We start from the raw sequence: 135313 nt of genomic DNA on the forward strand, positions 1-135313 counted from the left end.
TCGTCTTGTTTTGACTCTTCCAGTTTCTACAGCGACCAGTAAACGAGCATTTTCAGCTATGAAGATTGTTAAAACAAGACTTCGCAACAAAATTGAAGATGAGTTTCTAACAAATAATTTAATTGTCTATATTGAAAGAGAAATATATAAGAATTTTGATTTAGATTTAATACTTGTTGATTTTATTTCTTTAAAAGAATGCAAGTTATAATTTTAAACACTATGTTTCTTTTATTTGATATATTTGTATGAATGTCTTTATGTTATTTTAATGATATATTATTTTCAGTTCTTGACATATCATATATTTTTTAATATATAAGTTGTATTAAATGTATTTTATTTTTATTTTAGATCTTTACTATCAGATTATTCTATACAAAATTTTTTTTCATAGAAATAGGATAAAAAATATTTTATTATAATTTAAACTTTACTTGGCCCCGAAAACAAATTTCTGTTACGCCAATGCGCTCTGGGTTGGGTGGCTAAATGGGCTAAAAGTTAGCTAAGCTTTTTGTTTTTTGGGTCCCCCCGGGCTACTGTACGTACATTGGCATACTGGCTAATACTTCTGGTTTATGGGGAGACTGGATTTGTACGAGTGGATCCATTACAAAACGAAAAAGTTACGAAACCGAACCCATCTTCTACTATGTATTGGAGGTCATGGAAGGATCACCAGACAACCTAGAAGTGTTCGAATTTCTAGATCCTTGAATTGCACATAGGGCAGGATAGACCATGCTCATCAATATCATATATGCCTGTCCAAAAATTCAGAGAAAAAAAAGAACATCAATGTAAGATTTTATGATGTCTTGACCACATGTTATGTCACGGAATGCTTCAGTAAGTATCTTTGGAAATCCAGATGCACTAATTATGGAAGAAAACAAAAACAAAAATAATAAAAAATATATTTGATATTCTTTTAATATCACCTAAATCTTATCCTTACTTGGGATAGATGCTAGATGTTGGGTTTATAAAATTGGTTTGGTCAAGTTTGGTTGTTTTCAAATTTGAGATTTCCTAGGTTTATGTTTGTCATCAAGCTTGAGGAAAATGGTAGGATATTAGATGTCATGTGGAACATGGTGGATCTTTGCCAATTGCCATCCTCTCGTGTCTTCCTTTTTTCTGCGTTATTTCGGGGATTGTCTTCTGTTTAATAGATATCCAGCTTGAACGTGATGGTCTCGAATGAAACTAACTGTTGGTGGTCAAGACTTTTAAGTCAGCGGGGGCAGAACCAATCGGTGCATGTAAAACACATTATCTACGTAGTACTGTGATTAGACAAAAACAAATTTAGACGATTTGAGGCTACTTCATCGTTATTAGTTAGGCCTTAAAAAAAATTTAAAAAAAAACCGTCAACCGGTAAAACCGATCGAATCGGTGTATTCAATCCTGTTCGAAATTAGTCTTATTTGTTTCCAGTTTCTAATAATCAAAATCGGTTAAAAATCAATCCGGTTCTGATCTTGATATTTAGAAGACCGGTTCGAACTGAATTAGAGCGGTAGATATATATATATATATATATATTTATATTTTTAATTTTTAATTTTAATTTTTTATATTATGTATAAAATATTTTTATATTATATATTATATGCTAAATACTAATTAATAGAACATAAGATTTTAATCTTATTATTCATATCTATTAATCTTATAACATAAAGTTAATATAACATTTAAAATTAATTTTATAATTTTTAATATAACATTTGAATTTTTGTATATAACATATAACTTTTAATTTTATAATATAAAATTAATATAACATAAAATAAGAGATATGGGTCAATCATTTGCTTAACTTAGGTTTTGTTGGAGCATGATTTTGCTTATCCATAAAATCAGAAATTGAAAAATTCAAAAGTTTCAATTTTTGGCACTTGCACACTTTACAATTTTATATAGCATTATTCGTAAAATATAGCAATTGATAATATTTATAAATCAATTGTCATTGTGTAACCTTTCCTTAGCATTTGATCAATCAAGGAAGCCCAAGACTGGCTTCGTTTGGTAACGAAACTCCTCTCAACTCATCATTATAATTTTTTCAAATTCTAATACAAAATATAATAAATAATTCAACTTTTTCAAATTCTAAAATAACAATAATATTAAAAAATAATATTCTAACAATATTTTATCATTTTAACTCGATTCAAGTCAACTCAATTTAACATCTAAACACAACCTCTTTGTTACTAAAATATTCATTTTCTCACTTTTTTTTATAAGTATTTTTATGTAGTAATTGTACTGGAGCGGGCACTCCACCTCCTTTTCAGCCATTATTAATATTAACTACCTTTCTTTTTAAATCTTGTGATGTGATATTTAATTACTTAAGAATTGTTTATTATTGGTGTTTTATTTGTTTGCTGATGACGATGCCGTATCATGAAAAGGTAAAATGATGATAATTAAAACGACACTAAATAATATTTTTTAATAAAACTTGCTTACACAAAATCACAAGTTAATTATTTTAGAGTTAATATTTCTTACGTGCAACAATTGAATATGATTCAATCCCCTGTAGCATCGAAATTGAATAGCTGAAGATTTTATCGGGTTAGGAAAATATTTGGCTAACAAAAATTTCTTAAAATAATAAAAGTTTACAGACTTGTTGCAGTAGCTTAAGGTCTCATTTTGTTACATATATGAGATGAGATGAAATGAAAATTAAATAAAATATTGTGAGAATATAAATTTTTTAATATTATTTTTATTTTGAGATTTAAAAAAAAGTTTAATTATTTATTATATTTTGTGTAAAAATTTAAAAAATTTGTAATAATTAAATTGGATGTGATGAGACAGTTTCTAAAAACAAACCAGACTTAGCCCTATTTGGATAGTGAAAGTATTTCATTTCATCTCATCATTACAATTTTCTCAAATTCTCGTACAAAATATAATAAACAATTCAACTTTTTCAAATATCAAAATAATAATAATATTAAAAAAAATATTCTAATAATATTTTATTCAACTTTTAACTTTTATTTCAAATTATTTCGTCTCAACTCAATATTCACATGACACCTTAAATTGTCAATTATTTTTTTTATCTTAAAAAAATCTAACACAACACATTAACATCAAACTATATCGATTTAAAGAGTTTATTCTTACGAAATATTAGTAACCAGATGTACGAAGGCAATGTCGAATGAAATGGGAGCAATACCCGATGTAAAATGAAAATCAGTCCGAATGATATGACTAGACTAAGGGCCTTAGAATATAATCTAAAGTACTGTGTACACATCAAGAAAACAAGCCGAAAAGGGTCCAAATCTTGGTTACAAAATCAGAAAGAATTTTCCAACCAAAGCTTGACGACTCAAATCAATCATAGCCACGTCAAAAAAAAAAAAAAAAAACAAAACAAAAGACTTTTCCGATGGACTGTCAGAAGATAGGACCCCAAAGAGAAAAACCGAACATGGTAGCTAGAGGGAAAGCCCCGAATTCATGGGTGGACACGTAGTTTGCATGTGTTTCATGGTTGATGGCACGGCATTGCATTGCTAGAATAAGCATTTATTTCGTATGGGTCATGTTTAATCCTCCGCCTAACGTTGTATTAGAATTTAGCACTTTGTGGATATGGGACCGATGCGTTTCACTCCCAAATGCAGGGGTGCTATCCGCTCCATACAGGATAGGACCACCTCTTCCTCGCATCCTGCCCTACAAGATGAATTCTCAATCCGTCTCACTTCTATCTATTTTTAAAAAAAAAATTACATTTTACTTAATTTAAAATTATTTATAAGTACAAAAGTAATTAAAAATATATTTTTAGACTTAAATTATAAATTTAAATTTTGTAAATATAATTATATTTACAAAATATACACAAAATTTAAATTTATTAGTGTATATTTTATATAAATTATAGTATATTAACTTTTAAAATATATAACTTTTAAATTTATCAATAGATATTTTATGAATAATTATAACAAATTGTAATATATATATATTATATATATATATATATATAAGTGCATGTGGAGGTGGAGGCTGTGCGGGGCCCGACCTCCGCGCATGGATGGAGCGGGATTGCCCATGCAGAGGTGGGATTGCCCAACCCCGGCCAAATGTACGTCTCCTCGTACTTTTCTGTTCCTAGCTGTAACCTAACTTCCGTACAATCAGCCCAAATTGTGGATCGCTTGGTCGACGGCAAACATCATTAATATAAGAAAAACTATATTATTATTATTAATTATTATTTCATGTTCAAGTACTGTTATTAGCGTTGTCGAGATTGGGTCAATATTCGGAACCAATTTCTAATCTACTGAACGAGGCTTATTACCTTTTTTTTAAAAGGGTAGACTGGCGTGTAAGGTGGTTTTACTCCGAGAAAGAAAGAGGCAAATTAAAGGAAATGGGACCATACGTGTGAATGTTATAACGTTGGTTGGTGCCTTGACTCATTCAGGAGTTTTTGTGGGTCTATTGTCGTTTTACATGCAATAATAGTTTTGATCCAATTTCCTTCTTCTCTCTAATTATTTTCTTAAAGATTTAGGGTTCGTTAAGATAGTAAAATGAGATGAGATGATATAATTTTATATGAATTGAATAAAATATTATTAGAATATTATTTTTTAATAATATTATTATTTTTATATTTAAAAAAATTAAATTATTTATTATATTTTTTATGAGAGTGAGGAGTGAGGAGTTTCGAATTCAAAATTTTTATTTGAAGAATCACGTTGTATGCTATCAAACCATGCATCAGGCTCTTGGGTATGCCTACCCAATCGATGATATATATTAATGTCTGAATGCATGAACGTATATCATCCGTTTCCATTCGATGATGGATGGCTGTGGTTGATAGATTCTACCCAACCAAATGACTTAACTCTTTCTATTTTGGCTAATTTGGTAATTTCATATTCCAAATAGCCGCATAATTGTCACATTCACACGTTCAAACACTGGTAATATTACAAGTTTTAATTCAATGTTCCTCATGAGAAAATTATATTTAATTTTGTTAAGTTTAATAATATTTGTGTCAGTCTGACCTGTAAATTAATAACTTTGATGCTTCACTTTCCAATATATATATAAAAACTTGGATGACAGTACGTACGTGACACGTGACCAAGTTCGGTTTGAGTATATATATGGGCCCGGCTAATACTGATGGAGGAGGATATGCATAGCAATTGCCAATGGGGATTTTATATTGAAGTCATATTGTAAGGTACCGAAATTAATAGCTTGTGGGTTATGTTAGAAAAAAAAATGATAATTCAAGGGAGGTTAAAATGCCTTTTCCTTTTCTCCATTGCAATGTTTTCATAGTTTTCTTGAGTAAGAAAGAATTCAACCTCAAACTTTGCCGTTTTCATTATTATTATTTTTTATATCCTTCTTTTAGGAAAGACCCTAAAGGAAGATATAAAGTTTTTATTTTTAATTCTTTTAAGAAATGTTCTGTACTGTTGAGATACGTTTGGTAAAAACCATATTTCATTAAGATATGTTTCTTAATTTTTATAATTTTTAAGAATTATTGAAAAGAAATTTAAGGTATATTTTGTTTGAGAAATGATATTTGTAGGTCGTGGAATGCATAATGTTGCGAAATTTTTGTTGTAAAAAGTGAGTAAATATAGACTCACATAAAAAAATAATTTTTTAATAATAAATTTCACTTTTTTTAAAATAATTTCGCGACGCTTACATACTTACAACTGAATATAACATTTCTCTTTTATTTTTATTGTGAAAATAGGCAGTTACGTACAGTCTTAAAGTGATAATTAGTTTGAATAAAAATTTGTTGAGATGTGTTTTGTACTAGCATTTATGAATTAAAGTGTTTTATAATATAAATAATTAATTTATTTGTTTACATTATTTGTGGTTATTTAATATAATATTAGTGCACATGTTATGAGGTCAAATTTTGACACGATATTTTACCAGTTTGTTAAATATTTAAGGTGTTGTACCACTTATCAAGTTATTAAAAAAAACTTTTGATCTTCACAAATAGTTTTAAGATATAACATAATTAATTGATATTTTTACTCGATCTGTTTAAGTTTTCATAAATAAAATTGAAAAGTTATTTGGGTGAACTTTTATGATAGAAATGTTTGAAGGTTTGAGCTGCTTTGGATAGTGAGATAAGATGGAATAAGATGAGATGATTTTAGATAAATTGAATAAAATATTGTTATAACACTCCCAATGACTTTTATATTATATAAAAAATGTAAATTATTTGAATAATTGTTTTAAAAAGGAGTTATTATGTAAAAAGAAATGTAAAATACAATTAGTTATAGTAACCCGTTACATGTAGCGGGTACTATTCATTCTGTAATTTTTTTTTTATTATTGATAATTCATTTACTCTTTCATTTTTTTTTTACTTTAATTTTTGTCATGTAAGCAAATTCTTTTTATTATTTAACATTTTCTTCTAAAAAACATCTTGAAAATATTTTTAAACCAATTTTTTCATATTTTGATTTTATTTTTAATTTTTATTTGGTTTATATATTTTTGTTTGAAGTGTATACAATTGAATTATTTTACATTGTATATAAAAACAAATTGTAAATATAAAAAAATATATGAATATTGTAAATTTATTGGTAGAAATAAAATATTTAAAAAGAATATTTAAATGATATAGCGAAAAAATATATAAACTGATGAATGCCATATTATAAAAGTCAATATGTAAAATAGAAAAAGTAAATTTTGATGATATATTTTAAAAGATAGGATAAAAAATCCATCGAGAATGCTCTTAAAATATTATTTTTTAATATTATTATTATTACTTTAAAATTTTAAAAAATTGAATTATTTATTATATTTTTGGTGTTTGTGTAATTTTTTTTTTCATTTTGAACATAGGAAAATCACTAGATTACTTTTCATAAATAAAAAGTTTGTTATGATTTGATGATGTTTGGATAAAAAGAAAAAAGAAAAAAACAACGCCCGAAAATTTCACCAAACCGAAAATGTTTACCCAGTTTCTGCTTCGCTCCTTCATAATCCTGTCAGCGTAGAAAACGATTAAATGAATTAATTTAATCCATAAAAATAAATTTTGGAGCATAGTAATCAAACCAACCATTTCCTAACTAGAAAGTTTCATAAGAATTTCGTGATTCAAAACTAATATATTTTTTCCTAAAAATTTTAATCCATAATTCTTACTTGTGCTTCCAAACCACATAAAACGTTGTATAGAAAATATATATATATATGTATATATATATATACACACACATTAAAGCTTGTTTGGTCCATGTCTTGCTAGCTGTTTCTGCAGGCCTAGAGAGAGAAAAAAAGTCTGGTATTACAGCTCGTGACGAGAGAAAGTACGAGCAAGGAGTGAAAGGGTGAGGCTGTTTTGTCAGGTTATGTGAGAGGGTCGCTCCCTAGTCTGTAACCTAGTGAAATCTCTGCCTCGTTGTCTCTGAGTAGTTGGCAATTATCCTGTCTTTTGATGGACTATCCAAGGCTCTCTTCCTCTTCTTCTCTTTTCCTTCTTTACAAAAATTTAAAGAAAATAAATATAATTATTTTCTATATTTCTAATTAATGTGGGATTACCCATCTGTCTCTCTCTTTCTTTCTCTCTTGCTCTCGTTCAGACACTCACCCGCACACTGATACAAGGGAAACGTTTGTGGAGCAAGAAAAAGATTAACAAAATATACTAGCAAAGAATAGAAACCAAGGAATGAATGGTGTTTCAGCTGTTGAACCGGATTACTCTGAGTTTGTTGAAGTTGATCCTACTGGAAGATATGGAAGAGTACGTAAATTCTTTTGCTCAGTTGTTGCCTTCTCTCTGCGTTTTTCATTGCCTGTTTTGGTGTTTTATGTTCCTTCTTACAAGCATGAATCTTTTTTTTTTTCTTCTAAATGAATTCAATAAGTCCTATTTATGAGTCGCTGTATTTGATTTTTTTTTTTGGCAGTACAATGAAATTCTTGGCAAAGGAGCTTCAAAGACAGTGTATGAGGCTTAATTCTCTCGATTTTTTCTTTGGCACATCCTTTTCATACGCCTGCAAGTTATCTACTATTTTTATATTCTATGATTTTTTTTTTCATTTTTTTTTTTGTCAATAGTATGGTTTTGCAAATAAATGGGTGTCTGGGGTTGTATTGATTGTTGTAGTTATAGAGCCTTTGATGAGTATGAAGGGATTGAAGTAGCATGGAATCAGGTGAAGCTTTATGACTTCCTACAAAATCCTGAAGATCTTGAGAGGCTGTACTGTGAAATTCATCTGCTCAAGACCCTTAAACACAACAACATCATGAAGTTCTATACTTCTTGGGTTGATACTGCTAAGAGGAACATTAACTTTGTCACCGAGATGTTCACCTCTGGTACTCTCAGACAGTAAGCATCATATATTAAGTTCCAAAAAATAGAAATGCTCATCTGTCTTCATCTTTGTCGGCTTCATGGTTTGGGTTTTTTATGCTTATTTATTTAAATATTTTGTGTTTTCGATTGCTGGTTAGGTATAGGCTGAAGCACAGGAGAGTGAACATTAGAGCCGTGAAACATTGGTGTAGACAGATTTTGAAAGGGCTTCTGTATCTCCACAGCCGTAACCCACCTGTTATCCACAGAGACCTCAAGTGTGACAACATTTTTATCAACGGGAACCAAGGGGAAGTCAAGATTGGAGATCTTGGCCTCGCAGGAATCCTTCGCAAATCTCATGCCGCTCACTGTGTCGGTATGTTAGAAGTGTTCTAGATTCCCTCGAATATTGTCCGAATCAAAATTGCCACCATTTGTTTCTCATCCTATTTCCGGAAAATTAGCTGAATCAATGCCGATGAAGTTCTAGCAATTCTGATTATGCATATTGTGTTTTCCCTTTCTTTTTTTCCACCCCTTTTTGTTCCGCAGGAACACCCGAGTTCATGGCACCGGAGGTTTATGAAGAGGAATACAATGAATTAGTTGACATATATTCTTTTGGAATGTGCATCTTGGAGATGGTCACGTTTGAATATCCATACAGTGAATGCACCCACCCTGCTCAGATATACAAGAAAGTTGTCTCTGTAAGAACTCTAACTATGAACTTAAGTTTCAGATAGAATTTTGTCTCCAATGGCTAATTACGAATTGCATTCTTACTATAGGGGAAAAAACCAGAAGCTCTTTACAAAGTAAAAGATCCCGAGGTGCGACAATTTGTTGAGAAATGCTTAGCAGCCGTGTCACATAGGCTCTCTGCTAGGGAGCTTCTGAAGGACCCTTTTCTACAAATTGATGACTATGGATTCTGCTTAAGTTCAGTAGAGTACCGAGGAGATTTTGATGAACTGGGCCCTTTCCTAAGACAATCTCATTATGGAAGTTATAACATAAACCATTCTTTCATCGATGGGTACAGCAATTGTCTTGGTTATGCCGGTGAAAATGATTTGGAATACCATCCAGTTGAGTTTGGAACGAGTGAAATTGATCTCTTCACTTGTCAAGAGGATGAGCATTTGGCAGATGTAGATATCACAATCAAAGGGAGGAGAAGAGAAGATGATGGCATCTTCTTAAGGCTCAGAATGGCAGATAAAGAAGGTTAGAGTTATATCTTTCATGGGTATCATAATTTTTATACTCCTTTCCAATTATTCCAAAATCTCAAATTTAATTTCTTGCCTTAAATTTTCAATCAAAACTCAGAATTACTTTCCTCCATGCAGGCCGTATTCGAAATATCTACTTCCCATTCGACATTGAGACTGACACGGCATTGAGTGTTGCAACAGAAATGGTGGCGGAGCTTGATATTACTGACCAAGACATGATAAAAGTAGCAGACATGATTGATAGTGAAATTTCCACTTTGGTCCCAGAGTGGAATAGGGGGCTGGGCATAGAGGAAAGTTTACATTGTACAAATGGAAATTTCTGTCACAATTGTGTTTCAAAAGATTCCCTATTGGATTATGTTTCATCAAATAGTCCAGGTCCCAAGAATCTGCAAGTTCTTCAGTGTTCTAAACAAGGATGTGCTGCTATCCATGGACGTTTCGAAGAGATAACATACCAAGTTGAAGGGTCGGAACAATGTGTAACAGCTGGGGAGCTAAAAACATCAAGCCAGTTTGGTGGCATCCATTTTGCTGATATCTGGGCTCAGAGAGAAGGTTTAGAATTGAGTTCACCAGGCTCGAAGGATATATGTTGCAATGAAGGAAACAACACATTGGACCAATTGACGTTTGGAAATGAGAGAACTATAGATATGGATGATCAAAGTGAATATGATGCAAGAAACTCTCCCTCCACAACCCGTTCAGCAGAGCATGCCCTCTTGGATGATTATGAGAATGAGATCAGGCAAGAATTAAGATGGCTCAAAGCTAAATATCAATTGCAGTTGAGGGAACTCAGAGACCAACAACTTGGGGCGAAATGGAAATCTTCAAGCTTATCTCAGAAATCTTTCAACTTTGAACATGAGAGAGATAATGGATTTTCCCCTCCTATGGGTTCACCCCAGCTAAAAAGAGAGAACAATGGACCTCTTCTGAAATCTTTGCCCTCTGGGAAGAATTTCACTACGGATTTTCTCATTGATGCTGATAAGAAATGCTCCACTGTGGCAAACAGAATGACCGAAAACTCTGAGACCGTGAATGTGTCCTACAGTCCTGAGAACATGTTTACAGCCAAGAATTTCTACACGGGACCTTTGCTGCTTCCACACTCTCTTCAAAGGGCAACTTCTCTTCCAGTTGATGCTGTAGATGTTTAAAACACCAAACCTTCGAGCTTTCCTAGGCTGCCTCTTCTTAGTGAACGGAAGAAATAATGGTGATGGATCATGCTTGTACAACTCAGAGATGTAACTTCCACAGCTTATAGGGTTTTTTCCCAGGTTAGATAGCATCGCTTGGGTAAAAATGAGTTAATGTACATTTCCTGCTAACTTAAAAGGAAATTTTCTGCTACGTCTCCCAGAAGATGGGATGGTCATGACTCATGAGTCCATGACCCTCCGATCTCCATTTTCATTGCTGCACTTTGTGAGAATGGCATATTGCCTCTCTCTCTCTCTCCGGGTTTTTTTTTGGCATACTTTGCATCTTCAAACGTCTTAAGATTAACATCTAAAACTATCAAAATTGGTACATTGTGCATTTGGTCTACCAAAAACTAAAATATAGCATACTGTCCGATTCCGATTGTTAAATTAATGAAAAATAGGTGACATGTTATAATGTTGAATTAAAAAAAAAAAATGTTGAAAATCATATCTTAAAGGAGGTGTGCATCGCAACTTTTACCTATTGTGGGGGAGTAATGTCTCAATTTTGGTAGTTTTTGATGTAAAGTGCCAAACTCCTGATAATTTAACAATGTAAAGTGTATTTTTTATTGGAGAAATGATAGTTGCAGTCGTGAGTGCACAAGCGTCGTGTAATCATTTTAAAAAAAGTGAATAAATACGATTCACTTGAAAAGAAATTAATTTTTTAATAGTGGATCTTACTATTTTTTAAAACGATTGTATGATGCTTGCACACTCCATAACTGTAGGTATCATTACTTTTTTTTATCAGCAATTAGTAAATAATTGATAGGAGAGTTCTCTTTTGACTTTCAGAATTATTTTAGAGCAGCATTTATTGACATTACAAGAGTATGAAATGTGGACCAAATTCCATCTACCCATCCATTGGCACACTAGACGTGCTCACCCACAGCACAAGGGATGGAACCTATCTAATATCTATATATAGTAGATACCAACATCATATGCGGACGCCATTGCTCAGTCCACAAAAATGCTCTTGCATTTTCCTAGTTCCCTGGGCATCTTTCTAGTTCTAGATGTATGACAATAATGCCAACCTCCCCACCTCTACAAAGCAAGCAAAGTCTTTGGAACCTAAAGACTTGGACAACTTGACAAACATCACCATTATCAGCTCCAAGTCTCCCCTCAAAGATGGCATTCTTTTTCCCCCCCATCCCTACCTCTCTGCTCTCCCATCACTTTCAAATGTAAACCCTGAGAAAGTACAGCCTTGGGACAATTATTAGGGCGGTTTGTGCTAGAGAGCAGCGAAAGTAGGCTGTACAAAAGGTCCAAAGCAGTTTGATGGTTTCTGTAGTCTGGCAAGTATATATCATGTGCTAAACTACTGGCGCCATGTGATGATTCTTCTGCTTGCCCAAGTTGCCAACTTGGGTTAGATATTTGGCTTGCTTTTGTAGAATATACAACACATATATGCTCCTATAACTATTGCCATTTAAAATGACTGCGGGTAGTTGCCACATTGTATTTGTTTTGAGAAATGCTTAGATTCCGAAAATGGATCTCAAATTTTTCTTCCGAATCTTTTTTTTTAACTTAATGATTAAGAAAATATTTTTTAATGATGTTGTGAATTTTTTATTTTTTTAAAAAATATTTATAATAATTAAAAAAATACATGAAAATAAATAAATAAAAAATGAAAAACTGAAATATACTATTCGGAACATTTTTCCGGTGACTGTAGCACCACTCGTTTGTTTTCCCAGCTATTTGTGAATAATATTAATCTTTGTGTTCGAAGTTTTGAGTTTTCAGCTTTAAAGGCTCTCTTTTTATGAGGAGGCACTATGTCTACCACTACTACTAAAAGGTTTGGTCACAGAAAAGTGATGATCGGATAACACGTGTAGTTAGAGTACTTTATGACCCTACTCACTTTTCAAAAGGTTCTTTTTACGAACCAACCTTCACGTGGGTTCTACTCAGTAGTGATGGAAAGCAAGATTAATTTATATTCAAGCCTTTCAACTACCTTAGGCCACACACCATATATAACTTTCTATTTTTTTTTATTTTTGTTAAATTAAATAAATTTTTTTATTCATTATCCATACATCACATATTTAATAAGAAAAAATAAATAAATCATATATGGTGTGTGGTGTAAGGATGATAAGTAGAGTTTTTCTTTCTATTTTATTTTTTATTTTTCTTCTTTCATATTTAGAGTTGTAAACTGGTTAGTCCAGACTAGAGAAGCTGACTGGACCAGACTAGCCCGAAGTTGGGACCGGTCGGTCTTGGTCTAAGAAATTCCATTTTTTCGATTTTCAGTTCGATCCCGAGTTGGGATTTTCTAGATCGAACCAACTGAATAGAAAATATATATTTTCAATTTTTAAATATATTATTTTATATAATAATTGTATAATTAATTATATAATTTTCATCTAACTCATCACTATTAACAATATAAAATTTTAAATATGTAATTACAAGTTAATATTCTATTAATTAACTAATGTATATTATTAATTAACCTATCACCAATTCACCATTAGCTAATTATTAATATCTACATCTATGATCTAATTAAAGTTATTAGATAATTTTTTTATAAAATACCTAAGTTGTAAGTAAATATAAAGCAATTACAAATGTTATTGTAAATTATAAATAACTAATGTATGATATCAATTAACTAACATTTCACCAATTCTCCATTAATTAATTACTAACATCTACATCTATGATCTAATTAAAATTATTAGATAACTTTTTTATAAAATACTTAAGTTGTAAGTAAATATAAAGGAATTACAAATATTATTGTAAATTATAATTAACTAATGTATGATTTCAATTAACTAACTTATCACCAATTCACCATTAACTAATTACTAACATCTACATCTATGATCTAATTAAAGTTATTAGATAAATGTTTTGTAAAATACCTAAGTTTCAAATAAATATAAAGCATGCATGGACGTGACTTATGGATAATTCAATTATTTATGCTTCATATACAAAATATAAAAAGTTTAATATAGCTCATTATGCATTGACTATCATAATACATTGACATAATCTAAGTTAGTAACAAATTAGTAATTAACATCATCAATATAATTATAATTAATTATTTTTTTAATGATTTAGTTACATAATTCATATTAATAATTTACTTAATTTTAATTAAGTAATTTAAATATATTTTTTATTAATTTATTTAAAAAAAGAAGAAAATAATAATAAATGATAATTGGACCCAACCGAAAGGATTAATAGCTATCGGTTCGGTTCTTATGGATGTTCAATCCGATCCGATCTGAAAAAAATGATGATCCATCACCCTCCCGGACAGAATCGGATTGGACTGACCAATTTACACCCTTAAAACCATCATATCACTTTTATTTATTTATTAATAATAGAATGTTATAAGGCCTAAAGGGTGATCTACACTGGGTATAATAGATTTCGGCGCGATTTTGAGGACCCAATGGATTTGGTACCTGTCCACTAAACTACAAATTATTGAGGGATGACTAAGGCCATGATGTTGGTCTGGTATGGACCGACTCTTCAGTTTTAGCCTTTTATTATCGAGATTGTTATTAATATTATTTACGAAAACAAACTTATTATATATATATATTTTATTTTATTAGCAATATTATTGTTTTTTTTTTTTTCTAAGCTGATGCATTTCATTAGTAAGAAGAATTTTACATATTACACCATCATCTAAGGCTGAATTCGGTCTGATCCGGTTGGTCACTAGGAGATTTTGCAGATCAGACTGAAGGGGTTCAGTCTAGGGTTTTCCTAACCTGGACCAGACCGAATTGACATATGGACTAGATCGGATTGTTGCTAATCAATCCAGTCCGGTCCGATCAATCCGTTCTGTCCAACTCTTACCCCAATGGGCCACTTTTCCAGTCTCGGCCCAACTGACTTTACTAGTCAAATTTTTGCTCAATTCCTAATTTTGAGATTATTCTCAACCTAAATTATTAATAACAATTTAACATACAAAAAAATAGAAAAACAACTAGAAGAAGATGCAAAATCCCAATAACATTCAAAATATAAATAAAAGAAAAATATAGAAAAAATGAAAAAATAACTAAAAATCCCTAATCATCCAAACTCTAAATGAAATGAAAAAAAAAAGTTACAAAATCAAAAAAAGTAAAGAAAATACACAATAAAATTTACAAATTACAATCCATGCATCTAAGTCGAAATTATAAATTACAAATTATAAATGACTAAATAGTAATACAAAAAAACTCCAACTCCAAGTCTTTAGCCTCCAAGTCCAAAACTTCAAGTCTTCACAAGTTTACTGCAAAAACATAGCAAACAAATATTAAATATCTTAGTTTAATAACAAAAATAACCAATATAGTAGTATAAAAGTATATTTTTCTCACCTCATTCATCTGCATCAAGTGTAGGCATTGTATTCGACGCCTCTGTAGAATTTTCAACTTCTCCAACAAGTTCTATACATAAAAGATAAAACAAAATAAATTATATAAATTTACATAACATGTAAATCATAAAAGATATAAAATGAAGTAAATTTATAATTATTACATACCCATATCCAATTGCTTCTCAAAATCTTTCACCTCATCCATTAAAATCCTAAGGCTGATTGGAGTAGAAGAAGAATGAAGCCAATTCTATGCACAAATGAGACCCTCAACTATCATCAGAGATAAACTACTTCGGAAAGGATCAAATACACGACCCGCGGTGCTAAATGCATATTCAGAGGCTACTGTAGATACCGGTATTGCAAATACATCACGTGCATTTTTTGAAAGTACGCGATAACTAATTGAATTAACCTTCCACTAATTTAGAATGCCAAAACTTGCATATTGTTCCTCACAACTTTCAACTAGGTATCTATCAACCTCTAACTTACTTTCTAAATAGTTTTTCGATTGTAACTGTTGCTTAAATATGACCAATCACTGTGTCTTCCTATCCTCAAATCTACGAACTGTAGGACTTACATCTTCACATGGGGAACTTGTGCGCTGTTGTCGTTGTCCAGAACTGTTCCCTTCTTCATTTTTAACGTATACCTCATACATGCGGGTTAAAGCATTTTTCACCTTCCAACTCAAATCAACCATTTTTGTTATATCATGGACATACATTGATTCTGATGCAAAGTTAAGATATCGCATCCTGTACCAATGATCAAGAATAATCCCAACATACAACAACATATTCATATTATCCATGTTGCTCCAATATTTGTCAAATTTTTTTCTCATATTTGTGGCCATTAATCCCACCATGGGGCTTCATTCTTCTCACTCCATATCAATCACGTTTTGAATTGTAACTAACTCAGGAAAAAAAAAATTGCAAGTTACATATTAACTCCCCGAGAAACGTAAAGTTGCATAATGAAATAGTTGAAAAAACCTCACAAACAACCTTACATTCTCCCAATTGATATTATTCAGAGGCTCTAATTTCTTTGACGTTCTCCTATTCACCACATCATTGTCATCGTCTCCAATACTACTAAGGAACCCCAAATCTTCTTCTTCTTCCAATTGTTCAAAAACTTTTCAAAATTTTTCAGCCCTCTCCAACATAAGATAGATAGAGTTCTACCAAATCGGTACATCTAGGCAAACATGATTTTTGCATGCAATCTCTTCCAACTATACACATTTATTAAATGTACTCCACCTTTGAGAGGATGACTTAACATATTTCACAACACCTCTCACATTTACAATAGACTCATCAAATTCTTTCAAGCCCTCACAGATGATTAAGTTTAAAATGTTGGCACAACATCGAACATGTAAGAATTCATGTTCCAAAATAGTGTCTCTCCTATACTTTATTTTTTTTTTAAATAAGAAACAGCTTCGTTATTAAAACTTGCATTATCAAGAGTGATTGCAAGTACTTTCGGCCGCCCCTAGTCACACAAGCACATCTTTATGACCCTACCAAGTGTACCACCTTTGTGATTTTCAACCGAAGAAAAGGAAAAAATCATCTTGTGTAGATTTCAATCATCTCAATAAAAGTGTACAGTGAGACACATATAATTGAAGTTTTGCACTAATGTCTATATATTCGTGGTGAGGAAAATTTGTTGCCTGTTGAAGAGCACTTCTCAACATATTTTTTTCTCCTATATACACATTAAAACAATCATTCTCAATTGTAATATGAGATGAAATCCTCACCCACTTAGGGTAAACAACAAGCATAAACTTTTTAAAACCCTCAATTTCAACAACCTAAAGGGCAACTTATCAAGAATAATCATCTCTGCTAAAGGTTGTCTACAAGCCTCAACACTAAATGTTATGGGCACAAATCCCCATTATCGCTTCCTCCATCCACCTTCCAACCTAGAGTAGTTTGAGACTTATCCGTCTTATTAAACGGACATTTCTTACATTTGTTTTCAATGTGATACTTCATAGATTTTATACCGTTGGCTTCATATCACATGCATACAAAATATCACAGTAATTACATGCAGCCCTGGATTTAGTTGGATCACCTTTTGGTATTTTTGTAAAGTGATCCCAAGCCATTGACCTAGCTCTACCACTAAGTGGTCCACTAACACTCAATTTAGTACTTACATTGGGTGGGAGTGGAGGAATACCTTGTGTTGACTCGCTCACATCCTTTGTAAAGTCCTTCGAAATCATTTCTTTTGTTGGGTGAGGGTCCATCTAAAAAAATAATCAAACAAAATCAGATTAAATATAAAGTTAAGATTCAAGAAGAAAATGAGAAAGTTTAGCCTAAGATGTGTGCTAGTATGCATTTTGTGTGTGCTGGATAGCTGGTGTTGTTGTGCCCAGAAATGACCTAGAAATCAGAACAGGCGCTCGAGCGAGGTGTCGAGTACTTGTCGAGCGGACATTTAGGTCAAGCACTCGCTCGAGCTAACTGTCAAGCGAGTGTTTAGCAAACTCACAGGTTGGCCTCCCGCTCGATCGAGGTGTCGAGCGTTTGCCGAGCGGTCGTTTAGGTCAGGCACTCGCTTGAGCTGAGTGTCGAGCTGAGTGTCGAGCCAACTCACGAGTTGGCCTCCCGCTCAAGCCACAATCAAGGTTTGGCTTCGCTCGAGCAGGGTCGAGCAAATGGAAATGACTAATAATTTTCTCTTTTCACAATCAGAAACTTATGTAAATATGTAAACCTATTCTATACAAATTTATCAATGATTCACTACACTCTAAATTACTAAATATGTAAACCTGTTCAAAGAGAAATTTCACTACATTGAGATAAATTCGAGAAAATAAAAGGGAAGAATCAAGACTCAAGACTGTACCGTAGGTAGGGGCTGCGACGAAGGGGCTGTAAAGGGGGGGATGCGACAAAGGGGTCGTTTGCTAGGGTTCTAACTTCTAAGTGAGAAGTGAGAACTGAGAGGGAGTGTAAAAGAATGAGAGGGAATCGGGATTCCGCGATGGGGGGGGGGTTTCCCTTTCTAAATTATGTTGAAACAACGTTGTTTTGATTGAAAATAATCCTAAACGACGTCGTTTCAACATACATGTTATTTAAAAAAAAAACTGAGCATCGTCAAGCAACTCAATTTTAATTTTGCTTCCCATTGGACCTAAACGGCGCTATTTAGGTTCAATTTTTACACTAAATCGTGTCGTTTCTTTAATGTGTAAAAGCCATTTTTTTAATCTTTTGGCACATAAATTAATAAAAAATTATTTAAATTAGTACAATTAAAATTTAGTAAACTATTTAATGTGGATTATTTAGTTATCTCATTAAAAAATATTTAATTATACTTATATTTATGATATTAATTGCTAATTCGTTACTAACTTAGAGTATGTCAATGTATTATGAATCTATGATAGTTAATGCAAAATGAGCTATATTAAACTTATTATATTTTGTATATGATTAATAAATAATTTTCATTGACCATAGGTCCATACAAGTTTTATATTTATTTAATGTTAATTAGATCATACATGTAGATGTTAGTAATTAGTTAATGATAAATTGGTGATAGGTTAGTTAATTGATATCATACATTAGTTAATTACAATAATATTTGTAATTGCTTTATACTCACTTGCAACTTAGGTATTTTACAAAAAGTTTATCTAATAACTTTAATTAGATCATAGATGTAGATGTTAGTAATTAGTTAATGATGAATTGGTGATCAGTTAATTGATATCATACATTAGTTAATTGATAAAATATTAATTTGTAATTATATATTTAAAATTTTATATTGTTAATTTGTTAATGGCGATAGATTAGATGAAAATTGCATAATTGAGACCGAGACCGACATGTCTCAGCCTCGGTCCAATCGATTTCTCCAGTTCGGACCGATCGGCTTACAGCCCTACGACATCATCTCATTCATATCTCACTATCACAAAGTGATATAATTTTCCATCAACTTTAAAATCTTGTTTCTTAAAAGAATAAAAGATACTTCAAAGACAGTAGAAAGTGATGTATTTATAAAATTAAATGAATATTGAGATAATAGTGTGGCTTATAGCATTTTTTAGTCACTCTGTTAATGCCAAAAATCGCAGAACAATTCAGAATGAGAGAAATAGTAATTCCCGACCCGCTATGAAAATCTGGGTGTCAATCGGTGTAGTCTGAAGCCCTTGGTGTGGTCTGGTACTGTAGTGAATGAAAAAAATAAATACTGATAATGTAAAAGTGAGATGGACGCATAAATTTATATGGTTTGACATACTGCTTACGTCCACGAGAGTTTTTGGGGAAGGGAGAGTCTATTATAATATGTTTATTTACAGTCTATCATGGTCTCTCATACTCTCTGTACAATTGTGATATGGATCGTAATGTTGTACATGATATGTGGGCACCACCACTTCAGCTGGTATCATGGCTTCAGTTCCATAGACGAGGGAGAATGGAGTCTCCCTTATCGGGGTTCTTACTGACGTTTGATATGCCCAAAATGTGCTGGGAAGCTTTTCAACTCATTCCCCTTTCTGGCTTCTAGTTTCTTCTTCAGGATGTTAAGCAACATTCTGTTGGTTGCTTCTACTTGCCCGTTGGCCTAGGGATATCCTAGTGATGAGTACTTAGTCTTGATTTTGAGCTCCGAGCACCACTCTCGATAATAGGAGCAATCGAACTATCTCCCATTGTCCGAAACGAAGCTTTGGGGGATCCCGAAGCGGCATACTATAGACTTTCAGAGGAAATTTGTAATTGCCTGAGTCGTAATCGTTGCTAGAGCTTCCGCTTCCACCCATTTTATGAAATAGTCGTTGTCACCACAACAAACTTCACCCCTCCTTTGCCCGCAGGGAGGGGGCCAATAAGGTCCAATCCCCATTGTGCAAAGGGTCATGGGGGGGGGGGGGGTGACATAAGTGAGTTTTTCGAGAGGCAATGAAAAATGTGAGCGTTTTCCTGACACTTGAGACACTTTCTGGCGAACTCATTGGCATCGCTGTGAGAATTAGGTCAATAATACCCTGCTCGGGTAGTTCACGCGGCTAGTGCCCTTCCACTAGCATGGTTCCCACAAACTTCTTCATGTATCTTTGCTAGCACATATTGGGCTTGTTCGAAGGAGATACATCTTAATAGAGATTCGGCATAGCCTCTTTTGTATAGGACTCCTTCCACCAAAGTGAACCGAGCCGCTCGATTCCTAATTTTTCAAGTCTCTTCTTGATCATCCGGAAGGATTCCCTCTTGAAGAAATTTTAGAATGTCTGCGGCCCATTCAGGGGGTTGTAGGATCTCGATAATGGATACTCGAATCCCTACTGCTGCTATGTCAATAGTCCAAATTACAACATGATCTGGGAGTGGGACTCCTTCTTGGCCTGAGGCAGCTTTAGTTAGTCAATCTGCCTCCTGGTTTTCTCCTCTCGAAATCTAATGGATGGTAGAATATTGGAAGAGATCCCGTTCTTCTCCTACCCGTTGGAGATACCTTTTCAATTTTTCTCTTTTCGTAAGGAATTGTTCGGTTACTTGCCCTACCACTATATGAGAATCAACCTTCACTTTAACTTCAATTGCCCCCAATGATCTGGCAATTGTTAGACCTGACAAAAGTGCTTCATATTCAACTTCGTTATTGGTGACTTTGAACCCGAGCTTGAGTGCGTAGTCCAGTTTTTCTCCTGAGCTAGTTATTATATGTACTCCCACTTCTTCTCTGGATGAGCCGTCGACGTAGACCTGCCACGGCTTGCCCTGGGCATAATGACCATCTCCTTGGGAAAGTTCGAGAACTCGACTAGAAAATCTGCCAATACCTAGCCCTTTATTGCGGTGCGTGGAAGGTACTTGATCTCGAACTCGCTTAACTTGATTGCCTAGTTAGTCATTTGACTGGACGTATCAGGTTTTTGTAATATTTTTCTCAAGGGAACATCAGTTTGGACTTTTATTAGGTTGGCTTAAAAAAAAGGCCTTAATCGCCTAGCAGTAATCACTAATGCAAATGCTAGCATTTCCGTTCGAGGGTATCTAGCCTCCACTCCCTGGAATGATCTGCTTACATAATAAATCGGACGTTAAACTCCTTCTTCTACTTGAGTCAATACGGCGGACACCGCATTGAGAGATTCAGCCAGGAAGGCAGTCAGGTCTTCTCCTGGCGTGGTTTGACTAAGCAAAGGTGGATTGGCCAAGTATTCCTTCAGCTCGCTGAAGGCCCTTCCTCAATCTTCACCTCATTCTTGTGCTTTCGCAGGACCTTGAAGAAAGGGAGGCATCAGTTGGTTGACTTCGCGATGAAGCGGCCTAGGGTGCCTACTCTCCTAGCCAGTCTCTAAACCTTGTTGATAGTTTGGGGTGGAGGCATATTCAGAGACCATAAATCTCAAGAATTTTCCTGATTCGACTCCAAAAACACACTTTTGTGGGTTGAGTTTCATTTTGTATTTTCTTAGTACTGCAAAAGCTTCCCGGAGTTCATCAAGATGCTATTCGAATTTCTTGCTCTTAACCAGAAGATCATCTACATAAACTTCCACGTTTCTCCTGATCTAGTTTTTGAACATTCGGTTGACTAGATATTGATATGTTACTCCTACATTCTTGAGATTGAATGACATTGCTTTGTAGCAATAAAGTCCTCGGTTGGTGATAAATGCCATTTTTTCCTCATCATCGGGGCTCATCATGATCTGATTGTAGCCAAAGCTGCGTCCATGAAGTTGAGTAAGGTGTGCCTGGCTGTTGAGTCCACTATCAAGTCTATCATTGGGAGAGGAAAACTATCTTTTGGATATGCTTTGTTTAAGTCAGTGAAGTCGACACACATTCTCCATTTCCCACTTGCCTTCTTGATCAGTACGACGTTGGAGAGCCATTCGGGAAAGTGAACTTCCTGAATGAACCCTGCAGCTAGAAGGCATTCCACTTCTTCAACAATGGCCGCATATTTCTCCGCACTGAAACTGCGGCACTTTTGCTTGACTCTTTTTGCCTCAGGATTTACAGTGAAGCGATTCTCTATTACCGATCCATCAATACCTGGCATTTCTTCATGGCACCAGGCGAAGACATCACGATGTTTGACAAGTAGCTACTCCATAGACCGACTCGGCTCGGTAGGCATCTTGGATCCCATTTGCACAGTCCATTCTAGTTTTTCAGGATCCATTGGTATCCAAAGTAACGACTCGTTAGGTTTTGCTTGCCTCTGTGCCTCTTCGTCCCTTACTTCTCGGTCTAGTTCTGTTAAAGCCGGAGGTGGAGGCTTGGTTGCCAGTTTGGGTTTCACCTGCCTCGGTGCCTCTTCGTCCCTTACCTCTTGGTCTGGCTCTGTTAAAGCCAGAGGTGGAGGCCTGGCTGTCTCGTTGGGTTGCGCCTGCCTTGGTGCCTCTTCATTCCTTACCTCTTGGTTTAGCTCTGTTAAAGCCGGAGGTGGAGGCCTGGCTGCCTCGCCGTGGTCTTGCTCAAGAGTTTGTATAGCTATCGCCTTTGACTTCATTTCCTGGGTGTAACAGTCTCTTGTGGTCTGCTGTTCGCCACACATTTCTCCTACTCCAAATGAGGTCGGGGATTTTCCCTTCAGATGATACGTGGAGGTTACAACCTTCATTCGATTCAAGGACGGACGTCCAAGGATTACATTGTATGAAGATGGGGCCTTCACCACTAAGAAGTCTACCATGAGAGATGTTGTTTTGGGAGCTGTTCCCACCAACACAGATAGAGTGATTGCTCCAATTGGCTGGATGTGTCCCCTGTGAAGCCTTTGAGGGGCATAGGTGATGGTTGCAACTGATCGGGAGTGATTTCCATTTTAATGAAAGCCTTTCAGAAAAGGATGTCGGTGGAGCTGTCGTTGTCGATTAATACTCTTTTGGTCCGATAGTTAGCAATTTGTGTTGTTACTACCAGTGCATCGTCATGGGGGCCTAACAAACCTTCTCCATCTTATTCGTTGAAAGTTATGAGATATTCTCTGATCTGATCCCTGTTGTTATGGGATGGTCTATGGGCGGAGAATACTTATTCATACTTGGCCCTTCTTGCATGGGCATTTCGTGTTGAGGAAGTCGTTCTCCCGACATATCCCCTACCTATGGTGCTGATTTAGCCTATTGGAGGTTCTTCTCTTCTCGAGTCCCTTTGACGTGGGTTTTCTCCGCGAGAGTTCTAGGTTTTTCTTCTGTCAGGGCTCCTGTTACTCCTCCGAGTAGGGTTCTGGTCTTTGCGGGTCGGGCTGTAATTCCTGGGAATTGGACTTTGGTTCCTCCGAACAAGGCTTCGATCCTGGTTTCTCCAAACGAGGCTTCGGTCCTAGTTTCTCTAAGAGTAGAGACGGTAGTCTTGTCATGACTCATCCCTCTCATCTTCATATTGGTCAGCACAAATTTCTGGGCCGTCAAACCTTCTCCTCCTCGTATAGCAATCTTGGGTGTTATGTCCACTGCTCCTATGGAAGGAACAATATTTGGGGCGCGACGAACTTCGTCTTTGCTCTTCTCGCAGATTCAAGTCCTCCCTAGCTTCAACCGTTAGGTTAGAGTGTATACGAGGGCTGGGTTTTCTTTTGCCCTTAGTTTCATAAACCCTCTTCTTGTAGGCCCCTTGGTTCAACCCTTGATGTCGATTTGCTATCTTCTTATCCGCCCTCTCCAAGTCATTCTTTCTAGGGGCAAATAACACTCGGAGCGTATCTTCTCCGTTTATGTAACCGTTAGCGCGGTCCATAAACTTCCTCAGGGTTGCTAGGGTCTTCTGGCCGATTTCTGTCATAAAGGGATTACGAGGCCAGATCCCTCCTAATAGTGCGGCCAGAGTGATCTTTTCGTCTTTGTCGTCTGTTGTCATTTGTTCCTTGTTAAACCGAGAGAGGTATGACTTGAGGCTCTCGTCGTCTCTTTGCTTAATAGTCAACAAATAGGCCGTTGGCCTCCTCCTTGTTTGGTTGACTATGAACTGTGTTAAGAACATACGTGCTAGTTCGTTGAAACTATCCACTGTCCCGGGCCGTAGGGAACCAAACCACACTCATGCTGCACCCTTCAGAGTGAGGGGGAAAGCCCTGCATGCCACTTCGCTGGGAAGCTGTGGAAAGTTATGTGGGCCTTAAAGGTCTCCAGGTGTTCTAATGGATCCTTTGACCCATCGTATGCGTCCATATAAGGAACTTTAAATTTTGGAGGTATAAGTACCGCCAAAATCCCAGTATTATATGACAGTTCAACATTGGTGAGCAGTTGGTCTACTGTGGAGGGTTGGCCTATTTGCTTTGCCACCTCCATTTGGACTTGCATATTGACCCTACGTCGTTCTTCATCTGCGGTGGTTGCATTAGGATGAGGATGGACTCCAAAGTGATGACTCGGTCTGCCTCGGGTTCTTCATCATTCCTTCTTAAGGTGATATTCTCTTGTCGGAGGGTCTCCATGTCCACCATGAGTTTCTGTATTGCTTCATTTTGTTCATTGAATCTTACTTCTATTACTTCGGATTGCACCGTTTCACGCTGCGAACGCTGAGAGCGGGTTGTTGCCTGCATACGAAGGACACACTAGTTATGGGACAACAGAGATCCCACAGACGGCGCTACTGTTGATGTCGTGTTTCGCGAGCCTAGGCAACTTCACGCCGGCAATATTCGAGTGATCACCTGCACAATAACTAGGGAGGACCTCGGGGTCCGTTGATCCTCCAATACTTAAGTCAATGATGGTGATGGATATAATAAACAGTAATGGAGACGAGAATCTAAGGTGATAGTGATTGATTACCTCACTTGCGGCTAGTATTGTCTTATTTATAGTTACCAACCTGATCTCCACGATAGTGGGGTGTTGCATAGCAAAAGATAATATGTTTGCACTGTCGATTCGCCAAGCTACCTCTGTGGCGTCACCTCGCCGAGCTATAAAGTGCTCAGGGTGGCTGAGTATTGCTTAGGCCTTGAGCTGCATTGAATGCGGCACGCCTTCTGCTCTGGGCCGCATTGAATGCGGCATACCTTCTGCTCTGGACCGCATTGAATGCGGCATGTCTTTCATTAATGCTGGGTGTAAACCGTCGCAAGCCCTTTCGTCTAACACCGAATGTTAGGTTTCTTCCCTCTTAAGCCTTGCCTATACTTCCTGTTATGATCAGGATCCGACCCAGGCATCATACCCGAGCCTTGACCCAAGTACTACTGTGCACTTGAGCTCTAATCTGACCCATGTCTTCGGCCTAGTTCCACCTAGACCTCATATCTAGGTTGTAACCTGGGCTATACTTTTGCCCAATGCAGGGGATTTTTTTCCTTCAGAATGTTTATTTTAGTTCATAGAAAATATGTTGAAGCTTCGAGCTTATAAGATTGGCATATGAAAAATATCTTATTTTTATCTAAAAATGAAATTAAAATTGATATAAAATAGAATGGATTAATTCAAAATAAGTGAGCGTAATACATGGGTGCCAATAATTATTGTCCAGATATTTAAAATAAAAAAAAATTAACACCCATTCTTATTCAGTACTAAAGTTTACAAGAAGTACTATTGTCATAATTTTTTTTTATAAAAATAAATTAATAAAATAATTTTATAATCTGGCATATTACATTAAATTACATTAATTTATAATTTTTTTTTTTTTTGTATTTTTTTTTTCCGTGAAAATATTTCTCAAAACTCCAACCTGGACAACCCCAGTCCGCGGCTGGAGCGTAGCTCCCCGAGAAGCCAAACAGAGCCGAAGGCATTTCACTCTACCTTAACTTAAACCCTAATAATACCATCTGGTTTCTTTTCCCTCTTTCAAACGCAGCTTCAATTAACCGCGCCGGCGCCATTGCCAAGTAGACCAAAAGCGAAAGCAACTACCATAGTACGTTGCTCAACTTGCTCCTCCTCCATTAATTAAGGTCTCCAACACTTGCGTAATCGTCTTGTGTATGATGTATGCATGTGTTTTATAATAAGAGGCTTTTCTGCTTTTCTTCAGAACAATGGCGGACAAGGCGGTGACTATTCGGACAAGGAAGTTCATGACCAACAGGCTCCTTTCCAGGAAGCAATTCGTGAGTTATACTATTCAAACTCGTTCCATATAATAACACTCTCTTTTGATCTGTTTGATTGCTGGGAAGATTTTGGAATAGAAATAAGATTATGGAAAATCCGAAAACAAACAATTTCACTCTTTGAATACAAACATAACTGGGGTAAGGTTTCTTTCATACTAAATGATTTGTGTCAAAAAAGCTATTTCAGCTACAATTGCACTCTGTATTTGACGCAGGTCATTGATGTTCTGCATCCTGGGAGGCCCAATGTTTCGAAGGTATGGCCTTTTGAATTTCCATTGTATATTTGCATATAACTTCCGCTTCTTCGTGTTTAAATTGTTGTTTTTTTGTTTTCCATTTGTATTTACTCGAGTGGGGTTTTCAATTTTAATGAAGGCCGAGCTTAAAGATAAATTGTCAAGGATGTACGAGGTGAAAGACTCGAATTCCATATTTGTATTCAAGTTCCGTACTCATTTTGGAGGTGGGAAGTCAACTGGGTTCGGGCTGATTTATGATTCAGTTGAGAATGCAAAGAAGTATGAGCCCAAGTACAGGCTTATAAGGGTAATCTCATATTTCATACCGGCTTTTACATGTAATTAACTGATATTCCTTGATTGGATGTTTATAAAATATGTGGAACATATTGTTCATATTTTTAGGCAGGCTTAGCTGCATAGATTAGCTCAAAATAGATTAAGGTGATTTGGCTGTGGCGCCCCCAATCCCCCTTATATAAATGCACAGGGATCGAGACGCCAGGATGGTGACAACACGGTCACACATCCCAACGAAGTGCCAGTGTGTGTACATGCAACAGTGTACAAATATAATAACGCAGCGGATAGTCAACTAAGTACCAGAATTTAAATACAAATATTTAACACAATTTATCTTTAAAAAAATTATACAGTCATCCCAAATATAATACAAAGGTAAATACAGTAATTGATAAAAACATAGCTCACTGAACAGGAGCAATCCCGGATCACTCCTCCACCGGAGCCAAACTAAGGCTCGTCATCATCGACTGCATCAAAATCTGCGATACCATGAAATGGTACCACAGGTAAGTATAAACCAAACAACTCTCGGGATAAAAATACATTAATGCAACCAACAAAATAACAAAATACCTTTAGCCATAAAATATCATTTTTTTTCCCAGAAAAATGATTATTTCTAACACACGCCAAAAATCCCATTTGGCCCAAAATATCCGTAACACATTTTCCCATAAAATGATCCACACAAACAATCCATTTATCGGACACTGTAGGCGGGAATCGCAGGCGGGACTCTACCACCATCCCTGCTTACCACCATCCCTACCGCGTGCACCGTAGGCGGGAATCACAGGCGGGACACAACCACCATCCCTGCTTACCACCATCCCTAACGCGTGCACCGTAGGCGGGAATCACAGGCGGGACTCTACCACCATCCCTGCTTACCACCATCCCTACAGTTCCTTTACACACAATAAATACTTAACAGAGCACTGTAGGCGGGAATCACAGGCGGGACTCTACCACCATCCCTGCTTACCACCATCCCTACCGCGTGCACCGTAGGCGGGAATCACAGGCGGGACACAACCACCATCCCTGCTTACCACCATCCCTAACGCGTGCACCGTAGGCGGGAATCACAGGCGGGACTCTACCACCATCCCTGCTTACCACCATCCCTACAGTTCCTTTACACACAATAAATACTTAACAGAGCACTGTAGGCGGGAATCACAGGCGGGACACAACCACCATCCCTGCTTACCACCATCCCTACAGTCTCTTTTCCTTTTACTCACATGAAAATCCAAATCCAATAAATACATAAACATGTATGCAATACACGAAAACCCAGTTTTCTTTACAAACATGATCATGCATGCAATATACGATGTACGTGAACAAGTCATAACCAACAACCACAATTCACAATGCAAACAAACACAACTCCGTCCACAGTCCATCCGACCCCCGAAAACTCCTCGGACTCAGTCCGGCAAAACAACCCAATTCACAGATAATATGCGTTAGTGCAAAAATATATTTAAATCACGAAAGTTCTTTAAGGAAAATACTTACAGTGCAATATAATAATTTCCGGAGGATCTCGAAGTTGCAAGTGGTGATTTCTGAGCAACACCACAGTGTAAAATACACTGTGGCCGCGGGTCACAATAACCAACTTTTCAACGAGGACAAACGAAGACCCAAGATTGATAGGGTAGGGCCTAGGGAGGTCGGTGAAGCTAGTGGTGGTGGTGGTTTGCCGTGGGTGGCGGCGCAATGGGCGGTAGAAGACCAAAATGCCCAAATCGGAAATGTAGTCGGTGGAGCTTCACCGGTGACGGATCGGAGGTGGGGTTGGGTCCAATGGGTTGCCAAGAGGTCGGGGATGAAGTGGTAGGAAGATGGTGGCTAATGGTGGTGCGACGGCGGCGCAACGGCGGAAGGAGTGCCGCGGCTTCGAAGAGCTACTGGTGGTTAACGGCGGCACGGATGGAGGTGAGATTGGTGGGGTGAGGTCGCCGGCGGCTGGGGAAGCTAATGGGCTGGGCGGTGAGGGCCACCGCCGGCTCACGGCGGCGCTGGCGTGAAGGTGGGCCGCGGCTTCGTGGGGGGCGTGTGGGCTACCGGCGGCGAGGTAGGGGCTGAGGTTTGGGAGGTGAGGTCGCCGGAGGGAGGGGGAGCTGGTCGGCTGGGCGGTGTCGCGCACGGCGGCGCGACGGCGGCGCTGGGAGGAGACGAAGGAAACGGGCGGAGGAGAGGAGAGAGAGAGCTCGCGCGGGAAGGAGAGGAAAATAAGGAAGAAAAGAAAAGAAAGAAAAGAAAAAGGAAGGAAAGAAAAAATGGAGGAAAAGAAATGAGGTCCAATCCTCATAACTTGGGTCACAAAAAAGATCCAACGGAGACGATTTTAAAACCACAAGTTAAATAAAATAATTTAAACGTAATGGTAAAGTCAAATTGAAATAATTAAATCCCACGGTAATTAATTTAAATATTAAAAGCAATTTAAATGCATAACAATAAATAAATATTTAGAAAGCACATAAAATTAATTTTCACCAAATTAAAATCATAGAAATAAACTTACTAAAAATCCAACCAATTTTAAAATAAGAGGATAAATTTTTGAACAATCAAAAATAATCCTTCAGTAAAAATACACTGAAATACGGGGTGTTACATCCTCCCCCCCTTAAAATAAAATTTCGTCCTCGAAATTTGTAGGGCCAACCATCACTCTAAGGCAGGATACCAAATACAACCAGAACACTCTTAAGAAAATCACACAACCTCCAACACCCAACGGGCACGGATACAACTTGCATAACTTTCCAAAACCCAAGAATAAACCACACATGGCATCCATTACGAAAGGTAAGATTAGACCCATACCTGCCGTAACTCCAGCGTCCTGAGTCCCTGGAATCTCGTCGCCAGCACTACCAGGAGTCACTGCATACACCCGAGCCTGAACTAGTTGCCTCTGATTAGTCCTACCACCGCGATGACCACCCTGATTTCCTTGGGTCCAATTAGGGCACTCACGAGCAAAGTGTCCTGTCTGACCACACTCAAAGCACTGGTTCCAACCCTGACGACACTCGCCCTCGTGGGCTCTATTACATCTACCACAAACTGGAGCTCGGCCCCCAATACGTATACCGGAAGCTGCCTGCGCTCTGGCCCCGATCCTTTGCACAAACTTCTGTGGCGACCCGGAGCTGCTCCCTTCACCATCAACGTTCAGTCGCTTCTTACCCGGAGGGGAACCTACCACAGCACCTCGCTCTCGCTCAGCAATTGAGGCCACATTGACCAACCTCTGAAAGTTCTGGATTTCCAAGCATGCGACCTGCCTGCGGATTTGAGGGCGCAACCCTTCTTGGAAACGTTCAGCTCGCATCTCTTCCGTAGCAATGAGGTGAGGAGCGAACCGTCCAAGCTCCATAAATTTCCTTGCATACTGCTCGACAGTCATGTCTCCTTGAACCAAATTATTGAAATCCCGAGCTAATTGCCGTCTCACCGAAACAGGAAAGAATCGATCATCAAATTCTTTCTTAAAACGCTGCCAAGACACAGCAGCCAAGGATCCCAACTCCATCTCTAAAAGTGACCGCTTGGTCTCCCACCAATTTGCCGCTTCACCTTGCAGCATATAGCTCCCATATAATACCCTCTGGGCCTCAGTGCATCCACAGACTTCAAACGTTCTTTCCAGATCTTGAATCCACCTTCTAGCCCGTAATGGATCCTCTTCACCAGAAAAAGCAGGGGTCCTATGCGCTAAGAAGCGCTCATAGGTGCACCCGGCCTGCATCGCCCTGTACTGCTCTCCTTGCTGTGGACGAAAATTCTGCTGAAGAAACTCCGTCATCCTATTCAACGCCCTCGCCATGGCATAATTTCCATCACCCCTCGGTAATTCATCCTCGGGCTCACTAGCTTGCCTTCTTGGTCGTACCATTTTCCTGCCATAGCGTAACCCTTAACCCCACTATCAGTTTAAAACAAACTAAAAAAAAAAATATAACTATAGTAAAATAAATTAAAATACAACCATATCACATAAAATAAAATAAAATAAAACCAACAAAATAAAATATCATAAGACAAAAGGAATAAAACAAATGAAATAGTACACAAGAAAATAATTGAAACAAGTAAAATTGCCTGCCATATAATAAAATAACTAAATAAACTAAAATAACAAAAATAAGATAAATAACAAACAATTAACGTACAATTAAAATAAATAAATTAAATTAAAATAACGTACTCCCAACAAAATAATTTCAAATCAAAATTTTAAAATTTTCTGGTACTACACCTATGGGACATGTGGTTCTACCCAGAGCCGAACTGCTCTGATACCACCTGTGGCGCCCCCAATCCCCTTATATAAATACACAGGGATCGAGACGCCAGGATGGTGACAACACGGTCACACATCCCAACGAAGTGCCAGTGTGTGTACATGCAACAGTGTACAAATATAATAACGCAGCGGATAGTCAACTAAGTACCAGAATTTAAATACAAATATTTAACACAATTTATCTTTAAAAAAATTATACAGTCATCCCAAATATAATACAAAGGTAAATACAGTAATTGATAAAAACATAGCTCACTGAACAGGAGCAATCCCGGATCACTCCTCCACCGGAGCCAAACTAAGGCTCGTCATCATCGACTGCATCAAAATCTGCGATACCATGAAATGGTACCACAGGTAAGTATAAACCAAACAACACCGGAGCCAAACTAAGGCTCGTCATCATCGACTGCATCAAAATCTGCGATACCATGAAATGGTACCACAGGTAAGTATAAACCAAACAACTCTCGGGATAAAAATACATTAATGCAACCAACAAAATAACAAAATACCTTTAGCCATAAAATATCATTTTTTTTCCCAGAAAAATGATTATTTCTAACACACGCCAAAAATCCCATTTGGCCCAAAATATCCGTAACACATTTTCCCATAAAATGATCCACACAAACAATCCATTTATCGGACACTGTAGGCGGGAATCGCAGGCGGGACTCTACCACCATCCCTGCTTACCACCATCCCTACCGCGTGCACCGTAGGCGGGAATCACAGGCGGGACACAACCACCATCCCTGCTTACCACCATCCCTAACGCGTGCACCGTAGGCGGGAATCACAGGCGGGACTCTACCACCATCCCTGCTTACCACCATCCCTACAGTTCCTTTATACACAATAAATACTTAACAGAGCACTGTAGGCGGGAATCACAGGCGGGACTCTACCACCATCCCTGCTTACCACCATCCCTACCGCGTGCACCGTAGGCGGGAATCACAGGCGGGACACAACCACCATCCCTGCTTACCACCATCCCTAACGCGTGCACCGTAGGCGGGAATCACAGGCGGGACTCTACCACCATCCCTGCTTACCACCATCCCTACAGTTCCTTTACACACAATAAATACTTAACAGAGCACTGTAGGCGGGAATCACAGGCGGGACACAACCACCATCCCTGCTTACCACCATCCCTACAGTCTCTTTTCCTTTTACTCACATGAAAATCCAAATCCAATAAATACATAAACATGTATGCAATACACGAAAACCCAGTTTTCTTTACAAACATGATCATGCATGCAATATACGATGTACGTGAACAAGTCATAACCAACAACCACAATTCACAATGCAAACAAACACAACTCCGTCCACAGTCCATCCGACCCCCGAAAACTCCTCGGACTCAGTCCGGCAAAACAACCCAATTCACAGATAATATGCGTTAGTGCAAAAATATATTTAAATCACGAAAGTTCTTTAAGGAAAATACTTACAGTGCAATATAATAATTTCCGGAGGATCTCGAAGTTGCAAGTGGTGATTTCTGAGCAACACCACAGTGTAAAATACACTGTGGCCGCGGGTCACAATAACCAACTTTTCAACGAGGACAAACGAAGACCCAAGATTGATAGGGTAGGGCCTAGGGAGGTCGGTGAAGCTAGTGGTGGTGGTGGTTTGCCGTGGGTGGCGGCGCAATGGGCGGTAGAAGACCAAAATGCCCAAATCGGAAATGTAGTCGGTGGAGCTTCACCGGTGACGGATCGGAGGTGGGGTTGGGTCCAATGGGTTGCCAAGAGGTCGGGGATGAAGTGGTAGGAAGATGGTGGCTAATGGTGGTGCGACGGCGGCGCAACGGCGGAAGGAGTGCCGCGGCTTCGAAGAGCTACTGGTGGTTAACGGCGGCACGGATGGAGGTGAGATTGGTGGGGTGAGGTCGCCGGCGGCTGGGGAAGCTAATGGGCTGGGCGGTGAGGGCCACCGCCGGCTCACGGCGGCGCTGGCGTGAAGGTGGGCCGCGGCTTCGTGGGGGGCGTGTGGGCTACCGGCGGCGAGGTAGGGGCTGAGGTTTGGGAGGTGAGGTCGCCGGAGGGAGGGGGAGCTGGTCGGCTGGGCGGTGTCGCGCACGGCGGCGCGACGGCGGCGCTGGGAGGAGACGAAGGAAACGGGCGGAGGAGAGGAGAGAGAGAGCTCGCGCGGGAAGGAGAGGAAAATAAGGAAGAAAAGAAAAGAAAGAAAAGAAAAAGGAAGGAAAGAAAAAATGGAGGAAAAGAAATGAGGTCCAATCCTCATAACTTGGGTCACAAAAAAGATCCAACGAAGACGATTTTAAAACCACAAGTTAAATAAAATAATTTAAACGTAATGGTAAAGTCAAATTGAAATAATTAAATCCCACGGTAATTAATTTAAATATTAAAAGCAATTTAAATGCATAACAATAAATAAATATTTAGAAAGCACATAAAATTAATTTTCACCAAATTAAAATCATAGAAATAAACTTACTAAAAATCCAACCAATTTTAAAATAAGAGGATAAATTTTTGAACAATCAAAAATAATCCTTCAGTAAAAATACACTGAAATACGGGGTGTTATATCGGCTGTCCTACTCTCGCCCCTGCTGAGACGGGAATGGGTCAGAAGAAAACAACCACTGCCACTGCAAGGGTTTAATTGGTAAACTTTGAAATACGAATGCTTTGGATTCTTATAGACATTAATGTATTGATTAAAGACTGGCCCACTTTATTTTTTATTGGTGAGTGAATTGGACCGTTAAGATGTCATATTGATGTTGTTCAGCCCAAAAGGTTTTGGGTGAGGCCAATGTGTTTTAGTTAGGGGTGGCAATATGTGACACGACCCGTTAACCCAACATGAACACGACACAAAATTAGCAGGTTTGGGTTTGATGTTAACGGGTTCGGGTCAAAACAGGTTGACCCGTTAAGACACATCACACGATTCATTAATGGGTCATTAACGGGTCAACCCGCTTAACCCGTCAGTGACCTGTTAGGCCTCGTTTGTTTTCAGGAAACATCTCATCTCATCTCACCTCATCATTACAACTTTCCCAAATCTCCACACAAAATAAAATAAACAATTTAACTTTTTCAAATCCCAAAACAAAAATAATATTAAAAAATATATTCTAACAATATTTTATTCAACTTTTTAACTTTAATCTCAACTCATCTCATCTCATCTCTGAAAACAAACAAGCCCTTAAATTTTTAACCCAAAATTACAATTATATCATTTTTAACATAAAAACAAAAATACTCTAACCATATTTCGTATTTCCTAACTCTCTCTCAGTTCTCAGTTGAGTCAGCTCTCATGAGTCACAACTGTCTCCCACACTTCCACTGGATTATAATTTTGGTGTTTTTATTATTTGGATTGTAATTTTGGACTTATGTAATTAGTTTTATATTTTTGAGAGATATTTTGATTTTAACTTTTATGTGAAATTATGTTAATTAGGTCAAATTAATTATTTGGGTCAATTCAACCCTTTTACATAAACAGGTTGAACCAGGTCCTGTCGAGTTGATATATTTTTAATTAATTCATAATAGGTCAAAACGGGTCGGGTCGTGTTGTGTTAACCTGTTATTTTAATGGGGTGTGTTAGGGTTTGGAAATCTGATCCGTTAAGCTACATGGGCCGTGTTCGGGTTGACCCATATCGTATAATATACACGACTTGACACATCACGAATACGACCCGTTAACACGATTTGCCACCTTTAGTTCTAGTTCAAATAGAACTTTCTTCCTTGCAAGAACAGTGTGGAGCTTACCAATATAGAAAGGTAGGATGAATGATTAGACTTTTACAGGGATAGGGTTTGAATTGTGAACAACTTAGGCGTAGCGCAAGATAGGGCCAAGTTGCATAAAAGGGACAAAGTTTATCCCAATTAGTTGGGATCAATGCTTAGCTAAGAGAATACATGCGAAGAAAATATGACTTTATAAAGAAATATGTCATTAGAATCTTCTTTAACCATGTTCTGAACCTCCCCAAAAAAAGGAAAAGGCAAGCGTGGGCTCATTTATGGACGTTTGGCTTGGTGTAATTCTTTTATTTTAGTATTATTTTTTTTTGTAAGTAAGAAAGTTTATTGATCCTCATAATTAGGCATAGCCCAAGTACATAGGTGGCATAGCCCAAGTCATCATTTTATTGATGCCCTTTTAAAGTAATTATAAGGGCATTGATAAAGTGGTGACTTGATAAATAATTTGTTTTCTGAATCTTTTGCCATGTTCTGAACCTCCCCCCCCCCCAAAAAAAAAAAAAAAGAAAGAGGGGAGAGAAAGTGTGGGAGGGCATTGTTAAAACAATGACTTGATAAAGAATTTGTTGAGGCAGCTCTCTCAGTTGGTTTGCTAATATCATTGGCCTTTGGATGGCACACCCGGATGCCTAACATCTTCCTTCTAGTTGACAACCCAGGGAGTGAACTCTGTTAGCCCATCAGCTGGATCCTAGCTACCCTTATGTAAGCAAGATGTTCATTGCTATACCGCAATTTGCTCTCTTATCCTCAATGGACGAGGTGGTAGTAGATCCAGCCATTGCTATCAAAGCTATTGGACATCAATGGTATCGGACTATCTTCTTTTGCCACTTTCTGAACCTCCCCCCCTCCCCCAACAAAAAAAGTAGGAAAGCAAGAGAAAAGTGTGGGACTCATTTATGGACCTTTGCCTTGGTGTTTTTCTTTTAATGTATTATAAGGGCATTGAGTAGTAGGAGGAGGAGGACCAATTCATTGAATCGCCTGATTCAATCGTGGTCGTTTTCATGATTTATTGTAAAATAAGAATATCCAAGGTTGTTCAAAGTTATTGTCGAAGGTCGTTCAAAGTTATTGTGAAATCATACCTTGGTATGATTTGAGGAAGTAAAGTACTAGAGAAAAATTGAGGGAGAATCTAGCTTAGAATGTGTAGTCCCCTTCCCCTAATTTAATGAATCGATCCTTGTCCCATGGTCTTTTCATGATTTAATGTAACAAATGCATTTTGAGGTTTCATAATTATCTTACCCAAGGCCTCCCCAAATCTGTTTGCGAGCACCTTGGAAATAATTTTGTACACCCCATTAATGAGGCTAATGGACCTATAATCTTTCACCTCTAATGGGTTTTGGATCCCATCTCCGTTGACCCACTGAACCCACTCAATCCTGCTGTGCTGTCGAACCCCTCTGTGCCGTTGTTGTCGTCGTTGGACCATCGGAAGTCTGAACGTGCAGCCCCCGCACACTGTAGAGATAAGACGAGAGAGAAAAACGAGATCTGCCAGGCGTCGTCGAACCTATTGCCACCACAGACAAAACCGACAGGCTCCGACTACCTATCGGAGGACACCCCAACGACGGCCCTCTCTCTGGAGATTGGGATCCTTACAAAAAGCCTTCCTTTAGGCTTTGTCGATAAAGATCTGGTGTGCATGCATATATGGTCCGTAACAGACAAGGTCGAGCTCCATCAACAAGGCAGATCCTTCTTCTTCAGTCGTATTCCTCTCGGTTTCCTCAGAGATGCATAGAAGGCTTGTGCATGTAAATGTTGCATGTTGTTTTGATGGAGGGTGATCTGCTTTCTATTCCCATACAGAAAGCAGATGGATGATCTTGTGATATGGGATCAGAGGATGACGACGTACGACCCAGATTCGTCTCAGATGGATGGTGAGAGGTGGTTGAAGGTGGAATAAAAAACTTTCATTTTTACGAAAGAGGGAGGAAATAGTTTTCTCATCTCTGAACGTAGTAAGAAGATGGCTAAGTTCATGTGTCTATGTTGGACGGTAGCTTTATGGGTGGCTAAGGGGATAGAGGATTGCTTAGAACTCATCTCTTGAGGGATTCTTTAGGGAACTTTTTTTTTTTTTTTTGCTAAGTAAGATCTTTAGGGAACTAAGGATGGGTAATGGAGTTATCATAATTCAACATCATATTAACGCAAGGGGCAAAGTCTTGAGAATTTTTTGCAACTCTCAGACTTTCGGAATGGAAGGAGGAAAGGTGGTTTGTTGGTGATCCCGTAAGGCACAAATGGCATCGGATGGAAAGGTTTTCTGCATTCCATTCAAAGCATCACTGGGTCCAAAGCTGGTATTATGAAGCATGTAGACAAATGAGAGTTTGTTGATGGAAAGAAAGTGGGATGGCTTCCCTCAATCAAAGGTGCCTCGTATGCCTCAGTGTTGAGGTCACCAACGGGCAGTCCAATAGAGAATAGCTCCTCAACGGAAGTAAAGAGTAAGGCATTTGGAGGAGACAAAGGCTGTCAGATAACATTGGGAGAAGTGGAAGGTAAGCACCATGTGTTGCGGGGTGGAATGGCTCCCTTTGTCGGGGTGTTTGAGGGTGGGAGAAGTGGAGGGGGGTCTTGTGGTGTGATATCTCCTATGATAAGGATAAAGGTAGGTAGTGTATGGGATCCCACATTGCTTAAGAAAGAGAAGTTCTTGCTCTTTATAAGGTTCCAATGGGGCTTCAATTGTATCATTGACTGGTACTTTTGGAGTATCAACCATGTGACTTGAGCCTTCCATTAAGACGTTATAAATGATATTAGAGCTTATCCCAACCAGAAATGTGGGACTTGAGCCGTGCCATCTACAACGGAAGGGCCCGAAATCTTTGTTGCGAATTTAAGAAAGGGAGATTGTGATACCTCATATGATAAGGATAAAGGTAGGTGGTGTATGAGATTCCACATTGCTTGGGAAGGAGAACTTCTTTCTCTTTATAAGGTTCTAATAGAGCTCTAATTGTATCATTGACTAATCATTTTAGAGTATAAGCCATGTGGTTTGGGCCTTCTATTGGAGTTGTGGGCTATAAGAGCTCAATTGACGGGAGTTATGGAGTCTATGAGAGATCTTATGATTAAAGTGGATAAGGGGTTTTGTACTAAATGGAGACAATGTTCAGGATTTCTTATCTTTAATTTATTGCTCTTAGAATGTATTTAGGTATTTTTCTATATACTTCCTGCGTACACGGGTTATGGGTGGTGGGTCGAAAACGGACGAGGGGGGCGGGGGTAGATCCTATGGGTTTGAAGGCCTCAAGTGCACCGGCACAGGGCATTTCGACGTTGTCACAGATAGGGTCATCAGACGCCGGCATCACAGTTCACACTGGTGTCACTCAGTACATTGGCAGCTTGTCGTCTGACTGCCTTAATCACCTGTTGCAAATGGTATTGGTACCTTTTTCCAAGGCACTTTCAGTTGAAGTTGGGGTCCTTCTAGGGTTTTGAGTGAGTACTTTGGAAGAAGCAGATGAGCTTCTTTCAGAAGATGAAAATGGGGTAACAAAAGATATTGCTTCCCCTACCTGTTCTATGCCTCATGAGGGAGCAATAGGGTCTAACAAAGTGGCACATAAAGGATTGTCGGGGGGTGGGGCACCTACAAGCAATGTCCTCGTCGATGGAATGACGACACTTATGCCGGAGGTGAAGGAATCTTTAATGGTGATAGCAACATTGGACAACAACAATATAGCTGTTGAGGAGGTTCGGGATTTGAATGCAAAATATGGCGGGGAGGAAATTATGAGTTTGTCGTTGGTGCCTTGTGAGGAGGAATGTCTAGGGTCGGGATTGCAGTTGGGAACTGTGTCTGGGGATAATGTTGTTCCCCTAGTTTCTCTCTCTCCGATAAACAATATAACGGGTTCACTATCGGATTGGGTTTTGCATAAGGTTAACGAGATTCAACATATTGTGGGGCTTTCATATGAAGGATGTGAAGACCAATTTAAAGCACTACTCACTACGATTGAGGCGGGTCACTTGCTTGAAACCAAATCAAGTTTTAAGAAAAGCAAGGAGTTAAAACGTCTTTTCTTGGGCAATCATCTACGACGCTAAGAGAGGTAGTTCAAGTCAAGAGACGACTAAAGGGAGGGCTTTTTGAAGACGTCCTTTTAGAGGTAGTTTTGGGAGGAGTATCAGTCTTAAGGGAAACAAGGGTTGGGAGGTGTGTTCTATTCCAATTCGGGCTTGGTGTATTTCGGATAGAATTCTAATTTTCGCGGGCTTTTTGGGTCATTAGGAGCTCTCTTGTATGGTCTAAGTGTTTTCTTGTATATATCCAGCGTACTTGGTTACTCTTATTAATATATATATATATATATATATATAATATTTTTATTTATAAAAAAAATGATTTATTGTAAAATAAGAAGATCCAAGGTTGTTCAAAGTTATTGCAAGTGATCTTGGTATGACTGGAGAAAGTAAAAGTACCAGAGAAATTGTGGGAGAATCTAGCTTAGAATGTTTAGTCCCTTCCCCTCCTTCCCACATGATATGATAAATTAAGCAAGGAGAAACATTAATCATTATTTAACTATGTCCAAAAGGCTGCTAGTGACAATGGCAGCCTGCTGTTTTCCGATTTTATCATGAGTCAGCAGCAATCAGCTGTTTCCCTTAAATCATTAGTTGACTGCTAGTTATCTCAGATGTGTCATGTGTGGCCCAATAAACGAGCAGACGTTAATGATTGTTGCACACGGACTACTGTTGCTTGCATTTTCTTGATATTCAAGTTCCCTTATGCCTTTTATTTTGTATGGAGGTTCTTATAACACTCTGGTCTTGACAAGTATATTAAATTCAATCAATTGTTAGGACTTATTGTTTGGCGCATCCTTGTTTGTCCTTTAGTATTTAGCTCATTATAGTCTATTGTAATGAACCCATTCATGAAGGTTAACATCGGTTCAGTGAATTGCTGTGCTTAGCTGAATTTGAACTGGCACAAGACTCCTTTCTTTAGGCTTTGGATTGACTATGTACAAAATTTAACAGACCAAGTGCTATTATAGGCTTAGATATACAACCACGGGAAATATTAGAAAAGATTCAGAATGGAAATGTTGGACTATTAAAAAGCAGCACGTTCACAAAACAAATTTAGCCGAAATGAGAGTGTTAAGATGGATGATAAGGAACGTCAAGGAAGATTAGATAAGAAAGCGAGTCATCAGTACAAAGGTTGGGGTGGCTCCTATTGATGAAAACCCAGGGAGTTGCTTAGGATGATTTCATCATGTGCAATGGAGATCGGTTAATGTAATGGTGAGAAAGAGTTGTTAATTCAGGTTGAGGGAGTGAATAGAGGTATGTGGAAATTTACAGTTACATAGGTAAAAATATGTACCTGTGCAATTGATTTGTGTTGAGTTATTGCCGAGGGGGAAAAAAAGAGAAAAGAAATAAGAGTTGAGTTAGTATTTATATGCAGTTGTTAAGTTGCATGATGTGTTCCTTTATAAGAAACTGAGGCTCCAGATTTCCTTCCTTACTGTGCTGCAAGAAGGATGCATATTTAGATAGTAATTCTCTATGTTATCCAAGTTCCTTTCTGGTGACATGATGCAGAAGATGTCTTTGAATCCTCAGCTACGAGTTCTCTTCATAGAAGATTTTATCAAATCTAACACGCTCAGTAGTGCTGACTTATTTTTGGATTATCTTTTTTAATTGCGGATGTGGGTAAAAGAGAGAAATTTGTCATGTGCAAGTAAACGTGGTTCAGTCAGACATGCCAGGCTCTTATAATGTTGTGTTAGATTCAAATGTAGCTGCCTTGTGTGGTCAGGAGGAAGAACAAATGGCAGTATAGTTCTGCACATAAATTTATTATCTCTTAGCATATAAATTTTGGTCCTACAAATCTTCGGTCCATGAGTTGATATATGCAGTGCATTGTTTTGTATTAATATTCTGCTGAATAATTATTGCTTGTGATGGCAGAATGGACTAGATACCAAGGTGGAAAAGTCAAGGAAGCAGTTAAAGGAAAGGAAAAACAGGGCCAAGAAAATCCGAGGTGTAAAAAAGGTGATGAAGCCACCTTTGAAATTCGACACTCCCTCTCTCTTTCTCTCTCTCGCTCTGTGATTGGACTTCTCTATCTTCTCCAATTGTTGCTATGTCTCATGTGTGCAGACTAAGGCTGGTGATGCTGCCAAGGGCGGAAAGAAGAAGTGAGATTATTCAGATTACGCCTTGCATATGCAGTAATGCAATAGCTGGATCCCAGAGGATGTTTATTCTTTTTATTCTGCTAGCTATAATTTTAAGCATTTGGCTTCATTTTTGAGACGTAATATGCTCCGATTATAGAACTCCGAAATCTGTTTACTTATGCTGTGAGAATCTGATTTATCAGGAAAAATAAAAAAAAGGATTGTGAGAATGCGCATTCATTCAACCGCATTAACATGCAAGTGATGAACACTCCTCCGAGTCCTCTTGAGCCTTTTTTTTTTTTTTTTTTTTTTTTTTTTGCCATCATTCAACATTCTTTACCTAATTCTGATATTGATACTTAGTTAGGGGTGTAACCGGTCCGGTTCGGTCTTGGACAAAATTTAGGACTGAACTGGTATATACCGGTTTTTCATTTTTCAAAACCGATTACGTCTCTGTTATCCTGATCCGGTCCGGTTTTTTCAAAATGTAAAAAATATATAATAAAATGTTAATTCTTATGATAAAATATTATTAATAATTTAATATATATATTATGTTTAAAGCATATGATCAATTAAATTTTCATCTTTAAGATTAAACTTTTATTTTATAAATTATAATAACATTATCTTATATATAATTATATTAATAACATATGATCAAACAAATTACAAATGTTCATATTTAAGATTAGCATTTTATGTTATAATTTATAAATTATAGTATGAAATTATTTCATATATGATATATAATTATATATTATATATAAAAATTTAATATATAAATATTTTGTATAATATATAAAATTAATTTTTATATATATATTTTTTCTAACCGGTCTGGTCTGGTTCGGTTCCGGAAACTCCACACAAGGTTTGTGAATAAGTGATTGTCTAATAATGAGCAAGGAATATCCGTCTTTCTGCTAAACAGGATGTATTGAACTCGTAATTCATTAGATACTTTTTATGAATGTCAAGTTTTCCGGTTTAGATTTACACCCTTACTTATAGCATTAATAGTGATCTAGTCAAAGTTTGACCAAAATTTAACTAGAAAATTTACTTTTATAAAATTAGGTAGTCACTTTTCAAAAATACCAAATAACAAACTTTTCAAATTTATCATTATTCTATTAAAATATTAATTTTGATATTTTTATTTATTTTAATTTTAATTGTAATTTGAATATTTAGACTGCATTTAGATGTTAAACTGAGTTGAGTTGAGATGATAAAATATTGTTAGAATATTATTTTTTTAATATTATTATTATTTTGAGATTTGAAAAAGTTAAATTGTTTATTATATTTTATGTTGAAATTTGAAAAAATTGTAATGATGAATTGAGATGAATTGGAATATGATTGAGATCCAAACGTACCTAACTTAACTTCAAATATCTTTCTCCTTAGTAGAATGATAACCCAACAGTGCTTCCAAAATCAGTAATCAAACAATAGAAGGATATTTGCCTTTGTTTGTTTTCATAGATGAGATGAGAATAGATGAATTGAAATTAAAATTAAAAATCGAATAAAATATTGTTAGAATATATTTTTTTAATATTATTTTTGTTTTGGTATTTAAAAAAGTTGAATTGTTTATTTTGTTTTGTATGAAAATTTATAAAAGTTATAATGATTATATAAGATGAATTGAGAAGAGGTGTAAAAATAAATAAGGAATTGTAAAAACTCTCTTCCACTCACTTTCAAAACACCGGATCAGAAAACAGTATCTCAAAATCATAGATAGTCATTGGTCATTTTTGTTTCGTAAAGAAGAAATAAATGCCAAACGGTCAGAATCATTAAAGAAAACCTAAGAAAAATATATAGGAGAATCCTCAACCTAGATGAAGAGGAAGCTGCCCAATGTTTGAAAAACCAACAAAGTATTCAAGCTTTACCACTACAAGACACAGAGAGACTATATGTAACAATCGTAATCAAATTTAAAAGTCAAACTTCACTCTCTCTCTCTCTCTCTCGGAAGGAAATGTCAGTCTATCTATCGATTAGATTCTTTCATTGAAAAAAATGCAATATCTTTGAGAGATGAGGTGGCTTACCAGGAGGAGGCGATCAGCAGCAATAATGAGAGACATCAACGACATGACTTACCAAGAGGCATTCGGCTACAGCTGTTGGATTGGTCAAAATGGTGGAGCTTCGTGCTTTTGAGAAACTGTCTTTGGCTGGAGTTGTGGAGCTTCGCGTGAGATGAACAGTAGGCAGGAAAGAGTAATTTTTTTATGCGAAATATAAGATTTGGCTAACAACTTGGGCTGGCCAGTTTGACTAATAAAAATAATTTTGATTAAAAACACTGTAAATATATTGAGTCCATTGTAATAAGTTTTTATGCAACTAATTAATTTAGCTAAGTTGATTTCACTATTAGTATTCTTAGAAATGGGGAAGAGTTCTCTTCTTATTCGCTTTGCTGATTTGGAAGCAATTAAAAATGTGGCTGACAAGAGTTCAGTTGTGCATGGTTGGAAAAGGGGGAAAAAAAAAAAATATTAAGGACCAAGGTTATACTGTAGACTCCTGCCTTTATCAGTGTTGGAGTATAGCTTCACACATTGACAATATAAAATTAAAGTCAAAGAAGAAAAAAATCAAAGAAGAGAATAAGAGATGATTTCTGTTAATTCAGTTATTAAGTTAATATCTCATCTGTTTTGTTTCAATGCAATTCAGTCGATTACACAGATTCATTTTCTCTCATCTGTTTTGTTTCTTCTCCGCTTTCATAAGTTCCAATTGGGTCTGTATCAAGTTCTTGACAACCGACTCAATCGTGTTAACAACTGATGCATTAAATGATGTCGCATGCTTTTTATTTGAATACATTGCACCATGCAAAAAAGGAAAAAAACGACCGTAGCAGTGGTCCGGAGCTGTCAAAACTCAAAACGGGAAAAACAAGGAACAAAGAAAATATACCTCCCAGAGCATAAATTAGTGAAACTCGGCCAACCAAAACGGTAACAATCATGGGGGGCTGAGCTCAACATGGGGCGGTGGCAGAGCTTCGGTTCTCTTCCTCAAATCCGTGCCAGATACCATTGTCTCAATAGAAACCCATTACGTCACGCGCTGTCCTTCCGCGCGTGCACGGTATATTCGTCGTTAGCTGGAAGAATCGGTATTCTTTAGTAAAGCAGTACGGCCAACCAAACTGCTAAAACAGATACCTACCTAGTTCATACCCCGCTTGATCTTGCCACGTTGCCGTCCAAGCCAGCAATTAATCGGACAGTCCGACGTGGAACGATCGAGGCCGTTAACTAACAGTCCTGCCGATCCTCGAAATCCCAGATTTGGAGGGAAAACAGAGGAAAAGGAAAAAATAAATAGTAATTAAGAAAAAATAAATAAAAACATATATATATATATATATATATATACACATTAAAATGTAGAGGAAACAATGGAGAAAATACACAAAATAAATAGTAAGCAAAATATATAGAGAGACAGAGCACAATGGTTTGGTTTTCATAAAGTAACATCACCAGCCAAATCCTCAATCTCTCCGCCCACTTTCGCCGGAGAATGGCGTCACTGATCGGACCTTCCCAGAGGTGAATTACGGGCGAAGGAATCTTAGGGCTTTCCGAAAATAGGTACGCTTTTCCGAATCTTTCTACTGGAGGGTGAGGTTTTTGTTGTTGTCAAACGGATTATAAGCATTCGGATTTCTTCGCTTCAGATCTGGTTCTGTTAGTTTTTTTGGGGGGGAGAGGATTAGGGTTTCAATTGATTTATCCGGTATCAATTCGAAGGAAAATTTTGGGATTTAGGACCTTTTTTTGTGTATTGGATGTAGATGGAAGAGGGACTGAGATCTGGTCGTCCTTCGGGGCTTGTAGTGAAGAACAGAAACTCTTCAGGTTGTTTAATTGTTCGGAAGAAAACTGTGGATGGAGTAGGCGGGGTTGGTTCGGCGAGTTCTAGAAAGGTTTTCGAGTCAAAGAAGGATAATAAGAAGAAGAGGTTGAGGTTGGTTTTGAGCGATTCTGGCTCGAGCGATGAGCTTGTGCCTGTTCCTCGTAGAAGGGTTGGACCCGAAACTGTAAGGGTTTGTAATGGTTTATCTGCTTTTGAAAAGGGTGTTGTAGAAGAGAGTGGAATTGGTAGAAACAAGGGTAGGTTGGAGCATAGTAGGCATTATGAAAAGGGGATGATTGGTAAGAATGGTTTTGATGAGAGCGATGGAAAGAGAGGTAAGTTGGATGTATTTGAGTTTGATGAGTATGATGGGGTTGATGGGGAAAGGATACGGAGGAAACGGTTCAATGGCAGTGGAATCGAAGTTGAGGGAAGAAGGTTTTTGGGACCAATGGACATGGCCCGTAGTGGAAATGATAGGGAATATGAAACCGGGCCAAGTAGACATGGCATTGGCAAGAGAAAGAATTTATACTATGACCGGAATTTGGGAGGTTGTGTCGACAATACTAGAGTTAAGATGAGTAGGGATGGAAATCAGCTTCCTCCATCCTTTTTAGGAGATAAATTAATGAGTCATCCCGATCAACCCATTAGAGTTCAGGGGAAAAATGGTGTTTTGAGGGTGATGGTAAACAATAAGAAGAGGTTGGGCGGAGCTATAGACAATTTTGATCACCGCAAAGCTGAGGGAAGTAGAAAGGGTTCAAGGACTGAAGATACTGCTAAGAGGAATGTAGTGACTCATTCTTCATCATACTCTGAGAAAAAACTTCTTGAGAAACCGGGTTCATTTTTCCGGCCAGAAAAATGTCAGATGGCTTTGCAGAAATCATTATCAAGTAAGAATAGTCAGGGAAGTGAGGGGGATTCGGAGTCAGAGAACAGCGATACGTCATTGAAGCTAAGATCAAAGAATGTGGAAGCTCATAGTTCTATAAAGAGGATAATTTGTGAAGAGGAAAAGACTCCATGTGCACCAGCTATAACCAAAGATGGAAAATTCAGGCGTGGTAGTGGCACAGAGAAGCAAAAACTGCGTGAACGGATTAGGGAGATGCTTCTAAGTGCTGGTTGGACAATAGATTATAGGCCTAGGAGGAATAGAGACTATCTAGATGCTGTTTACATTAACCCTTCAGGAACAGCGTACTGGTCAATTATTAAGGCTTATGATGCACTTCAAAAGCAATCTAAAGATGAGGATGTTGAGGCTAAACCTATTGGGGACTGTTCTTCATTTGCTCCTATAGCAGATGAGGTCCTCAGCCAATTAACTAGGAAAACACGAAAGAAAATTGAGAAAGAAATGAAAAAGAATCGAAGGAATCACAGTGAGAGTGACAATGCAACAGAAGCGGCTGTGAAAAGATATCCAAGTACGAAGCGTGATGTGGAGAGCATGGACAGTTCTAGCCATGAAGAGAAACTAAGCTCCTTCATAAAGCAGGGTGGCAAGTCATTGAAGAATAGAATGAATGAAAATGGTTCGGCCAGCGTCAACTCAAGATTTCAGAATTCTAATTATATGCATGATGACACTGAAAAACCATCCTCTGGATCCAATCCTCGGATGCCACATGGAAGAAAAAGTAGAAAACTTGGCAGATGTACTTTACTGGTTCGTAGTTCTAACAAGGGGCAAAATTCAGAAGCTGATGGTTTTGTTCCATATACTGGAAAGCGTACACTGCTTTCTTGGCTGATTGACTCTGGAACTGTGGGATTAAGCCAGAAGGTGCAGTATATGAACCGTCGGCGGACTCGTGTAATGCTTGAGGGCTGGATTACTCGAGATGGCATTCACTGTGGTTGCTGTAGTAAAATCCTCACAGTTTCAAAGTTTGAGATTCATGCAGGGAGCAAATTGCGCCAGCCATTTCAACACATATATCTAGACTCTGGGGTTTCTCTTCTCCAGTGCCAGATAGATGCATGGAATAGACAAGAAGAGTCTGAACGCATTGATTTCCACTCTATAGATATGGAAGGAGATGATCCAAACGACGACACTTGTGGCATCTGTGGCGATGGTGGGGATTTAATCTGTTGTGATGGTTGTCCATCAACATTTCATCAGAGTTGCTTGGATATAGCGGTATGTGTACTTTATTTTACTGCATTTGCACCAAGCCACGTGGTTCCTTGCATAATCCTATTTGTATCATACATTTCTTTTTGCAGTTCTTATAGATTTCCCATGCCATTATTTTGTGTATTTTTTAAAGAACTTGTTTACAAAAGACATTGAATCATAATATCGTCTCTTTTTTGGGGTGTGTTGGTCTGTAGAACTCTGTTGAGTGAAGTTAGATTTAGGTTCTGTGGCTGGAGGGAGTGCGCAGAAGGGAGGGGAATATCATTTCATCTTCCACTTTAAGACTTGAGGGGCACTTGTTTACAGAAGATATTTGAATCATTGAATGATGTTTCCTTTCGTGGTGGACCGTTATGGGGAGCTCTGTTAAGTGTGGTGAGATATATAGGTTATCATCTAATGATGAGTCCTTGCGTGGTAAACTGTTATGGGGAACTCTGTTGAGTTTGCTGAAATATATAGGTTGTGGTGCTTTTAGGTTGTTTGGATGGATGGGTGGAGGGAGCGAGGAGGCCCATGGGGGTTATTTATTTATTAGATAATTTTTTATCAGAACAAGTATTTAGGCATAGCCCAAATACACAGGGAGTCTACAAGAGAATGCCTAATTACAAGCTAGGATTTAGAAAAAGAACCACATAAGGCATACAAGAATCATTTTCCATGAGCCTTTTGGGGGGGGGGGGGGGGGGGGGGGGGGGGGGGGGGGGGGGGGGGGGGGGGGGGGGGGGGGGTGTTATATTAATGACTCAATGAGATTGGTCATTTAATTGGGCAATGCAGTATATTGGTATGATAACATGATGAAGTGTAAACTGTGTTTCTATTTGATTATTTGAACTTACAGAATTTTTGGTATGGAGATTCTATGATTCTATGTTGGATTTGTTTTTCCCTGTACCTTACTCATATATGCCAATTAATTAACTGTTAGACATCTGTTTGAATTGTTTAGTTTTGGGCTGTCATATAAATGTCTTACCTTCATTGTATGCTCCTTTGGCACTTGAGGCATTCATAGCGTTCTTCTTCTAACAGATGCTTCCACCCGGTGATTGGCACTGTCCAAATTGTACGTGCAAATTTTGTGGGGTTGTCAATGGGAACGTTTCTCAGGGAGATGATAAAATGGCCTCCACACTACTCAACTGTAGTTTGTGTGAGAAAAAATGTAATGATCTTCTTTCTTTCTTTCTTGGTTTTGAGATTTCAAATGGACTGAGTTTTCTCTCCTTGTTTTATCACTGCATTGACAATATTTTGGTTGGAATTCCTCTTTTGTAGATCATAAATTATGCATGCTGGAGATGGATGCTATTCACATCGATTTCAATAGCTTAGTCACTTCTTTTTGTGGGAAAAATTGTAAAGAGGTAATTTTTTAGGCTTCTGGTGCCTAATTATACTGAAGTCTTATAGTAGTTCAAAAGTATCTTTTAAGTTGTTTAATTAATTGTGCTTAGAAACTTGAAATGACTTGGTAACGTAGTAAGTTGGATAGAATATGACAAGTTATTATTCAACAATTTATAACGAAACATTGGTTAATGCTGTGGCTAGTTAGAATAGTTCTTTTTGTTAATGATTTTCCTGTCCTATCTGAAATCGGGTGTCAATGACTCAATCACATGCTAACACCTCTAGATTTAATGCAATCTAATGTTACATGACTTTGCCCTTTGAATTTCATAATAGCATATAGCACTAAGGTGCAGTCATGACATATTTGCACTATTTGGGAGGTTTTGTATATGATGACATCTTGTATGGGAGCTTTGTCCCTTTTGATGTTTCAGAAATACATCAATTTTCTTTTTTGGTTTATGTTAAACGTAGTAGTTGTTAGTATGGTTCTGCCTGTCTGTCTCATCAATTTGTAAACTTCTGTTAGGTATTTCTGAATGTACTTTGTTGAATTTTACTCTTGTTGTTTCTACAGCTCTTTGAGCATTTGCAGAAATATCTAGGAGTCAAACACGAACTGGAAGCAGGCTTTTCTTGGTCTCTTGTTCATAGAACAGATGAAGACTCAGATACATCTCTTCGAGGGATTCCTCAAAGGGTGGAATGCAATTCTAAGCTAGCCGTTGCACTTTCTGTTATGGATGAATGTTTTTTGCCAATTGTTGACAGGAGGAGTGGGATTAATTTAATACATAATGTTCTTTATAATTGTGGGTAAGCTCTAAATTTTGTAATATTGCTTCGACCAATATAATGTAGATACCCATCTTAAGTAGGTATTCTTTCATTCCCTAATAGAATATTTATTATATATTAAAAGTACAATAGGTATTGCTGTTGGCTAGTGGATGAGAGACTGTTTGAGTGAAGTATGCTATCTTAATGAACTGCCAACTTTGACTCTAGGATTTTCTGTGATAAGCTTTTTAGCGTTTGCTGAACTTCACGTCTGTTACATCTAGGCTTCCTGAAATAGTTTTATTCTTATTTTTCTTTTGAATGATGCTTGGTCGGCTTAATGTATGTTTAAGTATTTTCATTTTAGTCGTTTAATGATTCTCCCGTTGGTTGTTTTATTTTTATGGCTGTCTTGATTATTTTGGATATAGAAACATGTACAAGTACAATAATATGCATTCACGTAAATGGAGGAATGATTCTTTGGTAGCTGTTCCCAAGAACAATTTTCTGTTCCTGAGAACAGTTTTCCCAAAATGCCTCCCTAAATAAAATTCACTTTTGTAAAAAAGAAAAGAAAAACTCAGATTGTGGATTTGAGGGTGGTCTTCCCTCCACTGTGTGCGGCAGGGGGAGATTTCCCACCCCTGGTAGCAAACCGCAGTGGCCGGGAGACCTCCCCCTCCAGCATGGTGTCGGTGGCGGCTCCGAGTGAGAAGGAGGGATTTTGCAGCCTGTGGCCGCCGCGAGTGAGTGGGGGAGATCTCCCCCATATCACATGCGGTCACCTGGGTAATAGCTGATACTTGTATGTGCAAGCTCTGAGAAATGTTCTGGAGTATTTAGGCGTAATAACTTATGTGTGTGCGTGTGCGCGCTGATCACTTTTGTGGAGCATTAAGGAGTATAAATGATACTCACCATAGATTTTATATTTTATGTGAAAGAGTATGTGGTCCCATTTGTTTGATGTTTTAGTTTTCCTTTTTTTTTTTCCAGATCAAACTTCAATCGGATGAACTATGGTGGCTTCTATACTGCTATTTTGGAGAGGGGTGATGAAATAATTTCTGCAGCATCTATCAGGTGCCAACTTCCCCTATGATGATTTATAAGCTCCTGTTAAGGGGTGCCAAGCTTTTTTTATACAAGTGTTTTGGAATGTGTGGATTAGTATGGAACTAAATTCTTACCATTACCTTTTAACTGCCTAGTTAAATTGTGGTATGAGGGAAGAGTTCCGTTTTGGAGGTCTTCAGATTTATGACTTTGGCTTGTGTACGTACATGGATTGTGATTCTTACCACTATGGTGTCTACTGCTTGGTTAGGTTCCATGGTACGAAGTTAGCTGAGATGCCATTTATTGGAACTCGCCATATATATAGGCGTCAAGGGATGTGCCGCCGGCTTTTTGCTGCTATTGAATCAGTAAGCTACAAGAACATGCCCTTGATGACTTCTCTAGCTTGGAAAAGAGATTGAAAATATTGCATCTTTGTTTACATTCTACTTGCTTGCTTTTCATGTATGCTACCGACTTCATCCTGTTTCTCTTCCATTTGAAGGCTCTCTGTGCTCTCAAGGTTGAGAAACTGATCATTCCTGCAATTGCCGAACTCATGCATACATGGACCGTGGTTTTTGGTTTCACTCCTCTCGAGGAATCACTTAAGCAAGAGATGAGATCAATGAATATGTTGGTCTTCCCTGGTACAGATATGTTACAGAAGCTACTACTGGAGCGAGAGAACATCGAAGGGAATGTGACTACCAGCATGGGTACTAGCTGTGGTGTTTGTAGCCTTTCCCTTAACCTTAGATTTATGGCCTATTGTTTAAGTCTCTATTTGTTTCTTTCCAGTAGGTGCAAAGCAAAAGGAGTGCAAAGGCAAACATTCTACTAAGCATGAGGTGGAAAGTAAATCTGATATGGGACATGATTCTCAGGGGTGTAACAGTGCTGCTTCAGATCATGCTAATAACTTGATAACTGATGAAAATGCAGCCACGGGTAGTAAATCTGATAAGGATTTCTCAGCTGGGCATGGTCCTCATGGGTGTGATGCTGCTGCTCTGTGTCGTGCTAATGAGATAACTGATCAAGTGGTAGCTTTGGATAATAAATCTGATTTGAATTTCTCAGCTGATCCTTATAAGTGTGATGATGCTTGTCATCGTGCTAATGAAAAAACTAATGAAATTACAGCTACCGACAATAAATCTGATATGGATTCCACCGCTGGGCATGATTCTGAGGGGTGTGATGATGCTAGTTTGCCATTTGCCAATGAGATAACTAATGATGTTGCAGCTGCAGATTCAAGTTCTTTAGATGCTTCTTATGATGTTACAACCCCTGTTTCAGCCCAGGGGACTACATGTTGCGACGCTCATTCTGAGGACAAGTTAGCTCAATCTGCATCTGGCACAAAATGTATGACCTCCTCTGATATGATTCATGATTCACTTGAGCTGGAAAATAAACCCGAAATAAATTGCCCTGTTGTAGATAATGCCGAGTCTTTGAAAGAGAGTGATATGGATGAAGCCCATGAAATAAACATTAGCATTGGCTGTCTTGAGCCCGTTCTTACTTTGGGGGGAATTTCTGCAGAGAACGCCACCGAGTTGATTATTGAAAATCTAGATGTCTCTGATTCTTCTCAAAATGGTCCTGCGGAGGGTTCCTTGCAAGTTAAATCTGATTCAAATCTTCAAGTTGCATGTGAGAGAGAAAGCAGATTACATCCTTTTGATGACAATTCTGTGACTGATGCACTTGAAGGAAAGACTTATTTATGACCATGATATTTGTAAGTTTCTGACTAACTATTGTGCATTGCAAGATTAAGGTCTCAACCAGAAGGTTTGGATATTTGCAATTTGATGCAAGTGATGTGGTTTCATGTGCATATGAAGTCAAAGGTGAAGTTGCTACTACAAAGCATGAATTTTGGATGTTGGAGGTGTACATTTGAAATGTTCCGAGTGTGTCATATGATGGTACCCATTCTGCTGCACGGTGTATATATCTGAATCTGCTGGTGCAAGTGTGAAGTTTCTCTCCAAGACCTTTATCATAGTAGCAGTTCGCTATTTCTTATCATAGTAGCAGTACCTTTGTTCCCAGTGCTGGCATTATGTTCATAATAATATGGGTAAAGCCACAATTTGCTTCCCCCTCCTCCGCTCCTTAGTGGGAGCAACAAGACATGATGCTCTGAGTGGTACTTCAGAAACCTCTCTACTTCCTGAGGCTGAGGTGACAGCCAACTTGTAAATGTTCAATTTGGGGTTAATGTTGTGATCTGAAATGAAAAAGGCTCGACTATTGGAATTTTCTTCGAGGCACTTAGTAGTGGAGGATTTCATGCACAATATTCAATATTCTTTAGATCTGTAGTGTCATTGGACGTAAATAATCATCTCTCTCTCTCTCTCTCTCTCTCTCTCTCTCTCTCTATATATATATATATATATACACAGACACACACACACACACATCTTATTTTATTACTTGTTACGCAATTGCCATTATCTCAACCTATATTCTAATTTCTGTTAATTGGAAGTAAATAGAGGTTTCATTATTCATTTTCTGAAGGGAATAGCCGTAACCGTTGCAACTATCCCATCCTGAATGGAACACAGCGATATATCCTTATAAAGGCCCCCGCAGTGTTTGGAGGAAGGAAAAATGATTTATGTGACAAGTTCTTTGTAGGTCTTTTCAAAAAATAATGAGATTCATATAAAAAATATATATATTATTTTTTTATGGTGGGTTTTACTTATTTTCATAAGATCTGCTAGACTTGGACACCTAAACCGTATGTAAGATTATCTAAACCTAAATCCGTATGTATTATTCTAAAAGTGATTAAATGGAGTAGTAAAATGAAAAATGATCAAAATTCTAGAATTAGGAGGTGGGTTTAAATTGGGTTCAACCTTCATTTGACTTAGGATATTTAATGTTGATTATTAAAAGATGATTGAATGATAGATCAATGATTCAATGAAGTGAAGTGCTATGAACAATATTGGAAGTAAAACGGGTCGTTTCCGATAGGCAAACAGACGGTGCGATTTTATTCACTCACAACGCCTCGTACGATAGATAATAGATACGGCATATCGATCTCTCTCGGGAGCCGACCTCTGTTTGCTTCCTTCCTCGCTTTTCGCTTTCTGAACAATGGAGCTTGCCGCGCCTCCTCGTCTTGTATACTACCCCAACTCATCTCCGCTGCCAAAACATAGTGTTAAGGTTTCTCAGAGACCTCTCGCTTCCACTCCCACCTCGTTTGCTGAACACCCGTCTTTCTCTCTGAATAGTGGCCTACTCCTGAGAACGTCGCGGTACCCACACAGACTGGTTGCCTGCGCTGCATCGGTCGCTGATAATGGCTCGACGATTACAGCTTCTCCTAGCGGCGCAGGTTAAAATAAAAAGGACCTAATTTTGCTTCTCTGTGTTCGTTTTTTCCTTAAATAGGCGTCGTCTTCTTTTTTTGTTAACAGGTTGCCATTTTGAATTCTTACTGTTTATTTGTTAGGGGCTCGGATTGGGGAAGTCAAAAGGGTCACAAAGGAGACAAATGTAGCGGTCAAAATAAACTTGGATGGTTCGGGGGTTGCTGAAAATAATACTGGGATTCCCTTCCTTGATCACATGTTGGATGTTAGTGATTTCTCCTTCAAAAATTGCTTTAATTTTGTCAATTTATTAACTTTGTTTTGTTTCTCAATCTGGGTTTAGCTGCTTTTAGCTGTAGATTACAATTTCAGTATTTATTTTTACACATTATTTTTCTTCCGAGTCGATTATATAGCTCGGTTGGTATGGTATATGCCAATTACCTGGATCAAGAAAACACATTTAAAAGGAATTTCACTTGAGATGTATTCCTTTTTTTGTGATTTTATTGTGCAATATTCGAGTATGATGTGTTGTTTGATGATTGTATCTATTTGTTTTACGTTAGCAACTTGCGTCGCATGGGCTGTTCGATGTGCATGTGAAGGCTACCGGGGACATCCACATTGATGATCATCACACAAATGAAGATGTTGCTCTTGCCATCGGAACGGTACTGGAAAGAAATTTACACCTTATGGTTTCTCGTGGTGTGATGCAAAATTTTAGGCAGCCCCTAGTGTGCGTGCGTGTTTTATCTAGCATTTGAAAATAAAATATATGTTTATTTGATGGCATTCAATGAAGCCTATTTGTTTCCATAATTTGAGTCATTTAACCAATTTTGCATCTAGTCTTATTATCAATTTGAATTAGTTTTGCTTATATATGACCGATTTGAGTCACATAAACGTAATGGACTGGTCATTGTTGGCCAATTCTGCTTGGTCTGCAGGCTTTTTTGCAGGCACTTGGGGATAGGAAAGGAATAAATCGTTTTGGTGACTTCTCCGCTCCTCTTGATGAAGCACTAGTACATGTTGCGCTGGTAGGTTCAACTCAATCTTTCATATAAAGTAATTAGATATTGGGTTTTTTTGTACTAAAAAACTTCACCGATGTTAATGCCTTTGTGTTGGTATGTGAAATAATTTCTTACTTTAGGACATTGTTTGTCCAGGATTTATCAGGCCGACCACATTTAGGTTATGATCTGCGAATACCTACTCAGAGAGTTGGAGCTTATGACACTCAGGTAGGACTTTTTAAAAAAAAAATACTTGCACACCAAAAGTTTATATGCCTCCTTTTTCTTATTCATCTCTATAGCAGTGGTAGAACTCCCTAACCCTGAGGGGTAGCTCAGCTGGTCCATCCTTGGGTTTGCTCCCCAATGGTCACCAGTTCGAGTCCCCTTAGGGCCACTCGAGGTTTACCTGGTCGTTAACTTCAGGGCCGCATGGGATTAGTCGAGATGCGCGCAAGCTGGCCTGGACACCCTCGGTTATCAAAAAAAAAAAAAAAAAGAGAACTCCCTGCTGAGATATTGACAATATCGACATGATGTGTACCTTTGGAGATTTTCTGCAATTTTATGTAGTTTAGCTTTTTTTGATAAGTAATTTTATGTAGTTTAGCTATTGTTCTTTCACCTTAATCTTAAAACTGTTACTTGAGGAGATGATTTGTTTTGAATTTTTTTTTGTTTGTAGTTGGTGGAGCACTTTTTCCAGTCACTGGTGAATACTTCTGGCATGACACTTCACATACGCCAGGTAAAAATACTCAGAACTTCTTAACTTCGTTATCTAGTATAAAATATCCACCCGAACGCGACAAGAAGCTGTCAGTGTTAAATTATCCAACTATGCTTGATTGTTTAGATTCTTTGAACAAAAACATGAAGTTTACTGGAAATGCCATTTTCTTGCACTTTTTATTGGGCTAACTGTATACTCTTATTTAATTTCTTATGCAATTAGGTGTTTAAATTTTATTTTGAGGTTTTTATCTTTTCTATTTTTTACAACTCAATTTTGTACTTGCAAAAAAAGGAAACTATATATAGAAGCTCCACCAAAAAATAAACAAACATACAAATGAAGGAAAGAAAGAGAAAATGAGAAATGGAAAGCAGCTCCAGAGTTCACAACATATAAGAATAAGAAAGTCGGCAACAACTATGTTGATCTTTTCATTCCAGTTTTATATTTTGAACAGTATGTTGATTTTGGTTGACAACAGCTTGCTGGAAGAAATTCGCACCATATAATTGAAGCAACCTTCAAAGCTTTTGCAAGAGCTCTTCGACAAGCAACAGAATATGACCCACGTCGCCATGGGACTGTTCCAAGGTTTGTTATTGTCTCATTAAATTTAAAGTCACAACATTATTGCCAGTGGTCTTTGAACGAAGTAGAATCTACCCCCCCCCCCCAAAAAAAAAAAAAAAAAAAAAAACATTGTAAAGGGTGAGGTTAGAGGTTCATTTTTATTTCTTGATGTCAGGTCAGAGCTAGTTGCTTACTCTAAAGACATTTCCTTGGTTCATCGCATTTGGGATGTTACTTCCAAATATTTTCTCTTGATAATTTATAAGAGAAATTTTATTTCAAGTAAAAAGGCATAGTCCAAGTACACATGATGTATACAAATGAGAACACCTACTTACAAGCTAAAACAGAATACAACTAAAACAAAACATTACAATCATTCCCATTGCTTACAAGATTCTTCACCCAAAAACTTAAAGTACTAAGGAAGAACTCCCTAAGTTCCCCTAAAGAACGTTCACAATTTTCAAAGCACCTCACATTCATCTCCAACCATAAACACCAAAGCAAGCACAAGGGAATCATCTTCAACACTGCAATGCCGTTACTTCTCCCCACAATACCTTGCCAGCATGCAAAGAAATCTACCACACGCATAGGCATCACCCAAAAAATGCCAACCCTTACAAAAATCTCATTCCACAAAGAAGTCACCACCTCACAATGAAGAAAAAGATGATCAATAGATTCACCATCCTTCTTACACATAAAACACCAATCAACCACCGGTAAGTCTCTCTTCCTCAGGTTGTCCGTGGTTAAAATTTTCCCAAGAGACACCAGCCAACAGATGAATATTTTTCCAGGGATAATCTTTGACCCCATGACAGGTTAACACCTTGTAAAAAGAACTCACTGAAAATCTGGAATTAACTGTATGCCACTGCAGACTATCCTCCCTGTTCTGATCAAGCTTCATCTCGTATAATCTTCCAAATAAATCAGAAACTTCGCATACTTCCCAATCCTGTACATCTCTAGTGAATTCCACAGTCCAGTGAAAAAATTTGGACCATTTCTCGATTTGTGCGTGTCATTCCTATTATCTAAATCCTCCACAATACTTCTTCAGGTGGGGGGTTCTTGGAAGTTTCTGACCTTTTGCTTCATTGTATCTATGTGTAAGAGATTCTGTTGCAGCAACTCATTCAGAATCGTGTGAAACTTTAGTCATTTTCAGTTTTATTACTGATCTACAGTCATACTACTGCCATGAATCCTTTTGTATGGTTTGGTGAATTCTTTGGAAATTTGCACTCTTAAGCTGGGTATTGAATGTTAACCCAATCTAAATTCATCTTGCATTTGGTTGTGCAGTTCAAAAGGCGTGCTCTCACGTTCTTGATTTTTCATTATGACCATGCTAAAGGTGGATAATCTAGCCTTAAGTTGGTGGTAATTTTGATCCAATATCCTCACTCCCCCCAAGCACTGGGATAATCGGGTCAATGATCCCACATATATTGCATTTATTGATCATCGGTTAAAGCTCTGCCAAGTTGAGACAAAACAATACATACCTGGGTTACTACTGCTCGAGCGATGCAACTTGGAAATTATCAAGGGCTGAAAGTCACCTATTATATGATTTGTTGTATACCTAGCAGTGTATTGATCAACAATAGTTGGCCACTCAGTTTAGTGTCAACTGTTTGTTATTGAGACCAGTCGATCATTGAACTCTTTGCAGATTTATCAATGTATATCCAAGTATGGGTGGTTTTGTTTCTGCCACTTGCATTAAGCTTCTGTAGTCTCTATTCTATGGCTCTTGTTCTATCTAGTATAAGATCATTTTAGGATTTTATGATGAACCTCCCATTATTAATAGTTTGGAAATGACTGTACAACCTTGTGTGCTAGCTTCACGCGATGAGGTTACTTCTCTCTGGCTCCAACATGTTGAACTCTTCTTGTTCATTTTCTAGTCGCCAAGTCTCCCGTGGTTGCTATGTCGATGCTTGTATATTAATTTGCTGCTTCCCGAGAATATATTGAAAATAAAGAAATCCCAAACAACTTCCAGGTAGCAAGCGCGCATAATTTTGATTGAACATCGAATAAAAATACATAAAAAGGTAGCTGTCTGAATCCCAATCCAGGACTTGAGGGGTTAAGCTTGATTTACTAGATGTACATCTTGTAACATATTGCTCGTGTTACAAAAAACCCTTCGGCTGTGTTCAGGTCATCCAATACCTCTGACTTAACATCTTCTGGCAGTGGGGCAGATGGGCCTGCCTTCGAGTAGAAGCTGGCTAATGATCTAATTGCTTTCTCTAGCACAACATATGATTCCTACAGGTGAATCCACAGCATTGAAATTCGTTAGTAATCATCCAACTAAAACATAAAAGAAATCCTTGTGCATTCCAAGTCATACAAGTTATTTCAAAGGTACCTCTTGAACCACAGTTTGTTGTCCCCTCCAACTACTCAAATACTCTCGAATTGACTCCTTTGCTGCATCTGCAGTGCGTCTGAACCTAGCGATATCCTGGGGGTCTTCCTTTAAGGACTCACGCAGTGTCTTCACAACCTCTCTTGCCAACTTCAAGTACGCCTTTGGTAACACTTTACCGGACTTGGTCTTTTCATTAGGATCAAACAATGATTTGAGGGCACCAGTAATCCCCGCATCCTCTTCCTCTTGACCATTTGACTTATCTTCAGCCCAAACAACTGATGGTGTCAAGCCATAGTTTATGGTCAGAGTGGTAAGGAATGATGCACCAGTACACACTATGATATGCCGGCGACTTGAAGGAGCTGGTTGAGGGGATAGCACAGGATGACACCTTAATTGTGTTTTACCTGTTATGTTAAAGAAATGAGGCAATGAATGCTCAACATGCAAAGCAGTGCAGGCGGAAGCACGAGTCTACACAATGTGTCAATGAATTTCATGAACTAAGATACAAGATAGGAAGAATGACCGTTATGCAATGCAGGTATATAGTTTATCAGTGAAGAAACTGTTGCAGGCTACATTTTAAGAAATGCCATCCGAATCATCTTCTTCTACAACATCTGTACTTTTAGCTGTGACTAAAATTAGAAAGACTAAATTCGAAGGTTGGAAATGCAGGAAGAATAATTTCTAGAATGAATAACAGTAAATACTCTTATCTTCTCAAGCTCACCATTCAGCTTGATAGTTGTCGATGAAGGGCAGAGAACCGAGCCCCCTTCATCCAAGCCACTCACCGCATGAATTAAAGAAAAAGAGCAGACACAGATATCTTGTTACTTACACTCATTGTCAGGTTTCCAGATATTCTCCGTTCTTTTGTAGATTATGGTGGGGCTGGGGCAAGTCTTTGCTGCAAGAAAAGCTTCCATCTTTGTTCGCAAAAATATCAAAGTTGTGTGTAGCAGCAACTGCTTGAATCGTGCAGCTACTCCATACTTACACTAATTCCACCTTTACCAACACCTAAACGCATACATATGTACGCATATATCAAAGTTAGAAACACCAAAAAAGGAAGTAAAATCAAGAATGAAATGAAGTTTTACAGACAGCAGATGCAGAACAAAAAAAACAGCACCCAATTTAGAGATTTTGAGAGGCGAGCAGTGAACTGCCAAGACACATAATAAATTGATGCAAAGCATAAATAAATCAAGACAGAAAACGATGAATAAGTTGGTGTTTCGGGAAATAGACTCCATGCCTCACCTGATAATGTCTGCGCTTTACAACATCTCTGCCTCAGCTTCTCCTCCAAATGGTTGGATTTTATCCGCACGAAACTCGAAGTAATTTTCGTAAAACATTAGGGGTAGAATAGTCAGTCTGGCCACATGACTAGAATTACATAAGGCCCTTGACTTTTGCATAAGGTGCCAACTTCAATAGATCCAACGGCTGTGGCATCGTGAGAAGATCTCCATCGCAGCTTATTGGGCCCACTTTCTCTTGGGAACGAAATAAGAAGTACAAGTATGAATGAGTCGTAGCATATAATTACCCTCTAGGGTTTTGTTTTGTGGCATCCGTGCCCTTTAAAATCACCCATCTTCGGCAATAACAACTCTTTCTTCACCACCGCGTTCTCGTTGTACACTCTCCGCGATCGCTCCGATTGACAGAGAGAGAGAGAGAGATAGAGAAGAGAGAGCGCTAGCCATGGTGACCCAACTCGCTTCCATTCACTCGTCTCGCTTCTATTGGCACATCCTATTTTTCTTATATTTTATTTTGGTTTCGTTGTTGATTTGGGAGTATGGGTTTTGCAGTCTCTGGTAGCGAATGAGGAATTCCAGCACATTTTGCGTGTGCTGAACACAAACGTGGATGGGAAGCAGAAGATAATGTTCGCGCTTACCTCCATCAAAGGTATCGGTCGCCGGCTCGCCAACATTGTCTGCAAGAAAGCTGATGTAGACATGAACAAGCGGTACCGTTCTCTAAAATCTGATTCTTGCTACAATTTTCCAGCATGGTCTTCGTAGCTTTTGGCTTATGTTAGTATTGGTTCAATTTGGTTTTGATGGGCTTAGCGAGAGTTTAAGAATGCTACAAAATTGTTGATTTTTATTCGTGGGCTCAGTTGTGTGGTATTTGGTCGTAGGATTAATCTTTTTTTTTTTTATAAGTAAAAATTATATATATAAAAAGGAGAAACCAAGTACAGAATGCATATAAGAAAACATTTTGCCCAAAATTACCCAAAAAGTCCGTGGAAAAACAACTCAAAATACACTAGACCCGACCCCAACTCCTTTTTTCCCCTAAAACTAAAACTCTACTTGACCACCCAACCCCAACCCCTTTTTTCCGTTCTTCACAATACCTTCCCTTTAGACTTCCCTCTAGTTGAGCTACCACACTTAGCATCGTAGTTGATTGCCCAAGAAAGACGTTGTAACTCCCTCCTTTTCTTGAAATTTGATTTGGTTTCAAGCGATTGACTTGCCTCAATCGTAGTGATTAGTTCTTTAAATTAATCTTCACATCCTCCATGTGAGATTCTCACAAACTGCTGAATCTCGTTAACTTTAGACAGAATCCAGTCTACTATTGGAGGAAGAGAGACCAAGGGAGCAAAGTTATCCCTAGACACAGTATCCAACTGCACTCCCGACTCTACACAAGGCACCAACGCCAAACCCATAGGTTCTCCAGCAACTCCATTGGTTCTCTCCATTGGAGATTCTGGGGTGACAACAAGTCCCTTTACCTCTGGGGTGATAGTGGATCCTACATCTCCTTTAGACCTTGATAGTACACAATTTTCCTTTAACTCTGATGAGAGAGCCATAGTTTCTTCGGGGACCAAGGGTGTAATACCGACTATCGGTTTATCCTATGTCACATGAGGCGAATGACATTTCACTGATGTCTCTACGCCAATACCCAATGTAGACCCTGCTTCAAATAACCTAGATTTCCTTTTGACCTGCCATACTCTCCTAGATCTGGTTATAGGGACAAGGCCGAATCCGATCTTCCGTTTTCCTTTTTTTGAGTTTAAAGGATTCGGGCCTATCTTGTTACTTACAGCCATGTTGCCTCCAACTGAAAGCCGGTCTATTTTCGTAGACAATAGAGTATTGCTGCCTTCAATTCGCCAAGTTGGGTTTCCATCTCTTTTAAAGAATTGTGCATCCCGACAAGCTGGTCTTGAGGCATAATTTGCAGACCCTCCTCACTCTGAAACCCCGAAGCCTGACCCGTCTTTAGAGCTGCTGCATAGGATCGCCTCGCCACATGTCTGCTACGCAGCTCCCTGACAGAGCCATGTCCTACAGCACCTTGTCCTTCCAAACAGTCACTCCCTCTCTTGCCGAAGGAAAAATCACGCAGCACCTCCCCCATCCTTCTCCAGCCATTGCTCCCCTCCTCAGGAATGAAAATAAAATTCCTCCTCCCTCCACCTCCATACTCCTCCACCACCATATAACGTCCTCCAGCATTGAAACTGCTTCTACCTTCCCGGACAATAGAGAAAAAATCTTGTTTCTCATCTTTTGTACACACTTCCATGGCCTTGGCCAGCCATTGTACTGTTGTTAACCCTAGAACCAGCTTAGATATCACCCTTTGACACCTTTTAGTGATGACCAACATTCTCCCCTCCTTCATCAATGTAAATTTTATGCCTATATTGTTGCCATTGGTTTCAAAGATATTAAAAGTTGTGCTTTGTAAAACTTCTTAGGGGACGACGAATTTTCGATTACGCTTTTCATTTAATTTGGTTGTCTCGCGCTGATGTGCTTTAATGTTTATAATGCTCATCTATACTTCTATTCAGGCACTTCGTGCAGTGTCTTTTAGGTGAGGTTTGGATAGGAAGTTAAGATGAGATGAGTTGAGATGAAAGTTAAAAGTTGAATAAAATATTGTTAGAATATTATTTTTTAATACTATTATTATTTTGAGATTTGAAAATTTTGATTTTTTTTATTATATTTTGTGTGAAAATTTGGAAAAATTGTGATTATTAGATGGGATGAGTTGGGATTAGTTGAGATACCTTTTGTATCCAAATCGGGAAAAACCCTAATCTTCTTAATTTGCCTGGATGTCATAACTTTTTTTTTTTCTTTTTTGGTGCGTGATTTTGTAAGATGCAATTATATTTTGGAACTTCCTTTATTGTAAAGGTTAATCTAGTGTTTGATGCATTTTTCTTTCTGCTTCATATATGTGTTTCATTCTCCCATGTTTGTAAATTGTGGTGTTACGGTTACTGCAGAGCTGGTGAGTTGACGGCTGCTGAGCTTGATAACCTCATGGTGATCGTTGCAAACCCTCGCCAGTTCAAGATTCCTGACTGGTTTCTGAACAGGAAGAAGGATTATAAGGATGGCAAGTATTCCCAGGTTGTCTCCAATGCTTTGGACATGAAGCTCAGAGATGATCTTGAGCGTTTGAAGAAGATCAGGTATGCCTCCATTGATCTCCCGTAATTCTATGCCTAAAGAGTTTTTATTCCATACTCAAATTGCAATTCATTGATGTCTTGGATACTAAACATTGGCTTGGATACTCCAATTCCATACTCCAAAATATTAACTTTTAATATTATTTTTGTTTTGGGATTTGAAAAAATTTAAATTGTTTTTGTGTTTTGTTTGAAAGTTTGAGAAAGTTGTAATGATTAGGTATGATTAGATGAAAATGTTGAAAATTTGAAATTAAAAAGTATTTGTGTTTGAGTGATGTTTGGAAAGAAAATGAGATGAGATAAGATGGTATGAGATGAAACCATTTCATCTTCCAAACAACTCCTTAGGAAGTTGGCTTATGAGTTTCAGTCAGTTGAACTTTGACTTGATTCTCATTATTGCAAGTACATGTTTTCTCCATGATTCAATCACTGTGGCCTGGTTGCAAATTGATTGGATGAGTTTTAAGAGGAATAACTTCATTATATGGTGGGCAAGCTAGTTACTGGTGCTAACCTGTTTGCCATTATTTGTGTATGCTTGGATTGAGTGTTGGGTGGATGGCTTGTCTTCAGCTATTATGCATGATTTGAAATCACAAGGAAAACATGCTGAAGCATGGAGTTGGAAATTTGGTGTAAGCACGAGAGGGCGTCGGCGCTTTAGCTCATGAAAAGAATCTATGACTAGCAGTTTCCCATAACAGTTGTTTAGTTAATGCAGAACTAGATGATGACAAGTATGGTTTAGATCTTATCAAAAAAGGTTTAGACAAGAATCTGTCCAATACCTTACTGGAATTATGACTTGTTAATGACATTCATTGTAACATTATCTGTTTATCTATTGATACATTTATCATTTTTTTAGTATTGCTTTTCTTGCCTGTGAAAGCCTTTATTCTTGATATGTAGGAACCATCGTGGTCTGCGACATTACTGGGGTCTTCGAGTGCGTGGACAGCACACAAAGACAACTGGCCGCCGTGGGAAGACTGTTGGTGTCTCAAAGAAGCGTTGAGTTTGTTTCTTTCTTTCTGGGATGTCATGTTTTTGTTGCGAATTCTATTTTGCACTTTTTTATGTTTGTAGTTTTTTGGTGGATTTATGCAACACTGTCTAGCCGGCTTTCATACATACCTCTATTGAGGCTGTTTGATCTTGAGATTTGGCCATGTTACCATTAATCATTTATATAGTAGTTGAAGGTCACAATGACTTATGCCTTCTCAATCTTATATTTGTTTGTTTACCTTGATTAATGCGGTGGTGACTGGTTCTCAAGTGGCGTTGCTGGTAACCTCCCAGCTCTTCTATTCCTCAGGTTGCTCTTGCTGCACTCCCTGGCTTTGAACCAGGGAGATGCTCTGGCGTTTGGTATTCTACATGAGGGCATCGACCGATGCCTCCATTGCAAATGCCAAACATTTTAAACGATCAAACCAGAGACTATTTGAGAAGCGCAAAACCATCCTCAGGTAGTGTGGAAGAAAATCGATATTTTTCTTTTAGGCCTTGTTAGTTTTCACAATTCTTCTCAATTTATCTTAATTAAATATTATAAATTTTTCAAATTTCTATATTAAATAAAATAAACAATTCAACTTTTTTAAATCTTAAAATGAAAATAATATTAAAAAAATATAATCTAATAATATTTTATTTAATTTTTAATTTTAATCTCATCTTATCTTATCTGTAAAAACAAAAGAATTTCTTGGTAAGCTTGCTAATCGACATCAAAAAGATGTTGCTCATAAAAGCATGCACAAAGGTACAAACTAGCTAGATCATTCTTAAATGAAAAAATTTGAAGAGCAGTCGCATCACATCCTATGTGACCTAGCAAAATAACTAATTTGTCCTAGCAACAAAAAGCAAGATCCCTCTCTCAGATTTCACCAATTTGAAGTTCCGTTTGCACCCCTCCTCGCCATCCCCATTAGCTTCGGCATCCTCTCCCCCACTCTCACCCTGTGTCGTGCAGCCTCTCCCCTACCCCCACCCTGCGTCGTGCATCTAGGTTAAATGGGAGGCACGACTGAGCATGGAGAGTTGAGAGAGGTGCGGTGGAGTTAGTGGTGGCAAGGGAGAGGTGGCACAGTGGCTGAAGGGCGGCGAATTTAGGCCAAATGGGTGGAGAAACCCATGGGAGAGTAAGGATGCGTGAGGGGCAGATCGGGGCTATAGGTGGCTAGAGTAGGTCGATGGTGGCCAAGGGATGCTCGAGGTGATGGCATACGGCGGGCTAAGGTGGAGAATCCATATATGAGTGAAACCCATTTAAGGAAAGAGAGGGGGAGGGCTGCCATGCTATGGAAGCTCGACGGTGGCTAGGGGGGAGGTCAAGGGTTCGGTGGTGCTCGACGGTGGGGCTGAAGGCTGACGACTGTAGTTGTAGCAGTGGCGAGAGGGAAAAACCATGTAGGAGAGCCCATTTTGGGTTGAGAGAGGGGGCTGTGCGTGGAGGTTGCGTGGAGGCTTGAAACTGGCTAGAGGTGGCCGGCGTGAAAGGGAACCGGTGGCACACAACGGGGTTGGGTGAGCTGAGAGAGGGAATTGGGTAGGGGGAGGGGGTGTTGCTCGCGTGAGTGTGATCTCAATAGATGACGTTTTGTTTTAAAAAAATAAACAAATAAGATGACACGTAAGATGTGCTACGTATTAGCTGCGAACAGTTGTTGATTTGTAGTAAAATTCTTCTTAAATCATTAGAAGCCTTTATGATTTTTTGAGCATTTTCTCAAGGAAGATATTTGGGGCAAACAAAAATTTCTTATAATTTCATTTTTAATCATCATCCAAATATAAAATATTTTTTAATTTCAAATTTTTAATTTTTTTTGAATCATTATCTAATATAAAAATTAGGGGTGTAGAACCGGGATGGATTTTTTCCCGGTCCAGTCCAAAACTTGGAATTCGGGTGGTTAGCTGCCCGGATTACACCTGGGTGATTAAGAGAAACTCGGATCCGGTTACGGATCTGGTTTTATGGTTATCTGTAACGGGGTCCTTTTTCTTTTTCTTTTTCTTTTTCTTTTTTAAAAAAACAAAAACCCTTTTTTAAAGTTTAAACATTTTTTTAAATATTAATAAATCTGGTTATAATCTGGTAGGGCTGGGCAAAATTTTGAAATTTCCTACTCTGCCCGACATCCGCTCCGATTTCGACTCTAACAGAGTCGGAGTGGTCGGATTTCGAAGTCGGAGTTCGGAGTAGCTCCAAATAGGTTTCGGAGTCGGAGTTCGGAGCTCTGAACTCCGACTCTGAATTTTTTTTAAAAAAACCCAGATGTAAATCTGGGTTTTAAAAAAAAAAAAAAATGACGGCGTTCCACTTAATGTGGGACGGCGTCGTTTTATCACGCGGAGGGGGCCAAAACGCAGGAACCCCCCCCCCCCAATTCCCTTCTTCCTTCTCCCTTCTTTGTTCTCTCTCGTCTGCTACGTCTCACGTCTCTCTCGCATCTCGCGTCTCTGTTGCCACCATTCCTCATTGCTCCTCCGTGCGACTTCAAGCCGAATTTCAACATCCATTCAGCTTCAGCCTATGGTGAGAGTGAGGGGTTCTGAACTTCTGAGCCCTAGAATTAAATCAAGTAGTTTAATTAATTAATTTTATGTAAACATCTCTCACTCTCTTGTGAATTGGTATTTTGTTGTGATTCTTGTGAATTGATTTTGTAAATTTATAGTAAGAAAATGTGTTTAATGAAAAGTATGATGTGTTTGTAAGTTGTATTGTATGCATGTATAATGTTTGATAAAATGTGTAAGAGATGTTACTCCGACTAATGAACACTTGCAAGTATAATTCTCAACACTCTTTTTTAAATTCACATATGTTCTTTACAATATAATCTTAATTTAGTAGTTTTCAAACATGAAATTTGGTCAAAGTGTAACTTCATGATTTCGAGCTGGGCAAATTTTGTGTAGCAACTGCCAACTAGCAAGTATTGAAATTTACTCTTCTTTTTTATTTTTTTGTATATTGGAGCAAGTATTGAACATTATAAATTTTGTGTAGTATTATTTTTTGAGTACTAGTGTATTGATGCTCGTTAAGTTTTACTTATGTACATTGTTTAGAAGTGTATTCTCAAAACTAAAACTTGATAAATATAACTATAAATTGTTGTGTTGTTCTCACACATCTCTCGGCAAGGCACTAGTGTGTTATGATCAATATTTTGCTTTATCAAATGGGTTCTTTTGACATGCCTCATTATTGGTGCATGAGACCCACGTACCATGATCCATCATTGACATTAATAGTATTTACATGTGCCCTCTTGCAATGAATAATTTTATATTAAATAGAATTATTAAAATATCTTATATTTTATATTAAATGAATATCATGTTATGAATAAAACAAATAATCCATTCTCTAGTAGGTTACAACTGAAATTCATTTAGAAAGAGGTACTCATGGACTTATGGTTCATCCCAAATTCAATACAAAATAATAAAGATAAAAGAAATTATATTTGTAATCGTTAAATGGGCAAGCGGTGTATAATCTTTTTGAAAAAAAATAAATAAATACGAGACTCAAGTAAAAAAAAATATTTCCAGTGGAGTCTATATTGGAAGACCACATATATCTTTGCGTTAATTTAAATGTTTAATATAGCCTAGTTATTTTTTAAACTAATTTTTTGCTTCTAATTTATTTTTTCAGCTTCTTTGATTGTGATATAGATCATTCACAAGGGGATGTGGCGGATGCCAATGCTACAACTCCTACACCGGTGGGTACTTCCACCCCTAGAGTTACATCTTGTGCGAGTAGTCGACTCTCATTCCCAGTTGATATAGAGGATGAGGATATGTTCAACGAAGAGGAGGAGATGCCCATTGAGCAAGATCAACCACCACGGCCTTCTAAAAAGAAGTTGTGGACATGGGAGCATTTCACCAAAATTCCTAGTAATATTGCGAACCCGGTAGCAAGATGCTATTACTGTGGATCACTTTGTAGATGCCATTCGAAGAAGCAAGGTATCAGTGTGTTAATAGCACATCTAAATGGTTGCCAACAATATAAGATAGCGAAGGGATTGCAAGCCACTGATCAAACCAACCTTATTTACCAAACTTCTACAGCCACTGATGGTACACAGACTAAGAAATTGGTCATCTCTCAATACAGTGAAAAGATGTTGAGGGACATGCTTGCAAAGATGATAATTACTGAGGAGATGTCCTTTACCACAGTCGAGAAAATAGGCTTTCGAAAGTTCCTAAATTTTTTTGAGCCACGATTTCTCATTCCATCACAGTATATGGTGATGCAAGATTGTATGAGGAGGCATGCGAAAGACAAGGCGGAGATGAGGAAGATGTTTTTTACCACTGGCCAGAAAGTGTCGTTTACGACTGACACATGGACTTCCTTACAGAACGTCTGCTATATGTGTATCACAACAAACTACATTGACAGTGAGTGAATCTTGCATAAAAAAATTATTGGTTTTAAAGATATTGTGGATCATAAAGGTGCATCCATTGGGACGAAGATGAATGATTGTTTAAGGGATTGAGGAATTCGAAAAGTGCTGTGTATTACAGTTGACAATGCCAGTGTCAATGAAACAACAATTGATTGGTTTAAGCGGAACACGACGGTGAGAGATGATGTCATTCGGGCCCACGAGTTTATTTACGTTCGATGTTGTGCTCATATCATCAACCTCATAGTTGTTGAAGGGTTAAAAAATGTTGATGATTCCATTATCCGAGTCTGCAGCATTGTACGATATGTGAGGGGTTCCCTTCAAAGGTTTGCCAAGTTTAAGGCAATAGCAGAAGATCTTAAGATTGAATGTTTTAGTATGTTGTGCTTGGACGTTCCGACTCAATGGAACTCTACATTCATGATGTTGGATGTGGCACAGAAGTACCAAAAAACATTCGAGCGGATGGAGGTCAAGGATGGGGGCCTGAGGTATGCTTTGTTGGAGCCAGCAGGACAGGGACTCGGTACACCGGACGCACATGATTGGACCAGTGTGAGCTACTTTGTTGAATTTTTAAGAATTTTTTATGACATAACCATGCGGCTATTTGGATCCAAATATACGATTGTGAAATCATTATTAAGCGAGCTCTCGGAGCTTCACTTTCACTTGAAAAATAGTTATACTGACTCTGGTGGATTGTTATTTGCTATGGCTATGAGGATGAAAACCAAATATGATAAATATTGAGAGAATATTGAGAAGATAAATATATTGCTATTTGTGGCTGTGATCCTTGACCCCCGATATAAGCTAGCTGTTCTAGAATTTTGGATAAATTACGTCATCGGGGCAGTGAAGGGTGCAGAGTCTATTAGAGTGCTAAAAAATGATATTGATTACCTATATAATCACTACAGCAATAGTTGTCAGCTTTCATCCGCAACTGGTAGCTCCTCACATTCCAGGCCGACAGAGTCAACAGCTTCCTCAGGTGATACTGACCCATTTGTAGGGGTTAAAAGCCATCGTATTATCCAGTAGTATCATAAACTCATGTCAACAAGGAATATTATGCATTGTACATCTGAAGTTGAACGATATTTTATGGAAGCTGTCAAGGCACCTGATAATATATTTCAGCTATTAACTTGGTGGAAAGTTAATTCCACTAAGTATCTAGTCATTTCCCGTATAGCTCGAAATGTGCTAGCCATTTCTGTCACTACGGTTGTCTCAGAGTCGGCATTTAGCACTGGAGGTCGCGTGTTGGATGCTTATTGGAGTTCATTGTCACCGTCAACCGTGGAGGCCCTCGTTGCACACATAATTGGATAAGTGACATGCCCATTGGACTAAATATCTTTGGCGTTGATGCCGAGAGCTATATGCTTGAATTGGGTAAGTTTATATGCATTTAAATGATTATTTAATTATTTTTAATGTTTCTAACTTCTACTTTTTATGATTTTATATATCTAATTGTGAACCCTAACATAATTGCCGATGGCTGAGAGTCTGAGACGGACGTCCCTTGAGAGTTGGGATGGAGTTGTGAGAACCTCATTTCTTGATAAGAATGAAATTCTACTTTTACCATTTTTTTTATCAATTTTTTTTCATTTATTGATTGCAACTTTCTATTTTCATTTCAGGCATGATCACAAATCAATAGACCATTGAGATTTGAGTGACATGAACACTTAATATTTATGTCAATGTTGTTATTACGTTATAAATGAGACTATTATAACTTATGGTTACATCCTATATGTTATTTAGTTTTTAAATTATTGTATTTAAGCTTTTTTTTCAGTAATTTTTTTTTTTACAGATTTGGACTTGGGCTTTAGTGATCATATTTAATAATTTATGTAGTTATATTAAGTTGTAGTTACAGGTTTGGACTTGGACTTTGGTGATCATATTAGTCTTAATGGATCAAATTTATTTTTGCATCTAATTTATTTAACAAAAAAATCTGACAACATTATTTATTTAAGTACTATTATTATTATTATTATTATTATTAGTCCAATAGACAATCGGAGCTCTAATCGGATTGGAGTTGGACTCCGATTCCGTTCGGAGTCGGAATCGGAGCAAAAAATTAGCTCTGACTCCTGTCGGAATCGGAGCTTGAAAACGGCTACTCCGACTTTGTCGGAGTCGGAGCTCAGCCCTATAATCTGGATATCTAAATCCGGTTTCTATTCGGATATATGAATTTATAGCCAAAAAAGGGAAAAAAATTTCGGATTGAATCAAGTTATCTGCTCGGCTTTTAGAATTCGGATTTGGATACAGTTATGGCCGAATATTCGGATTCAGATTGGGATCCGGTTGCACACCCCTAATAAAAATCAATACAATTTTTACAAATTTCAAAATAAAATACAAAAACAATACAATTTTTATATACTTCAAAATAAAAATAATATTAAAAATCATATCCAAATAATTTCTTAACTTTATCTATTCACTCTCACAAACTCCAATATAATACTTATTTTGAAATATATTTTTCTTCAATTTTTATTTATTTTTACCCAAAACTCAATAAAATATATTCGCTCGAATCATTTCATTACAATTTATAAAATCTTGAGATACTTTGAGCATTCAAATATGCCTTAAGGGTTCATTTGTGGAGTGAGATAGATGAAAATTTTGTGAGTAATAGTAAAATTATTTATGAATAGTAGTGAGATAGTTTGAGTTGAATATTTTTTGAGTTTTAGAAAATGTGAGAAAAAAAGTTGAATAAAAAATATTATAAAGTTAAAATATTGTTAGAATATAGTTTTATAATATTATTTTTGTTTAGATATTTGAAAAAATTGAATTATTTTTTATTTTTTTATTTGAAAGTTTGGAAAAATGTAATGATTAGTTTGAAAAAGTTATAATGATTAGTTTTAAAAGTTTGTATTTAAATTATGTTTAGGAAGGAGATGAGATGAAATGAAATTGAGAATTTTGGAATGATATTATTTCCAAACAAGCCGAGTTTCTGAATATTTTGCTAGTTTTAATCAAACATTCTCACAATAGTATAATGTACATATCAAAATATTCTATTATATTTTTATAATGAGAAATTATATTTGTAGTTATAGAGTGTGCAAATGTCATACATTTTTTTTTAAATAATTGAGTAAATATCTACATTAAAAAATTAATTTTGTAATAATGAATCTCATTCTTTTTCAAGATAAGTGCGTGACGCTTTCACAATCATGACTGTATCTAGTATTACTATTTTATAATACATAAAATCAAAATAACTTTTCAAAAATTTTAAATCTCAAAAAATATTAGTCTCAATGCATCGCACCTTTACCAAAATGGAGACTCTTTGAAATTCTTTAAAACAAAACTCTAGAAGTTATTTTGGAAATTCCAATAATCCCCTCGATGAAATATAAAAGAGTTTTGTTATTCATCATCTTTATACACTATATATCATACATCATATTTATTTTTATTATCATTTTTTCAAAATTTTTTCAAATTTTATTATTTTTAAACTAATTAAAATTTTCTACTTATCAGAAAAAAGAAATGGTGTGTGGGGTATGGGAACTTTAAAAAATGGTTTTTTTTTTAAAAAAAAAAAAAGAAAAGAAAAAGGACCCCGTTACGATAACCGGGTCATAAAACCAGATCCGTAATCGGATCTGAGTTTCTCTCAATCGCCCAGGTGTAATATGGGATGCTAACCGCCCGAATTCCGAGTTTTGGACCGGGCCAGGAAAAAATCAGCCTAGTTCTACACCCCTAATTTTTATATTAGATAATGATTAAAAAAAATTAAAAATTAAAAATTAAAAATTAAAAATTATTTTTTATTTAGATGATGTTTAAAAATGAAATTATAAGAAATTTTTGTTTGCCAAACATACACTCTCCAAATATTTTCCTTGAGAAAATGCTCAAAAAATCCTATAGGCTTCTAATGATTTAAGAAGAATTTTACTACAAATCAACTACTGTTCACGGCTGATCTTTAGCACACCTTACGTGTCATCTTATTTATTTATTTAAAACAAAACTTCCTCTACCGAGATCACACTCACGCGGGCAGCACCCTCTCCCCCTACCCAATTCCCTCTCTCAGCTCACCCAGCCTTGCCACCTACAGTGCCACTAGCTCCCCCTTGCGCTGGCCACCTTTAGCTAGCTTCAAGCCTCCACAACAACCCCTATGCACAACCCCCTCTCTCAACCCGAAATGGGTTCTCCTACACAGTTTCTTCCTCTTGTCATTGCTATTGCCGCCGTCATCAGCATTCAGCCCCACCATCGAGCACCACCGAGCCCTTGACCTCCCTTCTAGCCACCGTCGAGCTTCCATAGCACGGCAACCCTCCCCCTTTCTTTTTCGAAATGGGTTTCACCCATACATGGATTCTCCACCTTAGCCCACCATATGCCGCCACCTCTAACCTCCCTTGGCCACCATCGACCTACTCCAGCCACCCATAGCCCCGATCTGCCCCTCACGTACCCTCACTCTCCCATGGATTTCTCCACCCATTTGGCCTAAATCCGTCGCCCTCCAGCCATTGTGCCACCTCCCCCTCGCCACCACTAGCTCCATCGCACCTCCATCAACCCTCCATGCTCAGCCATACCTCTCATTTGGCCTAGATGCACTACGCAGGGTGGGGGTGGGGAGAGGATGCTGACGCGGGTGGGGGTGGGGGGGGGGGTGCAAACAGAACTTCAAACTGGTAAAATCTGAGAGAGAGAACTTGCTTTTTGTTGTAAGGATAGATTAATCATTTTGCTATGTCACATAGGATGTGATGCGGCTGCTCCCCAGATTTTTTTCATTTAAGAAAGATCTAGTTAGTTTGTACCTTTGGGCATGCTTTTATCAGCAACGTCTTTGTGATGTTGATTAGCAGGCTTACCAAGAAATTCTTTTGTTTTCGCAGATGAGATAAGATGATATTAAAGTGAAAAATTAAATAAAATATTGTTAAAATATATTTTTTTAATATTATTTTTGTTTTAAGATTTGAAAAAGTTGAATTGTTTATTTTATTTAGTGTAGGAATTTGAAAAAATTATAATGATGAAATGAGATGAGTTGAGAGGAATTGTGAAAACTAACAAGGCCTAAACGAAATCCAAATGGTCATTTTTTATACAAAATCCAGGGCACAAGTAAAGCATATTTTCTCCAACCTCCCGGTCGAATATTAGGGATTTTTTTTTTTGAAAAAAAAAAGTTGATTGATATGGGTTTGGTAGCCAAGAGTACATCAAGTATTCTCAAACACTCTTACTACTATTATTTACTTTATTATTAATTTTCACATATTTTTACTACTATTCATTACTTTTCACCTACTATGTACTACTATTCAATATTTATTTGTTACTTTTTCACTACTATTCATAAATATTCTCAACACTTCTGAACTATTTTCACTACCCAAACGATTTATTTTTTCCACAAAAGCCAGAGTTTTTGAATATTTTGGTATTTTCAATCAAACATTCTACAAAGTATAATGTAAATATCAAAATATTCTATTATATTTTTATAATGAGAAATGATATTTATAGTCATAAAGTGTTCAAATGTTGTACATTTTTTAAAAATAATTGAGTAAATATCTACATTAAAAAATTAATTTTGTAGTAATGAATATCATTCTTTCTCAGGATGAGTGCGTGACGCTTTCATAATCATGACTGTATCTAGTATTATTATTTTATAATACATGAAATCAAAGTAATTTTTTAAAAATTTTATATCTCAAAAAATATTAGTCTCAATACATCGGGCACCTGTACCAAAATTGAGACTCTTTGAAATTCTTTAAAGAAAAAACTCTGAAGTTATTTTGGAAATTCCAATCATCCCCTCGGTGAAATATAAAAGAGTTTTGTTATTCATCTTTATCCACTGTATATCATACGTTATATTTATTTTTATTATATTTTTTAAAAATTCTTGAAAATTTTATTATTTTTAAACTAATTAAATTTTTTTCGAGAAATGGAAATGGTGCGTGGCGTATGAGAATTTTTCACTATAAAAGCGACAGATCCTTTTTGGATGTCACTCTCTTCCTCTGCAAAACCGAACCCTGGTTCTTCAAGAAGTAATAACAGCAGGCGCCCTGTCCTCTAGGATGGCCGGAGGTAATCAGAACAAAAGCGCATCCCATAAGCCTTCTCCATCCTCAGCCTCCTCCTCTCAACGCAAGTCTCGCTGGGAATCCGATAACCCACCCTCCGACTCCTCCAAAAAACCCGCTGACCCCAAACACAGCAAACCCCCATCCAACCCCACTCCGAAACCCCCGAGCTCACCCCATCACAAAACCCCCACCGACCCAAGTCATTCCGGCCATGCTCCAATCCCCTCTTCGGGACCTCCATTTCCCTTTCCCGACCCCACCTCTCTGGGCCCTCCGCCTCCCCCGGTCTACGGTTTCCACATGCTCGACCGGCGTACTATAGTTCTTGCCGACGGTACCGTCCGGTCCTACTTTGCCCTCCCGCTCGATTACCTAGATTTTACTCCGCCGCGGCCTCCCGCGGGAAGATTCTTGCCGATGGGTCCCGGTCCAAGGCCCGAACCGGGCGGGTTCGATAACCGTTTTCCCGCACCGGCGAGTCCCGGAGGGTTCAGTAGGCATCAGGATTACTGGAACTCGCTAGGGCTCGATGCACGTGGGACCGCTGAGGGGTCGATGAAGAGGAAGTATAGAGAGGAGGATGGGAAGGATGAGTTCGCCAAGCACATTCCGCAATTCGTGCAGTATGGGCACTCCAACGGTCTTCCGGTGAGTCACGGCGGTGACCGGGGCGAGTCTTTTGCTGGAACCAGTGGCCCGTTTGGCCGGGGCGATGAATATAGGGCATCGAAGTACATGAGGGTTGGTGGTAATACGGGTCTTAAGCACCTTGAAGTCGATCAGAACGCATTGAAGAAGGCGTTTCTCCAATTTGCGAAGTTAATTAATGAGAATGCGAGTCAAAGGAAGAATTATTTGGAGGAAGGAAAGCATGGACGGCTCCAATGCATTGCTTGTGGCAGGTCTGTTTCTTGCATACTCTTCTATTTCTTTAAAATTTCCTGCTTGGCCTGAAAAACCTGTTTTCATTTGGATGGGGGTGTTGGAGGAAACTACATTTCGTGGATTTTAAACTCTTCTTCACAATATTATTATTTTTGCTCCTAATTAACATATCGCGTCATGCGTTGGTGCTGTATTCGTTTTGAGCTATCCATAAGTCGTACCAAATGGGTATACGGAGGAAGTATTTAGTTTTTTCTTTTCCTTTTCTGTGTTGCTCTAGGAGTTGGGATGGCTATTTGACATGTCTTCCACAATTGTATGCGTCTTGTATGGCCTATTAGACTGCAATAAAGACCAAGCATTTTGTTACTCATCTAAAAAACTTTCTGTACGTATTATTGAGCTGAGGTGTGAGAGATCAAATGCATTCTGCATAGTGTAGGTGTCAGGAATTGAAGTGAGATATAAGGAACTGTCTAGGACATCAAGGTGTTCGCAAGTCTGATATATTTAAATGTGTGTGTGTGTGTGTAGTATGTATGTATGTCTGTATTGCTTGTTTGTTTTTGTTTTTAGTCAGTTAGCACTTTTGAGTTCACTTTTGGTATTTCTAACTACGAGGTGACTCGTCAAGTTAACTTAACTTGACAAATAGGAGATTAAAAATAGGCGTGGGAAATGTGGTACTGTGATTGTTCTTGCGATTTACCTTTTGCAATTATTTAGAAACTTGCTTTGGTAGATTTAGGGGCTTCTCTTTTTAGAAGTAAAGATACCACATTTTATTACAGCGCACTTGGGGTGCAACCCACATACACTGGTGGTATAGATAGGTGAAACACCTAGTTTAAGGAAAGGAAGAGAAGCAAGAATTCAGAAACACTACAAAAATCAAATCTGGTATTGTTGTGGGCAATTGTCTACTCATACAAAGGCCAAGCATAGAAGTCTTTTTTACTCTTCCACTGATGTCTCGCAATCCTCAAAGCTGTGGACAATGCACTCCTTCAAATGCTCCCATTAAGCATAAAGGAGCTATCCTCCATACATCTACGCTCAAGATGCCTTCCAGTTTACCCTACCAACTCCAAGCCACCGTTAACTCTTCTCACTAGCTGTGGAATCACCCATTCTGTCCCAAAAAGGTGGAAGATCATGTCCCACAAGGCCCTAGCCACTTCACCGTGAAGCAGTAATGGTTGATAGTTTTCCCACACCTCTTAAGCACACAACACAAATCGTACGGTTATATTCATGGTTAATCCAGTTACAATGTGAAATCGTGCAGTGGTAACTTTGTCAACTATTACTACCTTTAATGTTGTGTCAGAAAGAGGGCCTTGGGGAATTGATCTTTGACATTACATAGGATTTCATAGTGTAGTTTGTGGACAATTTCACATGATGGTTAAATTTGATCATTGCCTACAGTTTCTGGATGCGCCATGTGGGTATTGGGAGGAAGTGCTTGTTGTCTAATGCTTAAGAGTTGTGTTTGTGTGTGTGCACTTAGAATTCAATAGTGTACCTCGCATTTTTGTTTTTTCAAGAAGACTAGTGACTAGTCTCTCTTGGTTGGTTTTTCATGAAGCAAGGAATTGTCTCTTATCAACTTTGTCGGGAGGTCTTTTATTTGTAATTGCTTACATTTACTCTAAGAACCTTCTAGTTTTTATCCTAGTATGTTCATACTTCGCGTTGCCTTTGAAACTAGTGTTTACCCAACATGAAGGTTGAATTGTTGGATGTATGATACTTGTATGTTGCTTCAGTGCCTGAGCAATAGCTTGTTTGGTGTCAGCTATTTGTAGTGCTTCTGTGAGGAATTTTCTTGTTGCTTATATCTTAGTTTTGTTTACATATTCAGTTGAGAAAGGTGGTTGTTGGATCTATGCAATATTTATTGGTTCCTTTTTTCAGCTGACTTTTTATACTTCTGATGGTACCTTTAGTTGTTTGATAAGATAGTTGTGTATTTCAGTGGATTAATGTAACCATGGACTTGATAATCTGGGAAAGATTGCTCTGTTCATGCAATTTTTTTTATAAGATTCCCACCATTCTATGTATCAGAAAAATAGGATTCCTACCATTATATGTGAAATAGTTACATAGTATAATGCTGAAAATTGGAAAATAGCAACTTTGATTTGTTCTTAGAAAGTATTTTTGGATTGTAACCAAGATGAAATATCATCCCCAGTAAAATGTAGGATCGATATACTTCATGCTTTGCTTCTTTTTTCTTGTATCTTTTCCTTCTTCTAGATAGTTCACATGTAGTTGCTCAATTTATGCTATATGTACTTTTCTTCAGTTGCTGCATGTGCAGGTCTTTTGATTTTAATATGTATTGAGATAGTTTTAACTGTATTTTATTTGTAACTACTTACACAGAAGTACATACATAAAGCACTGGATCATCATCTAGGTTGGACGATGCATTGGCAAGTTACTTTGGTGTATGTAGTGATATGACAGTTTTCACTTATTTCTTTTCCTATTAGAAAAGTGGGTGCATACAATCATGGCAGAAATTAGTTGAAAATGGATTTAGGCATTAGTTTGGGTATGCACTTCTGTTTGCACTAGAAATTGTTCGCTTTGATACTGGCTTCTATGCCATACTACTTGTCCTAGGACTATGACCTAATATTTAAGGGATTTGAGTTGATTAGCTTGGAATGCACATCTCTACTTTTCCGATGATTATGACCTAATTTTTTAAGGTCTCGATGTAATTATTCTTTTATCGGTAAATAAGATTTTATTGATCGTAGGAATAGGCAAAAGCCCAAGTACATGGGTCATATACAAGAGCAACGCCTAGGGGTGATGTTCTAGTGATACAAAAAATTCATGAATGGTCATGCCATTAAAATAAATTACAATCGACCATTGGAACAAAGTGTTAAAAAAGAAAGTTCCTTGTTCATCCAATGACCACTCACGATCTTTGAAGCTTTGCTCGTTCCTCTCTCTCCAAAGACACCACCATAGGCTGATAGGAACCATCTTCTAAATTGCGGCAATCTGAGAAGTGCCTTGGAGACCCCTCTATGAAGATAAGAGGTTTATCACCTTTCTTGGCATCACCCAAGCTACACCCACCCTAGCAAATGTCATTACACAAAGTTTTGGCAATCTCACAATGTATTAGTAGATGATTGATGGATTCTCCACACTTTTTACACAAACAACACCTGTCCAAGGCTATGATTCGGTGTTTCCCTAGGTTGTTGATAGTGAGAATCTTCTCCAAAGAAGTTGTCCATACAGAAAAGGAAGCCTTCAAGGGGGCCTTTGTCTTCCAAATGCTCTTCCACGAGAATGGATTTACATTATGCTTAGAGATGGATTGGTAGAAGGAGTGTACTGTGAACTTTTCTCTTTTGCCGAGGGGCACCAAAAAAGCTCGTCTCCACCTCCCCCCCTCATAGGAACATAATAGACTACGTTGTAAAATTCAGAGATTGCTTCAACTTCCCAATCATGGGCAGTTCTAAGAAATGTGACATTCAATTGGGGAGTGCCGTTAGATTGGTCAAGGAGGTCCACAATCGAGGCTTCCTTCCTTATCGCTATACCAATGAAGTCTGGATAGGCTTCCTTAAGTGCCTTGTCACCACACCATATGTCTTGCCAGAATTTGATTTGGGACCCATCACCTACCTCAAAGCGGGTAAAACTAGAAAATTTAGTCCATCCTTGTCTAATGTGCTTCCAGAGCCCCACCTCATATGATCTACTCACCTCATTCGAGCACCAACCTCCCCATGCTCTACCATACTTTGAGTCTAAAACTGTTCTCCACAAAGCTCCATGTTCTATGGGATATCTTTTTTTTGATAAGTAAGAATCTTTATTGAAGAGAATAAAATTAGGCAATGCCCAAGTACACAGTTTGTTCTCCATAGCCATTTGCCCAACAACGCCTTATTAAAAAGCTGCAAATTTTGGATACCCAAACCTCCTTTAGAAACTGGGGAACAAACGATGACCCATTTTACTAGATGAAATTTGAATACTTCATTCATCCCTCGCCATAGGAAATCTTGCTGAATTTTCTCCATACGTTAATCTACCTTTGATGGAAGCGGAAATAAAGAGAGGAAATAAGTCGGTAGGTTCAAGATGGTACTTTTGATGAGTGTGTCTCTACCTTCTTTGGATAAGTACATCCGCTTCCAACTAGCAAGTTTCCACTCCATCTTTCTAGGACATCATTCTAATGGGATATCGATTTTTAGTGAGCACCCAATGGGAGGCCAAGATATTTCATGGGTAAATGAGATGTCTTACATCCTAAGATAGAAGCCATACTATCCACATTATGGACTTGCCCCACCGGAACTACATCACATTTGCCCAAGTTCGCCTTCAATCCAAAAACGACTTCAAAGCATAAAAGGAGCGGCCTTAATGCACATATATGATCATGGCTGGCCTCACAAAATAATAGGTTATTGTTGGCAAATAAAAGATGAGATATATTGAGAGATAGAGAAGCGTGCAGTAGAGATGCAATTTTTGATCCATGAGCACCACTTCACCCCGAAACCACATCTCTCGAGCATATAGAGTAAGAAGCTCTAATTTTTTTTTTTGATAAGTAGAGTAAGAAGCTCTAATTGATTCGATCATAGGCCTTTTCCATATATAGTTTGCAGAGAAGCCTTGGTGCTCCCAACTTGAGTCTACTATACAAACATTTGTTGGCAATAAGCACCACATTGAGTATTTGCCTCCCCTTCACAAAGGCGTTTTGGGGTTTGATATTACTTTCTCCACCACTATGCTTAACTTGTTCGCCAAGACTTTGAGATAATTTTATACATCCCACTCATCAAGCTAATGGGGCGATAATCTTTAACCTCAACCACACCCGTATTTTTTTGGAATGTGGAAGAGGATTGGGAATTGGATTATTTTTAATTAGTTCCCAAATTGCATAGGTGCTAATGTTTTTAGTTGATATAGAAACTTAAATTTTCATTTTTGTCTAGATTATCCTCCTCCGTGCATTTGATAGATTAGATCATATTTGGAGGTTATCGTCTCGATATATATTATAGGCCATCTCCAATCTGTGGATATCTTTGTAGTCAGTGTCTAATGAGTGGCTTATGGCATCAAGGTCTCTACGAAGATCATATTTAGGGGTTATAGTCTCTATATTCTGTTAATGGCCATCTCCAATCAGTGGATACTCTTTGTAGCCAATTTTCTAATATGTGGCTTATAACATCAAGGTCACTACAGTTTGATACTTATGTGTTGTTTTCTATTTGGAACGTACAAGAATTGTTGAGCAATCCATTTGAATGGTTGGGTTTCATGCTTTCATTTCTGGTTGGCATTTGATAATATCACTTACAATTCATGTTGTGTCGGATTCAGGTTTGAGTTCGTGTCGTATATCGACCCAAAATGAGTCAATCCTGTCAGCCTTAATCTGCTGATTTCGTGTTGGGTATGCAGGTTGTAATAAAAATTGTTATCTCTGAATATCATGTCAGGTTGGGGTCATGTCAAATCAAGTTCGGATTCATGAGTTGACACTAACCCAACTTAGTTAATTAAATGGGTTAGAACCCTCAACTCTAACCCATTAATTTCGTGTCAGGTTTTGTGGGTACTATCAAAATCCATTGGCCCTATCATATATATAATAGTGTATCCGTGCACATACATTGATATGTGTGGCTGCTTGTGTGTACACATGGTCTCTGTTTCTTCTTATTTTTGTCACCGCGAATGGATTGTAATTTCGGAACATGCTGAATGAGTATAATCAACTAGTCATCTCTTCTTAATTGCTTTGGTTCTTTATGTGATGACTCATTTAGTGTCATATTGCTTGAGTGACATGAGCAAGAGTTTCGTCCCTCTGCTTGGTGGTTTGGTTTTCTTTTTTATTGTTCTTTTGTACTTCTGATATAATACTTTGAGGGAGGGGAGATTGAGCTTTGAGATGACCTAGAATCTTTAGGTTTGAGTGGGTATGTGCTTCATAGTTAGGGGTGTAGAACCAGGCCAGATTTTTTCCCAGTCCGGTCCGAAAGCCGGAATCCGGTTGTATCCGGGCGGTTGAGAGAAACCTAGATTTGGTTGCAGATCCGGTTTTATGACCCAGTTATCCGTAACCGGGTCCCTTTTCCAAAAAAAACTCTTGCTTCCAATTAGTTATGATGTGAAGAGTAGTAACATTGTATTAGTCTTCTAATTAGTTATGATGTATTATTATTTATTTTGTTCTTTGTAAATTAATATTTGCATTATGATGTAACAACAATATTATTTATTTTGCATTGTTATTTATTTTGTTGTTTATTTTATTTAAAAAAAAACTTTTAAAAAGTGTTTAAATTATTTTTTTAAAAAAATCTGGGCAATTTAAACATGATATCTAATTTTTTTTTTTTAAAGTGCTATAAAAATATTTTTTAAAGTTTAAATAGTTAAGTATTAATAAATTTGGATTAAATCCGGTTACAATCCAGATATCCGGATTTATAGCCAAAAAAGGGAAAAAAATCCAGTTACCCGCCTGGATTAATCCTGGCGGATAACCGCCTGGTTTTTAGAATCTGAATCCGGATTCGGTTGCACACCCTTATTTGTAGTGGCATGTGGCATGGAAGATCTATTCAGATAAATTTTAAATTTCATTACCTAGCTATAAACCAGCTTCATACTAGTTATTGTACAATGTCCACATGTTTAAAAGTGTATAAAATGAGGATGCTAAGATGATTAAGGCCTGGTTTGGAAGAAAAAGACAGCCTCCTATCTTATCTCAATATCTAAACGCAACAAACATAAACACTTAATTTCAAATCTTCAACTTTTTCATCTAATCATTACAAATTTTTCCAAACTTTCAAACAAAACACAAAAAAAAAATCAATTTTTTCAAATCTCAAAACAAAAATAATATTAAAAAAAATTATTATTCTAACAATATTTTAACTTTATAATATTTTTATTCAACTTTTTCTCTCATTTCCCAAAACCCCATAAAACATCTCAGCACAAACCATTTTACTACTATTCACAGATCATCTTATCTTATCTTACTATCCAAACCAGGCCTAATAGCACCAATGGCTTCTCTTCAAAGTGTAAAGGTATTCATATTAGAAATTTTATTAGAACCACTCATTTTTTATCAGAAGCTTGTAATTTAGTTTTTGATGCAGCTAGCGACCACCAAGGAGGTAGAATGAGAATTAAATATGTGTGGAAGTTAAGAGGTAGTGGGAGAAATAAGATAACAAGGGGGAGAAATAGATTTCAATGGTCTCGATTTTCATGATTTTCTTGTTTCCATTTCTTCTTCCTAAATAGGTGTTACCTATTGTATACCCCTTTCTGTACTTGGGCTATGTCTATTCTTATTAATACAATCGTTTACTTATAAAAAATATATATATGGATTATTATATACACACTAGTGTATCGGCCTGTGAGCAGATATTCTGTTTTAATTTAAAAGCTTTTATTTCTACTTCTAGCTAGATAACTGTCTTTTACATATCTCATTGTATGTGGGTGTGCATTTTAGTGTTTTTAATGAAATGATTATTACTTACAAAAAAAGTTTGAAAACTTTTCTGCTTTAAATTCTACTTGGAGGGTTTCTGATTGCTATCTTGGATTTTTCTATTGCCTCTAGCAATTAGCAACATAGGTTCAATTAGTCTGAACTTTTTCTTATATGCTGCTGTTTCAATTCTGTTGCCATTTTTCTGACAGATACCAAAGCCTATATCAGCTGCAGTACTGGCCTTAAACAGATTTAATTTTCTCAAAATTAACAACTGTTCCAAATCATTTGCTATCAGTTGCTGTGATCCCTAAACATTTCCAATTAGAACCATTAAGCTCTTCGTCATATATACTGTTGTCTCTAGCTGACTGCCCTTATTCTTTCGATTTTGACTGAATTAGAAGCATAATCCCAATTTAATACTGCGCTCCACATCATTTGTTATCAACTCCTATGATCTCTAAACTTTTCCAAGTAGAACCATTTTGCTAATTTCGTACTATGGTGCTGGGTCTTTTAAAAGATTACTGCATCTTCATTGAAAAGAGAGAAAAAAAGCTGTGCTGGCGATTCAATTGTTTAGTTGGCATTGGTTGTGGCTCATAAGTTTGTCAGCTCTATGTATGTTGTATTCACTCAGTTACTGGTGACTCATGGATGGCATGATGTTGTAGTGTTTATTTATTTGTTAATTGAGCAGAAACAAGAGCTGTCTATAAGAACAATGGCATATGTTTCTTATTTAAGCTAAATACATACACATACTTTGCATATCGGTTGAAAGGTTGATGAACCTTGATTGTACGTGGTAGATTTACTCGCATGTTGGACTAGACTTCATACTTGCTCTCAAGTTGCAGCTGCGTGGAAGATGATTCCTTTGTGCATTATGTGGTGCATTTGGTTGGAAAGGAATGAGAGGTGTTTTACTAATAGGGAACACAATGTAAAACTCTGGAAATATTTTATGTGTTCCTTGTTTAGTTGGTTTTCAACTATTGTACTTAATGGAGGGTCTGTCCATGAGTTTTTGTCCTCGTTTTTCTAGTATTAGAATGTATTTAGGTGTTTCTTTTGTATACATCCTGTGTACATGGGCTTCGCCTATTTCATTTGATGAATAAAATTTTTACTTATAAAAAAAAGAAACCTTGAGTGTTCGTTGAATTTGGTGTCCATTCAGATCTTCCTAGTTTAAGATTATTGTACTGTTTTATCTGTGATTTGGAGGCACAAATCATCACAAGGTGAGTCATTGCAGAAATGGTGGCATCACCCACAAATGAAAGTCAAAATGATTTCATTTTTTGAAACTTTCGAAATGGATTTTTCCATGTGTAGAGATAAAAGTCATTTGTAATTATCTTAGTTTTTCTTTTATACATAAGGGAATAATTTATTGTTCAGTAGTGTTGTTCCAGCAATGCAACCAAATATTATTGATGTCTTTTTTTTTTTTTTTCCTAGCTCTAATCTACGATATTGTTTAGCCATGATATCTCACGTTTTCACTTATGCCTTAAATATTCCCTTAAACTGGTGAATGCATTGCCTTCATTCCCCTTATAGCTTGGGCACATACTGATATCTGAAAGGAAACCCTGAATCATTTCTTCAATGCCATTGCTATGCATTATTTCAGGTCTTCTAAAGATTTCCCAGACATGCATGGTCTCATAATGCACACTTACAACTCAGATAATGCTGACTTGCTTCTGGATCACTTGGGCTTACACAAAGCTCTGTGTGTTTTAATGGGGTGGAACTACTCGAAGCCTCCTGATAGCTCAAAGGCATATCAGTTTCTATCTGCTGATGAAGCAGCAGCAAACCAGGATGATCTGATTATATGGCCACCTGTTGTGATAATTCATAATACAATTACAGGAAAGGGTAAAGATGGGCGCATGGAAGGTTTGGGAAACAAAGCAATGGATAGTAAAATTAGAGGTATAATGCACCCTTTCATTTATTTGTTGTTATATTTTCTCTGTATTGAAATGTCCCTGCAAAAATGTTGGCCTCTGATCATCCAGATCGGATTCATGCATCTGATTTTAGTCCCACCGTCTAGAGCAGAATGCTTATGATATTTTTAGGAATAATTCTATTAGTTTTTAAGGGATACCTATTTTAGGGCAAAGCTGCATTCAATCACCTCTAGTTTAGTTCCCGTGCTACCCTTCTAACGTTGGATTGGCTTGATTTGAGAGACACTTTCATTTTGGAACTTAGTGTTAGGTAGTGGAAATGGCCTTATATAGAGCTAATGAGAACATAGGATCTGTGTATTCGACCATAGGTAGCTACAGTTACAGGTCTTTTGAGTGTATTTATATTTAGTTTCCCTTTTCTATGCCAGTTTTTTTATTCATTCTACAGCTACTTGTGAACAAATGTATTTGTTCTATGGCCACATCCAGTATAAAGTGTTTTTTTATGGTATTGTTCATTTTGGGTTAAGAGTAACAGTCTTAGATTTATTTCAGATGTGCTTGCTTGAGGAACCACTAGCAGGTTCACTTGCAGATATCATTATGAATTTGAATCATTGGGCAATATTTATAAGCTTATTGGTAAAAGGAAGGGTATTTTGGGGGTCAGAGTAGGGATTAGGTAGAGAGAGTATTGAAACATATTTGAAGATTCTGCCTGAATTTCTGCATTGCATCGATGGTGGTGGATCCATGATCCATCTGTTTCCTGGTGCCGACTTTGGGCGTGAAGGGAAATCGGACAGGAGGTGGTGGCCCCCTATAAGCCAATGAGCCCTGCCCTTGCTATACTATACTTGACGGAGGCTCCATACACAAGGTTTGCGAGATCGGTATGGGACTCTTCGGGAAAAAAAAAAAAAAAACTGTGTTATTTCCTGTGACAATGCATTTTAGTCAAATTCAGTTAGGCTTGTGCAGTAATTTGTGATGTGTGTCAGAACACACTACAACTGTGTTGTTTGCTGTGGCAATGCATTATTCATCTTCTCGCTCTAACTTCAACCACCATCAAATGTTTGTGTTGGTATCGAGACTGATTTATTTATTTATTTTCAGTAGGAATTTGGTTCTCAAAGGTTTGCGACCACATTACTAACTGCATTGTCAAACTCTACTGATGCATGCTGTGATAGTCATGACGTTTTCATTCTCATATTCATTGTTTATTCAAATATTTGGTCCTTGTTCGTGTCCGTCCATCACTTCTTCTCATTGTTAGTGATTTAAATTTAATTACCTTTATGTACTGAATCACTTTTCTCGCTGTGGCCTCCCTTTTGTTTCAGCTTTAACGAGGATTTGTTTACATTTGTTAGAATGTTATGATATGATTAAATACACCATTTCCATCCATTTAAGCTTTTGGGGCAATTGATCATTTTTTAGAATCTAAATCTTTATGCCATGTTACCTCTACATGCGTGTTTTGCATTACTTTTTATTGAGAAAAATGTGTGGGCTTCAACTTGGTTGGGCTGGTTGGTTGAAGGCAACAGAATTTTAGTTATTGTTGAATTATAAGTCATTTTATAACTGACAATGCAATATTAAGGAATTTCTGACTCTTCATTGGAAGTTCCATGGGGTATAAACCATCCAAAAATATATCATACTAAAACAAAAGCTTTGAGATCCTCTGTTGTCCTTGCACATCTTCAAAGCTTCAATCGCTGCTTTCTCATCATCTGTACCACATTAAACATATCAGAGTCATGCTCCATTCTGATCATTCTCAAGTCTTCCTTTACAACATGATAATAATTCTGCCACCTGTCTAGGCATCACTCAAATCTAGCCAAAGAGACCAAAATATGCTTGCCATATAGTGCTAGCTATCTGACAATGGACTAAGAAATGATCCATGGTTCTCCATCCCTCTACACAGGCCACGCTATTCTATCAACTGACATCTCTCATTTATAGAAAGTTTATGAGATCCTATTGGTGATTTAAAAAAATGTAGAAATTTTAGATACGTTTTCTTTAGTAAGATGTCACAAGCATCTCTTATTTTGGAAAACCAGCCTAGAGGAATGCTTTAGTTTTATGAGGCCCTCTAGAAAACCAAATTAATCTATTGAAGGTTCATAGATTGATGATCCAAGCTAAAAGAAAAGAGTGATGTCAAGACTTTCAATGGATGATTTCACTTGGTAATGTGGTCCAGACTCGTTCACTATAAAGGAGGTTGACACTGGGTGTTCAAAATAGGTAGGGAAAATGTATAGAGGTGTGATTTAGAAGAAATGGGTGGGTGCAGTAAGGCTAGTTACGGAACTTAATAATTGTTAATGCATGGCTAAAGGTGATTATGGGTGAAGTTTGTGTCATGCTGAACTTATGCTAGGCCCCAAATTAAAGCAGGTGGCTGAGATTTACTACGAACAGAATTCAAGGCTCAAGCAGGTACTCGGTTGATGTCTAAGAGTTGCATCTCTTACGGTTGAGCTTTTTTATGTTGCTTGAAGCACTTGGTTTTTACTGGTGCCACACATTTTTTTTTCCTTGTGTTTTTCTTTCTGTTCTTTGTTTCCTTTAAAGTCTCACTTTGGAATATGGACAAAAGAACTATTTATCTCTGCGTCCTGTGTAGAAATTTGTAGTTTTAAGCTTGTTGCAATTAAATGGTCATGTTGACTTCCATGAAGCTCACCCAGATTACTCAACACCCCACCCCCCTGCAGAAAACAAAAAGTAGATTAAAAAACACTTGGATTTATATGAATTGTGTGTTATGGCCCATGGGGGACCTTAACCCTCGCATATAGGCGAGGCTTCCCCTTAAACCCAAATTTGGGATCAAATTGCCTAGATCATGAGCCCATGAATGATATTGTAGATGATTGATAGCAAGCAATTGCAGGTTCTTTTATATTTCTTATGGTGTGATTTTAAGATTATATGATTTTCCTTCTTAGTTTCTTTTTGCATCCTATGCCTCTTTCATTTTCTGGTGGTTGTTTATAATTTTTGTTTGATATTATAGACAATTGAGAACAAATAATTGCAGGGTTACAAATTTGGGACATGCTAGCTAGATCTGGGGACGTACTAGCCAGATCAACCTAGAATATACTTGATATGGAAGTTAGCATGTGGCCACACCAACGTGTCACAAACCAAACAATATTTCCTACTTTATGTAGTATCCATATGCATCACTAACTTGGGCTCAGATGCTATTTTTTATGATTTGGGGCTGGGCTAGCTTTTTGTGACTATATGTGAGATAACCCAAAAGTAGTTACTTTTTTTTTTATATGTAAAAGTAAAATTTTATTGATAGTAAAAGGCATAGCCAAAGTACACAAGAAGTATACATCGAAAAGTAGTTACTATTAGAGCTCCTCTTAATTGTTTATATAGCCGAGATCAATGTACTCACTGCATGCCTGCAGACCAACTCACAATCCACAATCTGGGGTATCATATGCATGCCTCTTTCAATTCTATATATATATGAGCTGTTGTTTTCTGCTCTTGCCTAAGTATGTCTTGATTTTCACTTTGTGTGTTTGCATTAAATGAATGTGCCATTCCCAACCTTTTCTCATTCTATTTGGTTCGGTCAACATGCTATATTCACTGGCTGACCACCAACCACAAATTAAAACCACTGGTTTAAGCAGGCTTGGACCAGCTTATCTTGACTTGTCAAGCATGGTAGAGCGTCATTATCTTTTGCAGTTGTAAGATTATTCTTAGCAGGAAAAGGTATTATAGGCATGCTTGAAAGCATCCATTTGTCTGTTCAATTCGCTAGTGCCTTGATATATTGCTGGAACTACCTATAAAAAATATATATATTGCTATATCTGGTGGATCCAATTCTGCTCTCTCCAAGTATCGGTTAACATTTACATGAGTTCATGCTTCGCTTTGATTATTAAGTTTTTAATGAGATTTAACTACAGGAAGAGATGATGTGATTTCACAAGGATTAACAAATCCTTATTGGACCACTGGTCCTGATGTTTATAAGCAAATGAAATAAAGTAGTTCAATAAGACCCAATACCTAGAGCTCACATTTATATAACTCAACTGCAACATTGTAGAATTGGCTAAGCTTCTTAATATCTTTTTTGAGCAAGAGCTAAAGTAGCTCCTAATAGTAATGTCTTAGTGTACTTGGGTTATGCCTTTTGCTTTGTCAATAAATTTTTTATTAAAAAAGTCATCATTTAAGGTATAACCATAAAAAGAGGAAGAAGCTGAGCTACAAGAAAAAATTGTACTGCTACCATGGTGGCATTAGAAGAGCTGATATATTCGCTTAACATGTAGTAGGAATCATAACTTAGATTATGAATTGATTGATGAATATCTCAATAAAAGCTAGTATGCATTTGTGTTGTGAAATAGTAGTAGTAACTAGTGTAGCATCAGGTAGCCTTACCTAAAGTTTTGAGGATGAGTTCCCATTTAGTAGGATTGCGTGTTAATTGTCAGCATAATTTAAAGAAAGGCCCTTTCCTTTGATATCCAAAGTCCCCTTTCCTGTAAGCTTGACACGAACTGGTTGGATTATATTAGATTTCATATATTCGCTTAACATGTAGTAGGAATCATAACTTAGATTATGAATTGATTGATGAATATCTCAATAAAAGCTAGTATGCATTTGTGTTGTGGAAGTAGGATATTAAACTAGATCCTATTGATGATTTCCATGTTTATCAGTCTTCCCTGCCTTGATATTGATACAAAATTTTCTAAAGTTCAAAGTTCAGCTGTAGCAGTGTCTTTCGTGTAGATTGGGTCTTTTGCGGTTGTCTTAATTTCTCGTTGTGAGTGTTTTGGAGTCTTTTCCAGGGATTGTGGTAATAATGGATGCTGCTTCTGTGTTATGAAATGGGCCTGCAAGCTGCTTTTCCTGGGCAAATGGGCCTGCTAGTATATTACAATGTGATTCCAAGTTATTTATTTATACTCATTGATCAAAAAGCAAAAGCAAGGAAGTTGAAGCTTCCCAAATCAGAAGTTGCTGATTAATCCAATTAGATTTTGTTTGTTCAGGCAGAACCGAATAATGGTCTCTAAATTGTGTTTTAATGAGCCCAGCCTCTGTAAAAGTACAGTTGGTTCCTCATGTTTTGTCACATTTGCCGGCAATTGGTTAAATGTTAGTCTTCAGGGCGTTTTACTAATCCCTTTATGCTTTATACTGCCTTGATTTGCATGTTTTGTATATTTTTTACTTGAATCTAAATGTTATGTTTGTTATCCATCTGAAAATATCATATGGTGGTGGTGATGTTTGCCCGTGTATTTTTTTTTTTTGTATGCTTTATTCATCTGTCAAGTACCATCAATAGAGTAGAGATATGGTTTTTGCTTGCATAAAGTGGGAGTCTTTTGACATCTAGCCAGTAGCCATCCAGTGAGAACTGTAAGAGTGTATTGATGAAAATGTATTTAATAGTAGATATATTTTGGGGGCCTTGGGATTTCTCTAGAGAGAATCTGAAAGTCGTCACTGGGGAAATGGAAACTGCCTTGTTTTGGGATGCATTGATATTAATTCAATAACATGTTAATTTGATATTTATCTTTGATTATCCTTATCTGCATTATCATGCACTTGTTTGTATTCATGATTATCCTTATCTGTATTATCAGTGAAGTCCTTTTGACAAGTTTTTTTCAATTTCATGTTTCAGATCTTGGATTTGGAAGTGGAAAGTCAAAGTCTGTGTATGGGAGAGATGGTCATCTGGGTATAACCCTGGTTAAGTTTTCGGGTGACCAATCAGGCCTTAAGGAGGCAATGCGGCTTTCAGAATTCTTTGATAAAGAAAATCATGGACGCAAGGCTTGGGCTCGTGTACAGCCCTTGACATTTGGCAGGGACGACGAGAAGAACCCAAACCTTATGCGGGTAGATGAGAAAACGGGCGAGAAAAAGAGGATCTTTTATGGTTATCTTGGAACTGCTTCTGATCTGGATAAATTTGATTTAGACATGAGGAAGAAAGTCGCGATCGAGTCTCGGAGGGAACGCGTCTCCACGTAGGTTCTTGGTGACAATGCAAGGTATTGTGGTGTATTCTAATTTATTGTCACTTAGCACAAGAACATCTGATCCTTAGGCCAACTGGTCATTTGAAGACAAATGTTTAATGTAACATGCCAACAGTTGCTGATGATATAAGTCATGCAGCCTCGTTGACTGCTGGTGCTGCTTGTTGGGTAATGCAAGGGAATTTTCTCGGGTGTTAAATGGTAATGTTTCCAGCTGCAGGTTATATGTTCTCAGATATTCCTCACTGCTTATCCTGATTATAGAGTTTCGACAATTCAGCTGAGAGAGAACATGAGAAGTTAGCTTGAAAAGAAAAGAAAAAATATGTATCGGATTTTATTTATATTCATTCTGAAAAAGGTTAAAAACCCAGTGGACGATGGCATGCCTCAGTGGGAGTTTCCTGAACCACTTCTTATGGGCCTGAAAGCAATAAATGAATTTGACAACATGACAAGGCCGACAAAGCCTGTGAGCTTCTTAATCGTGATGACTCTTCTAGAGCAAAGGAGGAGGAGGAGGAAGGAATTCATGTGCAAAGAATAAGAAAGAGCCTATAAAATATTCTTATGGAAACATAAATAAACGATACTGCTCATATTTTCAACATTTGTGTTCGGAAAACTTGGGAGAAAGGATGTTGAGTAGCCGTCACCCGCCGGAGCTTATATCCAACGAGATCTCATAAAATTAAATTTATAGTCTACATGCGAGATTTTAGATTTAAAAAAGTTTTACAATATAAAATACTTTTATGGTTGGAAAAGTAATAAGATTTGAAATCCCATTTTTTTAATGCATGTGGGTATTTTGTTACTATTATTTGGCAGGTACTCATCACAACATTCACTTGCCACTTTAATGTGGGCAAGCGTGGATGGAATTATCATCTATATAGGTGGACGTTGTAAGAAACAAATATTAATGATATATAATATATATATATATTGAAAAAGCAGACATGGAAGATGCATGAAATCATTGTCATTATTATTACCCTTCTAATTAGGTCCGAGGTCTGATACATCTTAATTTGAAGCAAGTGGGGGTGCTTTAAGTTAAGTAAAAATTCCAACCTCCCTCCCACCCTCTTTTCACTTGTCAATTGGGCCGCCTTCCCATTTTTTTATTTTATACCCTCCAATTCTAACTCCAACCTACCCTTTTAGACAATTTCTCTTCTAATGCACTCTGGGCCCATATAAACGTAACTACCAGACCAGTTTTACTGATTACTTGGCATTTTTAATTTTTTGAAGAATTTATAGAAATACAGAAAATGAGTTGAGAATTCAAGAGGGTAGTATAGGGTAGATTGAAGTGTAAAGTGTAAGTGGAGTGTAATTTATTTGTAAAAAATAAAAAATAAAAAGAAGTAATCTTACAGACTTAAAAATGCGGAAATCTAGTAAATTTTTTTTTTAAGAGAAGAATGTTATGTATCAGTCATTATTCACTCTCATATTCTATATATAAAATTTTTTCAAAAGGTGTGGATGTGTTTTTCTAGAGCAAGGTATGAGATAGTGAATAATGAGTGATGAGAATAATTTTTCTTTTTAAAAAAAAATTACTAAATTTAAAATCTATATGAAAAAAATCTAAATTTTGTGATATTTTTTTATAAAATAAGCGTTTCAAATTGTACTAACTAAAGTGTGTTTAGATGTTGAAGTGAATTGAGTTGAGTTGAGTTGAGTTGAGATGATAAAATATTATTGGAATATTATTTTTTAATATTATTATTATTTTAAGATTTGAAAAAATTAAATTATTTATTATATTTTATATTAAAATTTAAAAAAATTATAATAATAAATTGAGATGAATTAAAAATAATTCAAAATCTAAAGAAAGCCTAGAACTCGTATTTAAGAGAGAGTGAGGAAACTGAGCAAAGTGGCAAAAGATTCTTTGCGGGGCTAAAGCAACAAGCTAAGATTTTTAGGAGTACAGCGGCCAGCCTAAAAGACATGACTGAGGAGGTGTCATGGTGATGCGCGCGCATGCATGCATGCTGATGCCTCTGTCCTTATCCTCCTAAACGAAAATACGGTGTGCTTCTGTACAATATGTTACATTTTTAACTTAAGCTTAGCAAATACGTCTTTTACACTTTATCTGACTCCACCCCATGTGGTGGTCAGTGGTTCTGCCCCCTCTCCCCTCTCCCCTCTCCCCAACCTATCTCTTTCCTCTCTGCTTTTTTTTATTTTATTTTTATCCAACTTCGGTTTCCGCGAAAGTAACTCTCTCCTCTTGTCTTTTACTCCATCCATCCCAAACATGCCCTTATCCTACGTCACTACGCCCACTTTACCATTCTTTGTCCTACGCACCCCATGCGCACTCTATCGCCAGCCCTCCATCTTACTTTTTTCTCAGACGCCATAACACGTGTCTCTCCACCTTCCGTCCACGTCACATCACCGTTTGTTCAATCCTCACTTGACTTTATCTTGTACCTTTTTCTTCCTCTCTCCTCTCTCTCTTTCTCTCTCCCTTCGTTTTCGTTTCTAGGGTTTCGATTTGCTTCTACTGCTGCTTGTTCTGGTAGTGAATTGCGGTGACCAACGGCGAAGCCATGGGGTCTATCCCCGATCCCGGAGAGTTGTCGGAGTTGAATCCGCCCAGCTTCGATGAGTTCCAGCGGCAAACCTCGCTCATGACGAGCTGCACACTCCTCTGGAAGGAACTCTCGGACCACTTCTCATCCTTGGAGCAGAACCTCCTGAAGAAATCCGAGGCCATCAGAAACAAAATCCTTAACCTAGACCATGAAACCAAGGCCTCCCTCAACGAGCTTGAGAAGCGCGAGGTCACCATCCAAGGCAGTGTCGAGATCGCCCTGGAGAAACTCGAGGCAAGCAAAGAGGCCGCGTTTTCGGTTCTCCAGAGAGCTTCCGATGACGACGAGAACGGAGAGGTCGATAACGACGACGGTTTCTTGCTGACTCTTAAGTCGTTTTGCTTGAAAATGGATGCTCTCGGATTCTGGAGGTTCATCACCGGGAAAAAGAAGGAACTAGACATGTTGAGAGCTCAGATGCCCCTGGCTTTGGCCGAGTGCATCGATCCGCCAAGGTTCGTTCTCGAATCGATATCGGAGGTGTTTCCTGTCGACAAAAGGGTCGAGAAAAGCGAGAGAGTGAACGATTTGGGCTGGGCCTGCGTTCTAGTGCTGGAGTCGTTGATACCGGTGGTTGTGGATCCGGTGATCGGAAAGTCGAGGCTGCTGGTGACGCCGAGCGTGAAGGAACGCGCCAAGGACATCGCTGAGGCGTGGAAGGCAAGCTTGGAGGAGCGCGGTGGTATAGAGAATGTGAAGACTCCGGACGTGCACACGTTCCTGCAGCATTTGGTGACCTTTGGGATTGTGAAGGAGGAAGACGTGGGTTTGTACAGGAAGCTTGTGGTGGGGTCTGCGTGGCGGAAGCAGATGCCGAAGCTCGCGGTCTCGCTTGGGCTCGGCGATAAAATGCCCGGTATGCTATGTTTCTTAATTTTGTTGTTTTATTTATCGCGGGTATTTCGATGGTCTGGGTTAGGAAACCATAAGCCAGCTTTTCCAGAGGTCATGTTCTCAGCTTTTGTAAGGCTAAATTTCTTCTGTTTTGAAATGCTTAAATTTCCAGTTTTCCATACGTTCTTCATCATATTCAGTACTGGGGATAATCGAGGCGCTGCATAAGCATGTACCTTTAGAGCAAGGATTGTTGGGGTTTTTTTTTTGAAGTTTTTTTTTTGGGGGGGGGGGGGGGGGGTTGAGGGAGGGGAGGGGATGTAATTCATGGGCCGTCGGTTAGTTCTGCTTATGGATTCCGACTACCGAGATCTCGTGTATCGATACAAGTTTCGACGTTTCGGAGAAAGCAGCGGTACTTTTATGTGATTGATAACTTTGAATATCCGTTATAGTTAATGTGATGGATTGGATAGGAACATGTCCAAGGGATGAATTCTTGCAGTTTCAAATCCAAAATCACTTCAGAAGCACATGTCTAGATGGTCTTTTACAAATTTTAGGATGCAAAGGGTTTATGTTATGGACAACTTGGCATGCCGATGGTTGACGGGGAGTGTATTTCAGTAATATGAAAGTTTTTTCAGCATTCTTCGCATCCTCATGTTAAAAGCATATCATATTATTGATGGTGTTGTTCATCCCATTCTTATTTTTTTGCTGTTTTCCTTCATATCGTGGCTGATTATTATCCATATAAGCATATGCTGTGTATATGTTTTATATCATAGAGCATGAATAGGATATTACCTTTTAACACCCTAGCAAAAATAATTATTTTATTTTCATTCAAATTTCAAACACTTCCAAGTATTTGTCCCATATGGATTTTCAAATTTATCTTTTGTACTCCTGCTATTTGTCTCGAGTTCAATGCTTTGGCTCATTCTGTTGATTTGATGAGTAGTTATTGATTATGAATAATATTAACTTGTGGAATTGAATAAGAGCCTAAATAGATTAGAAAAAGATAATTAACAAATACTTCTACGTATAACTTGTTGATAAAAGCTAGGTTATTTTCTGTATCTGTTTGTAGAACCTACTTGATGTATGATTCGTTGATTGTTGTTATGATATAGATATATTTAAGCATGATATCATAATCTCATGACTTTTAATCGTGTTTGTGATGAGTATCTGGTTTAGTTGAGCTTTTAATACTTTGAGGTGGTCTTGTGTGTAGATATGATTGAAGAATTAATCAGCAGGGGACAGCAGCTTGATGCAGTGCATTTTACCTACGAAGTTGGCCTTGTGGACAAGTTCCCTCCTGTTCCTCTTTTGAAAGCCTTTTTGAAGGATGCAAAGAAAGCTGCAGCTTCCATCTTGGAGGATCCCAGTAGCCCTGGCCGAGCTTCGGTAGTTATTTCATTATTTCAGCTTTGAATCTTTTTTGCTAACAAATCTTATGAGTTGTACATTTATCTTTCATCTTTTTTTTTCTTTTTTCTTTTTTTTTTGGGGGGGGGGGGGGGGGGGTATGGGCTGTACTTATTTGCAAAACCAGATTATCTTTCTTTGTTTAGTTTCAGATGTCTGGTCTCTATTACTTTGGTTTTGCTCATGTCATTGTATACAGATTCATGATCTTTGACCCTATCTTATTCTCTGAAGCAATTTCTCCTACCAAATAAGCTTGGCACTCGAAAGCCCACTGCTCATGGATGAAATACAATCTTGACTCTATGCATGCAAGTCTGGCCGAGATTTGGAGGAATATAACTCAATTAGTTTCAGGACTTTAGGGCCGTCCATGTTGGGTGGAGCACTGTTTCCACTATATCAAATATGCATTAGATTAATTGGTATTGCTGTTTTTACTTTTGCAGCAACTAGCTGGACGTAAAGAGCAGTCAGCTCTCAGGGCTGTTATCAAGTGCATTGAAGAATATAAGCTGGAGGCTGAGTTCCCTCCAGAAAACCTCAAGAAACGCCTTGAACAGCTAGAGAAGGTGAAGACAGAGAAGAGAAAGCCAGCTGCAGTCCCTGCGAACAAAAGAACACGGGCCAACAATGGTGGTCCTATGCCTCCTGCCAAGGCTGGCCGTTTGACAAATGCTTATGTATCTTCCTTCCCTGCAGCTCCTACATTTGTCAGGTCTCCCTCTCACGGTCAGTACCCTGCTGGCGTCCCTCAATACCATTCCCCACCCCCCATGTATGGCAGCAGAAGTCCGCCAGCAAATCCCTATGCTTACTCTCCGGAAGCAGCCCCTCCTCCCCTTGCTGGATCATACCCTGTAGCTCCGATGAACTATCCTGCATATGCGGGCTATGGGAATGGCATTCCACCAGCTTATCAGCAGGCTTACTACCGATAGACATGACTACCCTTTGAAGATGGTAACCACTGATATGATGACACCCAAAAATCTCATTTGCTTTCTCAATGGTTTGTCTGTAATCACTAACCGTTTAATGGTAGCGATGTATGTGTGTTAATGGTGACATTTGTCCTGCTTCTTGCTCTGTCACGGTGAGAAGTTGTATTTCTAATGTTGATCAGACGGTAGATCTAGGTGACTGTGGAAATTAATTAGGACGGCCTTAAACAGCATCAAGGACTTGACAGCAATGCCGTATGATTAATTGTAGAAACTTTGTTTATTGTGTTGACCTTCCCTCCCTCTTTTACATGCGGCTTCACATCGAAACAAATGCCATCTGTGTCTAATTGGTTGAGGATCAAATTCTTTTTCCTTTCCCGCCCTGAAATAGATGGTATTTGATTCAATATGAGCCTCTTTTCTGCCTTCTTCTGGTGGAGACTAATGGGTGCACGTAACATGGTGTCCTAATCGGCTCGATCTCAAAGGGTGCTGGTGTTTCACAAATCTGTTTCCTTAATTGTTGATGCCTTTCCATTTTGAAGTTGTTACGGAACATGGCGTTAGATGGAAACAAGTGTTGCCAGCTATTTTGAGTTTAGGACTGGCCTTAGAAAAATAAAAGTGTCATTTTATGTTCTGTTTATATTCCCTTTAGGAGCTGTACCAAAGCTTTAATTAGGCCCCCCACCCAGCTAAGATGGATTGTGTGCTGTTGTCTATGAAGATTATGAATAGGTGGGTGGTATCTTTATAATTTGATGTGGGTATAACCATACACATAGGCTATTGGACCTAGTGTCCGTAGCAGTGGTGTCCTATACTCCTCCTTGGGAGGATGGAGGGGACTTTCCAGCTTTGTTTTACAGAGTGCTTTCTCTTTTAAGAGAGAGATATTAAGAAGTTAAGATAATGTCTGTCATATTGTGTGCGTGGATGTCCCAGAGCAGATGCGTTAGTTGACTTATGGTTTGGATTTTTCTGTATTAATAAGTCACAGTTGTAACTTCAATTTATTTAATGAAATGAAGGCTGTTTCCATTAATAAAAAAAGTACTGCTTCTTGTAACTTGTTCTATCGGGTCAATATTTGGGTAGGCGCGTGTAGAGCTTGGATGACGAATTTTTTAAACTTTGTAGATTTTCATTGATTCAATTGTTATTTTTATGACAAAATGCAAATTCTGTCGGATTAAGATGCAATTTAATGAGATCCAATAAGTTGAGGAAAAACATAAATATTCTCAACCTAAAAGAATATAATAGTTTTTAAGATTTTATGTCGAGGGTTAAAAGGATAATTTTATATTTTCATCATTGCCATCAAGATTATCGTAAATGATAAGTGTTTATCCTCTCCGTTTACATGGATGGCTCATATGTGTTCTTTTCAATTGAGTTATATTTTTTGAGTTCTGCTGGAGCGGCCAAAAAAGTGGCCTGAATTAGGCTAACGAATAGTCTATTTTACTTTTTTATTTTTCTTATCTTTTTTTTATGTATTTTTTTAATTATCAAAAATATTTTTAAAAAAATAAAAAAATTCATAATATTATTTAAAAATACTTTCTTAATTACTAAGTAAAAAAAAAAAAAAAAAAAAAAGTCATTAGGGACATTTTTTTGGATCCCGAATTCGGGAGCCATAGCATTCCTCATATTTTTTTTAGATAATTATTAGGTCATTTTAGATTATAAATGAAGCAATATTATACCAAAAAAAATTGGGGGAAACCTGACAAAAGCGATGGATATTTAAGCGGCCGTATTCATTTATTTCGCGCGCGTGTGATAGGGAGAGAGAAGCGTCGGTGATGGGTGTCGCTCCAATCGAAGGCCATTGGAGCGTAAACGAACAAGAATTTTTTTTACAAAGATTTGACAAGCTCTCTACATTGAAGTTTTCTGATTCACGAAACTAAGCGTCGGGACGGCCCGGGTGGTAAGAGCAATAGTCGCCCACCAGGTGGTTGATGCTTTGCTCCTTTGAACTCCCGCTCTTTTTCGTAAATTTGGTTCGCATTATACCTATACTCATGACAATGAGTTTCTTGAGAAGAAGTTTCGCCTTCGCATCCGTGGTGAATTCGCATGTTCTTTCAAGACGGTATCGATTCTGCACCAACGCCTCCACAACAATTCTTGATAAGGAGAATGAAGCAACCAGACATTCAGTACCAGCATCTGATTATTCCGATAGCCTTCATCTCTCTCCATTGTTCTCCGATGTTAAAGGTCAGTCCTGTAGTTATGATATCGAGCTTGTGGACCATGATGCCTGGCGAGTTTCGTCCGGATTAGCTCAAGCATGGCGAGGCACGGATGGAGCTTCCACGGGAACGAGCCCTCTCATGGAGGAACTGGTTGATGAGGTAGTTGATTATAGTTCCCCACCCATTGAAGCTGATTCGGATTTTGATGACATTGATAACATGAGAATTCGGGGCAATCTGTTCTATAAACTTGACCGGGACTCCAAGGAATTTGAAGAGTACAGTTTTGACTTCCATCGGAGGAAATCTTCAAAGAAAAAGAATGATCAAAATGAAAGAAAAAAAGTTGAGAAGAAGGATAACAAGAGCCCTAGTTCGTCCTCTAGAGGTGAAATTCATCCGAAGGTTTTCAATAACAAATGTTCTACGTCTCCGCTTGACGAAGTGGATAGCTTCTATGATGGGAAGAAGAAGCTGAGGACGCCTACTTTCAACCAACTTACGGGTCCTTACCACGAACCCTTTTGCCTGGACATTTACATATCCAAGGCTTCTGTTCGTGCCTGTGTGATTCACCGAGTGACTAGTAAGGTGGTGGTTGTGGCACATTCCATTTCCAAGGATATGAAGTTTGAGCTGGCTTCAACGAGGAATGCCACTGCTTGTGCTGCTGTGGGTTCAGTTCTGGCTCAGAGAGCATTGGCTGATGACATTCATGATGTGGTTTACATCCCAAGGAAGGGGGATAGATTGGAGGGAAAGCTTCAGATTGTGCTTCAGTCTATCATTGATACTGGCGTTAATGTGAAGGTGAAGCTTAAGCAAAGAAGATTAAAAAAAGCTGCTCCCTTATCTACACCTTAGAAACCCGGATATTCAGTTTGTTCTTTTCAGCAACTTCAGTAGTTCTTATTGAGTCTCTTGATTTGATATGAATAAATCTCTGTTTTCATTAGTGTAAACTTTATGATTTTGCAACTACACAATGTTCAAATCCCGTAATTTACTGAGACTTGTTTTAGCTTATCAGATTGAGCAGCAGCACTCTCATTAGACTGAAAAACAAACCGGATTATCGTGAATACGATCAATTTGCTCAAGTTCAGCTTGTGTATAAAACGTGCCTCAAAATTAGGATTGGACTTTACTTGTTTCTAAGTGAGATCAAATTGTGATTCTTATTTCCTTCTAAAGTCTTGCACTCATTCAAAAACTTATCCAGTTGCTTTTTTGGTTATTTATAAACAACGATAGATAATAATTGACACAGTGACCACAATCCTTCTTAGGATTTGTTTCATTATATTTTATAAACTACATTGTCTGGTGGTATTGAGCACTTAACATTATACCCTTTTGGATGAATCTATCATTGTCCAGCTCTTATGGAGTGATCTCAAACGCAAATAATCAAATTTAAGAGTGAAAATGGTTACTTGTACATTTTATAATCTTTGGATGAAACTTTTTTCTACTAACTTGAACAATTTTTTATTTTCAACTCTTAAGATGAACAAAGCTGTATGGGTTTGTTATACAGCTTTGTTTGGAGTGACAAAAGAAGCATCCATGACATAACCTAGCTCAAGCTCATTGGACTTTGTTTTATGAAACCTAGCTCCAGCTGAGGTTTCGATACTCGACTTAACTGGGTTTAGAGGCAGAGTCTCATATGATATTCCTTGGATGACCCAGTCAATCTTAACAATGACATACTAGAAACAGGATATAAACCAAGTTGAGTACACAAATATCAACTAAAAGTGCCAAAGGAAAATCATCATTAGTGAGAATCAAACCCCAACTCCATTCAACAATATTCCGAAACCAACATGGTAGATATACGTATGCATATTCAAGTAACAAAATTGGGAATTTAGTCATTAGCTGTTGCCAATTGCAAGGACAGCAGCTCATCCTCAGGAATGGTCCTGATGTGACAATCCGACTGTGGGTACGCCACACATAAAAGCGCATAGCCGCGCTCCACCACATCATCACTGAGCATACCTTCACTCTGATCTACCGAGCCGCTCAATAACCGTGCCGGGCAAGTCATGCATACACCGAGCTTGCAGTCATGTGGCACGGACATGCCCGAGTCAATTGCCTTGGCTAGAATGGTCTCGTCGGGATCCACCTCCAGTTCGGTGGCCTGACCCTCGTGCTCGATGACCACTTTGTACGACCTGACAATAGCCGATAAGAACCGGCACGAACCGGGGCGTGTCCTTGGGTTGAGCTGGAATGCAGTAGAGAGTTTGGTAGGGTGGTTTTGTCTGAGCAGAGTAAAGGTGGGAGGGGGAATGAAGTGAAGAGTTGCCATGTTTTTGCAAGTCCCAGGGGGAACTGAGTGCGTGCTTTTTTGTGGGTACTGAGGACGTGTGTGGTGCTTACAAGTTACAAGGATAAGGTTTGGTTGTCTTCGATGGGTATATGTTGTCCAAATTACTATACGTTCTCGTAATAACACGAAGAAATATAAATTTTCACTTTTACTCGCATACGATTAAAATAACTCTTTGCAATTATCATCACTGTGGTTAATCCTTTGAAATATAATCCTTAAATTATCATTTTTTTGAGTTTATAACCCCTTAAATTAGTTCGGAGGTATTTCTTGCAATTGAACTCTATTTTTTTTTTTGAGTTTTGCCGCACAATCTCCACCACACTCCACATTTCACATTTTTTTAAATTTTTTTATTTTTTAATATTTTTTTAATATTTTCTTTTGAGTTTATTTTTTTAAAAATTATTTTAAATTTTCTATTTATTAATCATATAATAAATATTTAATAAAAGAAAAAAATAATAAAAATTAAAAAAAAATATGGAGTGTGGAGTGTTAGGAGGTTGTGAAGATTATTTGAAAGGAAAATACTCTAGCCATAAAGGAATTATATAAAAGCAATCCTACAAATTGATGTGACTTGATGTGATTTGTCATATTATAAAGTTATTTTTATTGTAAAATAGATTATGAACCCATGTCAGTTTGTGAGATTACTTTTGTGTAATTCATTTGTAGATGTAGTAGTACTCTATCCAAAATTGTACCATTGATATTTTCACAGCCCTAAATTATTAAAGAATTTTCATAAAAACAAAAAACGGTAACACATAATCACATAGATGTCAAGAATTTAAACCAACTTAGTAATTGGCATTATTCTATCCTCAAATTAGTATATAGAGCACATCATACATATCACTTAAATAGTAAGATTTGATTTGTAAAATTTAAAATTTATCTTTCAAATCAAATTATATAATGTAAGCATTTTATTAGGTTTGTTCTACACATTAATTTAGAATAAATTTTTTTAAAAATAAATATAATAATCCGTGTAAATAGAATATTTTTTTTGTCTCTTGACTATGAAAAGTCACTTTAATTGTTGTAGTGACTCAAGGTGTGTTTGGTTACCAAACTTACCTCAACTCACCTCAACTCATCTCAACTCATCATTACAATTTTTTCAAATCTCAATACAAAATATAATAAACAATTCAACTTTTTTAAATTTCAAAATAATAATAATATTAAAAAATAATATTCTAATAATATTTTATCATCACAACTCAACTCAACTCACTTCAACATCCACACACACCCTGGTGAGCAATACTATAGATACTTGCACATGAATTACTCGTACTATTTTTGCGTATTGTTACCAGGTTAGTTTCCATTTTGCTTATTTCTCCCTTGTCTTTTTTTTGGTAAGTATATTATGTTTATAGAGCCCGGCTATATATTAACCGCACCCTTCGCACATCTTATGTAGTTTTTTTTTTTTAGTTGTACTCAGCACATTAGATGTGCTGCGGCCACATTCAACAGTAGATTGATATAAATAATTTTTCATGTTGATATCCCATTTGCCCTGGAAACGGGTCAGGTTCAATCCGCTCAGTAGGCAGTTGCAGCCAAAACTTGTTCTTTTGGGCTTTCTCATTTCCAGCCTCACAGTTGCACATCGAATCGACCCCTCCGGAAAAACCTATGCCCAACATAGGATACAGAAAATTTGCAAAATTTGCTTGATTTTGACGTCACACATAGCACATCGAAACACACATAAAATTTGCATGCTTGACTAGTTAAAATCGTTAACGTAGTCTCCAGCTCCCGTGTCCCTTTGTCAAGGTGATTCATCTGTCTCTGTTCCTTCAGTTTTTGTAAGCTGTTCATATTAGAGTTCCTGTATTCCGTGACCCTTTGTCAAGGTGATTCATCTTTCTCTATTCCTTCAGTTTTTTTAAGCTGTTCATATTAGAGTTCCTGTATGTTAATCTGGCTTCAAAACTCTCGTCGATCACGCTTATCTCGTCTTCTTAAGTACTAATTTTGTTTTGTTCTCGAAATAATGAAGTATGGTCAAATTCCATTTTTTTTTCTGGTTTATCCAGTATTCATTAATCGAATATAAACGTTAGTTGATTTATAGGAAGGATTAAAGAACAAGGGATATTATTTTGCATTTCTCAGTAATTTATAAAGGTCTAAAGGTTGATGCTTTCTGGATTCTTTGATCCACTGTTTGGATGGCTATCCAGAAAGCTGTGGAAAAGTGAGACAGACGGACTTTGAAATCGCGTTTTGGTATTTGTTGATTGGCTGAAAGAAATAGTAAGACAAATAAGCTAAAAGAGTTTGAATTGGGTTTTGCCAAGTGGAGGTCGTTTTTTCCTTTCTTGGGTCCCCAATCAATAAAATATTGAAGGTTATGGAAAGTCGACAATTTTCCTACTGTCTCTGCACCCAAATGTTTCTGATTCAATATTACTGATTGTGAAGCACAAAGAAGTAAAGGCTCCATATTTTGTGACATTTATTTTCCTTACCGTATATTTTCACTCCGCTTTCTCGTTGCAGCAAACTGAAAGCATGGCAGTTGAAAAGTCCGGCATTGCCAATGATGTTACTGAAGTAAGTTTTTTTTTTAATAAGTAATCATCCGTAGGAGAACTTACTTCAGATGTTACTGAGTAAGTTGCTCCTACGGATGTTTACATGTGAAGGTCCAGGATTATCTCATTCTTTTATGTTAGAACGATTTGCTAACTATGATATGTACCTTTCTTACTTCATATACAGTTGATTGGCCAGACGCCACTGGTTTATCTCAATAATGTTGTGGATGGTTGCGTTGCTCGTATTGCTGCTAAGCTCGAAATGATGGAGCCCTGCTCTAGTGTGAAAGACAGGTATGGTTCATGTAATATTTTGTTGATTCTTCATTCTTTGATTTTCCTTCTTACACCAGTCATAGTTGTGACATCCCTGAATGTTTGTTTTGAACAACACTTATAGAAGGGGAAAAAAATGAAAGAATGTTTATTTGAGCTTTTGGTTTGCAACTAATTTGTCTGGCCGCTGACTAATGTGTTCTAATGTGCAGGATTGGTTATAGTATGATTGCTGATGCGGAGGAGAAGGGCCTTATCACACCTGGGCAGGTTAATTGATTTTTTTATGAAGAAGCCTTTAGGTTAGGATTTGTGCATGATGAAATAGGCATGACACTCTTCGGAAATACTCTCGAGTCTGGATATATATGTCATATGTAAGACTAACAATAGTATGCTTGTGTTTTATCCCAAAAAAAAAAAAAAAAAACATGCTTGTGATTTGTATTGCTAGTTTGATAAAAGAAAAATATGAATTATGTAAGTGTTGTATTTTGGTGGAATCTTGAGTGCATAATGACCTTTTACAGATTTTCCTAATTATCTTTCTATAACCTGCAATTTCTCTGCTAGTATGATTGTGACATGCAATGCTAGACCGATAAAATATCAGTTACTTTTATTTGGTTGGATTTTTTATCTGACAAATCTCCCTTTATTTCCATCATGATATATTAATTCTTGCTGAAGAGTGTCCTCGTCGAACCAACTAGCGGTAATACTGGCATAGGGTTAGCCTTTATGGCAGCAGCTAAGGGTTACAAGCTTATCATTACAATGCCTGCTTCAATGAGCCTTGAAAGAAGAATCATTCTTCGAGCTTTTGGAGCTGACTTGGTTCTAACAGATCCTGCAAAAGGCATGAAAGGGGCTGTTCAGAAAGCAGAAGAGATACTGGCAAAGACACCCAATGCCTACATACTTCAGCAATTTGAAAACCCTGCCAACCCAAAGGTACAGTTCATCAATCAAGTACCATCATGTTCGCAGTCAATCATTAAATGATTGATCACAACTCGTGATAGGAATAGATATTGGGTGTGTTTGAAAGACTATGAACCGAGCAAGGACAAAGCAGAGAGCCAGCAGAACAAACAAAGATGGATATGGTGTTTGCAAAAGTTAAAACGATGTTTATTTTGTGGTTTAGGTACATTATGAAACCACTGGACCAGAGATATGGAAAGGCTCTGGAGGGAAAATTGATGCATTTGTTTCTGGGATAGGTACAGGTGGTACCATTACAGGTGCTGGGAAATTTCTTAAGGAGCAGAACCCTACCATAAAGGTTAGCTTTAGCTTTTAGTGTGGAAAACATTCTTCTGTAGCTATTGCTCCTTTCTTACGAGTAGTTTCTCATTGCCTTTCTTTTGTACTAGTTGTATGGCGTGGAACCTGTTGAAAGTCCTGTTCTATCTGGAGGGAAGCCTGGTGAGTTATATGAAATTAATTACTGTTCTGTGCTGAATTGTATCTATTACATTTATGCTACCTGCAACCTTCTCATTCCTGTTTTATAGCAATCAGGGAAAATCCTAAGGAGCATACACTAAAGAGTGTAACATATGTTCATTTTTGTCGTGACATCAATTCGTCATAAAAGTCGACAGAAAGGAAAAGAAAGTGTGTTAAATTTTGAAACCTAAATGTTCTTCAAAAGATGTCTATTAAGTATTAAGTTCTTCTAAAGATCCACGTCTTTTGATATGTAATCAGCAAGTGAGTTGTTTCTTTTTTCACTTTTTCAAATATAGCTACCTCCCTGTCCGAAAAGAAAACGTAGCTACCCACCATAGACCAATGGTATGATCAGGGTGTTTCAAAGGGAGCAAGGGAATCTAGGTTTCAGTTTTATACTCATTCCATCCTTTGAAACAAAATTACTGCTTTTTCAGTAAGCGAACAAAGATAGTTTTATTAAAAAAAAAAAAAAATCTATCTTTTTCTTTTTTTTTTTTTTAATTTCTCCCACTACCAATTAAGTTATTTTAAAATAATAAACATTTCATATATGCACAATATTTCAAGTTGATAAGCTTGGGAATCCCATGCCTTGAAATATTGTAGTTGTTACAGGTATAATATGTACTCATTCCTGAAAACAAGGAAGATGGCTTGCTGAGTCTCTTTTCTAGCTTTTGTAGCTTATTTTGGCTTCTAATTTTATTTAATATGAACTTAAATGCTGCTTTCCTCTTTTAAAAAAAAAGAAAAAAATGCTGCTTTCCTGAAACAGAAGATAGGATTATCTTGACTAACTTAAAGATATTATGCATGCTGGTCAAGGTCCTCACAAGATTCAAGGGATAGGTGCTGGTTTCATTCCTGGGGTTTTGGAGGTCAACATCGTTGATGAAGTTGTTCAAGTAAGGCTCACACTTCTTTGATTAGTTAAGATCTTCCATAGCCTAGAAAAAGAATTAATACTATTTGTAGGATATCAAATTATATCAGCATTAGGGACTTCTATGCAGCCTGTGTCTTGGGTGTCTCTCTTTCTGATTATGTGAAAAGCATAATTATCTGATAAAAATATTTGGAAGTTATGGGTAATGAGTAATATTATGAAAAATATCATTGCTTCTTAACATGTTCCAAAATTGATTCACACTGTCAACTTGGTCATCTTTGTCCATGTCGTCATTCTGACAATACTGATGGGGTTTGTCTGTTTTTTATGTTGCATAAAAGAAAGATAAGAAAAAAAGAGAATAAAATAAACAGTCGTCCATAACTATGTTAAGCTTCCTACGGCAGATCTTCTTTGTCCTACAAGTTAATGTTCCTGGGTTGAGTGAGGTTAATCCATGCTCTGCATTTGCCCCTGCTAGAGACTACAAACATTAGTGGAATTCTATTTTGAGAATGCCTTTCAGTTGAGCCTAACATGGACATGTTTTAGAATGCAACAGAGTTGTTATTCTTAAATTGATTCACACCATCAACTTGGTCATCTTCCTCCATTTCATTATTCTGATGATACCGATGGGATTTGTCTGTTTTTTATGCTGCATAAAAGCAAGTTAAGAAAAAAAAAAAAGAGAATAAAGAAAAAAGTTGTTCATAACTATGTTAACTATGTTAAACTTCCTACACCAGTTCTTCTGTTGTCTTTGTCCTACAAGTTACTGTTCCTGGGTTGAGTGAGGTTAATCCATGTTCTGCATTTGCCCCTGCTAGAGACGACAAACATTAGTGGAATTCTATTTTGAGAATGCCTTTCAGCTGAGCCTAACATGGACATGTTTCAGAATGCAACAGAGTTGTTATTCTTAAATTGATTCACACCGTCAACTTGGTCATCTTCCTCCATTTCATTATTCTGATGATCTGTTTTTTATGCTGCATAAAGGAAAGATTATAAAAAAAAAAAAAAAAAGAGAGAGAATAAAGAAAAAAGTCGTTCATAAATATGTTAAGCTTCCTGCAACAGTTCTTCTGTTGTCTTTGTCCCACAAGTTAGTGTTCGGGGGCTGGGTCAGGTTAATCCATGTTCTGCATTTGCCCCTGCTAGAGACTACAAACATTGGTGGATTTCTGTTTTGAGAATGCCTTTCAGTTGAGCCTAACGAGGACATCATTGAGAATGCAACAGACTTGTCATAAGATAAAAAAATAAATGGAGAAATGCTTAGATGTGGTTGAAATTGGAATAAGAGTAAAACTTCCCTTAGATTAAAACTGTATATGAGTTTTAATCTTTTATCCAGTGTTTCATGAAACTATAATGTAGTTTTGAATCTAATTTCTATTAAAAAAAATGGAAAGTAAAACACAAGATTAATGACTGGATGTGGGGTGGGTTGGTCATTCATATGATTTTGAATACTATTTTGCTGAAGCAGAATGCTTAAATTTCACATGTGCTCATTTCCTATTTGTTTTTAATCTGTAAGATTATCAGTCAGTTCTAATGACTCTTATCTCTTTCCCAGTTATTAAATCTGGTTGTTGTGTTACATATGTTATGCTTTTCCCCTGATTTGTAATTGTAACTTTATCGATTACTTTTGACAGCCAAAAGCTGTTTCCATCTGTTCATTTGTTACATTTGACGTATGTGCAATGTTGCCAGATTTCAAGTGAAGAAGCAATTGAAACTGCAAAGCTTCTTGCTCTGAAAGAAGGTCTATTTGTAAGTTCTCAATCTTCTAAAACGTTCAGTAATGAGCTTAATGCTATCTTGGGCAATGATATTGAATCCTTTTCTTTTCCATATACAAATCACTTTCCTTGCTCTTCTTTTATTTTGTTTATTTATTTTGGGTTTTTTATTGGCCTTTTGCTTGTGGGATCGACTGTCCCAGGTGGGAATATCATCTGGTGCTGCCGCTGCCGCTGCAATTAAGATTGCTAAGAGACCAGAGAATGCTGGAAAGCTCATTGTTGTAAGTTTGATCATTCATGTCCAATTTCTAGCAGGATTAGCCTATGAGAAATTTCTGGTTGCATTTAGGTTTGATTGGCTAACGAATGACGTTCCCATTCAACATATTAATTGCCTATACAGCTGCTTATAAAAAAAAATGGTTGCTTTCGGTTTTGACAAGACACCTACGTATAAAACAAAGTTTTGACAAGACACCTGTTGCAATATTTGGACGTCTAGTCAGGTGAATTTCCCTGTATAATTTGACTAGAGAACAGTAATAGTACCGGGGAGCACATTCACTTTTTGACTCGAGAGTCATGATGAAAGATGGGATTTTGGCCATCTTTGAAAGGTCTCCTACTCGTTTTAAAATTCCTGTTAGGCTGATGGTGTAACCCTGTTTATCTCCTCTTCATGCTCACCCATGAATTAATGACATTCAATCAAATCAAGACTAGCAGTAGCCACTAATCATCACGGTCTTGAATTTTCTACTTTTTAAAAATAATTTGTAATCTAAAGAGCCTTTTTTAAAGTGATTAGTTGGAATAACAGATGGCAGTAACTTGCACGATTCATCGACTAGACTGGTTCAGGCTTAAGTTTGAATATAGCCAAATGATCTTCATGCAAAGTTTGTAGGTCAATCTATCTAATGACAGTACTCTCTCCAACTTCAGTTTGCAATTCTGGAACTATCCGTATAATTTTTTTTTTTTCCATTTTATATTACTTATGCAGGTGATTTTTCCAAGCTTTGGGGAGAGATACCTGTCGTCTGTGCTGTTTGAGTCAGTGAGACGGGAGGCTGAAAGCATGACTTTTGAGCCTTGATCTTGGCTCCCCAGTTCCTGGCTTATTGCAACCTTCCGACTGCAGAACTTTTAAAAGTTGATCTACAAGATAGATTATGGCTTAAGACAACACAGTTGTGGCATCTGGGTTGTATCTTGGTTCCCTTATGGTTTCCTCAATAAAGATTGTTTTGAATTGTAATAATTCACTTAATTATGATTATAACCAATATCAAACATTGGACCAAAGTTCTTTAGCCTAGGCGTCAGTAATTCATATCCACTACCCTTTATTTTTTGGGTCTTAGAAATCGAGCTACGATTGAGCAACTTATGCAGATCATGCTTGGACATGGAGAGGCGAGTAGGGATCCTAACTAGGGGTGTAAGTCGATCCAGTCCGGTTGTCCATAATTTTCCCTAGATCGGATTGGATTGGACCGGACCGAACATTTATAGGGACCGGACCAGATCGGTAGCTATTGGTCAATTTGGTCCAGTCTAGTTTTTTCCTTTTTTTTTTTTCAAATAAATTAATAAAAAAATTATTTAAATTACTAAATTAAAATTAAGTGAATTATTAAAAAAAATTACTATAATTATATTTATGATGTTGATAGTTACTATTTGCTAACTTAGACTTCACTGTTTAGTATGTATAATTATTAATAATATCATATATTTTAAATATTGTTAATGAATATCAAATAATTTCATTGTAGATAGATTATTCATGATTGCTTACAACTTAGATATTTAAAAAAAAAATTATCTAATTACTTTAATTAAGTGTAAATAGTAGAGTATGTGTGAATGTATTAACTATTTACATATAATGACATAAATTATCACATGATTTATGATTTATTATTAATTGATAGCATATATTATTTAATCTTTTATATGGTCAATGATAATAAATTAAATAAAAATTATATCTTTAACTTATATAATTACTCTATAAAATAATATATTAAATTATTAAAAATATTTTTAAAAAATATATATATGGGTTTGGTCAAGTTTGATCCGGTCCGGTCTAAAATTTGTAGACCCCGAGACTGGATTGAATTTTATCGGTCCACATATTTTAAAACCGAGACTGATCGATTCAGAATTCGGTCTGTACCAAATTATTTGCAACCCTAATCTTAACACTCATTAAAGCTTGTACAAGGGTACCCTATTTTTAGATATTATTCTTATGAAATAATACACTCATAACTATCTTATAATTAGTCAATGTAATCGTGTTACTTTACTAAAAGCAGACCGTCCGCCTTCCGCAAAGAAGAATCCCTTTGCTTCTTAAAAGGAGGCTGCCACTCTGCAAAATCACCGCATCTTTGCTCCACGGCTGCATCGCCCAGGTACCCTTTCTCCGTTTCTCTATACTCTTCGTCTGCTTCTTTCCATTATCCGGCAAGCTTATATGGTTATTTCTTTTATTTCATCTTCTCCTTTTTTCTTCCGTACATCTGCATCGTTAAACTCGCGAGTCGAGGGACTCTCAAGTTGTTTTGGTTTCCTATGAACTTGCCGCTACATTTTAGCCAAGAAAACTGGTGTTAGGCTTAGTTAGTGTGATCTGATCAATCAGGATCTATTGATATTAGCGACCAATGAGAGTATTGGTTTTCACTCTGAGAACTTGGGAAGCCCTATGCTAGATTATATGTGAAATACTTTTTTTTTTTTATAAGTAATCGATATTATATAAATAGAGATAGGCAAAACCCAAGTACACGATGATATACGAGAGATAAGACCTATCTAGGTCGAAGTAAGGGAAACTAGAAAGTCATGAAAATTTAGACCATTAAAATCTAGAGCAATGACCCATAGACATAAAGTAAGGAAAAATAGAGTTCTAAGTTCCTTCGAAGACCGCTCCTTGTTTTCGAAAGTCCAATCATTGCGCTCTTGTCATATACACCACATAATACAAATCGGGATCATTTTCCACACTGCCTTGATTTGTTGAACTCCTATTGGAAGTGTCCAGCAGACCAATAGATCTACCACAGTGGCAGGCATAACAAAGGATAACTCTATCTGACTAAAGACTTCCACCCACAAGGCTCTAGTTGTCTCGCAATGTAGCAAGAGGTGTTCTACTAACTCGCCAAATCTCTTGCACATGCAACACCAGTCTAGTATAACTATCCGGCGCTTTCTCAGATTGTCGGTAGTCAGAATCTTCCCCAACGCTGCTGTCCATGTAAAGAAGATCGCTTTTGGGGGCGCCTTATTTCGCCAAAGTCTCCTCCATGGGAACGAAATATTAACGGCTTGGGAAAGGGACTTATAGTATGATCGAACTGAGAAAATACCCTTACCCGCAGGAATCCACCACATCCTATCAGCTTGTTGTCTATTTGGCTTCATAGAATAAACTAGACTGAAAAAAGCCTCAAAGATGTTCACTTCCCAGTCTTGCGCCGCTCTACTAAACGTGACGTTCCACTGCACTTGGTCCCCTGATTGAAGCATAAGATCCTCTATTGAAGCTTCCTGGTTGCGTGCCACTCGGAAAACTGTTGGAAAGGCATCCTTTAGAGTCTCATTCCCACACCATATGTCCCTCCAAAACTTAATACGAGAACCCCTCCCCAACACCAATTTAGCATGGCTACTGAAATCCCGCCACACACGCCTAATATGTTTCCAAACCAACACCGCTGGCCCCATTTACCTTTTCAGTGCACCAGCCCCTCCATAGGCTTCCATATTTACAATCAATTACCAGTTTTCATAAGGCTTCTGTCTCCGTGTTATACCTCCATAGCCACTTCCCAAGCAGGGCCCGATTAAATGTTCTTAGATTTTTTATACCCAAACCACCTGACGAGATTGGTCTACACACCTTATCCCAACTGACCAGGTGAAATTTGAATTCATCCCTATCCCACTCCATAAGAAATCACGATACAGTTTATCAATCCAAGCCGCCACCCTTGCAGGCAATTGAAACAAAGATAAGAAGTTCGTAGGTAAGTTAGAAAGAGTACTCTTGATGAAAGTCAACTGGCCACCTTTCGACAAGTACAATCTTTTCCGTCCTGCCAGTTTCCTTTCTATCTTCTCTATGACTGAATCCCAAATGGATGAGGCTCTAGCAGCAGCCCCCAACGGCAATCCTAAGTAGGTCATGGGAAGAAAAGCTACCTTGCACCCAAGAATACTGGCTAGTTGCCTTGTGTTGCTCACATTCCCCACTGGCACTAACTCTGACTTGTCAAAGTTAACTTTCAGGCCTGATGCTGCTTCAAAACATAATAACAAAGCCTTCAATACCCTCAACTGGTCACGATCTGCCTCACAGAATAGGAGCGTATCACCTGCAAAAAGTAAATGAGATAAAGTAATAATGCCCCTGTTGGGATCACCAATCGGAAATCCAGCCATAAACCCATGCGTAATCACCGCCGATATCATCCTACTCAAGGCCTCCATAATGATAACAAAGAAAAGTGGGGACAAAGGATCTCCTTGCCTTAGGCCGCGAGAGCTACTGAAAAAGCCTGTAGGACAGCCATTTATCAATACTGAGAATCTAGCTGTAGTAATGCACCAATTCATCCAGGAATGCCACCTAGCCCCAAAACCGCACCTCCCCAACAAGTACAAGAGGAAATTCTAATTTACGTGATCATATGCCTTCTCCATATCTAGTTTGCAAATAATCTCTGTGGAGCTAGCCTTTAATTTGCTATCCAAACCCTCGTTTGCTATGAGGACTGAGTCCAAGATTTGTTGCCCCTTAACAAATGCATTTTGTGGCTTCGAGATGATCTTGTCCAAAACCACCCCCAATCTGTTAGCAAGAACCTTGGAAATAATTTTATACACTCCATTCACAAGGCTAATGGTTCGAAAATCCGTAACCTCCAACGCTCCAATCTTCTTCGGGATCAGCGCAATAAAAGTAACATTTAGGCATTTCTCAAACTTTCCAACCAAGGATATTTCCCTAAATACCTTCATTATGTCCACTTTCACCACCTCCCAACAAGCTGAGAAGAAGCTCATCGAGAAACCATCTGGACCTGGGGTTTTATCTTTACCCATACGTCTCACTACCTCATACACTTCCTCCTCTTCAAAAGGCCTCTCCAACCAAGAGGCTTCCTGGGGCTCAATAGTGTCAAAGACGAGGCCATCCAACTTTGGTCTCCATTCCTCATGTTCTGTAAGCAGTTGTTCATAGAAATCCACCACATGATCGCTAATCGCAGGGGCCTCCTTGCACTCCATACCATTAATATTCAGCATTTCAATGGTATTAGTTCTTCTATGAGAGTTAGCAATTCTATAAAAGAACTTTGTGCTCTGGTCACATTCTTTCAGTCACAATGCCCTCGACTTTTGGCGCCAAGAAATCTCCTCTAAGGATAGTACTCTTTCTAATAAACCAACTCTGTCTTGCGCAATAATTCTTTTGGTAACAGGGCTTTAACCTCAAGAGTCCGCTCAAACTGATGCAACTCCTCTACCATAAGCTTCTTTCGCTCCCTTATATCTCCAAAAGATTGTGAATTCCAGAGCTTAAGGTCATTTTTCAAATCTTTTAACTTACATGCTAGGATGTATGAGGGGTTACCGTAGAACTGGTAAGAAGACCACCATTGTCTAATCTTATCCATAAAGCCTTCACTTTTTAGCCACATGTTTTCAAACTTAAAGTATCGGCGGCCCCATCGAATGCCACCACAATCCAACAAGATAGAAAATGATCCGAGCAAAGATGTGGCGGTCTCTTTTGGGACACCTCTGGATATTGACCTCCCACTTTGATGAGATTAGAAATCTATCCAGCCGGGATCAAGTCTGATTATTCAACCAAGTAAAGGAGCCCCCCAATAGAGGAATATCTAGCAGGTTCAAGTCAAAAATACAATCTGAGAACTCTGTCATAGCTGGCCGCATCCTACTCTCACCAGATCGTTTACTAGGAAATCTGATGACATTAAAATCCCCTCCTATACACCAAGGAAGCTCCCACCAACTATATAACCCAGCAAGTTACTCCCATAATAAGCATCTATCGTTGTCTACATTTGGACCGTATACACCCGCAAAAGCTCACACAAAATTATCTGCCACTCTTAAAAGAGCATGCCACTGTATATTCCCCCACAAACTCTTCTAATTTCTCAACAACTCTTTTATCCCACATCACTAGGATGCCACCCGACACCCCATTCGATGCAAGAAAGACCCAATCCGCATAGGTACAACTCCAAACACTTCGAATTAACCTTCTAGAAACACTTTTCAGCTTAGTTTCTTGTAAACATACAATGTCTGCCCTTTACTCTCACAACAAATTTTTTATACGAAGTTGCTTATTCGCCTCATTTAACCCACGAACGTTCCACGACACAATTTTTGGCTTCATAAAGGAAATGCATGCCCCTTCCCTTTTGATCTTTCACGGCTCGAGCGTCCTTTGTAATTCAATGACCAAGTTAGGCACTTGAGCTCCCGCTGTTTTTTTTACCCTGGTTTCTTTGACTGTTTATGCCCCGCATCAATGGCAATAAGTAAAGCCAAAAATTGCTCTTCATAACCCACACAATCCATACCTATCCAGTGATGCATATCTTTCACCTTTTGAAGCATCCAATCCGATGTATTCGATTCATTTGGTAGCAAACGGTTCAACGGAATAGGCTTCCCTTCACTAGAAGCCCACTGCATATTAGGAATCACCCCCTATCTTCCTCCCCAAATAAGCTTCTGCCCTCCCATTCAACTACAGCATTACTGGTGGGAAACTGAGTCTCAGGAACCATCACTACCTCACAACCCATTCCCTGAGAAAGCCCATCATCATCAGCCACATCCACCCCTACCCCCTCATCCCCTGGAACAATGTAACTCAGTTCATGGCATGGCAAAGCTTCAGAGCAGAACTCAAGATGATCCTCAAGTTGTAGATGGGCCTCCGACTGAGGAGGTGACCCTCCCAACATGATCATCGGCATTTTTTGGCTACCTGAAGTTGCAACGGTGTCGCACGGTGGTGAGGACTCCACTCCCAAGCTACCTGCGGCTGTCAGTCCCCCCATTGCAAGCTTCTCCTCGCCCAAAAAAACCTCGCAATACTGAGCCTCCACTAAAGGCGAAGGAACCACCCGCGGTTCTGTTGTCGTCGAAGCATCTACGTCCCTCGAAAAGCATTGGAAAGGACTCGGCGGTTCTGTTATCGTGCGTTGTAATTCCACCGGAGTAGATTCCGGCAGTTTAGTCTCCGTTGGTGGTGTCGTCGCCTTCGCCGGCACTGGTGGCTGAGGCCCCCTCGTCGATGGGCCTGAGGTAGACACAACCCGTCTCCTCCAAATAGGCCTCTTCTTCACCTGCGTCCCCCGATAGTGAAGCCCAGCTCGTGGGCCCGGCCATAACTTTTCTTTTCTTGAGGCGTGCTTTAGTTGCATGGGTCCATTCGGTTCCTTGCCCAATACTAATGCCTTCTTCCCATCCCCATCCCCTTGGCCCACGCCCACTTCCACTAAAGCTTCCTCTGGAACGCATCGTTTCAACATATTTATATTAGATTGTAAATACTCTACATGCCTCTGCATCTCCAACACAGCTCGAAGGAAAAATTCCTTATTAAGACCAACATTTCCCCTGCCATCTCCCTCCAAGCTCTGAGCCTCTACTGAAACAACACCACCACTTCCAGACTGCAGTGGCGCTTCTCCACTAATTTTGACAGGTTGTCGGGATGGGTCCAAGACCTTTGGTTTTTTGAGAGCTTCCAGGTACGAATTGTTGGAGGGAGGAGCTGCCATCGTCACTAACGGAGCCGACCCAAAGGAGCCACCTTCTCTCCTAGCTTCCCTCAAAACCGCCGTCATCTTCCTCCAACCCATTCCGTCCCTATCAAAAGGAATGAATATGCAGTTCTGGCGACCTCCTCTACCGTATTCCACCAGTGCCATGAAAACACCCTGAATATTTGAGCACCTCTGTGCTATGAAGCCCCTATCCCCTTTCCTATGCCCTGTAAAGAACTCCTTCCTCCCAGCCATTAAACAATTTTCCAGGGCTTTCGTAAACCATTGAGCCGTGGCCAACTCCAAACTCATCTTCTTCACCAGCTTCTACCCTCTTTCTATGAGTAGCACCCTGCGCCTATCCCTTAAAACCTCAAAGGACTTGCGTTCAATATCAACTACTCTCCTAAGACCCATAATCCTTCCCTGCTGAACTAAATCCCACCCTTTTATATATGTGAAATACTGTTCATTCGTTAGTCTGATCATCAATTTTGGGATAGATGAGGTTTTGTTTTTTCATTATGATTTGGTTTGAGACTTGACGAATCAACCATAAGTTTTTAATTAAGTATGCGGCTGTGAAATAATATTCTCAACCTTTTACGAAGAACTCGCACCCACTTCCAAACTGTAAATATATTATTGCTAAAACCAATAAAATTCCCACAAAACACCACAGACAATTAACTCAGCCCCACAAATTCTCTCAGTTCCCGGGCCTTCATTGTAAAAAGAGTACGTTACATAGTCTCCAAAAACCAAAAATCCTAGTTCAGTGAAACGCCAGAGCATCAAAGCCTCATTTCATCAAGACATGTGTACTTGATACCAATCCACATTGATGGGGACATATACACAACATAGTTATTCTATGAGCTGCTCAACACTATTGGATTCCAATCCAAACCTGTATGGATTCTCCCACTATACTTAAAAAAAGGAACATCAAAGTTTGAGCCAAAAGAAATGGAAATGAATTGAAGTGGAATACAAAGAGGGGTTTACGAATTTAACAAGCCTCATTGTGATGGGCATCATCGGCATCATTGCACTCATTGAAGCCCAGGTAGGAGACATTTTAGGCAATTGAAAGGTGGGATTGGGTAGAATGGGAAATGAGATTTGAAGATATAGTGATAGCATTTGAAGGTTGCGCTGTGATATAACTGAAGGACATAAGGAAACAAAGAGTGCTAATGAAGAGGGAGCAGATGTTCTTGGAGAGGTGGAATGCCATGGTTTATCCCTATCCCTTTTCCAAGCATTTGTCATGAATAATAGAGTTGTGACTTTTTGGGAATGGCTAAAGCTTTCTTGGAAAACTATGGAGAGGATATGAGGAGAAAAAAGAGAGATTTTTTATTTTCCTTAAGGAGGCATGGGTTGAGTGTGGGGATGTGAGGAGGGAATGCGAAGGGAGAAGGAAGATTTTTTAGGAGAATTGAGGATTTTGGGGAAAACGTGATTGGCTTATATTGGTATTCTCTCCACTGCCCCCCCCCCCCCCCCCCCCCCACCCCCCCCTTTTCCCTCGAATATGATAGTCATTTCACAACTCCTATAAGCTGTGCAACGCATGTGCTTCCACTTCCAATTCAATACAAATTAATGCCTGATTTGGATAGTGGTACAAATTGAAATTAAGATTTCAAATTAGGTGGTGGCTTATAGGCATTTTAAGTTTGGTAGTGCTTGAGAATGAGGTAGAAATTTTAGGGAAAAATGAAACTTACCTTTTCTTTATTAAAAGTGTTCTCTCTGTTTTTTTTTTTTTTTTTTTGGTTAACTTATATAATTAATCTATTAGTATTCATATCTTGTTAGTTGAGGTATTGAATGGAAACCTCAATTCTTGAACAAGATTCAGTTATTTTTGTTAAAGAAAAAGGGGGGGGACAAGGTTTGTATATAGAGACCTTTCCTTGTCTATGACTATGAGTTTTACTAGCTAATAATGGAACTTCAACTCTACACATTTACTTCAAATAGTAATCATAAATTAAAAATGTTATTAAAATGCCTATAATTTTAAAAAGAGTCTCAAATCTTCCCTTGGGTTCTTGGTATGCACTAATTTAGTATTAAAAATGGACCAATTTGGGACTGCTGCCACACTGATGGAAGGAAAATATTTTGAAAAACAGTAGTGGGGTAAATGGCTTACGCACCTATAGTTGTGGTAGATTGTGGTTTTTACTTATAAAAAAAATAGTTGTAGAGTTGATGGTTTCATGAGCCATCCGTCTCATTTGGTTACTCGTGAGCTTTCCTTCTCCTTTGAAAAGAAAAAAGAAATGAGGTAGATGCCCATGATGGAACTGCTTTATTAAAAAATCTGCACTTAATAGTATAACGTGTTGATGGCCAAAATTCTTGATATTCCAATCATGTATGAAGCTTAGAAGACCTAATAGATGTTATTGATATAGAAGAAATGAAATTAGTAGCTCGTATAACGCCTGTATCTCAGAACCTTTCTTAAACGATAATCAGATTACTTGATTGTGAATCCAATATTTCAGACAATTTTTCATATTCTAAAACAATCTGCACTTTTTGGATTCCTTTTCATTTTTTTTAACAAAATTGCTAACTGCCAACTAGAACCTCATTTCTTCAGGTTCAAATTTTGTTACCTTGTAAAAATGCCAACCCAGTTGGCATTCAGGAATAAAGTCCTTTTCTGCTCGATTGTCTGTCCCTGATTGTTGACAGTGTAATCAATCAGACTTTCCTTATTGAATAAACATCATACTTATTATGCTTACTTTACTTGTAATTCCTGGGAACACCTCACTGTTCCACCTACAAAAATAGCTTACATGGCTGGAATGTACCTGTGCTTTGCTGGAAGAATATTCCCATGTAATGTCCTTATCTTTCTATTTTTCCCCATTCGTAGACCATAATGGCCAGCAAACATGAAGATGATCCAAATGAACCAGTAAATGAACAAGCAGTTGCAAATAAGTATGCTGCCATGAGGTCTGAACTCAATCAAATTTACTCGAAAATCACTGAATTAGAGATGGAAGCGAGTGAGCACTCATTGGTAATCAATGCTATTGAGCCGCTTGACCCATCGAGGCGGTGCTACCGGATGATTGGAGGTGTTCTGGTGGAGAGAACCATCAAAGAAGTGTTGCCTGCCGTCCACCGGAATAAAGAGGGGCTTGAGGAGGTTATTGCTAGGCTCAATGAGGCCTTGGAAAAGAAGAAAAAGGATATTGCTGAGTTGGAGACCAAGTACAAAATTAGGATCAGAAAGAACGATGGTGAGATGAAGGATGATGGTATCGAGAAGGGAGGTTCTTCCCAGGGAGTCCTGGTTGGCCCTGCGAGTGGAAGTGAATGACGGGTGTTGTAATGTTTGCTCCTTAATTTTCTCGAACTAGTTGCGTACATTTTTTACTAATAGCTTTCATCTGGGTATTGAAGACTGGGTGTAGGCTGATGGTAGATGCTGAATCTGATTTTGTAATTTTGTGCGACGAAGGTGCATCATCTGGCTTGCCATTCATACAAATGGTACCATGTAATTGTTGAGCATGAGCATGAGCATGAGCATCTTTTATAATTAGCTTTGTTGGTTTATTATTTCCTTCTTTGCATTTCATTGGTCCGATTGAAGCTTGACTGCCGAATAGATAGTTTTTCACATTGCTGATTGAATACAGTTTGTCCTAAGAGTGACAATCGTTGGGAAGGGGATAAATGTTCACCAAAAGATTTTTTTTTTCTTTTTCTCAGTTTATTGTAGTAAATCAGAGTTCTTTATTATATATCTAAATTCTTTTTATTAATCGATTTAATGGTGTTGTTCCCCATTTTTCTCCTCAAGAAGAAATAAATTTTAAGATATTCAGCAGCTTCCAGCAGGACCTCAAAAGAGAAGAGTAAAAGCAAATACCAACTCTTCTAAAATATAGGAACTCAGGTATTAAAAAGACATGGGCTATATGAATGATTCAGCAATAACGTTGCAGGAAATACACATTGTCATCATCCAGCAACACACACTATTCCAGATTCTCTCTTCCACTCCCCATGACCCCATTTTTCTGCCAACGAGTGAGTATCCTCGAGGGACTTCCTACTTCCTTTCCTACCTTCGTGGGCTGGGCCTCGTCCTGGAGATAGCGACCATCACAACCTCACATTCTCTCCCTCTCTCTCTCTCTCTCTCTCTCTCTCAGCCGAAGAAATCCTGGACTCCTCTGCCGGCGAAAACCCGGTCGGAGAGCTCAGCCAATACGGCATTCACGGTTAGCAAAACGACACTCGATCCAGCAATCACTCCCAGCACGACACCCGTCGTCCCCAAAACCTTACCGAACGCGGGCCACTCGATCTCCCGAATCTCCTCCGCCACTCCGCTCCAGAAACCTCCATCTCTCGCCTCCTCCTCCTTTCTCTGCCGCATTGCCTCCTTTATCTGCGATCCTAATTCGGCGCTCGACTCGGTCGCTTGAATCCCAGGTTCCGTAGGGCTGTCCTGGTTGCTCATAGTCTCCGCTTCGGGACTTTCTCGGGTTTCGTCGGCGGCGTTGATTGTGAGGGACCGGTTTCTTCTTTGAGTGCGAGTGATCGCTAGGGGTCTCTGTTTGGGGTGGGACAGAAGATGGCGACCCACAGGTGGTGGTTTGAATCGTACATGTGAGAGTGGGTGACCAGTTTTCCTCGGCGTAAGGAAGGTTGAGGTTGCCGAGAATTGTACGGACATCGGAACCGCCATTTTCTGCGAGCGGCGACTGTGGGCGTTTCGATGTCTGGATGACTGGTATATGGTTGCAGCTGCAGCAGCAGTTATCTATATCTTTGATTTGGGTGTCAATTGGGCTTTAGTGTGGGCTTAGCTCTGGAGTCTGGACTTGTCTTTGAAGCTATTCTGGGTCAGCCATTTAGGCCCAGTAAATTTCTTACTAAAAATTGGCAATATTTTTAAAGGAGTTTTGCTATGTACAAGTAAGTTTACGTATCAATCTGCGTATTAATGTTGTTACCTTCATATTCTAAATTCAAATTAGTACTGTTTTCAATAAAATATACTTTCTGACCAATTATATTGAATGCATGTGCGTATTAGTGTGCAGAATTACTTACAATTAGATTTTTCCTTTTTGAAGATGTATGCCTCTTGTTAGGAACTTAATTCATAATGCATGCAATTGGGTAGAGGTAGGAGTGTAAACTAGTCGAATTTGAGTGAGTAGTATTTGCCATGCTTTATTTGATTAACTTTTATTTGAACATGAGTTGAGCTTTATTTTTTTTTTATCAACTTTGATTTTTTTCAAAAAAAAAAAAAAAAATCATTAGTATTCAATCGAATTAGAGCTTGTTCATGAGCTATTTTATTCTAATAAAACAGGTTATTTAATTTACATTTTATGATTTTATCTATGAGTTTTGACAAATAAAACTAGTTTGACTAGTTTATATAAACATAATGTCGTATTTACTACTTTCTATAGTTTAGATAATACTATAAACAACGATAAATACGAAGTTATTCGAGTTTAAATAAACTTATACAAATCAAATCGAGTTTTATATGAGCCGTATTATTTAATATTCAATGATAATTTTATATTCACAAACAACTCAATTAATAAACGAATCGAGCCGAATTCAAGTTTGATTGAGCCAATCTCAAACAACTTGCGAGTGACTTTGTTTATTTGCATCCCTAGGTAAATGTATCTGTCAATAATTACAAAGTCTTTAAATCTTCTCTGTTACAATATATAGTTTTGGAAGTATAAAATATTGATTTTAAGAAGTCACATCATACTTTCTTAACTCAAATATTTTGGAAGATTAACATATATACTTATTGTTTAACACAAGCGAGCATGTGTTTTTTTATTTTTATTTTTTTTATGAAAGTGTTTTTGTGCTGAAGGCTTGAACGTAAACAATCTTGTAGTCTAATGTCATATCTCCACTTTATAAAGATGAGATCATCTTGTCATGAATGGAAACTTTAATTCATTGATTGTATGTTGTGAAAAAATGACGACAAATAAGTGAAAGTAAATACATGCAAATCAATCACACAACACATAATTAACGTGATTTGACAACGTATCTATGTCCACATAGCTGTAGAGAATTTTATAATGTCGAGGAATCACAAAATACACTTTAGGATGAAATTTCACTGTTCAGAACAAATAGGGCATACTAAACTATTTGTTAAGTACATATTTATAATGACACAGTGAAAATATTAATTTTCACTTTTTCACGTTATTTGCTCGAATAGAGTGTCGAGCGTGTCTCGAATGAGATTTCTGTTTGATTCTCGCTCGAGCTACCTATCGAGCAATACTCAAACGAACTCTTTGTCTGAACTTTGTTCGAGCCACTTGTCACACGAACGTTGAGAGAACTTTCTGCCTAGCCCTTTTTCTAACCGCAAATCGTGCAAAAAATTATTGGTTCAAGCCTGCGCTCCATGTCCCAAGTATTCTTGAAAATCCACCACAAAACCATAACACATCTTTGTCAGGTCAAGTCATCAAATTGGGCCGACACACCAATAAAATCAGGTTTTGCAAACCCAACATTGCAGTCATATCTGGTTCAGGGCAAAATGGGAAAGAAAAATAGAAGCATTAGCTATTCGAAAAATCTATTGTAGTAAAGACAGTTGAATATCACTAGAGGTGTAACTGATCCGGTTTTGGACATATTTTAGAATCGAACTAGTATACCGGTTTTGAAATTTGAAGAATCGATACCACACCGATTATACCCCTAAATCAGTACTTCCGGTTTTATCGATTCCGATACCATTTTTTTAGTATATTATATAGTACTATATATATTATAGTATATAATAATATAGTTAATATATTGTAGTATATTACAATATATATTATACTTGTATTATAAACTATAATGATATATTTTAATATATAATATAGTGACATGTTATTGTATATTATTATATATAATGATATAGTATTAGTATAACTACTAATATTATAGACTATAGTGATGATATACAGTTATTTATATAGGATTTTAAGATTTAATGTTATATTAATTAATAATTTAGCATATAATATAAAATTATTTTACATATAATTATATATAATATAAAAAATTAAAAAATATATATATAAACTAGTCTGGTCCGATATTAAAAAAAAGAAAATCGAAACTAAATCGATTTCAATCAATTTTAAGAAATATGAAACTGATACCGAACCGAATCGGTTTAGAACCGGATCGAGCCCATCACTGATTCGGTCTAATTTATCGATACACTGATTTTTTTTTTCACCCTTAAATAGTAAATATCACTTCTTTTCTTCGTGCAACGCAGCTTTACTAACAGTGTAGATTTGGTCGTATGGTTAAGACAAATAATAAAGAAATTGAAAAATGTGGCGTGCAATGTGCATTGTCTCTACGCATAAAAACAAGAACCGGGGGTTGCAAAGTGCACAGTAAAAAAAGACAGTCTTATTCAAATGGACAGAGAAAACCATTTCCGATGAAAAATACCCATGAAGCTGGGGCTCAGAACAGTCTCCAGACTCTTTTCGCTACAGAGAAACAGCAGACTGCAGAAGCATGCAAAATTTGACAGAAAAGTTCCAGTATGTAGATGAAGGAACATCCCTAATCACTGCCAAAACCTGCTCTCTGTATTTTGTTTTGAGTTCTGAGTTCCGCTACAGCTAGCGAAAACGGTTCCGAATTTGGGTTCTGGTGTATTTTTTTTTCTTTTTTTTTTCATATATTTTTTTAATCATCATAAATATTTTTTAAAAAAATAAAAAATTTACAACATTATTAAAAAATATTTTCTTAATCACTACGTAAAAAAAAAAAAAAAAAATGCCATTCGGGACACAAATTTGGATCCCGAAAGCATTTCTCTTTTGTTTTTGGTGTTCTTGAATAAGTTGAACTTGAAACTTCCATAGAAATGTTAGTTCCAACATGTATGATGAAATCAAATTGGTTCTGTAACGCCTTGTTTACAGTTATGTGCACTAGCTGCTGTTTCATGTCTGTCCCTGTAAGTTACACAACTTGGAAAGGTGCACCTTAATGGGGTCCAAGGAAAAGATCTATAAATCAAACAATATTAGGTTTGAGTTGTTTGAGATGAGTAATACATAAGATGACAATCCCAACATTAATTTCAGAATGTGTTGATCAGCCTGTTCATATTTGCATTATTTCCAATAATGGTAGGGTCAAGAGGTCATATCACCATGTTCATCTCTGTTTGTTTTCGGTTTGACCATGGAACCAAGCCTTTTCAAATCAGGACGATCATCAAATTTCAGAAAAAGTCAGATGGTGATACCTACTAATTACCACCTGGTTCTACAGTAGTACTGTGCGTTTGGTTGTACGTTATATCCCAAGCTGGCCAGGTGTCTTCTTTCAATTTAAGGAACACCTCAAATCCCAAGTCATTGTCGACAAGATGTGAATTAATTTACACGTTGTTTTGGTGATTCATAGTTCATACATCTCTGATCAGCCACCGCCAAATATTTGTTTTCATTGAAACAAGGCACCTCCAAAACAATCCTCACTCAATCTCTCGATTGGAAAATGAAGAGCAAAAGTCATGCATGCCCGAAATTATTTCCTTCACAAATCTTAGGAATTAGACCTAAGCATAAGCTGGTTCCCTAGTTCCTCTCTCTCTCTCTCTCTCTCTCTCTCGCCCCCTAGTTTCTTTATTGAAACTAAAAGACTAGCGTAGACAAATCATGTTGGGATTCGATGAGAACGTACATTTTCTTGTAGTTGGGTGCACCTCTTTAGATCCATCTGTCCAACTTGTGCTTTTGGCCTCACATATGAATCCGAATCGTCACTTCCTTTTTCTTTTTTTATCTACTCCATCCTTTATTTGTTTATACCATGTGCTCTTTTATGGGTAAGCCAATTTCTCAATGCCAGTTTTCACTTTTGATCATCAGAAATCATCTATATATAGTACTTGTACTCAAAATCTGAAGTTAAAAACAAGCCCGCCATGAAAAATATCAGAATTATGTTAATTCAGACGGCCCCTTTAACTTGCAGGAGAACATGGACATTTGATTTTGTTGTACTCTCTCATCCCACCAAATTTGCCTAACTTATTCCCAATTAATCATGTCTGCAGTTTAATAATGCAGACACTAAAGGACAAATGGTCTGGTATTAGCCTTACCTAAACCAACTAACTTCACAAATAATTAATTAATACAGCCTTTGCATGATAACCTCTCTTTGGATCCCCCTTGTTTGTCTCACTAGTTTTCTGTCCTATAGAAAGATTATTAAAGTACTCAAGCACTATTTTCTTAATACCCTCCTAGCTTGTTCTCTGCCATGAAGATTTCGGGGTTTCCAATGCGTTTGCTCAGTATATTGTAGTCTGACTGGAGACTGCACCTGACATGACCTCCAACTGTTGGACCTTGTGATTTTTGTTTCAAAGCTTTGAAAGTTGAAGACTCTATTAACTTTTTAAGTACCTAATTTGACAGAATTTTACAAAATGAAATGATTCATGTACTTGAACACATTTCAGTCAAATCCAGCACTCTATAATATATCTGGATGGTATTATATGTATGTATAATGTCATTCATGAAGAACCATTTTTTTAGATATATATCTGTCGATCAAAAGCAATGCTTTTTTTTTTTTTTTTTGGGGGGGGGGGGTGAAGAATAAGTTACTAGAGATGTACCCAGATCATTTCCATCCCACTCCTTTACTTCCAGCTAGCTAAAGTTTAGAATCACAAGAAATTCCACCTTTCCAGACAATATATCATCCATACTACAACTGGTGATCAGTTGGATGAAGATAAAGCTTAAAGAATCACTCCTACTAATTCTCATCTTTCCAGACACATCCCCCATGCATATTAATTAACCGAACTATAAATAAGCAACGTCTATATATGCCAGCTCTAAGTTACAAAGCTCGGCCCCTCATGATTATGTGTGCAAAACGCTCAAAATATATATATGTATATATATTCGCATGCACCAAGGTGTTGCCAGGACCACAACAAAAACAAGGACAACATTGAACGAACTTCGGATGTTGTTTAATTAAAATACCATTTGCCATCGTCCCTATCCATTTTTTGTCTGCTCAGCCACCATTATTCACCGTTGTAAATCAAGCTAGGAACACCGAACAAGAAAAAAAACACATTATTTTTTACATAACAAACACGAAAACACATAAATTATAACATTCATCGAGACATTAATATCCCACCACGCCTCCTTGCTTTTTGTGATTATCAAATACATTTTTTCGTTGTCTTCATAGTTGAAACATTATCCCCTTTCACCAAAGACAAAATAAATATCCTAAAAGAAGGAAAAACAACCGCCAGCATGTTCTTCCTATTGAAAAGAAAAGATAAAGATTAAGAAAAAAAAAAAAAAAGATAGTGTTACACCTGCGACTGCCGTGAAATACATCGCTGCCGGCTGTTCTTAGACTCCCGGCGGCTATGATTTGAGGCCGAGGAAGATGGGGACGAGGCCAAATTACAGATGACAAGGTCGGCGAAAGCGCGAATAATATACTTGTGAGTGTGTTTGGGATTTAATGTTAGATAACACAAGAGAAGCTGGTTCAAATATTCGCATTGATCAGTTGCCTCGTCCATGAGATTTCTTGCTTCAACCATCTCTAGCATTGAGCGCCGGAAATCAACGTAAGGATCTAGCGAGTACGTGGGCACCTGGACGCTTCCAGAGATCACTAACGCGTTATGATCAGGGATTTGCCTGGTGTCCAGGGACTCGAAAATGGAGTTGGAGCTGCCTGGAGTGGAGAAGAAGAACCGCTGGGAGGCGAAGATGGTGGCAAAGTCGGGAGGTGAATCTGTTAGTACTACAGTGTCGTCGGAGGAGGATAAGAAGTCGGAGTTGGTGTTGAAAGAGGGGTGAGGGATTTGGTGGTGGGATCGTCTGATGAGGAAATAGTGTCGTAGAGGGAGTTGAAGTTGTTGATCATGATGATTGATCTAGTATTGTGGGAGATGGGTGAGGTATATTGGCTGTCATGATCTTTGTTTGGAGGTGAAGGTGGGGATTCGATGCTGGGCAGGCATTTGATTTTGGAGAAACAGCGGTGGAAGTTCCTCCAAAGCAGCTTTGGCATTTTTCAGTTCCAGGAGATCGTAGAAGAAAGAAGTGTTGTAATCTTTGCGTGTGTGTGTATTATATAAATATGTATATATGCATACATAAATATACACTTATATTATGAAATATTGAGGAGGAAGATTTAAAGTAATTGATTGATGTTGACCAAATGATCAATAGAACGTGATATATATATATGTATGGCTTGCCTCCATCAATTAATTAATTAATACCTGATCTTATATATAACATGATGGTGATCATATCTTGCATATTTACCACCCAAAAAAAAAAAAAATATATATATATATATCAGCATATATATATATATATATATATATATAAATAGGAATGTTTCAAATTAAAAAGTTTGGAGAGAAATTAAATATCAGTAAAAAAAGATTGAGCATTTGTCCTGATCAATCTCCACGCAAGTAGTACTACTTATATTCTTTCTATCGAAAGAATAAATGATAATGATAATATTTTGAAAACCAACTAAGATCGGACGTATAGTATTTGTCAACGAAGAAATTAGCAAGAAACAATAATGTACTTGTAATAACATTAATGAAAGTTTAATCAACATGTAGTACTAGATAAACTATGGTGTGTGTGTGTGTGTGTATATATATAATATATAGTACTAGATAAACTATGGTGTGTGTGTGTGTGTATATATATATATATATATATATGTATGGCTCCATTTCTTTCTGTCGTTCTCAAATGAATTTAGAAACAAGCTGGTACAATTCAACGCATCTGCAAAACCAATCACACACACACATATAATTGTATATATATGGAACTCTAGACTAATGTGATCCTATATATACATACGTGTGTATATATATATCGAACCTTTTCAAACATCATGATCACTGATCAGTACTACCAGTGAGGCACTTCTAATTATATCGGGATAAGTTGCCTCTCTCTCAGGAGTTCTACTCTTCTTTTTATTGTGAAATCTCATTTGCTTTTAAGGACAAATCATGAAAAGACGGGTTTTATGCTAACCGGAATGAAAAATGATACGCATAATATTTTTTATAATATATTTCATAATTATGTTTATGAAATATATTATGAAAAGATGGATATTATTAAAATGATGGATATTATGTTTCATAATATATTTTATATATGTATTATAACACTTAAGTGTTATAAAAAATTACTGTATGAATCATTGCTCAACCGAAATATACTTGGTTGGTTGGAGTGAGAATGCAAAGACAATATGCAGGATATGTACATGATGTAATTGTCAGATCCAATCAGTTATATATATATATATATATATATATGCATGTACGTCCAAGCTCTAACAATCGTCATGTCATTCAAAACCTTTTGTAGTACTGGGTTTGAACTTTTGCAATTATACATGATGAACGTACTTCTCTTTTTCATAATGCTTAGAAGAAGTTTTGCCTTCAAGTTTTTCGATCGAGTTTATGCCTTGTACTTTCACGTTAGATCTATTCGAGCTAGATAGGTATTATTACTTGTCAAGTAGTTTTGACGTTTGCGTATATTATAACCTGGCATTAATGATCTGCTTAACTTTGCATGCGGGGCCTAACTTTCAGCACTACGTACTTTCTTGATAAGCCATGAAATGACTAGCTAGCTCGCTTGTTAATTTTCCTTCATCATCATAAATTCATAATCCAAAGCAACTGCAGATACTACAATTGTACACGCAGCATTGTTATATATTTATAGTTGAAAAGACTAGCAATGCAGGCAAATGGCAATGCAGAATTGGGGGTTATCAGAGCTGCTGACTAGCAGTCCCTTCGTCCTCTTCTCCTTGATCCTCCTTCTCACCATGGCCATTGAACCAACCAACCGCAGCACACCTCCCTCCTCTCTCCCCCTCCTCCCTCCTTTTTATCTTCATTTTTATATAGTCACCATCAAACTCAACTCAGATAATTAACTCTTGTGGCGAGGCGAGGTTGAATCTCTACATATTTGAGAAGCCAAGATCTGTTTTCTTATGTTGATGGTACTCAAACCACTCCTTCTCCCACTCTCTTAATTACACAAAATGCTTCTTCTTCTCCTACTTCTTATTTAGACACTCAACCCAATCCCTCTTATCTTTCTTGGATATAGACTGATCAGTTAATTCTCAATATTCTCTTTTCTTCCCTCACTGAATCGGTCATTGGTCATGTTGCCTCTACAACTACATCCCATGAGCTTTGGCTAGCTCTTGAATCTATGTTTAGCTCCCACTCGCAAGCTAAAGAATTTCAGATTCGTTTCCAACTCACCAACTTGTCTCGTGGTGAGCAAACCATCTCAGACTATTTCAGCAAGGTTTGTATGTTGGTTAACACCCATTTAGCCATTGGAAGTCCACTCCCTGATAAAGATTTCGTGACCTATCTCTTGAATGGAATTGGACCCTCATACAAATCTTTTATCACCTCTGTAACCACTCGAACCGAGCCCATTACCTCTCATGAATTATATCATCTGCTCTTGATTCAAAAAAGCCAAATGTCTCATTTTTCTCACAGCAGCAGCACTTCCAATCCTTTTGAGCCCTCTGCAAACTCGAGTATTAGACACTCTCGTGACCAATGTGGAAGACCACCTTACTGAGGTGGTCGATTTAATAGAGGACGATGTTGAGTAATGTGGAGTCTAGTCCACACCGCTCGAGCGGAGTCTCTAGCCACTCGAGCAAAGACAAGTCAGAGAGTTCGCTCAAGACAGCTCGACAGACCACTCGAGCAAACGCAAATCAGAGAGTTCGCTCGACATACCGCTCGATCGGAGGGAAGTCAGAGAGTTCACTTGAAGAGCCACTCGACACATGGCTCGAGCGATTGCAGGAAACATGTTCGCTCGATACGGGCTCGACCCGCCGCTCGAGCGAATATGACCATATATATATGTTTTTTGGTTTGACTTGTGATAATCAGAGTGAACAGTAGCCGTCCCACACATATTGTATTGTGATTTCTCAAGAAATAAAAAACCTCTGCAGTTCCCGTGGATGTAGGCAATTTGCCGAACTACGTAAATACTGTATCGTGTGTGATTGCTTGTTTTCATGTTTACTTTTACTTAATTGTCATTGTTTTTCACAACAGACGAAACAGGTTCTATAATCACTGAGGCCGTAACTCACCTTCTTCCCACCCTACCTCTAATCCTCCACCTTATAACCAACAAAGACTCACTTGTCAAGTTTGTAATAAACCTGGCCATATCGCCCTTCAATGCCATTATCAATTTGATCATGCCTACCAGTTCGCACCCCAAACTCCTTCTCTGCCCATTACACCTCTCCCTCGGCCATACTTGACCCCACTTGGTACCCCGACTTCGCTGTGACCCACCACATTACACATGACCTCTCCCAACTTAACATATCATCAGCACCTTACAGTGGGATTGACTAGATTCGTGTGGGCAACAACAATAGGCTGCCAATCAGTAACATCGGTGACTTCTCTCTTCATACCTCCTCTTCTTCTTTTCATCTTTTTAATATTCTTCATGCTCATTCCATTACAAAGAATCTTGTCTTCATTGCTAAATTTTGTACTGACAATGCATGTTTCTTTGAATTCCATTCAAGCTATTTTTTAGTTAAGGACAAGTCGATGGGGACGCTCCTCACCAGCGGATCTCTTCATGATGGCCTATACCAGTTCTCTTCACCATTGTCTTCATCTACTCCTTGGGTCACCCCTCTCTTGATTTGGTGTCTCGCATAGTGCACATAAGTTGTTTGCCATTGATTCCCATTAATTCTCCTTTCACTTGTCTCGATTGCCCATTAGCTAAGTCTCATCAATTTCCCTTTCAAAAAGGTTCCACCAGGTTTGTAAAGCCTTTAGAAAAACTTTGGGCCGATGTATGGGCCCATCCCCTTTTATTTCAAGGAATGGATTTCGTTATTATTTTTCTATTGTGGACCATTTTACTAGATTTTCATGGTTTTTTCCTCTTAAATATAATTATGATGTATTGGCAATTTTTACCTCTTTCATTGCCTTTGCCGAAAGATTTTTCAATACCAAAGTTATTTCCATACAAACAGATGCTGGTGGTGAATTTCGGCCTTTAACAAATCTTTGTAAACAACTAGGCATCTCTCATCGTTTCTCATGTCCTCACACCCATTAACAAAATGGGCTTGTTGAGAGCAAACATCGTCACATCATGAAAACCAGACTTACTCTTCTTGCTCAAACATCACTCCCTTTTTCCTTTTAGGATGATGTTTTTAAAACGACAACATATCTCATCAACTTACTTCACACACCGGCCCTTAAAAATAAATCTCCATATTTTTTGATTTATCATAAACCCCCTGATTATAAATTTCTCAAAATATTTGAGTGTCAATGTTGGCCAAATTTAAGACCTATAACCACCATAAAATGAATTTTCGGTCTACTCCTTGTATTTTTCTAGGGTATAGTTCATCTCACAAGGGATATAAGTGCCTAGATTTTACCCACAAACACATGTACATCTCATGCGATGTTACCTTTGCAGAACATATCTTCCCCTTTCACAATACTTCTTCTCCTTCTACTCGGCCTAGCCCACCCACTACTTCCACTGTTCCTCTCCCATGCTTCCCTCATTCTATTATTGGCCCAATACCCTCCACTTCTCCCTTTCCTCATCATTCCTCTCTTGGTTCTTTACTTCCGTCTTCTACTGGCCCACTACCTTCCCCTTCTCCTGGCCCAGTCCATCAACCTTCACTAGGTCCAACAGCCGTGCGTCTCTAATCTTTCCCAATTTCGAATCAACCTAACTCCACGTCCTCTTCAACCTCTGCTTCAATCTCTCCTTCGGCACCACCCTTAATTCCTCCTCACTCGCCTTCCTTAATTCCTCCACATTCCTAAATAACTACTAGGTCTCACACCGACTCTTCTTGACCCAGATTATATACCGATGGTTCTATTCTATATCCACAACGTCGCTGCCTCATGACCACTGTAGTTATGCCCAATGAACCAACTTCTTTCACACTTGCCTTGAAATTTCCCAAATGGTGCTCTGCCATGACTCAGTGATTTGATGCTCTCGTTAAAACCCACACCTAGACACTTGTCCCTTCTTCCTCTGCTTCTAATCTCGTTGGTTGCAGGTGGGTCCTTAAGACCAAGTTACGTGCAGATGGCTTAATCGAGCAATGGAAAGCATGGCTCGTTGCGAAGGGTTTTCATCAACAACACGGAGTGGATTATATAAAGACATTCAATCCGGTTGTTAAACCATCTACCATCTGATTAATTCTATCTATTGCAATTTCTCGGTGGTGGACTTTTCGGAAAATTGACATTCAAAATGCGTTCCTCCATGGGAACCTAACCGAGACAGTGTTTATGTAACAACCACCAGGGTTTGTTGATCCTCAACGCCTTGATTTTGTCTGCAAACTCAATAAGGCAATTCAGGCCCCCTGTGCATGGTTCGCACAATTGAGTTCGTGGTTGCTCAACTATGTCTTTTCTGCCTCCAAAGGAGACCCCTCTCTATTTGTTCTTCATCAATCTGATCTATGCACCTTCATCCTTGTCTATGTAGATGATATGATAATTACTTCATCTTCCTCCTATGTCGTAGAATCTCTTATCATTGATCTTGGTCATGCTTTCCTAGTTACTGATTTAGGGTGCTTGTCATATTTCCTAGGCTTATAAATTGATTATTTGTATGATAGAATCCTGGTATCTCAGAGGAAATATATTTTGGATATCCTAAAAAAACCTGACATGCTTGAAGCCAATTCAATTTCTTCACCTATGTCTACTTCAAACAAACTGTCCAAATTTGATACTCCTGTGTTTGACAATGTCACCCTATTTAGAAGTGTGGTTGAAAGTCTGCAATACCTCTCATTGACCAGACCTGCCAATTCTTTTGTCTATAAACAAGGTCTGTCAAATCATGCATGAACAAAAAATCAATCACTGGACAGCAGTTAAACGTATCCTTCGTTATCTATAGTCTACCATAAACCATGACCTCTTTTTTCCATGTCAGTCTAGTTTCTCTCTTCATGCTTATTCGGATGCTGACTGGGCAGGTTACCCCAATGATAGACGTTCCACTAGAAGATATTGCATATTTCGTGGTAGACATCTTATTTCTTGGAGTTCTCATAAGCAGAATATTGTTGCTAGATCAAGCACTGAGACTGAATACAAAGCCTTAGCCAATGCTACTGCCAAATTGATATGGCTCCAAACACTCATCGAAGAACTCAATTTTTCCCTCTCTTCCCCACTTGTTTTGGGGTGTGATAATCTAGGAGCAACTTACTTAACAGCAAATCCCGTGTATCATTCTCGTACAAAACACATGGACATAGATTTTCACTTTTTTCGAGATCGAGTAGCTGCCAAGACACTTCAAGTATCTTTTTGCAGCAGTAAAGATCAATTGGCTGATGTATTCACCAAGCCTATAGTTGCTGACAGATTCATCTCACTTAGGTAGAGTCTCACTGTGCTAGACACCCCAATGGACTTGAGGGAGCATATCAACCTAAGCAATACAAGTGCACAGCCAAAGAGCAATGCATGTGCACTACCAAAGAAATTCACTCAGCCATATCCACCTCAGCTATAGAAGATTCGGGAAATATTCCTTAGTCTGTATTCTGTTAGTAGTGCAGCACTGCTTTAACCGTTTATTTCCTTTTATATTATTTTCTCATACTTGTACTGATGTCTATACAAAGAGACATACACACTGTAAGCTATACATAATGGAAATGCAAAGTATTACAGAAAACATTGCCTCTTTCTTTTCTTCATTTTCTTAGGGGTTTGGTTTCTGGGGAGTGACCTCAATATTGCAGGCCATTAGGGTCATCATCAAACTTAGAGAAAGTAGCCAAATGCTAGTAAAATACATAAAATAACTAATTTTATTCAAAATCAGCTGGTATTGGTAGGGTTGTAAGAATAAATTAGAGAATCGGAGAACTGGGCTGAATCGGCCCGGACCGGTTGGTTCGGTCCAGGATTGGTTCTTCTATTTTAAAAACCAGCCAAACCTGGTCCAGTTTCAGTTTTATGGTTTTTGGCACTGGACTGGACCAGTTTGCATATATATATATATATATTTAATTAATTTTTAATATTATATATAATATAAAATATATTATATATAACTTTTTATATATAATATATACAATTATATATGAAATAATGTTACATTATAATTTATAACATAAAATTTTAATCTTAAATATGAACATTTATTTGATCATATGTTTTAAATATAAAAAATATATATTAATTACATTTTATGGCCTAATAAATTCTCAACATATTCCTTTTAATAAATACATTAGTAATACCAATATACATTAGTATATTAATTACATTTTATGGCCTAATACTAATACTATTAGTAATCCACTTTAAGTCTATACATAAATTACTATATAAATCACTATAGTGTTAGTTATACTATTACTAATACTATATCACTATAGTAATAGTAATACTATTAGTATTAGTATACTAATACTGTCAGTGATATAGTTATACTAATATTTATACTAATACTATTATATAGTTATACTAAATTAAAATCACTATAATAAATACTAATATATAGTTATACTGATCACTATAACTAATACTAAAATCTATACTAATACTAATAGTCTAATATAGTTATATTAAATCACCATAA

The 135313-nt window shown here is 37.6% G+C and overlaps 13 protein-coding genes and 1 pseudogene across 17 annotated transcripts; 10 read left to right on the plus strand and 4 right to left on the minus strand.

Annotated features, from left to right (window-relative positions):
- Window positions 1-7449: 7449 nt before the first annotated feature.
- Window positions 7450-11113, plus strand: LOC121267821 (probable serine/threonine-protein kinase WNK9). 2 transcript variants are annotated; one of them, XM_041171913.1, is made up of 7 exons: window positions 7450-7855; window positions 8022-8059; window positions 8176-8452; window positions 8578-8798; window positions 8975-9132; window positions 9214-9652; window positions 9778-11113. In XM_041171913.1, the coding sequence occupies exons 3-7, from the start codon at window positions 8193-8195 to the stop codon at window positions 10833-10835; spliced, it is 2136 nt and encodes a 711-aa protein (XP_041027847.1). In that variant the 5' UTR covers window positions 7450-7855; window positions 8022-8059; window positions 8176-8192; the 3' UTR covers window positions 10836-11113. The 2 variants fall into 2 exon arrangements, with proteins under 2 accessions (XP_041027847.1, XP_041027838.1); XM_041171904.1 differs by having other exon boundaries at window positions 7452-7855; window positions 8225-8452.
- A 14942-nt stretch (window positions 11114-26055) lies between these two features.
- LOC121267843 (40S ribosomal protein S24-1-like) lies at window positions 26056-41526 on the plus strand. The gene is made up of 6 exons (XM_041171933.1): window positions 26056-26219; window positions 26337-26412; window positions 26634-26675; window positions 26797-26967; window positions 41082-41168; window positions 41277-41526. Exons 2-6 carry the CDS (start codon window positions 26341-26343, stop codon window positions 41316-41318), a joined length of 414 nt encoding a protein of 137 aa, XP_041027867.1. The 5' UTR covers window positions 26056-26219; window positions 26337-26340; the 3' UTR covers window positions 41319-41526.
- A 3214-nt stretch (window positions 41527-44740) lies between these two features.
- Window positions 44741-52923, plus strand: LOC121267806. Of its 3 annotated transcripts, none has more exons than XM_041171890.1 (9): window positions 44741-47363; window positions 48402-48534; window positions 48648-48736; window positions 49303-49541; window positions 50505-50591; window positions 50836-50935; window positions 51073-51286; window positions 51372-52202; window positions 52325-52923. In XM_041171890.1, the coding sequence occupies exons 1-9, from the start codon at window positions 45144-45146 to the stop codon at window positions 52330-52332; spliced, it is 3921 nt and encodes a 1306-aa protein (XP_041027824.1). In that variant the 5' UTR covers window positions 44741-45143; the 3' UTR covers window positions 52333-52923. The 3 variants fall into 3 exon arrangements, with proteins under 3 accessions (XP_041027824.1, XP_041027816.1, XP_041027808.1); XM_041171882.1 differs by having other exon boundaries at window positions 44741-44940; window positions 45144-47363; window positions 51372-52923; XM_041171874.1 differs by having other exon boundaries at window positions 51372-52923.
- Window positions 52924-53621: 698 nt separating this feature from the next.
- LOC121256730 (imidazoleglycerol-phosphate dehydratase 1, chloroplastic) lies at window positions 53622-57989 on the plus strand. Of its 2 annotated transcripts, XM_041157612.1 has the most exons (8): window positions 53623-53949; window positions 54067-54191; window positions 54496-54600; window positions 54883-54975; window positions 55108-55182; window positions 55640-55702; window positions 56172-56281; window positions 57578-57989. In XM_041157612.1, the coding sequence occupies exons 1-8, from the start codon at window positions 53706-53708 to the stop codon at window positions 57603-57605; spliced, it is 843 nt and encodes a 280-aa protein (XP_041013546.1). In that variant the 5' UTR covers window positions 53623-53705; the 3' UTR covers window positions 57606-57989. The 2 variants fall into 2 exon arrangements, with proteins under 2 accessions (XP_041013554.1, XP_041013546.1); XM_041157620.1 differs by lacking the exon at window positions 57578-57989 and having other exon boundaries at window positions 53622-53949; window positions 56148-56282.
- A 296-nt stretch (window positions 57990-58285) lies between these two features.
- On the minus strand, window positions 58286-60037 carry LOC121256743 (photosystem II D1 precursor processing protein PSB27-H2, chloroplastic). Its single transcript, XM_041157630.1, has 4 exons — window positions 59943-60037; window positions 59515-59696; window positions 58662-59074; window positions 58286-58558 (listed from the first exon to the last, which is right to left on the minus strand). Exons 2-4 carry the CDS (start codon window positions 59600-59602, stop codon window positions 58388-58390), a joined length of 672 nt encoding a protein of 223 aa, XP_041013564.1. The 5' UTR covers window positions 59603-59696; window positions 59943-60037; the 3' UTR covers window positions 58286-58387.
- Window positions 60038-60113: 76 nt separating this feature from the next.
- On the plus strand, window positions 60114-64372 carry LOC121256752 (40S ribosomal protein S18-like). The gene is made up of 4 exons (XM_041157643.1): window positions 60114-60395; window positions 60503-60663; window positions 62968-63156; window positions 64075-64372. Exons 1-4 carry the CDS (start codon window positions 60393-60395, stop codon window positions 64178-64180), a joined length of 459 nt encoding a protein of 152 aa, XP_041013577.1. The 5' UTR covers window positions 60114-60392; the 3' UTR covers window positions 64181-64372.
- A 10328-nt stretch (window positions 64373-74700) lies between these two features.
- LOC121255157 lies at window positions 74701-91444 on the plus strand. The gene is made up of 3 exons (XM_041155438.1): window positions 74701-75690; window positions 84868-85175; window positions 90885-91444. The coding sequence occupies exons 1-3, from the start codon at window positions 74780-74782 to the stop codon at window positions 91235-91237; spliced, it is 1572 nt and encodes a 523-aa protein (XP_041011372.1). The 5' UTR covers window positions 74701-74779; the 3' UTR covers window positions 91238-91444.
- A 1906-nt stretch (window positions 91445-93350) lies between these two features.
- Window positions 93351-97379, plus strand: LOC121255728 (FRIGIDA-like protein 4a). The gene is made up of 3 exons (XM_041156219.1): window positions 93351-94731; window positions 95956-96131; window positions 96602-97379. Exons 1-3 carry the CDS (start codon window positions 93831-93833, stop codon window positions 97091-97093), a joined length of 1569 nt encoding a protein of 522 aa, XP_041012153.1. The 5' UTR covers window positions 93351-93830; the 3' UTR covers window positions 97094-97379.
- A 1406-nt stretch (window positions 97380-98785) lies between these two features.
- On the plus strand, window positions 98786-100338 carry LOC121255737. The gene has a single exon (XM_041156230.1). The coding sequence runs from the start codon at window positions 99073-99075 to the stop codon at window positions 100174-100176; it is 1104 nt and encodes a 367-aa protein (XP_041012164.1). The 5' UTR covers window positions 98786-99072; the 3' UTR covers window positions 100177-100338.
- A 727-nt stretch (window positions 100339-101065) lies between these two features.
- On the minus strand, window positions 101066-101738 carry LOC121255747 (ferredoxin C 1, chloroplastic). The gene has a single exon (XM_041156242.1). The coding sequence runs from the start codon at window positions 101636-101638 to the stop codon at window positions 101189-101191; it is 450 nt and encodes a 149-aa protein (XP_041012176.1). The 5' UTR covers window positions 101639-101738; the 3' UTR covers window positions 101066-101188.
- Window positions 101739-104053: 2315 nt separating this feature from the next.
- On the plus strand, window positions 104054-109868 carry LOC121255756 (cysteine synthase-like). Its single transcript, XM_041156253.1, has 10 exons — window positions 104054-104248; window positions 104417-104526; window positions 104721-104778; window positions 105199-105462; window positions 105659-105796; window positions 105888-105939; window positions 106795-106874; window positions 108584-108643; window positions 108816-108896; window positions 109622-109868. The coding sequence occupies exons 1-10, from the start codon at window positions 104207-104209 to the stop codon at window positions 109712-109714; spliced, it is 978 nt and encodes a 325-aa protein (XP_041012187.1). The 5' UTR covers window positions 104054-104206; the 3' UTR covers window positions 109715-109868.
- A 1064-nt stretch (window positions 109869-110932) lies between these two features.
- On the plus strand, window positions 110933-120057 carry LOC121255773 (probable prefoldin subunit 2). Its single transcript, XM_041156276.1, has 2 exons — window positions 110933-111044; window positions 119365-120057. Exon 2 carries the CDS (start codon window positions 119371-119373, stop codon window positions 119815-119817), a length of 447 nt encoding a protein of 148 aa, XP_041012210.1. The 5' UTR covers window positions 110933-111044; window positions 119365-119370; the 3' UTR covers window positions 119818-120057.
- Window positions 120058-120402: 345 nt separating this feature from the next.
- Window positions 120403-121256, minus strand: LOC121255765 (preprotein translocase subunit SECE1). Its single transcript, XM_041156263.1, has one exon. The coding sequence runs from the start codon at window positions 121195-121197 to the stop codon at window positions 120655-120657; it is 543 nt and encodes a 180-aa protein (XP_041012197.1). The 5' UTR covers window positions 121198-121256; the 3' UTR covers window positions 120403-120654.
- Window positions 121257-126183: 4927 nt separating this feature from the next.
- Window positions 126184-127718, minus strand: LOC121255780 (annotated as a pseudogene).
- Window positions 127719-135313: the final 7595 nt, after the last annotated feature.

This window comes from Juglans microcarpa x Juglans regia, chromosome 1D (assembly GCF_004785595.1).
Source record: "Juglans microcarpa x Juglans regia isolate MS1-56 chromosome 1D, Jm3101_v1.0, whole genome shotgun sequence".
Classification (NCBI taxonomy): domain Eukaryota; kingdom Viridiplantae; phylum Streptophyta; class Magnoliopsida; order Fagales; family Juglandaceae; genus Juglans; species Juglans microcarpa x Juglans regia.

Excerpts from the sequence above, each read along its gene's own strand:
- LOC121256743 (XM_041157630.1), bottom strand. The coding sequence starts at position 59,602 with ATGGAAGCTTTTCTTGCAGCAAAGACTTGCCCCAGCCCCACCATAATC. Across the intron at positions 59,075-59,514 it reads CTGGAAACCTGACAATGAGT|GTAAAACACAATTAAGGTGT; the intron begins GTAAGTAACAAG and ends TTAACATAACAG. Across the intron at positions 58,559-58,661 it reads AACAAACTGTGGTTCAAGAG|GAATCATATGTTGTGCTAGA; the intron begins GTACCTTTGAAA and ends ATTCACCTGTAG.
- LOC121267806 (XM_041171874.1), top strand. The coding sequence starts at position 45,144 with ATGGAAGAGGGACTGAGATCTGGTCGTCCTTCGGGGCTTGTAGTGAAG. Across the intron at positions 49,542-50,504 it reads AATGTTCTTTATAATTGTGG|ATCAAACTTCAATCGGATGA; the intron begins GTAAGCTCTAAA and ends TTTTTTTTCCAG. Across the intron at positions 51,287-51,371 it reads GAATGTGACTACCAGCATGG|GTGCAAAGCAAAAGGAGTGC; the intron begins GTACTAGCTGTG and ends TCTTTCCAGTAG.
- LOC121255737 (XM_041156230.1), top strand. The coding sequence starts at position 99,073 with ATGCTTTGCTCCTTTGAACTCCCGCTCTTTTTCGTAAATTTGGTTCGC.
- LOC121255157 (XM_041155438.1), top strand. The coding sequence starts at position 74,780 with ATGGCCGGAGGTAATCAGAACAAAAGCGCATCCCATAAGCCTTCTCCA. Across the intron at positions 75,691-84,867 it reads CAATGCATTGCTTGTGGCAG|GTCTTCTAAAGATTTCCCAG; the intron begins GTCTGTTTCTTG and ends GCATTATTTCAG. Across the intron at positions 85,176-90,884 it reads AATGGATAGTAAAATTAGAG|ATCTTGGATTTGGAAGTGGA; the intron begins GTATAATGCACC and ends TTCATGTTTCAG.
- LOC121267821 (XM_041171904.1), top strand. The coding sequence starts at position 7,781 with ATGAATGGTGTTTCAGCTGTTGAACCGGATTACTCTGAGTTTGTTGAA. Across the intron at positions 8,060-8,224 it reads AAAGGAGCTTCAAAGACAGT|TTATAGAGCCTTTGATGAGT; the intron begins GTATGAGGCTTA and ends TGATTGTTGTAG. Across the intron at positions 8,453-8,577 it reads ACCTCTGGTACTCTCAGACA|GTATAGGCTGAAGCACAGGA; the intron begins GTAAGCATCATA and ends ATTGCTGGTTAG.
- LOC121255756 (XM_041156253.1), top strand. The coding sequence starts at position 104,207 with ATGGCAGTTGAAAAGTCCGGCATTGCCAATGATGTTACTGAA. Across the intron at positions 105,797-105,887 it reads AGCAGAACCCTACCATAAAG|TTGTATGGCGTGGAACCTGT; the intron begins GTTAGCTTTAGC and ends CTTTTGTACTAG. Across the intron at positions 105,940-106,794 it reads TCTATCTGGAGGGAAGCCTG|GTCCTCACAAGATTCAAGGG; the intron begins GTGAGTTATATG and ends ATGCTGGTCAAG.
- LOC121255765 (XM_041156263.1), bottom strand. The coding sequence starts at position 121,197 with ATGGCGGTTCCGATGTCCGTACAATTCTCGGCAACCTCAACCTTCCTT.
- LOC121255728 (XM_041156219.1), top strand. The coding sequence starts at position 93,831 with ATGGGGTCTATCCCCGATCCCGGAGAGTTGTCGGAGTTGAATCCGCCC. Across the intron at positions 94,732-95,955 it reads GCTCGGCGATAAAATGCCCG|ATATGATTGAAGAATTAATC; the intron begins GTATGCTATGTT and ends TCTTGTGTGTAG. Across the intron at positions 96,132-96,601 it reads GTAGCCCTGGCCGAGCTTCG|CAACTAGCTGGACGTAAAGA; the intron begins GTAGTTATTTCA and ends TTACTTTTGCAG.
- LOC121255773 (XM_041156276.1), top strand. The coding sequence starts at position 119,371 with ATGGCCAGCAAACATGAAGATGATCCAAATGAACCAGTAAATGAACAA.
- LOC121256730 (XM_041157612.1), top strand. The coding sequence starts at position 53,706 with ATGGAGCTTGCCGCGCCTCCTCGTCTTGTATACTACCCCAACTCATCT. Across the intron at positions 53,950-54,066 it reads AGCTTCTCCTAGCGGCGCAG|GGGCTCGGATTGGGGAAGTC; the intron begins GTTAAAATAAAA and ends TTTATTTGTTAG. Across the intron at positions 55,183-55,639 it reads TTGGAGCTTATGACACTCAG|TTGGTGGAGCACTTTTTCCA; the intron begins GTAGGACTTTTT and ends TTTTGTTTGTAG.
- LOC121267843 (XM_041171933.1), top strand. The coding sequence starts at position 26,341 with ATGGCGGACAAGGCGGTGACTATTCGGACAAGGAAGTTCATGACCAAC. Across the intron at positions 26,413-26,633 it reads TCCTTTCCAGGAAGCAATTC|GTCATTGATGTTCTGCATCC; the intron begins GTGAGTTATACT and ends TATTTGACGCAG. Across the intron at positions 26,968-41,081 it reads CCAAGTACAGGCTTATAAGG|AATGGACTAGATACCAAGGT; the intron begins GTAATCTCATAT and ends TTGTGATGGCAG.
- LOC121255747 (XM_041156242.1), bottom strand. The coding sequence starts at position 101,638 with ATGGCAACTCTTCACTTCATTCCCCCTCCCACCTTTACTCTGCTCAGA.
- LOC121256752 (XM_041157643.1), top strand. Across the intron at positions 60,664-62,967 it reads GATGTAGACATGAACAAGCG|AGCTGGTGAGTTGACGGCTG; the intron begins GTACCGTTCTCT and ends CGGTTACTGCAG. Across the intron at positions 63,157-64,074 it reads GAGCGTTTGAAGAAGATCAG|GAACCATCGTGGTCTGCGAC; the intron begins GTATGCCTCCAT and ends CTTGATATGTAG.